The sequence below is a fragment of the Rhinopithecus roxellana genome, chromosome 1 (assembly GCF_007565055.1).
Source record: "Rhinopithecus roxellana isolate Shanxi Qingling chromosome 1, ASM756505v1, whole genome shotgun sequence".
NCBI lineage: Eukaryota > Metazoa > Chordata > Mammalia > Primates > Cercopithecidae > Rhinopithecus > Rhinopithecus roxellana.
This window is the reverse complement of record NC_044549.1, coordinates 135,998,047-136,142,225: the sequence shown is the minus strand read 5'-3', so window position 1 is coordinate 136,142,225 and position 144,179 is coordinate 135,998,047. Positions and strand designations below refer to the sequence as shown.

The 144,179-nt window shown below is 40.6% G+C and overlaps 2 protein-coding genes across 4 annotated transcripts; both read left to right on the top strand.

The window, feature by feature from the left end:
* Positions 1–66,530: 66,530 nt before the first annotated feature.
* On the top strand, positions 66,531–78,632 carry ZNF639 (zinc finger protein 639). The gene is made up of 6 exons (XM_010373929.2): positions 66,531–67,049; positions 71,093–71,163; positions 71,812–71,880; positions 73,158–73,268; positions 76,590–76,724; positions 76,870–78,632. The coding sequence occupies exons 3-6, from the start codon at positions 71,823–71,825 to the stop codon at positions 78,021–78,023; spliced, it is 1,458 nt and encodes a 485-aa protein (XP_010372231.2). The 5' UTR covers positions 66,531–67,049; positions 71,093–71,163; positions 71,812–71,822; the 3' UTR covers positions 78,024–78,632.
* A 5,472-nt stretch (positions 78,633–84,104) lies between these two features.
* On the top strand, positions 84,105–131,957 carry MFN1 (mitofusin 1). Of its 3 annotated transcripts, none has more exons than XM_030931825.1 (18): positions 84,105–84,120; positions 89,528–89,643; positions 92,563–92,698; positions 99,598–99,760; positions 102,721–102,845; positions 104,665–104,773; positions 105,494–105,601; positions 107,824–107,977; positions 108,411–108,478; positions 115,598–115,719; positions 117,402–117,528; positions 117,704–117,808; positions 118,711–118,813; positions 118,961–119,190; positions 123,868–124,020; positions 124,722–124,918; positions 128,625–128,759; positions 130,907–131,957. In XM_030931825.1, exons 2-18 carry the CDS (start codon positions 89,532–89,534, stop codon positions 130,983–130,985), a joined length of 2,226 nt encoding a protein of 741 aa, XP_030787685.1. In that variant the 5' UTR covers positions 84,105–84,120; positions 89,528–89,531; the 3' UTR covers positions 130,986–131,957. The 3 variants fall into 3 exon arrangements, with proteins under 3 accessions (XP_030787685.1, XP_010372208.1, XP_010372218.1); XM_010373906.2 differs by lacking the exon at positions 84,105–84,120 and adding an exon at positions 88,345–88,459 and having other exon boundaries at positions 89,525–89,643; XM_010373916.1 differs by lacking the exon at positions 84,105–84,120 and adding an exon at positions 88,373–88,459.
* Positions 131,958–144,179: the final 12,222 nt, after the last annotated feature.

The window sequence follows — 144,179 nt, the reverse complement described above, 5'->3', positions numbered from 1 at the left end:
AGGTCTCTACTCCCACTACTTACTCTTCACTGGGCAGGGCCTCCTGACCTGGGTCCCCAGCATAGCCACCCCATCTCCCTCTCAGTTCTCAAGCTGGTAGCAGCATTGCATTTCCTTGGGATGCAGCTCCGAAAGGTAACAGGCAGATCTGCCATTTTTACCACTTGGCAGCCCCTGCCCCTGCTGCCCTGGGACCTGGGATAGAGCTTAGAGCTTAAGGACCACCATGGACCTCCAGCACAACACAGAGCTGCCTTATCGAAAAGTGGCAGACTGCAGGGCAATCAGGCAAGAGAAAGAAATAAAGGGTAACCAATTAGGAAAAGAGGAAGTCAAATTGTCCCTGTTTGCAGATGACATGATTGTATATTTAGAAAACCCCATTGTCTCAGCCCCAAATATCCTTAAGCCGATAAGCAACTTCAGCAAAGTCTCAGGATACAAAATCAATGTGCAAAAATCACAAGCAGTCCTATACACCAGTAACAGACAAACAGAGAGCCAAATCATGAGTGAACTCCCATTCACAATTGCTTCAAAGAGACTAAAATACCTAGGAATCCAACTTACAAGGGATGTAAAGGACCTCTTCTAGGAGAACTACAAACCACTGCTCAACGAAATAAAAGAGGACACAAACAAATGGAAGAACATTCCATGCTCATGGATAGGAAGAATCAATATCGTGAAAATGACCATACTGCCCAAGGTAATTTATAGATTCAATGCCATCCCCATCAAGCTGCCAATGATTTTCTTCACAGAATTGGAAAAAACTACCTTAAAGTTCATATGGAACCAAAAAAGAGCCCACATTGCCAAGATAATCCTAAGCAAAAAGAGCAAAGCCGGAGGCATCATGCTACGTTGACTTCAAACCATACTACAAGACTACAGTAACCAAAACAGCATGGTATTGGTACCAAAACAGACATATAGACCAATGGAACAGAACAGAGCCCTCAGAAATAATACCACACATCTACAACCATCTGATCTTTGACAAATCTGACAAAAACAAGAAATGGATTTAGGATTCCCTATTTAACAAATGGTGCTGGGAAAACTGGCTAGCCATATGTAGAAAGCTGAAATTGGATCCCTTCCTTACACCTTATACAAAAATTAATTCAAGATGGATTATTTAAACATTAGACCAAAAACTATAAAAACCCTAGAAGAAAATCTAGGCAATACCATTCAGGCCATAGGCATGGGCAAGGACTTCATGACTAAAACACCAAAGCAACGGCAACAAAAGCTAAAATTGACAAATGGGATCTCATTAAACTAAAGAGCTTCTGCACAACAAAAGAAACTACCATCACAGTGAACAGACAGCCTACAGAATGGGAGAAAATTTTTACAATCTACTCATCTGACAAAGGGGTAATATCCAGAATCTACAAAGGACTTAAACAAATTTACAAGAAAAAAATCAAACAACCCCATCAAAAACTGGGCAAAGAATATGAACAGAAACTTCTGAAAAGAAGACATTTATGCAGCCAACAGACACATGAAAAAATGCTCATCATCACTGGCCATCAGAGAAATGCAAATCAAAACCACAGTGAGATACCATCTCACACCAGTTAGAATGGCGATCCTTAAAAAGTCAGGAAACAACAGGTGCTGGAGAGGATGTGGAGAAATAGGAACACTTTTACACTGTTGGACTGACTGTTAACTAGTTCAACCATTGTGGAAGACAGTGTGGCGATTCTTCAAGTATCTAGAACTAGAAATACCATTTGACCCAGCAATCCCATTACTGGGTATATACCCAAAGGATTATAAATCATACTGCTATAAAGACACATCCACACGTATGTTTATTGCAGCACTATTCACAATAGCAAAGACTTGGAACCAACCAAAATGCCCATCAATGATAGACTGGATTAAGAAAATGTGGCACATATACACCATGAAATACTATACAGCCATAAGAAAGGATGAGTTCATGTCCTTTGTAGGGACATGGATGAAGCTGGAAACCATCATTCTCAGCAAACTATTGCAGGGACAGAAAACCAAACACTGCATGTTCTCATCCATAGGTGGGAACTGAACAATGAGAACACTTGGACACAGGATGGGGAACATCACACGCCAGGGCCTGTCATGGAGTCAGGGGAGGAGGGAGGAATAGCATTAGGAGATATACCTAATGTAAATGAAGAGTTAACGGGTGCAGCACACCAACATGGCACATATATACATAAGTGACAAACCTGCACGTTGGGCACATGTACCCTAGAACTTAAAGTATAATAAAAAAAAACAAAAAGAAAGAAAAGTGGCCAGACTGTTTTCCAAGTAGGTCCCTGCTCTTGTTATCCCTCAATGGGCAGGACCTCTCGACTTGGGCCCCTACGACAACCACCATGCCCCGCCTGAACACTTCAGTCAGTGGCTGCTCTGCATTTCTCTGGGGAGGAAATTCCAGAGACAACCCACAGACCCTCTGTCATTGCAGCTACAGTGGTACTGCCCTTACTGCCCTAGGTCTAGGGAAGGAACAAAGGGCCTGGTTGCTCTGCTGCACCTCCAGCACATCACAGCCACTGTACAGAGCGAAGCCCAGTCTCTCTTCCCTGTGAGCCCCTGACGCCTACTCTTTACCAGACAGGGCTGCCGGCTCAGGGCCGCAGAGTAGCTACCCCACCCCCTGGCTGAGCATCCTCACTGGCAGCAGCTGTGTTTCCCCAGGGTGGAGTTCCCAGAAGGAACTGATAACCCCTTTGCCTCTGCCGTGCAGCAGTACTGCCCTTGCTGCCCTCAGACTAGGAAAGGAACAAAGAGCCTGAGTTTCTTACTTCTGCCTCCAGCATACCACAGTTGCCACACATAGTGGAGCCCAGTCTCTCTTCCCTCTGAGCCATAAATCTCTGCTCTTCACCAGACAGGGCCCCTGATTCAGGACAACAACACAACCACTCAACCTCTGGCAGAAAAATTCCATGGGCAGTGGCTCTATGTTCCTTTGGGGTGGAGCTCCCAGAAGCCACTGAAAGCTCCTCTGCCACTGCCACTGCAATGGTGCTACCCTTGCTGCCCTTGGACTAAATATGAAACAAAGACGCTGAGTGCTTTATTTACACCTCCAGCACATCACAGCAGCCCTGCAGAAAAGATGCCAGTCTTCACCCCAATGAGGTCCCCACCAACCCTGCTCATCACCAGGTAAGGCCCCCAGTTTGGGCCTTAAATTCAGTTGACCCACCCAGGGTTGATTGCTCCAATTGGCAGCCCTTCTGTGTTTCTCTGTGATGAAGCCCCAAGACACAAGTGAAAGGCCCTCTACCATTGCCACTGCCAAGGTCCCTTCCACAGCTGCCCCCAAGCTGGGGAGGGAACATAAAGCCTAAGCTCAGCAGGGTGCAGTGGCTCAAGCCTGTAATCCCAGCACTTTGGGAGGCTGAGACGGGCAGATCACGAGGTCAGGAGATCGAGACCATCCTGGCTAACACAGTGAAACCCTGTCTCTACTAAAAAATATAAAAAACTAGCCAGGCGAGGTGGTGGGCGCCTGTAGTCCCGCCTACTCAGGAGGCTGAGGCAGGAGAATGGCATAAACTCGGGAAGCAGAGCTTGCAGTGAGCTCAGATCCGGCCACTGCACTCCAGCCTAGGTGACAGAGCGAGACCCTGTCTCAAAAAAAAAAAAAAAAAAGCCTAAGCTCACCCCAGGGTTATTGTGTGCAGCCCAGGACAGCCAAGCCAAGATCTGCAGCCAGCACTCAAGTGGGAGAAGAGCCAACACTCTCAGAGAGCTGAGATGGAGCATGGCTGCAAACACAAGGAAACACAGAGGATCTGCATGGCTGAGCAGGAGCCTACTTATCAGCCATTACACTTGAACACTGCCTACTAGATCACAACCCAAACATCAACACCAAAAATATTTTGCTAACATACCTGGTTAGAAGTCCACCATAAATAAAGACCCTGCACAAAGGACAAGAATTCAGTCACAAATAAATACCCTACACAAAGCCTCAGCCCTCTGAAAACCTCCAGAAATAAAGTCAGCTGATTATACTCAAATTACACCACAGCTAAAGGAACATCAGCCCACACAAATGAGAAGGAACCAACACAAGAACTCTGGCAACTACTCCAAAAGTCAGAGTGTCTGCTTATCTCCAAATGATCACTCTAGCCACCAAGCAAAGGTACTTAACCAGAAGGAAATGGATGAAATAACAAATATAGACTTCAGAATCTGGATGGCAATGAAGATCATTAAGATTTAGGAGAAAGTTGAAACCCATTCCAAGGAATCTAGTAAAACAATTCAAGAAATTAATGACAAAATAGCCATTTTAAGAAAGAACCAGACCAAGCTAAAAGAGCTGAAAAACTCACAAGAATTTCATAACACAATCAGAAGTATTGACAGCAGAATAGACCAAGCTAATGAAAGAATTTCAGAGTTCAAAGACTAGTTCTTTGAATTAATTCAGTCCCAGACAAAAATAAAGAAAAAAAAATTTTTTTAATGAACAAAGTTTCTGTGAAATATGGGAGTATTTAAAGAGACCAAATCTATGAGTCATTGGTGTCTCTGAAAGAAAGGGAGAGAGAGCAAGCAACTTGGAAGACGTATTTGAGGATATTGTCCACAAAAATTTCTCCAGCCTTGCTAGAGAGGTTGACATACAAAGCCTGGAAATTAAGAGAACCCCTGTGATATATACAAGATGGTCATCCCCAAAACACGTAGTTGTTAGATTTTCCAAGGTCAAATCAAGGAAGAAAATATTAAAGGCAGCTAAAGAAAAGGGACAAGTAAACTGCAAAGGGAATCCCATCAGGCTAATCGCAGATCATTCAGCAGAAACCTACAAAACAGAAGAGATTGGAGCCTATACTCAACATCCTCAAAGAAAAGAAATTCCAACCAAGAAGTTTATACCCAGCCAAACTAAGTTTCAAAAGTGAAGGAAAAATAAAATCCTTTTCTGACAAGCAAATGCTAAGGGAATTCATTACCACCAAGCCTGATTTATAGGAGGTCCTTAAGGAAGTGCTAAACATGGAAATGAAAGACTGTTACCAATCACCACAAAAATGCACTCAAATACATAGACCATCAACAGTATAAAGCAAATACACAATCAAGTCTACATAAAAATCAGCTAATGATAACAGGGTAAAATCCACACATATCAAGATTAACCTTGAATGTAATTGAGTTAAATGCCCAACTTAAAAGGCACAAGGTGGCAAGCTGGATAAAGAAGCAAAACTCGGTTGTATGCTGTCTTCAGGAGACCCATCTAACGTTCAGTGACACCCATAGCCTCAAAGAAAAGGGAAAGAGCTAACAAGCAAACAGAAAACAAAAAAAGACCAGGGGTTGCTATTCTTATTTCAGATAAAATCAGTTTTACACTGGCAACAATGAAAAAGGAGAAAGAAGGGCATTACATAATGATAAAGGATTCAATTAAACAAGAAGACTTAATTATTCTAAATATACATGCACGCAACACTGGAGTACCAAGATTCATAAAACAAATTCTTTGAGACTTGAAAAGAGAATTAGATAAACACAAAATAGTAGGAGACTTCAACACCCCACTGACAATATTGGACAGAGCATTGAGACAGAATAACTAACAAAGATATTTGGGCCCTAAGCTTGACACTTGACCAGATGAAACTAACAGACATCTACAGAACACTCCACCCAACAAAAATGGATTATATATTCTTCTCATCTGCAAATAGTACATACTCTAAAATTGACCACATACTTGACAACAGAGCAATTCTCAACAAATTCAAAAAACTCAAAATCATACCAACCACACTATTGGAACACAGTGCAATAAAAATAGAAATCAATACCAAGATGCTTCTCAAAACCAAAAAATTAAATGGAGATTAACAATCAGCTCCTGGATAACTTTTGGGTAAGCAATAAAATTAAGGAAGAAATCAAGAAAATTTTTGAAACTAAAGAAAACAAACTAAACACACCAAAATCTCTGAGGCACTGCTATAGCAGTGTCCATATACACTAAATACCCACATCAAAAAGTTAGAAAGATCTCAAACTAACAACCTAATCTCACACCTAGAGGAACTTGAAAAACAGGAGCAAACCAACCCCAAAGGTAGCAGAAGAAAAGAAATAACCAAAATCAGAGCTGAACTGAATGAAATGGAGATGAGAAAAAACGTACAAAAGATTAATGAAACCAAAAGTTGGTTCTTTGAAAAATAGGTAAGATTGATAGATTGCTAGCTAGGCTAATAAAGAAAAGTGGGAGAATATCCAAATAAACACAATCAGAATTGGAAAAGGGGATATTACCAACCTTGCAGAAATACAGAAAGCCCTCAGAGAATATTTTGAATACTTCTTTGCACAAAAACTAGAAAACCTAGTAGAAATGGATAAATTACTGGAAACATACAACCTCCCAAGGTTGAAACAGGAAGAAATTGAATACCTGAACAGACCAATAATGAGTACCAAAATTGAATCAGTAGTAAAAAACCTACCAGTCGGAAAAAGTCCTGGACAAGATGAATTCACAGCCCAATTCTACCAGACATACAAAGAAGAGTGGTACCAATCCTACTGAAACTATTCCAAAAAATTGAGAAGGGTCTCCTTCCTTACTCATTTGATAAAGCCAGCATGATTCTGATACCAAAACTTGGCAGAGACACAACAACAAAAAAAGAAAACTTCAGACCAATAACCCTGAATTAATTCAGACCTTAAATGTAAAAATCCTCAATAAAATACTAGCAAACCAAATCTGGCAGCACATCAAAAAGCTAATCCACCATGATCAAGTAGGCTTTATTCAACATATGCAAATCAATAAATGCAATTCATCACATCAACAATACTAAAAACAAAAACCACATAATCATCTCAAAAGATGCAGAAAAGGCTTTTGATAAAACTAAACATCCCTTCATGTTAAAAACCCTCAACAAACTAGGCATCAAAGGTACATACCTCAAACTAATAAGAGCTATCTGTGACAAACCCACAGCCAACATCATACTGAAAGAGCAAAAGCTGAGACCATTCCCCTTGAGAACTAGAACAAGATAAGAATGCCCACTCTCACCACTCCTATTCAATATAGTACTGGAAATCCTAGCCAGAGCAGTCAGGCAAGAGAAAGAAGTAAAAGGCATCCAAATTAGAAGAGAGGAAGTCAAATTATCTCTCTTCACAGATGATATGATACTATACCTAGAAAACCCAACAGTTTCTGCCCAAAGGCTCCTAGATCTGATAAACAACTTCATCAAAGTTTCAAGATATGAAATCAATGTATAAAAGTCAGCAACACTTCTATACACCAAAGCCCAAGCTGAGAGCCAAATCAAGAATGCAATCCCATTCCCAATAACCACAAAAAGAATAAAATACCTAGGAATACAGCTAATCAGAGAGGTGAAAGATCTGTACAACAAAAATTACAAAACACTTCTGAAAGATATCAGAGACAACACAAACAAATGGGAAAACATTCTATGCTCATGGATAGGAATAATCAATATTGTTAAAATGTTCTTACTGCCCAAAACAATTTACAGATTCAGAGCTATTCCTATCAAACTACCAATGTCATTTTTTACAGAATTAGGGAAAAAAAATCTTTAAAATTCATTTGGAACCAGAAAAAGAGCTGGAATAGCCAAAGGAATCCAAAGCAAAAGAACAAAGCCAGAGGCATCACACTACCTGACTTCAAACTATACTACAAGAGAACAGTAACTAAGACAGCGTGTTACTGGTACAAAGACAGACACATAAACCAATGGAACAAGTTAGAGAACCCAGAAATAAAGTCACACACCTACGACCATCTGATCTTCAACAAAGCTGACAAAAACAAGCAATGGAGAAAGGACTTCTATTCAAAAAATACTCCTGGGATCACTGGCTAGTCATACACAGAAGATTGAACCTGGACCTTTCCCTTTCACCATATACAAATATCCACTCAAGATGATTTAAAGACTTAAATGTAAAACCTAAAACTACAAAGACCCTAGAAGAAAATCTAGGAAATACCATTGTGGACATCAGCCCAGGCAAAGCCTTCATGACAAAGACTCTAAAAGCAATTGCAACAAAAGCAAAGATTGACAAGTGGTATCTAATTAAACTGAAGAGCTTCTGCACAGCAAAAGAAACTATCAGGGCCAGGCATGGTGGTTCACGACTGTAATTCCAGCACTTTGGGATGCCAAGATATGTGGATCACCTGAGGTCAGGAGTTCCAGGCAAGCCTGGCCAATATGGCTAGACCCCATCTCTACTAAATATACAAAAAAAAAAAAAAAATTGCCAGGCGTGGTGGTGGGCACCTGTAATTCCAGCTACTTGGGAGTCTAAGGCAGGAGAATCACTTGAACCCGGGAGGCAGAGGTTGCAGTGAGCCGAGATCACGCCATTGCACTCCAGCCTGGGCAACAAGAGCAAAACTCTGTCTCAAAAAAAAAAAAAGAAAAGAAAAGAAAAGAAAAAGAAACTATCAACAGATTAAACAGACAACCTACAAAATGGGAGAAAACATTTACAAACTATGCATCCAACAAAGGTCTAATATCCAGAATCTATAAGAAACTTGGACAAATCAAGTCAGAAGGCATACACGTGGCCAACAAGTTTATGAAAAAGTGTTCAATATCACTAATCATTAGGAAAATGCAAATCAAAACCACAATCAGATACCATCTCGTACCAGTCAGAATGGCTATTAATAAAAAGCCAAAAATGGCAATTATTAAAGTCAGGAAACAATAGATGCTGGCAAGGCTATGGAGAAATAGGAATGCTTTTACACTGTTTGGTGGGAGTATAAATTAGTTCAACCATTATGGAAGACAGTGTGGCAGTTCCTCAAGGATCTAGAACCAGAAATACCATTTGACCAAGCAATCCCATTACTGGGTATACACCCAAAGGATTATAAATCATTCTACTATGAAGACACATGCACATGTATGTTTACTGCAGCACGGTTCACAATAGCAAAGACTTGGAACCAACTCAAATGCCCATCAATGATAGACTGGATAAACAAATGTGGCACGTATACACCATGGAATACTATGAAGCCGTAAAAAAGAATGCGAACATGTACTTGCAGGGACATGGATGAAACTGGAAGTCATCAACCTCAGCAAACTAACACAGGAACAGAAAACCAAACACCTCATATTGTTACTCATACATGGGAGTTGAACAGTGAAAACACATGGACACAGGAAGGGAAATATCACACACTGGGGCCTGCCAGGGCATGGAGTCAAAGGGAGGGAGAACATTAGGACAAACACCTAATGCATGTGGGGCTTAAAACCTAGATGACAAGTTGATGGGTGCAGCAAACCACCGTGGCACTTGTATACCTATGTAACAAACCTGCATGTTCTGCACATGTTTCCCAGAACTTAAAGTTTAAAAAATTATTTAAAAAAATTTTTAAAGCCAAAAAATAACAAATGCTGGCAAGGTTGCAGAGAAAATGGAATGCTTATACATTGCTGGTGGGAATGTAAATTAGTCCAGCCACTGTGGAAAGCAGTTTGGAGATTTCTCAAAGAACTTAAAATAAAACTACTATTTGACCAACTACTGGGTATATGCCCAAGGGTATATAAATTATTCTACCATAAAGACACATGCATATGTGTCTTCATTGCAGCACTATTCACAATACCAAAGACATAGAATCAAACTAGACACCCATCAGTGACAGACTGGATAAAGAAAATGTGGTACATATTATGTACCACATCATGGAATACTACTCAGCTATAAAAAATGAGATCATGGCCTTTGCAGCAACATAAATGAAGCTGAAGGCCATAATCCTAAGTGAATCAATGCAGGAATAGAAAACTAAATACTGCATGTTCCCACTTATAAGTGGGAGCTAAACACTGAGTACACATAGATACAAAGAAGGGAAGAAGGGAATAATAGACACAGAGGCCTACTCAAGGGTGGAGGGTGGCATGAGGGTGAGGATTGAAAAACTACTTATTGGGTATTACTTGGGTGACAAAATTATCTGTACACCAAACCCCTGTGATATGCAATTTACCCATGTAACAAACCTGCACATATACCCCTTGAACCTAAATTAATAGTTGGAAAGAAAAATAAAAGGAGGCTGGGCACGGCGGCTCATGCCTCTAATCCCAACACTTTGGGAGGCTGAGGAGGGTGGATCGTGATGTCCAGGATCGAGACCATCATGGCCAACATGGTGATACCCCATCTCCACTAAAAATACAAAAATTAGCTGGGCGTGGTAGCATGTGCCTGTGGCACTCGGGAGGCTGAGGCAGGAGAATCGCTTGAAACCGGGAGGCAGAGGTTGCAGTGAGCCGAAATCGCGCCACTGAACTCCAGCCTGGTCACAGAGCGAGACTCCATCTCAAAAAAAGAGAAAAAAGAAAAGGAATGGAATGGAAAAAAAGGCAAAAATAGACAAGTGGGACTACATGAAACTAAAAAACTTTTGCACAACAAAGAAAAAAATCAACTAAGTGAAAAGGCAACCTATAGAATGAGAAAAAATATTCTCAAACCACATATCTGATAAGGAGTTAACATCTAAAATGGATAAGGAACTCATACAACTCAATAGCCAATAATAATAATAATAATAACCTGATTTATTTTTAATGAGCAAAGGAATTGAATGGGCATTTCTCCATAGAAGACAAACAAATAACCAATAGGCATATGAAAAGATGCTCAACATGACTAATCATTAGGGAAATGCAAGTCGAAACACAGTAAGATGTTACCTCACACCTGTTACGATGGCTACTATCCAAATACCAAAAGATAACAAGTTTGTTGAGGATGTGGAGGAAATGAAATGTTTGTACACTGTCGGTGGGATTATACATTGGTGCAGCGACTATGGAAAACAGTATACAGATTTCATTAAAAGTTAAAAATAGTAATTCTTTTTTTTTTTTTTTTTTTTTTTTTTTTTTTTTTTTTTTGAGGCGGAGTCTCGCTCTGTCGCCCGGACTGGAGTGCAGTGGCCGGATCTCAGCTCACTGCAAGCTCTGCCTCCCGGGTTCACGCCATTCTCCTGCCTCAGCCTCCCGAGTAGCTGGGACTACAGGCGCCCGCCACCTCGCCCGGCTAGTTTTTGTATTTTTAGTAGAGACGGGGTTTCACGGTGTTAGCCAGGATGGTCTCGATCTCCTGACCTCGTGATCCGCCCGTCTCGGCCTCCCAAAGTGCTGGGATTACAGGCTTGAGCCACCGCGCCCGGCCTAAAAATAGTAATTCTATATGATCCAGCAATCCCACTTCTGGGTATTTTTCCAAAAAAATTGAAATCAGAATCTTAAAGAGGATGACCAGGCACAGTGGGTCACGCCTATAATTCCAGCACTTTGGGAGGCCAAGGCAGGTGGATCGCTTGAGATCAGGAGTTCAAGACTAGCCTGGCCAATGTGGTGAAACCCCCGTCTCTACTAAAAATACCAAAAAACAAAAAAACAAAAATCTAGCTAGTCATGGTGGTGTATGTCTATAGTCTCAGCTACTTGGGAGGCTGAGGCAGGTGAATCGCTTGAACCCAGAAGGCGGATGTTGCAGTGAGCTGAGATCATACCTCTGCACTCCAGCTCCAGCCTGGGCAACAAACAGAGTGAGACTCAGTCTCAAAAAAAAAAAAAAAAAAAAAAAAAAAAAAAAAAAAAAACGAGAGAGAGAGAGAATTTCAAGGAGGTATTAGCACTCACGTACTCATTGCAGCACTATTCACAATAGCCAAGACGTGAAAACAAACTAAATGTCCACCAATGAATGAATGCATAAAGAAAACAGGGCACATATATGTAAGGAAATATTATTCAGCCTTTACAAAGAAAAAAATTCTGCAATATGCAACAACATGGATGAACCTGGAGGACATGATGCTTAGTGAGATTAGCCAGTCACAGAAGAACAAACACTGCATGATTCCAGTTATATGAGGTATTGAAAATAGTCACACTCCCAGAAACAAAGAATAGAACAGTGGTTGCTAGGGGCTGGTGAGGGGGAAATGGAGGTTGCAGTTCAATGGGCATAAAGACTCAGTTGTGTAAGATGAATCAATCCTAGAGATCTGCTGTATAATGTTGTACCTATACTTGACACTATATTGTGCACTTATAGTAGATATCAAGTTAAGTGCTCTTACCACACACATATACTCTGTGTGTGTGTGTGTCTGTGTGTGTGTGTGTGTGTGTGTTGGAAAACGCTGGTCTATAGGTTAAAATTCAAGTTCCTTACGTGACACAGATACCTCTCTGATTTGGTCTCACATCACTCCCTGCTGTCCCATGCTCATCCATGCCTTTCTGTCTTTTGTTCTTGCTGTTCTCTTTCTGATCCCTCTCCCCTTTGTCTGACCAGCTTGTATTTATCTTTCAAGACTTTACTCCAAAATTAAGTGGGCCTGGTGGTGTGTGCCTGTAGTCCTAGCTACTCAGGAGGCTGAGGTGGGAGGAATGCTTAAGTCCAGGAGTTCGAGGCTGCAGTGAGCTGTGATTGTGCCACTGCACTTCAGCCTAGGTGACAGAGTGAGATCCTATCTCAGGAAAAAAAAAAAAAGACTTCACTGTATCATGGCCCTCATCAAATTGGACTGAAATCATCTGCCCCTTTGTCTTGCATTGCCCTTTAGATTATCAGCTTCTCAAAGACAAGGACAGTCTCTCTCTTTTTTTTATTTTTTGAGACGGAGTCTCGCTCTGTCACCCAGGCTGGAGTGCAGTGGCCGGATCTCAGCTCACTGCAAGCTCCGCCTCCCGGGTTCACGCCATTCTCCTGCCTCAGCCTCTTGAGCAGCTGGGACTACAGGCGCCCGCCACCTCGCCCAGCTAGTTTTTTGTATTTTTTAGTAGAGACGGGGTTTCACCATGTTAGCCAGGATGGTCTCGATCTCCTGACCTCGTGATCCACCCGTCTTGGCCTCCCAAAGTGCTGGGATTACAGGCTTGAGCCACCGCGCCCGGCCTGACAAGGACATTCTCTTGCTCATCCTTATTCTTAGCTTCTAGCACAATGCCTGGAATATAATACACAGTTTATAAATGGCTACTGAATTCATAACTAATTTTTTTCACAATTAAAATTTCATTCAGAGATGGTATTACATAAAATTATCAAATACATTATGGCCTTGAATTTCAAATCTGTGATAACACAGTGGGGCTAGGGATGTGCAGAATAAAACCATGGATGAATTGCAAGTGAATAGAATGAGCTGAGGTAACCCTCATGTTGTGCCTCATTAAATCTACGCATGGACAAGATGAGGCAGACACCCTCGCCAGCACAGACACTTCTGTGATTAATGAGTCTGAGCTCATGACTAGAGCTCATGACTATCAAGAGCTCATGACTAGAACTCAGTTGGATGAAAATACCGTGGCTTCAGAGCTGAGAATGTCAGAAACATTAATCTGAAATCCTGAGAGGCTCAGGACACGAAACTCTTGGGCTTCTCTCCTAATAAACACAGGCCTGTGACTAGCAGGATGGCCCAGATGAGTTTAAGAACATGACACAAAACCAATGACATGAGTTCTTTTGCAGATGACCAGCCACACTTTCAAAGGCTTCGTTCTTTAATGACATGTTTTTTTGATAAACGGCTGTTAAATCAAATAGCTTTTTGTTGTTGTTTTTGTTGTTGTTGTTGTTGTTGTTTGAGATGGAGTCTCGCTTGGTCACCCAGGCTGGAGTGCAGTGGTGCGATCTTGGCTCACTGCAACCTCCGCCTCCTGGGTTCAAGGGATTCTCCTGCCTCAGCCTCCCAAGTAGCTGGGACTACAGGCGCCTGCCACCACGCCCAGCTAATTTTTTGTATGTTTAGTAGAGACGGGGTTTCACTGTGTTAGCCAGAATGGTCTTGATCTCCTGACCTTGTGGCCAACCTGCCTCGGCCTCCCCCAGTGCTGGGATTACAGTCGTGAGCCACCACGCCTGGCCAAATCAATTAGTTTTAGTATTACATCACTAAGCCTGACCTTTTTCTCCCATACCAGACTCATACATCCGGTTTAATGATGCACTCAACCTGTATACCTCCACACAAATAATTGTGGAATGGAACTATAGCTCTGTATTAGACAACAGACATTCAAAGACAAACCTCACAGAATTCCTGCTGGCAAAAACTCACAGTATAATTGGAGAGAAAGATAGGTAAGCAAACAATATGCAACGCTATGTGACAATTAGGTAATTAAAGATTGGAAAGAGGTTTTACCAGAGCAAAGAAGAAGAAATGCCCTGACTGCTTTGGGGGTCAGCGCAAGAGATGACTGTTGAAAGGAAGTGTCTCCTGAGAGGAACCTAGGAGACAGACAAGGTGGACGATTCCAGCAGAGGGAGCTGGACAGCTCCAGGTGGACAGTCATCCAGTTCAGCCTGCACAAAATCTGTCACATCTTCTTTTAGGTTCGACCAGACATGATGTGGCCTCGGCAATCCAGCTCATTCAGTACATTCACTAAGTAGTTTATTGAACACTACTGTGTAGCAGGAACTCTTAGACCCTTCAACAGAACAGTGAACATAAGCAAGGATGCCCCTGCCTTCCAGGGACTTTCATTCTAGCGAGGAGACAGGTGAGAAACAAGGACAGAAGTTAAATAAATCCAAACACATTAGTGTGATAAAGAAAGAGAGATGGGGGGCCGGGTGCAGTGGCTCACACCTGTAATCCCAGCACTTTGGGAGGCCAAGATGGGTGGATCACAAGGTCAGGAGATTGAGACTATCCTGGCTAACACAGTGAAACCCCATCTCTACTAAAAATACAAACAATTAGCTGGGCATGGTGGCGGGCACCTGTAGTCCCAGCTACTCGGGAGGCTGAGGCAGGAGAATGGTGTGAACCCGGAAGGGCCGAGATCGCGCCACTGCACACCAGCCTGGGTGACAGAGTGAGACTCTGTCTCAAAAGCAAAACAACAAAAAAAAGAGAGATGGGATGATGACATAGCAAGAGATAGAAGAGATAGAAAGAAGTCAGGCGACATTAAGTAGGAACATGGCATGTAAACTGGGACCTGAATGGCAAGAAAAGCCAAGCAAACCAGGGAGAATATTGTGGGCAGTGTATATGCCAGTGTAAAGGCTCAAAGGTGGGAAAAAGGTTTGATCAGCAAGGGGAATGAGAGTAGACCTGGTAACCACGGCAAAGCCACCCAAGCCAGGGAAGCAAAGTCTAGGAGTCTTGGAGGACGCAAGCCCTGTGGCTCGTCCACATGCAGGCAGTCGAGGAAAGCAATGCTCTGCCACATCCAAGCCGTACTGATAATCAGGAGTCCGGATGATAGCTCATCCACTGAGAAATATTTATCTACTTGAGGAACAGCCCTGACCAACATGTCAGAAAGCCAGGCAGAAGAGGATTGCAAGATTTGAGTTAGGACACCAAAGCCCAATCATTAGACCAGTCCTCAAGGCATCTCTGGGGTGCTGGGACTAAGGAGCGGAAACCGAGACAGCTGAAGATGCACTGAAACTCAGGCCACCAAAGCATCAAGACTAAGCGCTGGGTCCAAATTCCCAGCAGCAAGGAACCAGGATCCTGGAGGAACTTGGTGTTTTCTGTCTTAATTAACGACAGCAGAATCCACCTCATCAGTCTCCCAAGCTGGAAGCTGACTCACATAGGTTGCCTTCACCACCACCAGCTCCACCCACAGTCCTGAGTCACTGCAGTCTGTCGATGGCTCCTCCAAACTCTCTCGAATCTTTGCTCACCTCCTATTTACACTGGAACCACCTCATTTGAGCCTTCCTTCTCTCTTGCAGGACAGAGTGGAAAATGCAAGGACTGACAGCCTGGGTTTGAGGGCAGCGTACTCCAGTTACTGCCTGTGCCGTATGGGATTAACTATGTACCCTCTCTGTACCTTAGCTCCCTCACCTGTAAATGAGAAAAGTCACTAAGTTCATTGGATTATTATAAGGATTTGCGGAAGAACTTTGGAAAATCAAGAACACACAATAAATATAGATATTGGTAACCAGGACAAATTTACGTTTTCTTAGCTCTCAATATAGTGTCACATAAAAAAGCAAACAAATCCAACTTCAAAAGGCTGAAACAGGCCGGGTGCAGTGACTCACGCCTGTAATCCCAGCACTTTGGGAGGCTGAGGCAGATGAATCCCTTGAGTCCAGGGATTCCAGACCAGCCTGGCCAACATGGTGAAACCCCCATTTCTACTAAAAATACAAAAATTAGCCAGGTGTGGTGTTGTGTACCTGGAATCCCAGCTACTCGGGAGGCTGAGGCAGGGGAATCGCTTGAACCTGGGAGGTGGAGGTTGCAGTGAGCTGAGACCATGCCATGCACTCCGGCCTGGGTGACAGAGTGAGACTCCATCAAACAAACAAACAAAAAACGAGGGCTGAAACAAAAAGCTCAAACTTTTATTAGAGGCTCTCAATGTGTTCTGTTTCAACTGGCCATCTTCTACTTTCCCTCCTACCCCTGTCAACTTTCTTCTGACACCAGCCTTCCTTCCTTCCCTCTCCATTCTTTTCCTACATCTCTATCTCCAGGACGAAGCGTGTGACTCAGGCCTAGCCCATCAGAGCAGCATGTCCCCTTACCCTCATTTGTGATTCAGGGGTGGCCATGTGAATTAATACAGAGCCAAGGAGACATTAAGGAACGTTTTCTGGGGTTGTTGGAAGAGAGACATGCTTTCTTTTTCCACGGGACTTGAAACTGAGATTAAAGTTCTGAACATCCGGTAGCAAAGAATGAAACCAACATAGTAGAAGGTAGAGTCAAAAGCTGAACAGAAATGAAATTCTGACCATATTGCTTGAGATCCTAGATGAAACTATACCTGAATCAAGCTAATCAAACTGTGTGATACTATTTCATTTACAGGGGCTATAAATTCCTTTTTTTTTTTTTATTTTAGCTATAAAGACGTGTTTTCAGTGACTTTTAACAAATGAGTTCTAACTGATTCAGCTGAAATACCAGCAGAGCTGGGGTGAGGTGAGGGAGGACATTACAGTATGTAATCTGAAGAGTGTGCCCTAAAAATTCTTATTATACCTCTGTTTCCCTGCAATCTCACATAGTACCCTTGGTACTCCCAATTTCTCTTCTCTCTCTTATCTGCTGACCTCAACAAAATAGTTCAACCCTCCATCTCTGAATGGCTCCTGTCGAGTTGACCGATACCTTTTTTTTTTCTTTTTTCTTTGTTTATGAGACGGAATCTCTCTCTGTTGCCCAGGCTGGAGTGCAGTGGCGCTATCTCAGCTCACCGCAAGCTCCGCCTTCCAAGTTCACGCCATTCTCCTGCCTCAGCCTCCCGAGTTGCTGGGACTACAGGCACCTGCCACCAGGCCCTTCTAATTTTTTGTATTTTTAGTACAGGCGGGGTTTCACCGTGTTAGCCAGGATAGTCTCGATCTCCTGACCTTGTGATCCACTGTCTCGGCCTCCCAAAGTTCTGGGATTACAAGCATGAGCCACTGCGCCCGGCTGACCAATGCCTTTTCTTATGTAATTCTGTTTCAATCCCCTGCTTCTTCCAAACCTTATGTTTATCTGTAACGCTAGTTGGCACAACAAGGCGTCCTAGGCTTAGCACTGCAAAGACGAGATCTTTCTTAGATAGCATTGGTTGGTAAAGGCTAGAAACAGAGATTTTCTTATTTGTATCCCCGCCACATGCAGTTTCAGTAAATTCTAACTGGAACTACCTCGTATGAGCACCAGAAAAGTTTCTGCCAGACCAGAGAGTACATAGGTCTCTGGTTATCCTCGACACATTCAGCACACAAGCCTCACAGACTGGCTACTGCTCCCGGCCCGCTAGGGCATTAAGAGAGTACAAGATCCATGCCCCACGGTCGCTATCTTTCATAAACATTAAATCAAATCATAAATATCATTAAATACCCACTCTATGCAGGGTAGTGGGCAATGCCTCCTTTTATATAATACGATTTTATTTTTGTTAACTTTGTCATTTTTATAGTCAGCTGCACCATCAAATCATTTATAAAATTTTAAATACTTTTATTCGGCTGAGGGAGGTGGCTAACGCCTATAATCCCAGCACTTTGGGAGGCCGAGGCAGGTGGATCACTTAAGGTCAGGAGTTCGAGACCAGCCTGACCAACATGGTGAAACCCCATCTCTACTAAAAATACAAAATTAGCCGGGTGTGATAGCGCATGCCTGTAATCCCAGCTACTTGGGAGGCTGAGGTAGGAGGATCACTTGAACCCAGGAGGTGGAGGTTGCAGTGAGCCGAGATCATGCCATTACCTGGGCAACAAGAGCAAAACCCGTCTCGAAATAAAATAAAATAAAATAAATTTTTTTTATTAATTCAAAAGAATAGAGAGCAGCATGTATTATTTTAATTGGTGGCATGGCCCATGAGTGCCAGAAGACAGTGAAGGAGGGACAGGACAGAAATAAGCTTCCTGAAGCTAGAGAGACCCAGACAGTTCCAGAAGAAAAGGCAGTATCTCGTAGAATGAGAGGAAGGGAGATATTTTGAGAGACCATTTGCAAGACTGTGGTAGCTACGACTTTTGTCTGCCCATCCCACTTCCCACCCCTTTTCTTCTGATTCCTTTGGAGAAACTACTCCCTGACCACGTGTGTCCTTAGGGACCTCTCAATTGTGGTATCCGGCCACCCTCCCACAGGGATGAGTATTTCACCCAGATCATCCAGTTCACATATACCATGTCCCCAGTGGGGGACTACTTCCAGAATGAACACATGACCCAAGTGGAGCAAATGAGTTTTCTCTGAGAGTAGTGTAAGGACACTGGAAGACAAACCTTCTATTTTCACCAGGGCAGTTCAGCTAGAGAATTTTATTCAGAGATATTGTCACCCATCTTACCTACCACATAGAGGGAACTTGTCTGTAGGACAGATAAGGAGAGGGAAAAAGGTAGAGAGAGAAAAGTTGCCCAAATGACAATTTTTGAACTTCTAGATCCAGCTGTGCCTGAAGCCATCCACTCCTGGATACACTTCCATGTTACATGAGTCAGTAAATTCACTTTCTGCTGAAGCCAGAATGAGTTGGGTTTCTTTCATTTGTCTCTAAAAGAGTCCATTTCTGCCATCTAAGTAAAAGAAAGAAGTTTCACCAAAATATGAAAGTAATTATTCTTATTTTCTGCCTTATTTTGCAGAAAAACTGACCCATTTGCATACTCATAACGATGGTCGTGAGTGAAGTACCCATCAACTTACCCGTTTTAAATGATCTAGGAAAGGGCAAATAGGCTAGAAAATCAAATTTGGTCTATGTGCCTCCTATTAATCATAAATTAAAGCCTATCTTCTAACTGAATATGAACTGTGATTCATAATTAATTATAATTATGAATCATTAATCATAAATTGAAACAAACTATCAATATTGGCAAAGTTAAGTGATCACACTGCCATTAACATTCTGGCAGCAAGGAATCAGTTCTCTCTGTAAGGACATGCTACACCATGACTTCTTCCAGAGCACACAATTACTTGCCTCGCTTTGCAGCCAGGTGGGCAAAAACAATCAACAACTTCATGGGTTACCCCATCTGGTTCATCCAAGCTGAAGTATTTAGGCCTTGTTTCCCTGACAAGTCAAAAAAGGGAAGCAACAAAAGAAATCCTACAATCCAGTCTAGTCCTAAACTGGACTAGATTGCAAAATGCCAAATGCAAAGAAATATTCACCCTGAAACATGTTAATGGCTTTTCCTCTTTTGCATCTCTAACTGTGTGTTCTTCTCTCTAGTCAGGCAGAGACACAGAGCTCTCTGGGGCAGCTAAGCCAGAAATGGGGATAGGATTTTTACAATAAGGATGTCAACATTCAGTCTCTGACATCCAAATGTATAATTTTGGTGACTGCAGCAACACAATAGAATTTGAAAGCCAGGCTTTGTCAAGAGAAAAGGATTTTCTACATGTCTTTATGTTCCTCTTTAACACTTGAGAAGCAGATCAGGTGAACCAAAGTCTGGGGAACTCAATTTTTTCAGAACCATAAGGATGATATAGCTTCTAATTTTCTCCCAGAACACAAGTCCCACAGCCTTAGGTGAAAAGATCAGAAGGAAGTGGAAATCGCAAAGGTCACCCTGAGCCTGACACATAGTGAGTGCTCAAAAACTACTTGTCCACCTGAGCTGGAAAAATTCAGAGGTAAGGACCTAGTTAGGGGACTTTCCCACTATGGCACAAAATTTCCCTTCACTGAAGTATAAATTCAGGAAATAGGAAGAACCCAGGACAGATAGGCCACCCACAACTTCACCCCTGAGGCTCTATATTCCAAACTAGGAAAATGGGTTGAATTTCTTCCCACTTCGTTGCATACTGTGTATCTGCTTCTGGTTGAGTTGGTTGCAGCTATGACCCAAACTCATTGATGCTATGTTCTGAAGACAGAAACTTAGTATCTTCTCCACAGCCACATCTGTGAGATAAAAAATGACGCCACATCACTGAGTTATTTCCCAGCATCATCGTAGGTGATGGACCAAACCACCACTCTGGGACCAGCCACTTCTGCTGGAAAGACCACAGCATTACCAAGCAGCCTGAATACTCACAGCGCCCTCCACATGAGGGGCTGATATGAACTCTTCTCTCCAGAGGTTTTGCTGAGTGTGCAAAAAACACCAATAACCAAAAATCTATTAAAACTGAAACACCTTCCTGGGTGGAAGGGTAGGACAACTGACTAGTTGGAAAGATCCACTGATTAAGATGGGTCAAATCAACTCAAAATAAATGGGAAACCCAGTGTCATTCATTTAAAAATATTTGTTGAGTGCCTACCAGGTACCCAATGTCAGAATACAAGATGTACAAGGCCAATTCTGCTAAGCACTCATTTTGCCCCATCCGCAGTTGACTTACTGCAGAGGGCTGCTTAGACTGTGCATTGCCACCTCCAAGAAGTACCATTCACACAAGCTACTAAGTGCATGATGGACCCTGGGAGTTTGCAACAAGGTGGCCCTGCCATGACATTTATATTCCTGCTGGTGAAAAAGCTATAAAGGGATAATTACATGGGACGGGTGCAGGAATAAAGGTATGTGCAAAGAGTCATTGGAACCTGATCAAGTAACAAAAGAGCTCTATCTATTCTGCTCAACATCCATAGCTTCCCTCAAATTAAGGGAGCAGCAGGCCCAGGGTTCAGGTGTCTACAGTCATTCCTGCATGCATCATTCTTGTGCAACAGGAAGCGCCTTTAGAAAGTAGTTAATACCTGGCTGGGCAAGGTGGCTCACACCTGTAATCCCAGCACTTCAGGAGGCCGAGGTGGAAGGATCATCAGAGGTCAGGAGTTCGAGGCCAGCCTGCACAACATAGTGAAACCCTATCTCTACTAAAAATACAAAAAATTAGCCAGGCGTGGTGGTGGCAGCCTTTAATCCCAGTTTCTCAGGAGGCTGAGGCAGGAGAATCGCTTGAACCCAGGAGGCGGAGGTTGCAGTGAGCCGAGATGGCGCCACTGCACTCCAGCCTGGGGGACAAGAGCAAAACTCCATCTCAAAAAGAAAGAAAGAAAGTGGTAATACCAAATGAAAGTGAGAGTTCTTAGCTTCTGGGCTAGCTCCCAAAGCACAAACCCTGGACAGTAGTGAGGTAGCAGGCGTGGTGCTGACCACAGACACTTCACAGCCCACAGAGCAGGTGACTTGGGAATCCACAAGGGATCATTATTCCTTTTGCTTTTTGTCCCAAGAACCTGCAGTTGACTGACTGGCTGGTGTTAAAAAGTAAAACCATGAGCTTCAAGTCAGTGACTAGTAAAAAAGAAAAAGAAGAAAAGGTGAAACCAAAAGGTGGCTAAATATTTAGCTTGCTTAAAAAAAAAAAATCCATTTGATGATGTCTCCCTGTCTTCTGGAAGAAAAATCTTAGTGCCAAGTTCATCAGTCTTTTGAGCACTTCTGTGCTTGCCAAGGGGACTGAGGACATCAGATGACTTCAGTTGCCTTAGTGCACTCTTATGGGACACACAGAAGACTCTCACTTAAATGACCCATAGGGGCAGCATGATTGAAACTACTACCCTCTTAGATAAGGTCATATTTAGTTGCAAGTTACATGTGAGGATATCTCCTTCACTGACTTCTAATTCTTTGCTTTAAACATCAAAGTAAATAAATTGCACAGATAACAAAGAAATAAATAACCGTAACAGAAATAATGCAAGGCCAGGCACAGTGGCTCACGCCTGTAACCCAAGCACTTCGGAAAGCCGCATCAGAAGGATTACTTGAGCCCAGGAGTTTGAGGACAGCCTGGGTAACATAGGGAGACCTAGTCTCCGTTTTTTAACATTATAATATATTTTTAAACTTGTTTAAAAAAAGAAATCAGACAAGAGATAAAAAGATGCTACAAAAAAATAAAACAGGATAATTTTACTTGATTATTACATAACTGAATAATAATTCTAAATAAATAAATATAACAATAATAACTGCCATTTTTGAGTTATTTTTGAAATAAGGTCTCACTTTGTTGCCCAGGCTGGGATACAATCATGGCTCACTGCAGCCTCAACCTTCTGGGATCAAGTGATTCTCCCATCTCAGTCTCCTGAGTAATTGGGACTATAGTCATGAGACCACAATATTGGGCTAATTTTTTTCTTTCTTTTTCTTTTTTTTTTTTGGAGAGACAGGGTGTCACCATATTGCCCAGGCTGGTGTTAAATTCCTGGGCTCAAGCGATCCTCCCACCATAGCCTCCCAAAGTGTTGGAATTACAGGCATGAGCCACCATGCCTGGCCTGAGTAATTATTTCTTAATTACCATATCTTGTCATGCCCCAGGCACTGTGCATTGCCTCATTTAATCCTTAAAACAGTCCTGTAAGATAGACCCTATTAGATGCAACTCTCAGATGAGGAAATTGAGGCTCAGAAAGTAACTTATCCAAGAATACACAATAAACTGAATATAAGGGTTGGAAAAAATATTCCATGCAAATGGAAACCAAAAAAAGAGCAGGAGTCAGACAAATAAATTGGATAAATCAGACAAATAGATTTCAAGACAAAAACTATAAGAAGAGAACAAGAAGGTCACTATAAAATGATAAAGGGGTCAATTCAGCAAGAGGATATAATAATTTTATAAATATATATGCACCAAACACTGGAGCACCCAGATACATAGAGCAAATATTATTAGAGAATCACTTGAGCCTGGGAGGCGAGGCAGAGGTTGTGGTAAGCCAAGATCTCACCGCTGTACTCCAGCCTAGGTGACAGAGTGACACCCTGTCTCAAATAAATAAACAAATAAAAAAAGAACTATATCTATCCTACTAAAACTGTTCAAAAACACAAAGAAAGGAGGGAATATTTCCAAACTCATTCTGTGAGGCCAGTATTATCCTGATACCAAAACTAGACAAAGACACATCAAAAAAAACTATACACCAATATTTCTGAAGAATATTGATGCAAAAATTCTCAAATACTAGCAAATCAAACTCAATATTCGATAACTTATAATTCAATGACTCATCAATACTCATTAACTCAATCACTCATCATTCATCATGACCAAGTGAGATTTAGCCTAGGCATGCAAAGATAGTTCAACATATGCAAATCAATTAATGTACATCATATCAACAGAATGAAAGACAAAAACGATATGACCATTTCAATTGATGCTGAAAAAGCACCTGATAAAATTCAACAGCCCTTCATAACAAAAACCTGACAAAACTGGTTACAGAAGGAACATACCTCAACATAATAAAAACCATATATAACGGACCCACAGTTCGTATCATACTGAATGGGGGAAAATTGAAAGCTTTTCTCCAAGAACACAACAAGGATGCCCACTGATACCACTGTTATTCAACATAATACTGAAAGTCCTAAATAGAGCAATCAGACAAGAGAAAGAAATAAAGGCCATCCAAATTGGATAGGAAGAAGTCAAATTATCCTAGTTTTCATATATGATCTTGTATTTGGGAAATACTAAAGATACTAAAGACAAAATACTGTAAGACAAAAACTATAAGACAAACAAACAAGAAATACTAAAAATACTAAAGATACATCAAGAAAACGATTAGAACTGATAAACGCAGTAAAGTTGCAGGATACAAATTCAACATCCAAACATCAGTAGCATTTCTATATGCTAACAGTGAACAATCTGAAAAAGAAATCAAAAAGTAATCCCATTTACAATATCTATGAATAAAATTAAATACCTAGGAATTAACTAATGAAGTGAATGATATCTAAAATGAAAACTACAAAACATTAATGCAAGAAATCGAAGAAGACACAAAAAAAGACATTACACGATCATGGATTGGAAGCATCAATAATGTTAAAATGTCCATACTACTCAAAGCAATCTACAGATTTAATGCAATGCCTATCAAAATACCAATGACATTCTTCACAGAAATAGAAAAAAAAAACTCTAAAATTCATATGGAACCACAAAAGAGCCAAAGCTACCCTGAGCAAAAAGAACAAAATGGGAGGAATCACTTTATCTGACTTTATACTATAAAACTATAGTAACCAAGACAGCATGATACTGGCATAAAAACAGACACATAGATCAGTGGAACAGAATAGAGAACCCACAGTAAATGCATACATCTACAGTGAACTCATTTTTGACAAAGCTGCCAAGAGCATACATTGGGGAAATGACAGTCTCTTCAATAAATGGTGCTGAGAAAACTGGATATTCATGTGCAAAAGAATGAAACTAGACCTGTTATCTCTTGCCTTATACAAAAATCAAACCAAAATGGATTAAAGACTTAAGTTTAAGACCTCAAACTATGAAACGAGTAAAAGAAAACATTAAGTCTCCAGGACATTGGAGTAGACAAAGATTCCTTCAGTAATACCCGATAAGCACAGGCAACCAAAGCAAACATGGACACATAGGATCACATCAAATTAAAAGCCTTCTGCATAGCAAAGGAAAGAATCAACAAAGTGAAGGGACAAACCACAGAGTGGGAGAAAATAATTGCAAACTACCCATCTGACAAGGGGTTAATAATCAGAATATAAAAGGAGCTCAAACAACTCTATAGAAAATAATATAATCCAATTTTTTTAATGGGCAAAAGATCTGAACAGACATTTCTCAAAGGAAGACATACAAATGGCAAACAGGCATATGAAAAGGCGTCATCATTGGTCATCAGAGAAACGCAAATCAAAACTACAATGACATATCATCTCACCCCAGTTAAAATGACTTTTTTCCAAAAGTAAAGCAATAACAAATGCTGGCAGGAATAGGGAGAAAAGGGAACCCTTGTACACTGTTAGTGGGAATATAAATTAGTACAACCACTATGGAGAACAGTTTGGAGGTGCCTCAAAAAACTAAAAATGGAGTTAGGTATATACTTAAAAGAAAAAAAATCAGGCTGGGTGAGGTGGCTCACGCCTGTAATCCCAGCACTTTGGGAGGCCAAGACGGGTGGATCACCTGAGGTCAGAAGTTCAAGACCAGCCTGGCCAATGTGGTGAAACCCCATCTCTACTAAAAATGCAAAAATTATCTGGGCATGGTGGTGCATGCCTGTAATCCCAGCTACTCAGGAGGCTGAGGCAGGAGAATTGTTTGAACCTGGGAGGCGGAGGTTGCAGTGAGCCAAGATCACGCCGCTATACTCCAGCCTGGGTAACAGAGCAAGACTCCATCTCAAAAAAAAAGAGAAAAGAAAAGATGAAAAGATATCCCAAAGATATCTACACTCCCATGTTTATTGAAGCACTATTCACAATAGCCAAGATTTGAAAGCAATCCATCAACTAACAAATTGATGTTTTAAATGTGGTACATATACACAATGGAGTACTATTCAGCCATTAAAAAAAAATGAGATCCAGTAATTTGCAATAACATGAATGGAACTGGAGGTCATTATGTTAAGTGAAATTTAAGCCAGGTACAGAAAAACAAACTTCACGTATTCTAACTTATTTGTGGAAGTTAAAAATTAAAACAATTCAACTCATGGAGATTGAGACTAGAAGGATGGTTACCAGGGAAGAGTAGTGGGGTGGGCTGTGGAGGCGTGTGCGGAGGGGAGTGGGATTGTTAGTGGGTACAGAAAAACAAAAAGAAAGAATAAGACTAGTATTTGATAGCACAACAGAGTAACTATAGACAAAAATAATTTTTTGTACTTTGTATTTCTTTTCAATATTTATAATTTATTTTGCAAATGTAGGTTTCATTAGTGATTCCTTTATTTTATTTTATATTATTTTATTTTACTTTACCTTCTGGGATACATGTGCAGAACATGCAGGTTTGTTACATAGATATACATGTGCCATGGTGGTTTACTGTACCCATCAACCCATTTATCTAGGTTTTAAGCCCCACATGCACTAGGTATTTGTCCTAATGCTCTCCCTCCACTTGCCCTCCACTCCCCAAATTTTTAAACAACTAAAAGAGTATAATTGGATTGTTTGTGACACAAGGATAAATACTTGAGATGATGAACACTCCATTTACCCTGATGTGATTATCGCATGCCTATATCAAAACATCTTATGTAACCCATAAATATATAAAACTACTATGTACCCACAAAAATTAAAATAAAAGATAAATAAAATTTGCCATGAATGAACATTGATTAAATGAAACAGCATGAAATAAATCTGTTATCCTTAATACTTGGAGTTGTCCCAACGCCTAAAACAAATATTCTATCTCTTGCCCTTTTGATTTGTCATCCTTCTTCCAGGGATCTCAGTTGAGGGTTGAAGTGGCAGAGAGGAATTAGGGAGCCTGTATAAAGTAAAACAAGCTTGGTCCCTGCTACAAAAGTTGGCTTTTTCGTACTGTCTTTGAAATATAGTCTGTATTTTACACTTCTTTTTTTTTTTTTTTTTTTCCCGATAGAATATCTTATACTATGGTTAGGAAACCACAGCCACATAAAATGGTATTAGAAAACAGCATATGAAAACATATTTCCTTCATCTCATAGTAAGATGAAACTGTTTTTCCTCTTTAGTGGTCTTGCCTTTTTTTTTTTTTATTATTATACATTAAGTTCTAGGGTACATGTGCATAACGTGCAGGTTTGTTACATATGTATACTTGTGCCATGTTGGTGTGCTGCACCCATCAACTCGTCAGCACCCATCAATTCTCTCACACCAGTTAGAATGGCAATCATTAAAAAGTCAGGAAACAACAGGTGCTGGAGAGGATGTGGAGAAATAGGAACACTTTTACACTGTTGGTGGGATTGTAAACTAGTTCAACCGTTATGGAAAACAATATGGCAATTCCTCAAGGATCTAGAACTAGATGTACCATGTGACCCAGCCATCCCACTACTGGGCATATACCCAAAGGATTATAAATCATGCTGCTATAAAGACACATGCACACGTATGTTTATTGTATTTTACATTTCTAACATATCTCAGTAAGGACACTAAATTTTCAATGGTTGGAACTATGCATTGTAGAAACTTCCATGGTTCACAGTGAAACCCAGAAAGGAGGGAGGAACTTGTCTTCTTTCCCAAACAGTCTGAATTACATCTTTCAGCAATTCTACATCTCGAGACCAGCAAGCTATAAAGGCCTAGAATATAACTAACAGAAAAACTGTCAGGGCAAAAGGGAAACAGTAAAGGGAGGGAGAGACATGAGCTGCAGGATTAGAAAGTGGGTATCTGGATCAAGTCAAGGATCAGACCTGAACATGGCTGATCCATGTCGACAAAGCCATGCATTTCCTTTGACCTCCTAAACCTCTTCACACCCTGGCTCTTTTTTTTTTTTTTTTAAGATAGAGTTTCACTTTTGTCGCCCAGGCTGGAGTGCAATGGCGCGATCTCGGCTCACTGCAATGTCTGCCTCCCAGGTTCCAGAAATTCTCCTGCCTCAGCCTCCCAAGTAGCTGGGATTACAGGCGTGCACCACCACACAGGAACTGGTGCTTCCTAAAACCCTCCTGTCCTTGTTTCCTCTTTTGGTCCTCATGAGTATTTTTCAATCAGAGAAAAGAGAAAGTTGGGGAGAACTTATTTCAACACAGTCACAAGCACTGTGCTTGGTGCCTTACACATGCTATTTCATTTTATCCTTACAACAACCTTATGAAGTAGATGTGTTTCTAGTCCCCAGATGAGGAAACTGAGGCCCAGTGAGGCCAAGAAGTTAGCCCAAAATCACATAGCTGGCAAAGGCGGATATAATTTATACTGTCTACTTTGAAAGTCCATGCTCAAAGTCACTTGGAGCTGAAGCTTGCCATTTGCTACCTAGAACAATAGACTTTATTTCTGGAAGATGCAATTGAGATCACCTAGTCTATCACTAACCGATATGGATACAATGTGGGCCTTACAAATAATTTAAATTTTTCTAGTAGCCGCATTTTTAAAACATTAAAAGAAACAAGTGAAATTAATTTTAATAGTATTATTTTATTTAATCCAACATATCTAAAATATTATCACATAAACATATAGTCAATACAAAAATTTATTAATGAGATAGTTTACAGTGTCTTTCACACTGTCCTTTAAATACAGTCTGTAATTTACACTTGTAACCCATCTCAGTAAGGACACTAAATTTTCAACGGCTAAAGTAAAATGTAGTCCTGTCAAAGTTACTAAGTTTTGTTTAAAATAAAAATGTTTTATGCTGTTCCAGTTTTTAAATTTAAATTTGACAATGCAGTGGCTTACACCTATAATTCCAGCGGTTTGGGAGGCCGAGGCAGGTGGATCGCTTGGGCCCAGAAGTTTGAGACGAGCTTGGGCAACATGACAAACCTCATCTCTACAAAACAGTATTAAAAAGTAGCCAGCTGTGATGGTGTGCACCTATAGTCCTGGCTACTCGGGAGGCTGAGTTGAGAGAATCACCTCAGCCTAAGAAGTCAAGGCTGCAGTGAGCCAAGATCACGCAACTGCACTCCAGCCTGGGTGACAAGGGATACCTGCCTCTAAGTAAGTAAGTAAATAAACAAACATTTGAATCCATTAAAATTAAATACAATTTAAAATTCAGTTTCTCCCCAGCCACACTAGCGACACACATTTCAAGTGGTCAATAGCTATATGTGGCTGGCGGCCACTGTATTGGAAAGTGTCAAACTAGCTGAAATACCTCAACTTACAGATGAAGAAATTGTAGCACAGAGAGATTAAATGACTTGCTCAGAGTTATTATCAGTCTGTAGCTGAGTTAGAACTAACCCAAACTTCCTAACACTAACCTTTCTATCACACCACGTGGAGTGAGGCACTGTTAAACAGATGGGCTGCTGAGGTTGATTTTCAGGCATTTTGCGGGCCATGTCTCAAACAGACCACATTTCCCTCCTGGCCCTCTCGCTCTTTGGACAAGCTCTCCTCGGGGAATCCTGCATCGTCACCACAATTCCACCTGTAAAGCTCAGCCGGGGCATGCCCCCAAGCCAGGTCCCATATGGCCCTGTTCATAAGAAATAAGTATGAATAAATATATATTTTTAAAAAATATTTTGACAAAATGACTTAAATCTAGTCATTTTTACACTATTTCCAGGGACAATTTAATAATATATGCCAAAAAATTTTAAGCATACCTTCATTCTCCAGCACAAAGAATGTGGTATATTTCTCTTGTTAACATTATTTTATGGGTAGAACAATGAGATACTAAGAAATTGGACAGTTTACCTGAGACTGCATAAAGCTTCAGAGGCTGACAAGTTGAGAACGCTTTCTATTCCTGTTCTTGGTTTCTTTCTAAGTCATAGCACTTCTCTTCGATTACCTGCATTTTATAAATAGATGAGGTCTGAATTTAAAGTAGAAAAGATTAGTAGGTAAAAGCCCAGTAGTTGAGATTTTCGTCATCCAAACAAAAGTCAAGGTAAAACTAATATTTTTAATCCAATATAACTTCATATTAATAGCAAGGTAATGTGCAAATACTTCCAAAGGCAATAGATACATCACTGTTTGTAGAGGCTAATTTTTCACGTTGATTTGTGGAGAGTCCTTAGCAACACTCATTAGGAGCAATGCTGTGGAGGTTTAGGTGGCCTTGACATAAAATTGATTTATGTCTTACCACTTCTTAGGTCTCATTTTTATAGACAAAGGTAGAGCTATATATTACTCTTAACTGATGGTAGCCATGGAATTCTAAGCCTTGAAATGTAGTGTACGTAATGACCCAGAGAGGATCATCATTCCTCAGGAAGCAGATCTGCTGATAGAAAGCTGGGGCTTTTCTGCTGAGTCAGGGAACTCATACGGTAAACCTTGGAAGAAAACAAAGGAATGAATAAGAGGGGGAAGCAAGGTGCCCCATAAAAATGCCTTGCAAAAAATAACCTGGAAAAGGAATGCAACTTTTTCTTTTCCGGGTTTTAGTTTTAAGATCAAACTCTTCCTCGGCTGATATGTAGCGAATAAAAATCTGCCTACTGGAAGTGTCCGCATAGTGTCCTCACTCTGCTCTTCATCTGCCGCAGGTTAGGCCCTCAAATGTCCAAAGACAGCAATCTCCTCCTCTGTCCAAAGACTTCTCCTTCTGCAGGTTAATCATAATCAGCTTCTTCAATTCTTCTTCCTAGGGACAGATTAATTCATTTAATCTACATGATCGCACCCTATTATGTACCAGGTCATGTGAGGTACACTCAGAACACAGAGATCAATGAGATGCAGTCCCACCCACACACTTCCCATGTCAGGGCTGCTTTCTCACAGGCAAAAAAATGCTACACGAGATGTGTTGATTTGCAATGAATTAAATTATAACTCCAGGTAAATGATGTACGTCCTCTGGATATATGATGTTCATCCTCTGGATATTTTTTGAGAACCTATTATGGATAGAGCGTATTTTAAGCCTTTCTAAACAGGAGAATCCTTAAGAAATAGAAGTGGGAGTGAAGCAGTTTTTGCCCTCAAGAACTAAGACTTTAAGCTTATTGCCTGTGTCTGTGGCTATAAAAGTGTTTGCATGCTCATTAGTTATTTATGCACTAAGAGCAGAATTGTGCATCTTTTCCACCGGAAAGCCAGAAACATGGTTAAATTTAAGTAGACTCTGTGTGCTTGCATGTGTTCACATAATAACAAGTATAATCCTTTAAAAAACACTTTATTGAAGTATGATGACAGGAAAAAAATTGTTCATATTTAATGTGAACAACTTGATGAGTTTGGGGATAAGCAAACACCCGTGAAACCATCACCATCATTAAGGCCACAGACATATACATCACCTTCCAAAGTTTCCTTCCACCCCATTTTATTATTATTATTATTATTTGCATGTTAAAAAACCTTAACATAAGATCTATCTTTTTAGCAAATTTTAAATATATAATACAGTATTGTTAGCTATAGGCACTATGCTGTATAGAAATCTCCAGAACTTATTTATCTTGCATAACTAAAAATTGTACTCTTTGACCATCATCTTTGCTTCCTTCTGTTATTAAGCTATTAGCATTCATTATCCATCAACGTCAAAAAAATCATTTGTTCGTTCATTTATTCATGAATAATTGAATCCCTATCATGTACCAGGCACTGCTCAAGGCTCTGGAAAAACAATGGTGCATGTAAAAGACCGAAATGTCAGACTTTGTGGAGCTTGTTAAGAGTTATAATTCCTGGCCGTGCGTGGTGAATCACGCCTGTAATCCCAGCACTTTGGGAGGCCGAGGCCGGTGGATCACTTGAGGTCAGGAGCTCAAGACCAGCCTGGTCAGCTTGGAGAAACCCCATCTCTACTAAAGAATACAAAAATTAGCCAGGTGTCATGGCGGGTGCCTGTAATCCCAGCTACTCGGGAGGCTGAGGGTAAGAGAATCTCTTGAACCTGGGAGGCGGAGGTTGCAGTGAGTCCAGATCGTGCCATTGCACTCCAAACTGGGCAACAGAGCAACACTCTGTCTCAAAAAAAATATAGAGTTATAATTCCTGTGTTGTTTGAGAAATAATGCTCTGCAAAATTCCAACCACCTCAAGCAGTATTTAAAAAGAAAAAAAAGGCCTGGCGCAGTGGCTCAAGCCTGTAATCTCAGCACTTTGGGAGGCCGAGACAGGCGGATCACGAGGTCTGGAGATAGAGACCATCCTGGCTAACACAGTGAAACCCCGTCTCTACTAAAAAAAAAATACAAAAAACTAGCCGGGCGAGGTGACGGCCGCCTGTAGTCCCAGCTACTCGGGAGGCTGAGGCAGGAGAATGGCGTAAACCTGGGAGGCGGAGCTTGCAGTGAGCTGAGATCCGGCCACTGCACTCCAGCCTGGGCGACAGAGCGAGACTCCGTCTCAAAAAAAAAAAAGAACAACTCTTCAGGTTAATCCTCTGTGCAGAAAAACTGTTTAAAATATCAATTATCAGTCATTAGATTACAGTTAGCCCATCAGCTCTTCCTAAATAGTATTTCTCAGAAATACTCAGCAGAGTATTTCTCAGAAACTACAATTAACTTTCTTCTACTTTCCTCTCTGTCCTCCACTTTCTCTTTATTTTATTTAAGGGAAAGGAAGATGTGTTCCTCCAAGGGATTGTTTCAGAAAATCCCTTTCTCATTTGGCTGATTTCCATGTAAACAGTGGTTTCCAGATGAGGTAATGGTTCTAATGGGAATTTGAATTATCTTCAAAGCATTAGTTAAAGGGGAATCACCAGTTTAGGAGGTTGATCAGCCAGCAAATGCTCTGCTCTCTGTTTCTAGGTAATAGTTAACAGAAGGTCTTCCCCAAGCAATAAACATTCTTTGATGTCCCCCATTAAATGGTCTCCTGATATCAGCTTTTTGTTTGTTTTCCTGTATTCTCCCTTGGTGGCACTTACTCAGACCTTACAGAGTCATTTACCCAGGTTCAAGAGCAGAAAACTCATGAACTGCCTGGAGGTAACATCTGAAAAGGAGAAGCCATTACACAGAATTCTTTTCCTCACCCCGCTCCCAAAAACTTACACCGGGCCAGGCATGGGGCTCATACCTGTAATCCCAGCACTGGGTGGGTGGCTCACACCTGTAATCCCAGCACTTTGAGAGGCCGAGGTGGGCGGATCACCTGATGTCAGGAGTTCAAGGCCACCCTGACCAACATGGCAAAACCCCGCCTCTACTAAAAATATAAAAATTAGCTAGGTGTGGTGGTGGGTGCCTGTAATCCCAGCTACTCAGGAGGCTGAGGCAGGAGAATCACTTGAATCTGGGAGGTGGAGGTTGCAGTGAGCCAAGATCATGCTACTGCACTCCAGCCTGGGTGACAGAGTGAGACTCCATCTCAAAAACAAAACCAAAACCTTACGCTGCATCTAACAGTTTTCTAAAAAGGTTGGTTATTATCACAGAACTTCACTATCAATGCCCATCTTTATAACTCGAAGACAGACCAAATATACTGAGAAAAAGCCATATAATCCAATAGAAAAATGAGTAAAACTTGAACATATAGTTCACAAAACAAGAAATCCAAATAGTCAATGAAAAGGTGCAAACCTCATTAGTTATCACGCAAATTGCAACCACAGTGATACACATTATCCTGGCACTGTAATAGCCACAAATAAAGCAGGGGAAAAAAGGATGCAAGTGTGGGTAAAGATTCAGAGCAACTGCCAGGCACAGTGGCTCACGCCTGTAATCCCAGCTTTCAGGAAGGTAGAGGCAGGAGGATAGCTTGAGCCCAGGAGTTTGAGACCTGCCTAGGCAATATAGCGAGACCCTGTTCTCCACAAAAAGGAAGAAAAAAAAAAAAGATTCAGAGCAACTGGAACTCTAATGTTGGTGAGGTTGTAAAGTGGTATAACCACTTTGGAAAACAATTTGGTAGTATCTAGTAAAGTTAAAAACATACATACACAGTAAAAAAAGAATTATAGTATATTCAAGCAGGAATACCATTTAACAACAAAACTAATCAACTTCAGCTATATGCGGCAGTATGAATAACTCTTACAGCATAATGTTGAGGGCAAAAAGGACAAAAGAATTTATACAGGTTGGGCACAGTAGCTCATGCCTTTAATCCCAGCACTTTTGGAGGCTGAGACGGGCAGATCACTTGAGCTCAGGAGTTCGAGACCAGCCTGGCCAACATGGCAAAACTCCTGTTTCTACGAAAAAATACAAAACGTAGCTGGGTGTGGTGGTGCACGCCTGTAGTTCCAGCTACTCAGGAGGCTGAGGCATAAGAATAGCTTAAACCCAGGGGGCAGAGGTTGCAGTGAGCCAAGATTGCACACGGCACTCCAGCCTGAGTGACAGAGCGAGACTGTCTCAAAAGAAAAAAAAGAGAATATATACACTATGACTTATATAAAGCTTGAAAACACACAAAACTATGCAATATTGTTTAAGGATGTATGTAGTTGTGGTTAAACTATAAAGAAAAGAAAGAAAGTGATTAACATAAAGAAAACAGTTGCCCCTGGAAAGAGGGCAGGGATGGTAATCAGAAATTGATAGGTGGATTACTGTGAAGTGCTCACAATGTTTAATTTTTTAATCTGAATACCAGTTACATGAATGTTTCCCTTATAAATATTTGTTAAACTGTGCAAATAAATTGATGCATATTTCTAAACAAATATGCAATATTTTACAATAAAAATGTTTTAAAAGATAGAGCTGGGACAAGTTAAGTAACACCATTGATCATCTCCCTCAGCCTCTCACACTATCTCACGTTATTTTCATGTTTCTTATTTTGAACATCATGTCTTGTCTGGGAAATATTTTATTTGAGAAAAGAATAAGAAATGTAGGGGTTATTTTTATCTCATAGATTCCCCACATATAAATAGAAAAAGCAGAAGAAAAGAGGAATCAGCAGAATAAAATAAAGAATTGCTTCTCTCACTGTGAAGGCTAAACATTCAAATGCTAATTTTACTGCAAAGTCTGTGACATATAAATCCCTGTATTTTCTGAGTCTCGTTCCCTCAGCAGAAAGAGAAAATAGTAACTGCCTTCCTCACCAAGGTGGGGAGGGAATACTTGCATGTGAAACAGCATTATCTTGTCAGCTCTTTGAAACTTCCTTCAAATCTTGGAATATGAAAACAAACCAGTAGAACAACTTCGGAAAAAAGAAACCACGTAAGAAAAGAAAAAGATACAAAGCAAAATCTCAATGTTGAAACATTTATATATTACTCATAATTTATATATTACTCATTTATTAATAAATCAGAAACTACAAGAAGCTATCACCCATTCATTCGGTTATTCATTCAACAAACATTGACTGATCCTCTACCACTCTTAAACTTTGTAGGAAGTGAATAAGACACCATTCCTGTTCTGAAAAGACTTACAATTGAGTCAAGAAAAAAACATCTGTACACACTTCTTCCCTGGAGCCCAGGAGTTCGAGACCAGCTTGGGCAGCATGGTGAAACCCCAGACTCTACAAAAAATACAAAAATTTTCCTGGCATGACAGCACGCCTGTAGTCCCAGGTACTCAGCAGGCTGAGGTGAGAGAATCACTTAAGCCCAGGTAAAGGCTGCACTGAGCCATAATCACACCACCGCATTCCAGCCTAGGCGACAAAAAATTTTGGAAAAAAATACCTCATGATTTAATAAGTATGAGTCCCTGCTTTAAATTACCCATAAAGCATAATTTTCTTTCTTGTAGCAGGTAAGTTCTTACATTTTGGATACAATTCTTATTTCATAAACTTGCAGATGACAATCTCCATACATTCCCAGTTGTTGAATCTCTCGTCACTCTAAGTGATTCTCAACCTGGGGAACCTAGTCATGGAAATTCACTTGATGAGACAACTAAGTTTAATTTGGAAGTTCAGTCATGAGGAAAGTAACTGTCTTTTGGGAAAGGCAGTTCTGACTTGAGTGTAGATTTGCGTGTGGTGTTGCACGACGTATTGTGATTGGATAAAACCCTAATAATGTTTTCTCCGTTCAGAAGCAGGGGACTAACTATAAAAAAACACTTAGCAGATTGAACTGAGGCATTAACATATGGGGTTAATTAGCATTTCCACCCTGGGGAAACTTAAAGAAGTTTCGGCTGACCTTTGTGAGGTAAGTTAACCAAATCTTGCATAGACTTTCATCCTAAGAAGTCTAATTTAACAGTTGCTCAGAACACATTATAGACTAACTCATTATAGATCCTCAACTCTAGCCTCTTATTAGAACGACTTGTTGAATTGCATATGTACATTTTTTTTGTGCTCATGACCTGACCCTTATCCCAGAGTTCCTTGATGAGACTATTTGTGCCTATATTTTTAGAAAGCTCCACAGATGAGTCCTATGCCAACCAGGATTTAGAATCAGAAAAATGAGCTGGAATAAAGAAATCTGGTTCTAACCCAGGTCTGTCATAACTAGCTACTTTAACTTTGAACAATTCCCTAAAATCTATCTTAGCCCCAAATCCTCATTAATGAAAGAGGGATTATAATAATTATAACTACCTCCCACTATCTCACATAAGAGAAAAATCCTGGGATTACAGATGTTAGAAAAGTGCTCCAAAATGTTTCCTGTGAACACTGAAATATTGTGATTACCAAATCCAATGATTACAGCCGGGCAAGATGATTCACACCTGTAATCCCAGCACTTTGAGAGGCCAAGGTGTGCAGATCACTTGAGGTCAGGAGTTCAAGACCAGCCTGGGCAACATGGTGAAACCTCATCTTTACTAAAAATCAAAAATTAGTTGGACTTGATAGTGCGTGCCTGTAGTCCCAGCTACTTGGGAGGCTGAGGTGGGAGGATCACTTGAGCCCGAGAGGCAGAGGCTGCAGTGAGCTGAAATTGAGCCACTGTACTCCAGCCTTGGCAACACAGTGAAATCCTATCTCAAAAAAAAAAAAAAATCCAATAGTCACTTCCTTTTACAGTTTACCAACATTGGAATTTGGCCTCTAGCTTCTTGAAAGATTGTTTGCTTGTGGATTCCATGACATAACACTCTCTGGTTTTCTCTTACCTCAGGGACCGTGACTCTTCCATCTTCTTTTCTGGCTTTCCCTACATTGTTGGAGGGCTTAACATTGGACAACCTAGGGCTCAGTTGTGGTTTTTCCTCTTTTCTCTGTATACGTTCTCTCCTTAGCAATCCCATCCAATTTCATGAGACCTATGGTTTAAAATAGGCATCTCTATAATCATAGGTCCCAAATTTACATCTATAGCCCTCATGTTTATTAACCGTCCAAGTGCCTACTTGACTTCTCCATTTAGAGGTCTACACCATCTACTGAAGATGTCCAAAAGAGAATTCCTAGTTCTCACTTCCGAAATTGTTCATCCCAACAATTTCCAATGTGTGTGAGATTTATTACAAGGAGTTGGTTTATGCCATTGTAGGGGCTGTCTAAGCAAGTTCACAATCCAAAGAGCAGGCAGTCTGGAAAGGAAAATTGGTCAGGCTCGAGCTCAGCAGGCACAGGCTAAAGCCATCATATCATCTCCCCTCGCTCTCCTCTCTCCCTCAAAGACTGTCTGACAATGGGCCAATAATCAGGTTATTCAAAGGAGATTCCATGCTCCCCACCATAGAATCTGCTCCCCACCTAATGTCATGGGCTGGTGTTAGGTATTGTAGAACACTAAAACAGTCTTCTCAAAAGATCAACCCCCAAAATTTCTTAGTCTCTCTCACTCACCTCCTTCTGTTTCAAACACTTTAATAAAGTAGTTTGGTCAACGCACATGGCTATCACCAGAGAGAGATCAATTCCTTTTAGCCTCCTTCTTTGTAATGATCAGGAAGAAAGAAGGGGTCACATAGACTTATTTTGAAAATGTGAGATTTTTACCCTGACCATTTCTGAGCACAATGATTCTTTCATTCCGCTAACAGCAGCCCCAGACTTGTGTGATTGGTATACCTTTTGTGTATCTGCCAGGCAAAAAGGAAGCCTAATAATTCAAAATTACTTGATTCTCTTATTGAATTCAAACTTGTTGGGACTGACATGGTCCTAGATCCTAGAGGTAATGATCACTTGGTTCAGTACATCAATCACCAAGTCCTTGTAGAGTGGTCTGTATGAGCCAAGGTGGAAGATACAATGGGTCTCTGTAAATTTCATTAAAATGCCCTTGTTCCCCTCATACCTGATCCCCCTAAGTACAAATAGGAGACCCTTAGAAAAAAAGTTGTAGTTACTAGAATGGACACAACAATGTTGTGGTCATGAAGGGAAAGCAACACCCTAGCACCAGAGTAGGGAATACCTTAGACCCTAGGAAGTAAGAGGGAGGGGTAGAAGAGTTTATGCTCTCTCTGTCTGTTATACTCACCAACACAGTCTGGCAAAATGATCATGTGGTCCACTTGTAACAAGCAGCAACTGTGAGGGGAAATCTGACCTACCACTGAGTTTGTCATCCCTGTCCATGTGCTAATGAAAACACAGAAACTCATGTGGACATGTCTGATCCTGAATTATTCCCTTATGCCTGAGACCATCGACGACAGTTCCTGAATGTGCCCTTCACCATTTGTGTACAAACACAAGGATCAGCACAACCTTGTTTCAATCTCACTGATACATATTTGTATACTTCTCCTGATACTCAAAGGAGCCTTGAAGGGCAAGGGTTGGATTGTTGGGAGAGGCTTCACCTTGAGCCCTGAGCTTCCTTGCACATTCTTGCTGAGAATGCTCAGAACACAAGGCCCTCAGAGCTCTTTACCCAGGCCATTTCTCAGGGTGACAGTTGCCATAAGTAACCTTGTGTGACGAAGTCACGTCCCCTTCCGGGAGAAAGAGCAGCTGTTTACAGCCTCAGGCTCAGTGTTCTTCTCCTGTAAGGCCACTGTGTGTTCAGTCACCCATCAGTGTCATTCATGTTATTCCATGGAACTTGAGTGGCAAGAGGAGCTGATGCCAAAATGCTGATTCTCATTCAGCTTATTGTACCACCAATATGAAATCCTTTTTCTCTGACCCAAGATTCTGATATCTCCTGTCAGCATTCATGAAATACTAACAAGCTAACTTATTAGCTTGTAGACGGGCACAATCAGATCCCTGATCTGATTTATATAAGGCCACATTTCTGATTTTAAAAATCTGTGTGTATTTAAAATATGTGTGTGTGTGTGTGTGTATGTCTCCCAGTAGTTCTGATTCTTTGATTGAACATTCACTGATACACCTGTGAAAAGACTTCTATCCAGAATATAACAAGAATCCTTACAACTCAATAAGAAGATAAACAACTCAACCAAAAAAATAATTGGCAGAAGATTTTAATAAGCACTTTTCCAAAGTCAGTAGGAAAATAAAATTAAAATCACAGTGAGATACCAGTTTTAAAAACTGAAAATACCAACTTTACAGAGAATGTGAGGAAACTGAAACTGTCACCCATTGGTGAGAAGGTAAAGTGGTGCAGCCAATTTTGAAATAGTTTGGCAGCATTAAAGAAAGTTAAACATACTACCCATATGACCCAGCAATTCCACTACTAGGTATCTGCCCAAGAGAAATGAAAACATACGTCTACACAGAGACTTGTACATAAATGCTGAAACAGTATTACTCATAATAGCCCAAAAGTAGAAGCAATGCAAATGTCTATCAGCTGGTGAATGGATATACCAAATGTGGTATATCCATAAATGGAATATTACTCAGCAATAAAAATGAATGACTATTGATATATGCAACAATATTGATGAATCTCAAAGGCATGTGTTAAGGGAAAGAAGCCAGACAAAAGATGACGTATTATGGTATTTCATTTGTGTGAAATTTCTAAAAAAGCAAATTCATTGTCTATTGCTGCATCACAAACTTAGTGGCATAAAACAACACACATTTATTATCTCACACAATATTATGAACACACATTCGTTCTCTCTCTCTGGGTCCCATTAGGCTGTAATCCAGGCATTGGTCAGGGCTGCAGTCCCATCAGAGGCTCAACTGAAGAAAGGTCTATCTCAGCATTCTCTCAGGTTATTGACAGAAGTCCTTTGTTGGAGGCTGGAGAACTGAGAGGCTGCCAGGACCTGCCCACAGTTCCCTACCACATGACCCTCTTAATGGCTGTCACATGGCAGCTTCCTTCTTCAAGGCTTTCAGGAGGGCAAGAGAGAGCAAATCTGCTAGCAAGTCAGGGTCTTATGTAATGTAACATAAGCACAGGAATGACATCTCATCACCTTTGTTATGTTAATCACAGAGGTGACATCCTATCACCTTTGCCATATCCCATTTGTTAAAAGCAAGTCATAGGTTCTGCCCATATCCACGGAGAGAGTATTACACAAAGACAGGAACACCAGGAGGTAGGAATCATGCCGGTCGCCTTGGATTCTGTCCACCACAGAAAGGCAGAAGTATAAAGACCAAAAGCAGATTGATGGCTGCCTGTGAAACAAAATGAACCAAAACTGTCTCTACAATTAGTTTCAGATATCCTCCCTGAAGACCATATTTCTGTCCTTTCAAATGTCATCAACAACTTTTTGAAACCTCTTAGTCATTTGTAGAACTCCTGACTGTTCACTGAGTTCCACTCTGAATTTAATCCCCCATGTAAATAATATCCAAGAGCCTGACTGAGCTCACTCATGCATCCTCTTAACAGGCTCTTACTTCATCTTGCTTTTCCTACCTTTATTTATTTATTCATTTGTTTATTTATTTATTTTATTATATTCATTTTGGAGATAGGGTCTTTCTCTGTCGCCCAGGCTGGAATGCAGTGGTGCGACCACAGCCTTGACCTCTTGGGCTCAAGCAATCCTCCCATCTCAACCTCCCAAGTAGCTGAGACTACAGGCATGAGCCACCGCACCTAATTATTTTATTTTTGTAGAGACAGTCTTACTATGTTGCCGAGGCTGCTCTTGAACTTCTGGACTCAAGTGATCCACCCGCCTCGGCCTCCCAGTGTTGGGATTATGGTTAGTGAGTAACTATGCCCAGCAACACCTACATTTCTGTTTTCACCAAGCAAAGCAGAGATATGGAGGGAGAAAAGTGGGAACACAAGATAGGAAAAGGAGCCAAAACATGTTTCTTCAATGCTTCCATCTCCACACATTTAAAAAAAAAAAAGCTAACAAAATGTAAATTTGTAATACCAATCATTATATGAGAAGGGTATTTGTTAATTGCTATGCAAGACTCACTCCTGTCTTCTCCTACAATTATTTCTAAAATCCTTATAAAATGAATTTTTAAATGTTTATTATTACTACTATTATTAGAATTTTTGGCTGGGTGCAGGGGCTCACAACTGTAATCCCAGCACTTTGGGAGGCCGAGGTGGGCGGATCGCCTGAGGTCAGGAGTTTGAGACCAACCTGGCCAACATGGCGAAACCCCATCTCTACTAAAAATACAAAAATTTGCTGGTGGCCGCCGCCTATGGTCCCAGCTACTTGGGAGGCTGAAGCAGGAGAATTGCTTGAACCCAGGAGGCAGAGGTTGCAGTGAGCTGAGATGGCACCATTGCACTCCAGCTTGGGCAACAAGAGTGAAACTCTGTCTCAAAAAAAAAAAAAATGAATTTTATATAAAACTATAATATTGCAATTTCTGAAGAAGCAGGACATATCAGATCATAGAGTTCTCAAATGTAACTGTATAATATTGTTCTCTTTTTCAGTATAGCAGACACGAAACTTTACCTTCTTAGAATTTTCAGCTGGGTCTGAGAATTAAATTGACATAAAACAGATTAACAGAAGAAAAGCACACAAATTTATTTAATGTAAGTTTTATGTGACACAGAATTTTTTATAAGAAAATGAAGACCCAAAGAAGTGGCAAAACCTAACTGCTTTTATACTAGTTGGAACAGAGAGAGGCAATTGTGGAAAAGTAGCTGAAATATATGGGGAGGCTAGAGGCAGATAAGAGTTATTTTAACAAGCTTTGTTTGTACAGAATTATCTGTGCTTCAACCCCCTGTCCCTGGTGATAAAAATGTTCTTTCCTCCTAGTGTAGGGAGGATACCTTTCACACAGGAGTTTTATCTCCTACTTTCAGGAGGAAAAGAGACACTCAGAACATTCTTCTTGTATCTGTTTTTTTTTTTTTTTTTTTTTTTTCAGGTAAATAGTTGTTATATTGTATTGTTTTTATCTGTATTATTATTGTTGTGTATTATTTTTATTTTTTTTGTTTTGTTTTGTTTTTTATTATTTTTTATTATACTTTAAGTTCTAGGGTACATGTGCATAACGTGCAGGTTTGTTACATATGTATATCTGTGCCATGTTGGTGTGCTGCACCCATCAACTCGTCAGCACCCATCAATTCATCATTTATATCATGTATAACTCCCCAATGCAATCCCTCCCTCCTCCCCCCTCCCCATGTTAGGCCCCAGTGTGTGATGTTCCCCTTCCCGCGTCCAAGTGATCTCATTGTTCAGTTCCCACCTATGAGTGAGAACATGCGGTGTTTAGTTTTCTCTTCTTGTGATAGTTTGCTAAGAATGATGGTTTCCAGCTGCATCCATGTCCCTACAAAGGACGCAAACTCATCCTTTTTTATGGCTGCATAGTATTCCATGGTGTATATGTGCCACATTTTCTTAATCCAGTCTGTCACAGATGGACATTTGGGTTGATTCCAAGTCTTTGCTATTGTGAATAGTGCCGCAATAAACATACGTGTGCATGTGTCTTTGTAGTAGAATAATTTATAATCCTTTGGGTATATACCCAGTAGTGGGATGGCTGGGTCATATGGTACATCTAGTTCTAGATCCTTGAGGAATTGCCATACTGTTTTCATAATGGTTGAACTAGTTTACAATCCCACCAACAGTGTAAAAGTGTTCCTATTTCTCCACATCCTCTCCAACAACTGTTGTTTCCTGATTTTTTAATGATTGCCATTCTAGCTGGTGTGAGATGGTATCTCGTTGTGGTTTTGATTTGCATTTCTCTGATGGCGAGTGGTATCTGTTGTTTTTTAAGTCTCTTTAGCTCAGAATAATTCTTACACCAAAGTGGCATATTTCGGGGTGACATATTTGGCCACCCTTCATCAGAGACATTATCCTTTTTGCAAGAAATTGAAAAAGAATTCAACGTCCTTTTAAGGTTAAATGTTTGATCTACAGGGGAGTAGAGACGTTCTTTTGACTGATATGTGCCCATTTCCCAAAGATACAAAACACTAGTGTCTTTTTGGAATTATAGGCAAAGGAAGTGTTATAAGACCTCTTTTTTTTGTTTTGTTTTGTTTTGGGAGGCAGAGTCTTGCTCTGTCACCCAGGCTGGAGTGCAGTGGCATGATCTCTGCTCACTGCAGCCTCCGTCTCCCAGGTTCAAGCAATTCTCCTCTCTCAGCCTCCTGAGTAACTGAGACTGCAGGCGCACACTGCCATGCCTGGCTGATTTTTTGTATTTTAGAAGAGACAGTGTTCCACCGTGTTGCCCAGGCTGGTCTCGAACTCCTGAGCTCAGGCAATCTGCCTGCCTCAGCCTCCCAAAGTGCTGGGATTACAGGCGTGAGCCACCACGCCCGGCCTTAAGATCTCTTTTCCTATAAATTTTTTCTTTAATTTTTGAGGCCAATTATGATTCATCTATGCTACATATTAAAGGGAAACAGGACTACATTTAACACAAAAATATGTCTTATTTTTGGTTTACCAAAGCCATACATAATGGTCTTGGGTAAAAAGCATCCTGAGTTCAAGGAGCTCCAGGACCACTGATATGGAAAATAGCAAGAATCACAGACATAAAGAATTAACAGTCTTCTCTGCTCAAAAAATTCTTGGTCGGAGAAAGAGAAATCCTTTCTCCACATGTAAAGTAATTTAGAAAAAAGCTATAAGCTAGCTTCTCCTGTGACCAAAAGAGGCTAAAAGAAAACTTATATTTTTCTTTAAACATAAAAATGGGCCGGGCGTGGTGACTCACGCCTGTAATCTCAGCACTTTGGGAGGTGGAGGCTGGGGGATCGCTTGAGGTCAGGAGTTGGAGACCAGCCTGGCCAACATGGCGAAATCTGTCTCTACTAAAAACACAAAAAATTAGCCGGGTGTGGTGACTGGCACCTGCAATCCCAGTTACTTGGGAGGCTGAGGCAGGAGAATCATTTGAATCTGGGAGGCACAGGTTGTAGCGAGCTGAGATCACACCACTGCACTCCAGCCTGGTCGACAAAGTGAGACTCAGTCTCAAAAATATATATACATATTTTTTATTATATTAGATTATATATTTAAAATATATGTATATATATTTTAAATATATAATCTAATCTACATAATCTTCTAATTAATCTACATATTTGATGTAAAAATAAAATCTGCCAATATAATCTACATATTTGATTTTAAAAATAAAATCTGCCAATATAATCTACATATTTGATTTAAAAAATAAAATTTGCTAATATAATGTATATATTTGATTTTTAAAAATTTAATCTGCTAATATAATCTACATATTTTATTTTAAATTTTTAAATTTTATTTAGAATAAATAATTTAATAATTAATAATTTTAAAAATAAAAGTTTATTTTTATTTATAAAGGGTATTATGCTGAGTGAAAAAAACCACATTCAAAAGGCCACACACTGAATAATTCCCCATGTATCGCGTTCTCAAAAATCACAAAAATCTAGAGATGGAACACAGTGGTTGTTAGAGGTTACCTGGGAAGCAGGGGGAAAGGGATAGGTATGATTATGAAGGGGTAGCATAAGGGAGATCTTTGTGTTTTGGGACTAGTTTGGTATTGTGATTGCAGTTACAGGAATCTCATATGTGATAAAATGGCATCTGACTACACACACATTGTACTAATGTCAATTTCCAGGCTTTAATGCGGTGCTAACATTACATAACATGTCAATACTAGGGGAAACAGGGTGAAGGGTATGCAAGACCTCTCTATTGTCTTTGCAACTTCCTGTGAGTCTATAATTGTTTCACAATGAAAGGGTTTTTGTTTTGTTTTTAAAAAAGACCCTCAGGTGATTTAAGTGCACACAAAATTTTGGAAACAATGACCCTGTTTGTTTACTCACTCACAAATGTGAAACAAATAGGAACAGAGTTATTATTTGCTCAGATTGTTCGGTGACAACCTATCACCTGGGGAACTAAATAAAGAAAAAGAGACCCAGGCTTCAGACTAAATCATATTCTGGACTGAGCACAGTGGCTCATGCCCATAATCCCAGGCAGGAGAATTGCTTGAGATAAGCCTGGACAACATAAAGAAACCCCATCTCTACAAAAAATAAAAAAAATTAGCCAGGCATGGTGGCAAGGCCCTGTGGTCCAGCTATTCCAGAGGCGAAGGCAGGAGGACCACTGAGCCTAAGAGATCAAGGCTGCACTAAACTGCAATTGTGCCACTGCACTCCAGCCTGGGTGATAGAGCAATACCTTGTCTCTAAATCAATCAGTCAATCAATCAATCAGATTCTGACAAAGTGGCACTTGAGATTTTGCATTTTTCACACACTCCCAAGTGAGTAGCAAGGACAAATTTCTGCCAAGAAATTAGACTGAAAAGATGTAGTGGCACATATGTACATGCTTTTGTTACTATGTATGAGAAAAGTGGTCATTAATCTAGTCTTTTTCTTTTCTATATCATTATCAAATAATCAGTAGCTAGTATCCCTAGGAATCATTATGAGGCTCCAAGTGATTCTGATAAAAAAAAATATTTGTAAACACAAGTACCTAAAATATTTACAAATATTTCTGTAATCAGCAAATACATCTTCATTGGGAGGAAGAGTACTGAAGACAATAAAACAACCTTCACAAATACAGATGGGGCTGTGGAAAGAGAAGTGTAAGTCATTCTTACACTAACTGGAGTTGGGAGGAAGAGTCTTTTGCTCTCCATCGGCAAAGCTATGAGTCCAGATCTGCTGAGGGCCATCCCCTTACCCTGAAACATCCTCCCTAGCCCTTCCCACACCACAGAGCTCCGATAAATCCCATCCACAGGGCAGGGAGAGTGCATCAGAGGCACAGAGAGAAACAGAAAAAAGGAAACAGAAAGCATGGTTTCAATTGTTTCCACTTGTCTCCTTTCTTTCCTTTCTCTTTCCTTTCTCTTTCCTTTCTCTTTCCTTTCTCTTTCCTTTCTCTTTCCTTTCTCTTTCCTTTCTCTTTCCTTTCTCTTTCCTTCCTTCCTTCCTTCCTTCCTTCCTTCCTTCCTTCCTTCCTTCCTTCCTTCCTTCCTTCCTTCCTTCCTTCCTTCCTTCCTTCCTTCCTTCCTTCCTTCCTTTCTTTCCTTTCTTTCTTTCTTTCTTTCTTTCTTTCTTTCTTTCTTTCTTTCTTTCTTTCTTTCTTTCTTTCTTTCTTTCTTTCTTTCTTTCTTTTTGATGGAGTCTTGCTCTGTTAGGCTGGAGTGCAGTGGGGGGCAATCTCGGCTCACTGCAAGCTCCTCCTCCTGGGTTCTCGCCATTCTCCTGCCTCAGCCTCCCGAGTAGCTGGGACTACAGGCGCCCGCCACCACTCCCTGCTAATTTTTTGTATTTTTTTAGTAGAGTTGGGGTTTCACCGTGTTAGCCAGGATGGTCTCCATCTCCGGACCTCGTGATCCACCCACCTCGGCCCCTCAAAGTGCTGGGATTACAGGGGTGAGCCACCGTGCCTGGCCGCACTTTCCTTTCTTATTGCAATTTTTAAGATAATGTTTTACTTTTATCAAAGGAATATATGTACATATTTTTTAAAGTCCAATCGTTTTTTGGCGTGCGTTTGTTTCCTTGTTTATTTGCTTGAGGTGGAGTCTCGCTCTGTCACCCAGGCTGACGTGCAGTGGCAGGATCTCAGCTCACTACAACCTCCGCCTCCCGGGTTCAAGCGATTCTCCTGTCTCAGTCTCCCGAGTAGCTAAGATTACAGGTGCACACCACCACGTCCGGCTAATTTGTTGTATTTTGAGGAGAGACAGGTTTCACCATGTTGGTCAGGCTTGTCTCAAACTCCTGACCTTATGTGATCTGCCCGCCTCAGCCTTCCAAAGTGCTGGGATTATAGGCGTGAGCCACCGCGCCCGACAAGTCCAATAGTTTCATAAGGCTTCTAATATACAGCAGGAGTCCGTTCCTCCATTCCTCCTCATACCCAGTTTCTTCCCTGCCAATGGCAGTCACTTCCAACTCTTTTGGCTATAGTGTCAATACTGAGTATAGTGACACTTTACTCAATATTCCAGACATCATGATTATATAGGAATTTGATTTTTCAAGTTCAGATATCTTCTACTGGCATCCTACTCCTGATCAAAAGGGTTTAGATCTCTTCTACCTCCATCTGTTTAGTGGGAAAACCACCCTCACAACACACACACACCCACACCCAAACACTCACTTCCTTATGTTTTTTTTTTATTATTGTTGTTAAATATTTAGTATTTATATTATAGCAACTATGTAAATACATATTTCTGTTACCTGAGCCACTTCACTTTTAATTTTCCCTGGAGTTTATAGATGCTTCATTTGGCTTAATTTTCTAATTTATTTCAAGCTCTGTGCTAGAAGTATAAATCTCCTTTTGGTGCTTTAAAAAATACTATGTATTCTACTTTGTTTTTAAATTTAGACATGTCTGGAGCTCTCCATCATTCTGTTTTAATTTTGATTTTTAAAATTCTAGGCCTGCTACACTACTGTATTCCAGGAATTATATTTACCATCATCCTGGCAATTCTTACCTTTCTCTTGTGTTTCTTATTACTGGAGCTCCCATATTTCTTTCTTGATTCATCCTCTCTTTCAATAGAGTATATTATCCAGAGCTTCCTGAAAAACAATTTATTTCAGTAAGCGTTTTAAATACTTGGTTGTCATTATGCTACCCTTACTTGATTGATAGTATGTTAGCTATAGAATTCTAGATTGGATTCTATGCTTTGTATGTGTTCTACCCCCATCTCCATTCCTAGAGTTTTAAAATCTTCTCTTTAATCCTGATGTTCTAAAATCTCACAATGCTTCATCCAGGTGTAGAAATTTTTTTTCCATTTATTTTGCTGGGCACTCTGTGGATCCTTCAATCTGGAGACTCATGCGCTTTTACTCCGAGAAAGTTTCTAATATTTTTTCCTGATTATTTTCTCCTCTCTTTTCTATGTTCTGTCATTTTGGAACTCCTCATTTGAGCATTCAATCTGCTCAAATGATCCCACTTCCTCATATTATTTTTTCAAGCTTTTATTGATTTAATTATTTTTTTCTGTGTCACCCAGGCTGGAATGCAGTGACACAATCTTGGCTCACTGCAGCCTTGGCCTCCCAGGTTCAAGCCATCCTCCCACCTCAGCCTCTTGACTAGCTGGAACAACAGGTGCATGGCCAGTTAATTTTTGTAATTTCTGAAGAGACAGGGTTTTACCATGTTGCCCAAGCTGGTCTCAAACTCCTGAGCTCAAGCCATCCTCTAGCCTCAGCCTCCCAAAGTGCTGAGATTACAGGCATCAACCATTGCACCCAGTCCCTAATTTAGCTTGTAATTTAGCTAATGCATTTTTAATTATCAAAAATGTTTTCTTGATTGTTGAATGTTCCTTTTTTAGGTTTTTTTTTTTTTTTTCCTGTTTCATGGCTCAATATCTTGTTCTGCCTAGATTGTCTCTTTTCTTCTAATTTAAAAAAAAAAAAGTGTTTATTTTCTTTCTTGTTGAATGCTTTTCCCAAATCTCTCATGGTCCTTGGGTGCCACCCATATTTAAGACTAAGTAAGGCTCTACAAAGCTCTTTGGGAGCACAATGGTAGCCTTCATTGTAGGGTGATCAGGCCAGGAGCCAGCTGTTTTCCTGGAGGCCCACATTGTCCCCTGCCCATAACTATAAGTTTTTCCCCTTCGATTCTCTGGTTTCCCAAGGCAGGAATCATCCTATTTCTAAGTCTGTAAGCCAGTCTTCTGACAGCTGAGTCAGGGAAGGGGACTGAAGTCTAACCATAAAAATGCAGACTTTATCTGGTTTATCACTGATGGGCATTTGGGTTGATTCCATGTCTTTACTATTGTGAATAGTGCTGCAGTGAACATGTGCATGCATCTTTATAATAGAATGATTTGTATTCCTTTGGGTATATACCGAGTAATGGGATTGCTTGGTCAAATGGTATTTCTGGTCCTAAGTCTTTGAGGAATGGTCACACTGTCTTCCACAATGGTTGAACTAATTTACATTCTCACCAACAGTGTAAAAGTGTTTTCTCCACAACCTCACCAACATCTGTTGTTTCTTGACTGTGGGCAGTTTCTTTATGGGAGGCCGAGGCAGGCGGATCACCTGAGGTTGGGACAAGACCATTCTGACCAACTTGGAGAAACCTTGTCTTTACTAAAAATACAAAATTGGCCGGGCGTGGTGGCACAAGCCTATAATCCCAGCTATTAGGGAGGCTGAGGCAGGTGAATCGCTTGAACCTGGGAGGCAGAGGTTGCAGTGAGCCGAGATTGTGCCATTGCACTCCAGCCTGGGCAACAAGAGTGAAACTCGGTCTCAAAAAAAAAAACAAAAAAAAGAAAGAAACTGTGGTACATATACACCATGGAATACTACGCAGTCATAAAAAGGAATGAGATCATGTCCTTTGCAGGGACATGGATGAAGCTGGAAGCCATTATCCTCAGCAAACTAACGCAGAAACAGAAAACCAAACACTGCATGTTCTCACTTATAAGTGGGAGCTGAACAATGAGAACATATAAACACAGGGAGGTGAACAACACTTAACTGGGGCCTGTCAGGGGAGGGTGAAGGAGGGGCAGAGCATTAGGGAAAAGAGCTAATGCATGCTAGGCTTAATACCTAGGTGATGGGTTGATAGATGCAGCAAACCATCATGGCACACATATACCTATGTAACAAGCCTGTATATTCTGCACATGTACCCCAGAACTTAAAAATATATATAAATAAAATAAAATAAAAATAATTATTAAGAAAAAAACAGAAAACGCAAATGTTCCCCTCAGTTCCTTTTCAGTAGGATCTTTCTTCCATTTGCTATTCCTCATATTTCTAAACCCAGAGTCTCTCTGATTCTCTCTAGAAAGTAAGCCTTCAATCCTCTCTTGGGGTGGGAAGTTGTAGCCTGGCTATGTAGAGAAAGAGTTCTAAAGGCCTGACTGCTTTCTTTCATTTTTATGCAGACTTCCCCATGTTTTCAGTCCCAGTCATACCCATTCATGCCTGTTGTGTCTAATTCAAACCTTTCCAGAATTCTGCTGTGAAAATCATCCTGCTTCTTGGAGTCACCCTCCTATAAGCAGTTAGATTTAAGAAAATGAAAACCAGCCTTACTGGTAATCAGCCTGTGATATTCCTAACAGAACATAAACAATGTTTCCAAGGAATATGAGCAAGGGCATAGAAACAACTTTTCTATATAAGAACATACCACAGTGGCAAAAACACCAACAACCTTGGCCCTATGTGGTGGCTCACACCTATAATCTCAGCAATTTGGGAGGCCAAGGTGGGAGGATCACTGGAGACCAGAAGTTTGAGACCAGGCCAGGCAACATAGCAAGACCCCTGTCTCTACAAAAATAATAATAATAATAATTTTAAAATAATAAAAATTAAAATTAAAAAAATAGCCAGGATTGCTGGCACATACCTGTAGTCTTAGCTACTCAGGAGGCTAAAGCAGTAGGATCCCTTGAGCCCAGGAGGTCAAGGCTGCAGTAGGCTATGATTGTACCTACGGCACTTGAGCCTGGGTAACAGAGCAAGATCCTGTCTCTAAATAAATAAAACGTTTTTTTTTTGTAAAAGACTAACAATCGGCCGGGCGCGGTGGCTCACGCCTGTAATCCTAGCACTTTGGGAGGCTGAGGCAGGCAGATCACGAGGTCAGGAGTTCGAGTCCAGCCTGACCAACATGGTGAAACCCCATCTCTACTAAAAATACAAAAATTAGTGGTGGCGTGCACTTGTAATCCCAGCTACTCAGGAGGCTGAGGCGAATCGCTTGAACCTGGGAGGTGGAGGTTGCAGTGAGCTGAGATCATGCCACTGTACTCCACCCTGGGCAACAGAGCAAGACTCCGTCTCAAAATAAATAAATAAATAAATAAATAAATAAATAAATAAATAAATAAAAAGACTAACAATCTTTTGTTCTAAGTGACTGCCGCTTTGTTACCAATGACATCCTCAGTTCGAGTTTGTTCCTCAGCCTCCCGAAAAAAATTTCTGAGATATCCAATTGCTGAAATTCCCCCACTTCCTGACTATATCCCACTCACAATTGGCACTCCAATTCCCTAATCCTTACGCAGCAAAATCCAGTCCTATAAGGAGCCCCTCCCTGTCCCCTATGCCCACTTACTGAGATGCTTCCAAGGTTCCTCTGGGGTGTATTCTCCCTTGCTGCAGCAAACTAAATGAACATAACTTGTTTAACTCCAGTTGTGTTCCTGGTAATCCCTGGCTGGTGGACTTTGACAGAACCTGGCTTTTTGTGGTCTGCTAAGTAAGTTAACTCTTGTATTAAATATATCCATTTTGCAGATTCTGAAGTATTCGTGACCTCTCTCCCTCTAATGTTGACACAAATTACATTCTCTGTGTCCTTTTTCTCCCACTTGTATGTGAACAAATATGTTACTTCCTAAGATTGTTGAAATTGAATTTCTGTCACTGGTTATTGAATTTCTGTCACTGTCACTTGCAACAGCTACCTGATAGTGTTATTAGCAGACAATACACTGAAACAGGAATCATAAATGAATAAATCTGAAATCCTGTGCTATGCATATAAGCTACGACAATGAATCTTTACAGTATATGGTCTATCCCCAGACTGGTTCCTTCTACAAAGTGTCTGACCTGCCTACTAAACGCCAACTATATATAAAATTCAACAAGACCAAAACTTAACTCATCCTCTTTCCCCAGCAGGCTTGCTCCCCATCCTGCATTACCTGTGTTAATCTGCCACTTAGTCACACAGGCCAGATACTGGGAATTCCTTCTACACTGTTCCCTCTTCCTCACCTTGAAACACTCTGTTATAACCACGTTCTGACTCTTTCACTTCCTATTTCTTGAATTTGTCTCGTTCTTATGTCCTTAATACCATTGCTCTATTTCAAAGTCTTTATTGCCTCCCACCTAGAACAATGCAATAGTTTCTAACTCTTCTATCTCCAGGGAAATATCACTGTGGCTAGAAATCCATTGCTAATGCACTGTTGCTTGCACTAGAATACAAATGCAATGGCTATTCCCCCACTTATCAGTGGCTTCCTGTTGGCTGTAAAGACAAAGTCTAAGCTTCTTAATAAGCCATACAAAACCCTCTCAGACCTGGTCCCTGCCCATTTTGCCTATCTATAAACATATTCAACTTCAAATTTAACCCCTTCTTCCAGAAATGCCAAGACATGTTTCTTTCTCATTGTCTTTATTTATGCATTCCCTTTGGCCAATAAACTTCCCCCTCTTTGTCACTTAGCTGATTCCTACTAGTCCTCCAAGAAACCTTCCCTACCCTCCATCTCCCCACCCAGTAACATGTCCAATCCAAAAGACTATTAGTTTATCGTAGTCTTTGAGAACCTTTGTTTTATTCAGCTTTGTATTCCTCAGTGAGTAGCATAAACACAGGCATATAATGTGCATTTTATAAATAATGTTGATATTTTCTAACATGGATACCCTATGAGACAGGAATTATCAACACTCCTCTTCCTCCCTCTCTCTCTCATAAATTTAAGATGCTTGTTTTATGAATTTGTAAATACTTTTTTAGTGAATAATAACACACCAATATTGAGTTATTAGTTGAGACAAGTGTACCAAAGTTACATAAGATGTCAATAATTGCTAAAACTGGGTGAGAAGTATATGAGAACTCTCTGTACTGTCTTGCAATTTTTCTGCTAATCTAAAGCTATTCTAAAAATAAAAGATTCATTTTATTTTTTAGAGATGAGGCTTTGCTGTGTTGCCCAGGCTGGAGTTCAGTTGCTATTCCCAGGCAGGATTATAGCCTTGAACTCCTGACCTCAAGCAATCCTCCTGCCTCCAGCCTCCCAAATAGCTGGGACTACAGGCATGTGTCACCACATCTGGTTTAGAAGCCTTATTTTAAAAATGGATCAAGGATTTGGCAGAAAACAAAAATAATTTTGAATTTGTACTATCCATAGAGATTTGATAAGAACTGTTGTTCACTATAAATAATGTTAGCAAAAGCTTACCAAAAAATCAAATAAATATCTATTAAGTTGTTTTATTTTTTCCATTTTTAGTGTATCTATGCCATTAAATTTGAAGTGTATTTTGTGTTTGTTTTTTCAGAAATGGGGGCCTCACTATGTTGTCCAGGCTTGTCCTGAACTCCTGGACTCAAGTGATCCTCCTTCCTCAGCTTCCCAAAGTGCTGGGATTACAGGTGTGAGTCACTTTGCCCAGCCTGAAGTGAATTTATTATAAACATAACATTGTTAGATCAATTTTCTTAATCTACTCTGACAACCTCTCTCTGTTAATGGTATATTTAGACCATTTGCATTCAAAGTAATTATTGATATGTTAGGACTTAAATCTGCTATTTAAATTTTGTTTCCTGTCTGTTTCCTCTGTTTCTCTTTTCTTAACTTCTTGTGGGTTATTTGATTTTTAATTTTTTTCTCTTGATTTATTTGTAGTGTTTTGAGTATACCTTTTTGTGTAGTTTCCTTAGTTTTTGCTCTAGTTATTGCAATATACATATGCAACTTACCATAGCCTACTCATATGAATGTTTGGTATTTGACCACTTTGAGTGAAATGTAGAAGCCCAATTTCATTTAAGTCCCTTTACCCTCTCCATTTTTCAATGAGAACTCTGTACTATCTTTGCAATTTTTCTGCTAATCTAAAGCTATTCTAAAAATAAAAGATTCATTTTATTTTTTAGAGATGAGGCCTTGCTGTGTTGCCCAGGCTGGAGTTCAGTTGCTATTCCCAGGCAGGATTATAGCCTTGAACTCCTGACCTCAAGCGATCCTCCTGCCTCCAGCCTCCCAAATAGCTGGGACTACAGGCATGTGTCACCACATCGGGTTTAGAAGCCTTATTTTAAAAATGGATCAAGGATTTGGCAGAAAATCCTCTTCACGTAATGCATCTCCTTTTCACATAATGAGCACATTGTATGTTATAATTTTTGATTCAACACATAAAAACACACACACAAACACATCTTGTGCATATGCGATTTCATATTCATGCTAGTGTGTTTTAAGGATAAATTTCTAGAAGTGAGATTTATTAATCAAATGGCAAATTTATCTGTAATTTTGCTGGTATTGTTCAAATCTTGCATCAAGGGGTGTATCATTTTACATCAATGAAATTGCCTATTACCCCACTATCTCTCTAAAAGAGTTTTTGGTTTTTTGTTTGTTTTTTAAGATAGGGTCTCACTCTGTCACCCAGGCTGGAGTGCAGTGACATGATTTCATCTCACTGCAGCCTTAATCTCCCAGGCTCAAGTGATCCTCCCACCTCAACCTCCCAAGTAGCTAGGACTACAGGCACGTGTCACCACGTCTGGCTAATTTTTGGATTTTTTGTAGAGATTGGAGTTTCATCATGTTGCCCAGGCTGGTCTTGAATTCCTGAGCTCAGGTAATGCCCCTGCCTCGGCCTCCCAAAGTGCTGAGATTACAAGCGTGCCCCACCACACTCAGCCTAAATTGTTTTATTTATGCCAATGTGCCAGTGACAAGTGAGAGCTCAAGGTAGTTTTAATTTGTATTCAAATTCTTATGAGTTAATTTGAGCATTTAAAAAATATGTTTAAGGGCCGTCTCTCTTTATGAATGGTTTTGTCTCCATTTTTGAAAAGAGCTTTCTGATAGCCCCTTAAAACTACCTCTGCCTACGTCTATTTCATCGGTCAGACCTGCATCTTTTCTTCTCTTTTTCCTTCTCCTTCTGCTTCTCCTTCTCCTTCTCCTTCTCCTTCTTCTTCTTCTAAGACAGGGTCTTGCTCTGTTGCCCAGGCTGGAGTGCAGTAGCATGATGACAGCCTGCTGTAATCTCAAGCTCCTGGGCTCAAACAATCCTCCCAGCTCAGCTTCCTGAGTAGCTAGGACTACAGGCATGTTCCACCATGCCCCACAGTTTTTTAATTTTTTGTAGAGATGGAGTCTCTCTATGTTGCCCAGGCTGGTCTGGAACTCCTGGGCTCAAACTTCTGGCTTCAAGCCAACTTACCACCTCAGCCTTCAAAAGTGTTCGGATTACAGGCATGAGTCACCGCACTTGGCCCAGACCTGCATCTTAATACCACCCTTCCTTATCTGTAAGAGAGGCTGAAAAACACAGTTTTTAAAAAATGGACACATTGCAGTCCTCAGTCAAATCAGGATTTCGTTCACAGGGAAGAGAGTGAGACCTATGCTGCTTAGGGAACTCTCGATCTTGGTTTAACCTTTTATTTACACAGGTCCTTAAAGGGAAAGAAAATTAAGCAGCCAGAGAAGCAAGAAATACTAAAAGTGGGTCGGGAGCGGTTTCTCACGCCTGTAATTCCAGCACTTCGGGACGCCGAGGCGGGCGGATCATGAGGTCAGGCGATCAAGACCATCCTGGCTAACATGGTGAAACCCTGTCTCTACTAAAAAATAAAAATAAATTTAAAAAAAATAAAAAAATTAGCCGGGCGTGGTGGCGGGCGCGGTGGCGGGCGCCCGTAGTCCCAGCTACTGGAGGCTGAGGCAGGAGAATGGCGTGAACCCGGGAGGCGGAGATTGCAGTGAGCTTAGATCGCGCCACTGCTCTCCAGCCTGGGCGACTGCGAGACTCCATCTCGAGAAAAAAAAAAAGAAATATTAAAAGTGATAAGCTAGGAAAATATGATCGAATTACCTGTGTTATACTTAATAATGTTTTGTTTCTCCTTGAAAAATATGAATTTCCTTATTATAATGGAGCCAAATAAATTCATAAAAACAGATCCTCTTTGTCCGTATAAAGCTAGTTATTCTGTTTTAAATGTTTGTCTGCTTTTTGCAAACTGGCAGAGAAAGACTCAGATGCAAGATTCTTTACAATGCAGATCTTTGGAGTTCTCTTCATAACAAAACTTTTGACATTTAAAAGTAAATATATAAATTCATCTTTCACAAATCAATGGCATGAAAAAGTGGGAGGGGTTATTCCCGCTTAAATGAAACTAAAGAGATATGACAACTAGGTTTGATGTGTGGACCTCGTTTAGATCTTGGTTTTGAACAACCAACTGGAAAAAGACATTTGCCAGACAAAGAAATATCAGTACTAGAGGATATTAAGTAATTAGTGTTATTTTTGTTAGGTGTGAAATTGACTTGTGTTCATGTAAGAAGATGTAATGTTTTATAGAGAAGTACATAGAAGTAAAATGACCTGATGTTTCCTTCAAATGCTACAGAAGCTGGGTGCAGTGGCTCATGCCTATAATCCCAGCAGTTTAGGAGACCGAGGGGGGAGGATCATTTGAGACCTTCTGATCAACACAGCAAGATTCCGTCTTTACAAAAAAATTTTTTTTAATTAGCTAGGTGTGGTGGTGTGAGCCTGTATTCCTAACTGCTCAGGATACTGAGGCAGGAGGAGCGATTGAGCCTAGGGGTTCAGAGTTAACAGTGAGCCATGATCACACCACTGCACTCCAGCCTGGATGACAAACTGAGACTCTATCTCCAAATAAATAAATAGCCACAGGAAAGAGATAAAAGAAAGAAGAGAGAAGGAAGGATGGATGGAGGAAGAGAGGACGGAAAAAACAGAGAGATATGGCTGGGCACAGTGGCTCATACCTGTAATCCCAGCACTTTGGGAAGCTCAGGCAGGTGGATCTCCTGAGGTCAGGAGTTCAAGACCAGCCTGGCCAGTGTGGTGAAATCCCGTCTCTACTAAAAATACAAAAAGTAGCCAGGCGTGGTGGCATGCGCCTGTAATCCCAGCTACTTGGGAGGCTGAGGCAGGAGAATCACTTGAACCCGGGAGGCGGAGCTTGCAATAAGCCAAGATGGCACCATTGCACTCCAGCCTGGGCAATAAGAGTGAAACTCGGTGTCAGAAAACAAAACAAAACAAAACAAAAAAACAGAGAGATAAACCAGTAGAAGGATAGTAAATGTTTGATACTTATTGAAAACTGGGTGCTGAACACAGAAGGGTTCATTTATTATTCTCCTTATTCTTCTGTGTGTTTGAAAAAGCTTACAAAAGCCATAAAAATACCCAAAAGACATGCAGATTAAAAATGGAAAACATCGGCCGGGCGCGGTGGCTCAAGCCTGTAATCCCAGCACTTTGGGAGGCCGAGACGGGTGGATCACGAGGTCAGGAGATCGAGACCATCCTGGCTAACACGGTGAAACCCCGTCTCTACTAAAAATACAAAAAAAATTAGCCGGGCAAGGTGGCGGGCGCCTGTGGTCCCAGCTACTCAGGAGGCTGAGGCGGGAGAATGGCGTGAACCCGGGAGGCGGAGGTTGCAGTGAGCTGAGATCCGGCCACTGCACTCCAGCCTGGGCGACAGAGCAAGACTCCGTCTCAAAAAAAAAAAAAAAAAATGGAAAACATTCATTTAGTGAGATTATGGTCCAAACTACCCTTTGGATATACTAAACCTCATCATTTTTATGAGCAAATCAATTACACATAATCCATTTTAAAATTCTTAAATAAAGAGATTTTACATCTGTGAAGAGCAGAAAAACTAAGGCCAGTATTCACTATGATGATGGTCTTCTTTAAAGCTTTTCTTTTTCTTTTTCTTTTCTTTTCTTTTCTTTTTTCTTCTTTACTGAAACAGAGTCTCACTCTGTTGTCCATATTGGAGTGCAGTGGTGTGATCTCTGCTCACTGCATCCTCTGCCTCCTGGGTTCCAGCTATTCTCATGCCTCAGCCTCCAGAGTAGCTGGGACTACAGGTGCCCACTACGCCTGGCTAATTTTTGCATTTTTAGTAGAGATGGAGTTATACCATGTCGACCAGCCTGGTTTCGAACTCCTGGCCTCAAGCGATCCACCCGCCCCAGCTTCCCAAAGTTCTGAGATTATAGGCGTGAACCACCGTGCATGGCCCTCATTTTTCGTTTCTTAATGGCTTTAAAATACCTGAAAACTTTGTAGCTTTAACGGTGACTAAGTAAAGCTCACTTTAATGCTAGCTTTGTCCTTAAGATTCCACATCAATTTTCCGATTCAAAAATAAAGATTTTAAACTTCAAAACATAATTTTGGAAGGAATTAAAAATGAGAAAAAATGCCTACTAAGTAAACCTTTTGGTTTTAGCAAACTTTAGCATACAAACTAAACACTATATGAAGATTTACACTGTGCTAAGGATTTCATGCATTCCTTCCTTTTGTCCTTCATTCATACAATACATACTTATCAGGGAATTACTGTGGGACAGCACCGTGCTAGTTTTTGATTACACACACAAATTTTCTACCTTCACAGAGCGTAGTGTCTACCAGAAAAGATACCACAGAGTCTTGTTCACCTACTCTGACCCATCTCACCCACATTTCACCCCAGCAAGATTGTTTTGCATGTGTGCATGTGTGAGATTAGTAATTATTACAAATAAGTATGACTTTGAGGTTGTTTTAAAGTCTCATTAGCAATAACGGGAAAAGCAATGTGGCTAAGTTGGGCTACTCAAAGTTTGGACTAGATAAACTCTGGATATGCCTGATCATCAAAAGTAGCTCCCATGGTTACCATTTAGTATGTGGCACCACTTGGTGTAAGACTTGAGAACTGCAATATGCAAGTTCTAACAGATTTACAAAGATTTTCAATGTGCCCTTACAAGACTGTCAGAAAAGAAAGTAAAACAGCCCGCTCCACAGTGGCTTAGAAGACAGTCATAAAAGAAAGTGAAAACAGCCACAGTGGCCACCACAGTTATCTTGAAAATAATAGGCTTTAATAAATGCTTCTTAAATGAATCCAAATGAAATCCAAAGGCACATTACTGAACTATAGATTTTTAATATGTTCTGTTCTTTAGACTCAGGCTGTGGCTGAAGAAATGTATAAATTTAGCCCTTGTAACTATCAGGATAGGCTAGTGATTCTGAAATAACAATCCCCAAAGCTTAACAGTTTAACACAATAACGACTTGGTTTTTGTTTTTTGTGTGGGTTTTCTTTTTTTTCCAAGTCTCGTTCTGTCACCCAGGCTGGAGTGCAGTGGTGTGATCTCGGCTCACCGCAGCCTGTGCCTCCCCAGTTCAAGTGATTCTCCTGCCTCAGCCTCCTGAGTACCTGGGATTACAGGTGTGTGCCACAATGCCCAGCTACTATTTTGTATTTTTATAGTAGGGACAGGTTTTCACCATGTTAACCAGAATGCTCTCAAACTCTTAGCCTCACCCACCTCGGCCTCCCAAAGTGCTGAGATTATAGGCGTGAGCCACCATGCCTGGCCTAAATCTGTTTCTTCATATAGTGTCTGCTGTGGGTCCTGATGACTCCATTGAGTGGAAGGGAGGGCTAGAGAATTGAGCACTGGACATGAAATGCCTCTATCTCGAAGTGACACACAACACTTCTACTGATATGTCAATGGCCAAAGCAAGTTATATGATTATACCTAACCTCAAGCAGGACAGGAAGTATAATCTCCTGCATGCCTGAAAGTAGAGAGTATCAAAAATTGGATAGTGTTTTTAATTTTTATATTTTTTTACAGATGGAGGTCTTACTCTATCATCCATGCTAGAGTGCAGTGGACCCTCCTGCGTGGCTCAAGGGATTTTTCCACCTCAGCCTCCTGAGGAGCTGGGACTGCAGGTGTGCACCACCATGCCTGGCTAATTTTTTACTACTTTTTTTTGAAACAGGGTCTCATTATGTTGCCCAGGCTGGTCTTAAGCTCTTAGACTCAACCAATCCTCCCACCTCAGCCTCACAACATGCCAAAATTATAGGCATTAGTCTCCATACCCCACCTGGATATTGGTAAACAGTAGTAATGCCTACCACGGACCTAAACAGTCAATAAGTTTTCCTCTCAGGGATAACAAATGTATCTATTTACTGGGGAAATACTTCCTTTTCATCATCTGCTAGTGTCAATTTCCCTTGAAGAGGTTCAGCCTTCATATCTTTGCAGGTATGTGTGTCTGAATTCAAATCTATCAAATGGATACACCATGACCTTTACTCCCAGGCAACGTAAATAAAGTAATGTAAATCATGTAAAGTCAGTGCTCTAGAAAATGAACAGTGCCTCAGAAGCACTGTAGAAGGAATCATTGTTAATATCCTAATATGCAAGACTAATCAGGTGTTATTCATTCATTCAGTCATTCACCAAGCTAATGGAAAAACTAAAGACTGATACTGAAAAGTGAGCACTGAATGAAGAGGTTTGACAGCTAAGCAGAGATCCTGGGTCAGCACAGTGTCTAGTTGGCTCTCTGGGATGAGGTTCAAGAAAGGAAAAATAGGCCAGGTGCAGTGGCTCACATCTGTAATTCCAGCATTTGGGGAGGCTGAGGCAGGTGGATCACCTGAGGTCAGGAGTTTGAGACCAAACTGGCTAACATGGTGAAACCCCGTCTCTAACAAAAATACCAAAAATTAGCTGGGCATAGTGGCAGGTGCCTGTAATCCCAGCTACTCAGGAGGCTGAGAGAGGAGAAAGCTTGAACCTGTGAGGCGGAGGTTGAGGTGAGCCAAGATCGTGCCATTCCACTCTAGCCTGGGCAACAAGAACAAAACTCCATCTCAAAAAAAAAAAAAAAAAAAAAAGAAAGAAAGGAGAAATAGGCTAGATCTTTTACAACCAAAACACTGCCCCGTCCCATTTTAGGAAAGCAAATTGTCTGAGTGTGTTGATTGGAATGGCTAGACTTGGGCTTTGTTGGACTGCTTTTTTGTTGTTTTTTTCAGACAGGGTCTCACTCTGTTAACCAGGCTAGAGTACAGTGGTACAATCACAGCTCACTGGAGTCTTGACCTCCCGAGTTCAAGAGATCCTCTTACTTCAACCTCCCAAATAGGGACTACAGGCATGTGGCTTTTTTTTTTTTTTTTTTTTGTAGAGACAGGATTTTGCCACATTGCCCAGGCTCATCTCAAATTCCTGCACTCGGCCTGCCTTGGCCTCCCAAAGGGCTGAGATTACAGGTGTGAGCCACCGTACCTGGCCTGTAGTGCTTTCAAAAAAGAAATGTATAAATTTAGTCCTTGTACCTGTGTAAGGGTGGCTTGGAATTCTGGAGCTCAGATGGCTCTGTTGAGAACTTGAGATCGCTGACTTGAGACTCTTACTTGCAGCCACCTCATGCCTGAGTCAGAAGTATGTTCTTTAAGTGTGCACTAGTGTTAGCTGACTAGGTAACCATGACAGAGTTTATCAATTCATTTGACAAACAGAATACCAAGCTAGGCCATGTGTCATGTGCTCCCATAAACATTCTTTACCTGCACTATATAAGTTTACCAATTACATTCCAGTGTTGTATAATTGCCCATATTCCCTACTTAACTGTAAGGATCAGGAGACCAGTGACCATGTCTATCTTGCTCACGCTGTATTGCCAGTATATGGTACAGTGCTGAACACAAAGTAGATATGCAATGAATATTCTACTGAAAGAAATGAATGAGACTGTATGCAACATACTGTGCCAAGCAGGGAAATGGAGCAGATTGGAAGATAATAAAACTGGAACTTACAGTCTGTGGAGAGACAACATGATAAACAGATGGAGCCAAAATTTTCAAGGGCAGACGCTTATGCAAACTGGGGAGATCAACTGAAGAAAAATAATACAAAATTTTAATACAGGCTGGGTGTGGTGGCTCATGCCTGTAATCCTAGCACTTTGCTGAGGCCGAAGTAGGTGGATCACTTGAGGTCAGGAGTTTGAGACCAGACTGGCCAACACGGTGAAACCCTGCCTCTACTAAAAATACAAAAATTAGCCAGGCATGGTGGTGCATACCTGTACTCCCAGCTACTTGGGAAGCTAAGTCACGAGAATTGCTTGAACCTGGAAGGAGGAGGTTGCAGAGAGCCGAGATCATGCCACTGTACTTCAGCCTGGGTGACAGAGTGAGATTCTGTCTCAAAATAAATAATACAAAATTAAGAACCTGGTCTTGGAAGAAGTTCATGCAATTGAAGGGACTTGAAATTTAAGCTTCAATAACTTCACAGTAAATCCATCTCTGGGGATAAGTGGACAAATGTAATAACTACTGTGGAATCTCTAAAGATTGATCAGAGATTTCAGCAAGGGAAAATCAAGGTTTCATAGAAGAGATCAACTGTGAGCTTCATCTTACAGCCAGAAAGGAAACAAATTGCACGTAGAAGAAACATGCTAGATCACACAAGTGAGAAAAAGCCAGAGCATATCTGTGGAATAGTGAGAAATACCATATGGTTAGTATGGGGTTGGGTGAGGAAAGCCTTAGGATAGTGGTTCTCCAGATGTGATCACAGGCCAGCAGCATGGACATCAAAAGGAAATTTGTTAGAACTGCACCTACTCAGGCCCTAGTCCAGACTTACCCAGTTTGAAACTCTGGGATAAAGCACAGAAGTCTGAACTTTAATGAGACCTTCTGGTGATTCTGATGCAGAAAATGTTTGAAAACTGATGCCTTATGAGATTACTTGAGCATCAGATGAAGCTATTTTATTTCTTACAAATTTCTTTTCAGGCTGTTACACAAGATGGAGAGAAAGAAGACAAAAGGATCATGACAGAGAGAGAAAGAGTTCTCTTCATCCCACATCCCAAAATAAATTACAGACAAACTAAAAAGTTAAAGCAAAAAATGCAACCAGATCTTGCATAGAAGAAAAGATTATCTCAGCAAAAGACCAAAAACAGAACTTGCAAAGGAAAAGATTAAAAGACTTACTTTTGCTACAATTTAAAATGTTTGTACCACTAACAAAATTAAAAAGCAAACAACAAACTACAAAGAAATATGCAGACCAGGTGCAGTGGCTAATGCCTGTAATCCCAGCACTTTGGGAGGCTGAGGCAGGAAGGTCAGGTGAGCCCAGGAGTTCAGGACCAACCCTGGCAACATAAAGAGACTCAGTCTCTACAAAAAATAATAATTTAAAACATTACCCACATGTGGTTCTGTGGGGCCTGCAATCCCAGCTACTTGGGAGGCTGAGGTGGTAAAAATGCTTGAGCTTGGGAGGTTGAGGCTGCAGTGAGCCAACAGCACCACTGCATTCCAGCCTGGACTGCAGGACCCTATCTCTAAAAAAAAAAAAAAAGAAAAAAGAAAGAGAGAAAAAAAGAAACATGCAACAGGTATGACAAGTAAAAGGCTAAAATTTTTAGTTAAAAAAAGATGAATAGCCTATTTAAAAAAAGGGCAAAGGACATAAACTGAAAATTCATGAAATAAGTGCAAATGGTCGGCTAGGGACCGTGGCTCATGCCTGTAATCCCAGCACTTTGGGAGGCTAAGGTGGGCAGATCACCTGAGGTCAGGAGTTTGAGATCAGCCTGGCCAACATGGTGAAACCCCATCTCTGCTAAAAATACAAAAATTAGCTCTGTGTGGTGCCAGGTGCCTGTAATCCCAGCTACTCAGAGGCTGAGGCAGGAGAATCGCTTGAACCCGGGAGGTGGAGGTTGCAGTGAGGTGGAGGTTGCAGTGAGGTGAGATCATGCCATTGCACTCCAGCCTAGTGAGACCCAGTCTGGGGGGCCGGGGGCAGGGGTAGGGGTAGTTAATAAGCACATCAGAAAATATTCCATTTCATACAAAAATATGTATTACACGTATTAAAATGGAATACTATATTTTACTTAACAAATTGGCAAAGCATTTTAAATAATGGAAACAACTTAAATGTCCACTGTTTAACTTATAGTGATTTTAAGGTGCTATTAACACTTTAATAACATAAAGAGGCCGGGCACGGTGGCTCACGCCAGTAACCCCAGCAGTTTGGGAGGCCAAGGCGGGCAGATCACCTGAGGTTAGGAGTTCGAGACCAACCTGACCAACATGGTGAAACCCCATCTCTACTAAAAATACAAAAACTAGTGGGACGTGGTGGTGCAGGCCTGTAATCCCAGCTACTCGGAAGGCTGAGGCAGGAGAATCTCTTGAACCTGAGAGGAGGAGGTTGCAGTGAGCTGACATCAGGCCATTGCACTCCAGCCTGGGTGAAAGAGCAAGATTTCCATCTCAAAAAACAAACAAACAAACGAACAAAAAACCATAAAGAATGCTCATGCTATACTAATTGGAAAAAAGAACCTGTTAGAAAAAAACACAACCAATATTCTAATTTTGAAAACAAATTTATATGTCTGTATAGGTATAAAAATAACGGAAAGATATAAAGCAAAATGTTACCATTGATGAGCTCACGGTTGTGAGATTATGGTAAATTTACTTTTGCTCTTTGTACTTTTCTGTTGTCTCCATTATGTACTAAAAATGTAACTCTTTTCTAATCAGGAAGAAATTAAGTGGCCGGGCGTGGTGACTCGCGCCTGTAATCCCAGCACTTTGGGAGGCCAAGGCGGGCGGATCACTTGAAACCAGAAGCTAAAGACCAGCTTGGCCAATATGGGGAAATCTTATTGCCACTAAAAATACAAAAATTAGCCGGGCGTGGTGGCGCGCGCCTGTAATCCCAGCTAATCTCAAGGCTGGGGCATGAGAATCGCTTGAACTTGGGAGGTGGAGGTTGCAGTGAGCCGATATCTCATCGCTGTACTGCAGCCTGGGCGACAGAGTGAGACCCTGTCAAAAAAAGAAAAGAAAAGAAAAAAGAAAAAGAAAGAAAAAAAGAGAGAGAAAGAAAGAGAAAAAGAAAGAAAAGAAAGAAAGAAAAAGAAAGAAAGAAAGAAAGAAAGAAGAAGAAAGAAAGAAAGAAAGAAAGAAAGAAAGAAAGAAAGAAAGAAAGAAAGAAAGAAAGAAAGAAAGAAAAGAAAAGAAAAGAAAAGAAAAGAAAAGAAAAGAAAGAGAAAGAAGAGAGAAGAGAAGAGGGAGGGAAGGAAGGAAGGACGGAAGGAAGGAGAAATTAGGCTATTCTACAAATGTGTGAAAAAGTTGGAAGAATGATGTTTTATTAGCCCTGAATCAAATTTATAATAGTATTGAACAAACTCTACAGTTTAGTACTCTTGAGACTTCAGGGTTTTATCCCAGCTATCACCCTCCCTTGGAGCTGGAGGAAAAGAGGGACCCAATAATGAAACTAAAAAACACTCCAGCTAATGAAGAACTTGAATTGCTTGCAATTTGTGACTATGTTAAACAACATCTAAACAACATCATGTTCCTCTAAGTGCAAACAATACGCAGGATGCTGGGGAGAGTGTGCGTTTACTTTCACAACAAAATGTTTTGGAGTAAAACTTCATTTTGAAATATAAAGATTTTGTTGGACACAAGGCTATGTGTGAGCAAAACGGTAAGATGGTGGCATGACACCCCCTTGAGGTTTCCACCGATTCCCGGTTCTGTGCTAGATACTAACTATTCTAGGATTTAAAAATGTCTCTACATTTCTTCGAACTGTAATTCGGACCATACTAGCATTCGTGAACATTAGCTTATTTGAGCTGAGTACGCACATAAAAATTAGGAAGTCATAAAAACTGAGCCTCACAAACAAACAAGCAGTGTCTCTTTCAAATATAGCTTTATCTCCTGGGCGATGGTGAAGAGATCAGATTAAAGTCTGTGATTACTTTCCAGCGATTACTTTCCAATTGATTAGCATGTGGTTATCAGAAAACGCAGTGGACATGAATAAAGAGACATCATTGCAGTCCTCACTATCCGCGTGACCTTGGGTACCTGATAATCCACGTGGCTCTCAGTCAACCTCTTAACCGTTTGAACCTCAGGGGTTTAGGCTACCAAAATGAATTAAGACCCAGTCTTTAGCTTCTCACACATTCACTTTTCTATTTTGTAAAATGTGACTAAAAACCTCAACTCATTATCAAAAGGATTGAATTAAACATATCACCACACTTGCACAGAGATCATTTATGGAACCGTGTTCACAAATTTATTTATGCTTGCGTAATCATTTCCACAGCTGCTCAAAGCAAGTCAAAGTCGAGAAAGGACTTACATCGTCGAGTCCAGTCCCCCTTAACTCCTCATTCATTCCACTATTTCTCGAGCCAAGGAATCGGGTGAAACCCAACACCGACTCACAGTCTTCAGGTTTCACCCTCTTGCCCTGAGGGCAGCATCCCAGCCCAGGGTGGTTCTCTGGTGTGGCCTCAGGAAACCGTGACGCGGTCCTCGGCCTTTTTGTCCCCAACAGGCTGCTGGCACACTTTGGGGTCTGAAATGCCATCTGCTTTGCCTAACCTGGGCAAGACCATTCGCGTCCTTTCCCTTGAGGAGCAGCGTGGGGAAAGTTGCCGCTGCGCGCCACGTTTCTCCCACTTCCCCAGGGCTCCAGGGGGCGCTGGAAGCGGGCGGGGGTAAATTCGCTGGCCGCCTGGCGTGGAGCAATCCTAGAGAGTGGGCTCACCCTCGGGGCTCGGGAGGGGCTCTTCCCCGCCCAGAAGGAGACTGCGGCGGCGCAAGGTCTCCGGCAGGGGGCGCGGGCCGCTGGGCGTCCCCCCGGGCTGCGGGTCGGTGGTCCCTCCCAGGCCGCGTGTGCGGTGCGTTGGCGCAGCCCGCTCCCTGCCCCCACCTCACCTCGTCACCTCCCCGCCCTCTCGGCGGGCCCCTGAGGTGCGCGGCGCAGGCGCGGCGAGGCGGCCAAGGCAGTGCGGCCGCTGAGCCTACGCCGGGGACCCGGCGCGCAGGGCGTGGGGCGCGCGGAGGGGGAGAAGGGTGGGCCCAACACAGCGTCCGGGAGCGCTAGGGCCGGAGCAGCGCTGCCCGCCACCGTGCGTCCGCGGGAAGGACCGCCCGGCCCCTCCGCCCGCGCTCCGGCACCTCGGCAGCCACCGCTTCTGAGCTGCGCGTGGGCCGGCCGGGCGGGCCCGGGGGGACTGACTGGTGAGTATGAGGGAGGAGCGGGTGGGCCGGGCGCTGGACTGCTCCAGGGGACGCGGGCGTGCGGGAGCATCTTCCAACGGGAGAGGCTGGAGCTCCCTTTACACGGAAACTCTGCCTTCGTTATATGGCGGGATGGCGTTCCCCTCCCCCATCCCCGTGGCAGTTCCACCCCCTGCGCAGGAAGGCTTGGCCGGGCTCGCCTCGGCCCCCTACTGCTGTTGTCTTTACCGAACCTTTGGGGTCGGGGCTTGGGAGTCTCCTCGGCGCCGACTTCTGGGCCCGGGCGAGGCTGGTGCGTGGCGCCGGGGTGGAGGCAGCTAAGTCCCGGGGACTCCTGCCGTGCGCCTCCGACTGGCATTTGTCTGGCTGCGTCCGGGCTCGGTACGCCCCTCGGTCCTCGGTGGCGCTGCGGCCCTGCCCGGCGGCTTCGTGACCTCCGGCAGCGAATCCCCGGGCTCGCGCAAAGAGTTGTAGCCGCCGAGAGCAGGCGTCTGATGCTGGCGCCCAAAGCCTCCAGCCGAGAGTCGCTCCACTCGTTACAGTGCCTAGAAACCCTTTTTTGGTTTTAAGTATTCCCTAGGGAAACGAGTAATTTGAAGCAGTTTATACTTTTTTTTTTTCCCCAAAGAGAAAGATTTATGCCGGACTGAAAAATAGCGAATCAAGTATGTAGTGACCGTGTGGTATTGCAGTAAAGACTGCCTCCACGTTGGACATGTAGTGGATTCTAGTTCAGGCTTTCCTGCAACATGTTTTGTTTCCATTCTTTACAATTTAAAGCGTATACTTATTTTAATGAGAACGAAAAAGAAAGTTTAACTCTTCTTAAACTCGTTAAAAATGGAGTTATTTACTGTAAAGACGTCTTATACCAATTAGGAAGAAAGACTACACATTGCATGAAAAGCCTTTTAAAATGTTTATTTGATAATTGCTGACTACCTGTTGTATGTATTGTATTTTGTGCATAGACGTTGGTTGAAAAAAATGACAGGTGGAAAGATGTTGGTTTCTAGGTGATATAAAGTTTTTAAAGCATTTTTCTGATTTTCCTGCAGTGACACGTGTTACATATGTCGTTTGTATTTCGGGAGTGGGGGGGAACTGTGTGATAAGTTGCTTGTGATTCAGAATCTTCCTGCTAAGAAGACTAGTGAGCAAATGTTTCTGCCGTCCTTGAGTAAAAAGCTAAGTTTTTTCAAGGCTGTTATGCACACAAAAGGCACATAAAAATGTTTGCTAAAATGAAGGATGGTTAGCATTTTTGGTCTTGAATAGGCATCTCACCATCGTGCTGAAAGGAAGTCCGATGGACATTTGGATATTGTTCGGCCCTAAGTAGGAGTCAAACCCTTCCTGATCCATGTGCCTACTCCTCTCACCTAACAGCATGAATCCAGGCCAGCTTGCAACGTTAATTTTAATACCACGCTTGGTTTTCTTTTCTTACTTTTGTTCTTCAAGTTCTAAAGAACTTGAGATACATTCTGAAATAACAAGAGACTACTTAACATGTTCCTCTGACAGTTTTCAGTGTTCTCCCTGATACTTTTAGAGTATTTAGAACGAGAAGTGTGAAGCTATATGAATCCTGGAAGTGTACAAAAGAGGTATTAATAAGTCTTGAAATTTTAGTTTATTACATAAAGATAGTAATAGCTCTTTTTTAAAATTTTTGAGTGCAGTGAATTGAGATGGTTACTCAAGGAACAATTGTTTACATTGTTAGGTGAGGCATTTTGGTTTTTGTTTGGTTGGTTGGTTGGTTGGGGTTTTTTTTTTGAGACGGATTTTCGCTCTTGTTGCCCAGGCTGGAGGACAATGATGTTATCTAGGCTCACCACAACCTCCGCCTTCCGGGTTCAAGCGATTCTCATGCCTGGGTCTCCCAAGTAGCTGGGATTACAGGCATGTGCCACCATGCCCGGCTAATTTTGTATTTTCAGTTGAGAGGGTGTTTCTCCATGTTGGTCAGGCTAGTCCTGAACTCCCGACCTCAGGTGATCTGCCTGCCTCGGCCTCCCAAAGTGCTGGGATTACAGGTGTGAGCCACCGTGCCCGGCGAGGTGAGGCATTTTAAATATTGGTATCATTTCTGTACATTTCATGGTTATCGGTTTCTTTAGGCTATTCCCTTTCCCTTCTCCCACCTAGTAGTTAAGAACTGGAAGCAAGATGTACATGCATTTCATCTCTGGTTCTCCCACTTATTAGTTGACTTAACTTTCACTAAGGCTGTTTCCATATCAGTAAAAATGTAAATGGGTTTGTTAGTAACACCTCCATGTACCTCACAGGACCATTTTGAAGATGAAGTAGAATAAGGGTTAGGAAAATGCTTAATAAACTGAAAAAGCACTATCTCATTCCCTGCTGTATTGTATCAGTTTAGTGCTGCTGTACCCAGAACTTAGCGAAGCAGCAAAAATAGTATGTGCACCTCAACTAGAACACTTGTCATGTGTATCACCTTGATGTTAAGAGCATTATAGGTGGCGCGGTGGCTCATTCCTGTAATCCCAGCACTTTGGGAGGCCGAGGTGGGCAGATCACTTGAGGTCAGGAGTTCAAGACCAGCCTGGCTAACATGGTGAACCCCTGTCTCCACTAAAAATACAAAAATTAGCTGGGTGTGCTGGCGGGCACCTGTAATCCCAGCCACTCAGGAGGCTGAAGCAGGAGAATCGCTTGAGCTGGGGAGGCAGAGGTTGCAGTGAGCCAGGATCTCATCACTGCACTCCAGCCTGGGTGACAGAGCAAGACTCTGTTTCAAATAAATAAATAGATTGATAAATAAAATTGAGTAAACCTTTATTCAAATCCCAACCCCAGCATTTACTGAGTATCTAGCTTTGACTTTGCTGTGCCTCAGTTTCGTCATCAATAGCAGGAAGTAAATGATTTTGAGATGGTGATGTGAAATGTGCATCTCATACGATTACATAGGATTAAATGAGATAAAGTATGTTCACAGCCTGGTACATAATTGGTGGTCAGTAAATTATTATCACTTTTACTTTAATTTCTTTTTTTGTTTTGTTTTGGTTTTTTGTTTCTGAGAGGGAGTCTTGCTCTGTTACCCAGGCTGGAGTGCAGTGGCGTGATGTCAGCTCACTGCAGCCCTCCACCTCCCAGGTTCAAGCGATTCTCCTGCCTTAGCCTCTTGAGTAACTAGGATTGCAGATGTGCACCATCACACCCCGCTGATTTTTGTATTTTTAGCAGAGACAGGATTTCACCATGTTGGCCAGGTTGGTCTCGATCTCTTGACTTGGGGTGATCCACACACCTTGGCCTCCCAAAGTGCTGGAAGTATATGTGTGAGCCACTGTGCCTAGCCACTTTTATTTCTTAAATAATCTATAAGGACTGTAACAGTTTAAAGTTTATAATTTGGGCCAGGCAAGGTGACTCACACCTGTAATCCCAGCACTTTGGGAGGCCAAGGTGGGCGGATCACCTGAGGTCAGGAGTTTGAGACCAGCCTGACCAACATGGTGAAGCCCTGTCTCTGCTAAAAATACGAAAATTAGCCCCGTGTGGTGCCACGCGCCTGTAATCCCAGCTACTTGGGAGACTGAGGCAGGAGAATCGCTTGAACCCAGGAGGCTGAGGTTGCAGTGAGCTGAGCTCGAACCATTGCACTCCAGCCTGGGTGACAAGAGCAAAACTCCATCTCAAAAACAAAAAAAAGTTTATAATTTGATTTGCTTTCATGATGCTTGCTTTCCTTATGGATGAATAAATTAATTCAGATTTGTATTTTTGGGTATCAAAAGATTTAACTATAGGTCAGTCATGAGACTGTCTCAGAAAAAACTGTAGAATGTGAATCATTTCAAAGAAATGTGGAAATTTACATATAATCACATTTATCAATGTATACAGTTTTTAGTATGTAGTACATTATTTTCAAAATAATATATCTTAATTAGTTCTGTATAACTTTCCAGTTGATTAAAGATCTGGTGCCATTGTATTATTCAGTACCAAAAATGACCTATATTTTTTGCTTACTAACTTCTTTCATGTTTTACTTACAGGCATTTTTTACCATCTACGGAAACTTATTGTAATTCATTTTTCCTCACTCCACTAGTAAGAGTTACACCAAGTAAGTAGACTGTATTGAAACTAATTAATTTTATAAGTTAATGAGAATTTAATTGGACAATGGTTACTGCACCTGTTGTGTTCTCAGTGGAACATTGAATGTGACCTCATAAATAGGAAAATGATTTTTTTCTTGAAAATTATTTATATTCTGATCTATGTGATGAGTACTTTTTTCTGGAAGCCAGGAGGCCGGTACATATTTGTGACGATATTTTTTTCTTAAAGGAAATGTCTCCACTTTTAGCTTGAAAACTACATGAAAATATTTCCAGTGGTAGGAATTGTGCCTATAAAACTCCTAATGTGGTGCCATAGGCACAATGTTTCTTTTTTTATATATACACAAAATGACTTAAGTATTTGATTTATTGTAATTATCCAGTTCTCACAATTTATATCAACATTTGAAAAAGAATTTTTTAACCTCCGTAAGAAAGAAAACAGAAATCAGTTTCTGCCTTGTAACCTGATTGGAAAGCAATCTGAAATACAAACAGAGGCATCGTTTAACATTTTTGTTATACCATAGATTTTCAAGTGGCTCACATATTTGTTATTGCCAGTAAATTCTTCAGTTAGAATTTTTATAATGGCATTAACAGTTGTTATTTGTGACATATTTGTTAATTTTTTTTTCATTTTTTAGATTGAAAAGATATGAATGAGTATCCTAAAAAAAGAAAAAGGAAGACTCTACACCCTTCTCGTTATTCAGGTCAGCATGTAATTAATTTATTTTGAAGTTGGGTATGGATTAATTCCCACAAAATTATATTCTCATCCATTTTCTCCTGAGTGATCAGATAAGACTTAAGTATCTGGGTCAATTTTTAGGTAAAAGAACGGTTTAAATACATTCTCTGAATATATATTCCTTATTGTCTGCCATGTGCTAGGCACACATAAGAACTTTACAGACATTATTTTATTCCTCACAACTCTATGGGTTATAAATATTTAAAATTAGATAGCCAAGGTTATTTACTTATATAGCATAATTGGGATTTGCATGTCTGATTCCTAAGCTGTGCTTAAGACACAGTAATGACAACCTTAGTAGAAAATATTTTACATTATTGGGGAAAAAAGACTTTATCCTCTCTATTACTTTTGGAAATGTAAACTTTCATTCATTCTGAATGTGTAATTTTATTTATTTAATTTTTTTAGACATTGTCTCACTCTATAGCCCAGGCTGGAGTGCAGTGGCATGCTGTCAGCTCACTGCAACCTCTGCCTCCTGGGTTCAAGTGATTCTCCTGCCTCAGCCTCCCAAGTAGCTGGGATTACAGGCGTGTACCACCACACCCAGCTAATTTTTTGTATTTTTAAAGTAGAGATGGGGTTTCACCATGCTGGCCAGGCTGGATGACTGTGTAATTTTAGATCCTTTGATTGAGGTTGGCTCTGCTGTGTTGGCAGTATAAGAAAAGGGGTGTTTGTGGCCGTCTCTCATACACCTCGCATACATTTACTTGGGACCATCTCAGTCTTACCTATTAGTCTACCCAGCCTACACATTCTTCATTTCTGAAGAAATTAATCCTAGTATACTGCTTACTGGCCCTTCCTATACAAGACTTGAAATGACTATATTCAGAAGCCCTAAGTGGTCTTCAGCATTTCCCCTATGTAATAACCTTTCTCTGCATGACATGGCACACCTTCCTGGTGTTTATTTCACTGTTTTGTGCAGTTAATACAGTGTTTATCATATATTTTTATTTTGTGTGATTCTGAGTATAAAACAAATGTATCCTTGTGTATTTCAAAGTTGTTACGTTTTAAAGTATGTAATTTGTGGTTCTTTCAAAGTCCAATGTCAGTATCAGATCTGAAATATAAAAGCTTTAAAAGTTGAAAATATATAGTATTTTCATTACAGATACTGTAACATTAAGAACATCTGTGTATGTTAGATAATGGGAAGTTTCTCATTAAATGTGTATGTTTACTGTGCTTGAAATATTTTTCATTTTGTTTTATGTTCAGATTCCTCTGGAATAAGCAGAATTGCAGATGGATTCAATGGAATTTTCTCTGATCATTGTTACAGTGTCTGTTCTATGAGACAGCCAGATTTAAAATATTTTGACAACAAAGGTATATCTAATATTTTTGAAAATATGTTTCTTTAAACTGCTTTTACATTTTTTATTCCTTGAAAATGTGGATAAAATGTGGATTGATGATTTCAAAACAGACAAGTCTTTAAAATTTGTTATAATGTAAGAAAGCAAAGTTGTATTTTTTTAAGAAAGCAAGTAATTTTAATTCTTCTTTTTTTTTTTTTTTTTTTTGAGATGGAGTCTCACTTTGTTGCCCAGGCTGGAGTGCAGCAGCGTGATCTCAGCTCACTGCAACCTCTGCCTCCCGGGTTCAAGCAATTCTCCTGCCTCAGCCTCCTGAGTAGCTGGGGTTACAGGAGTGCGCCACCACGCTCAGCTAATTTTTGTATTTTTAGTAGAGATGGTTTCACCATGTTGGTCAGGCTGGTCTCAAATTCCTGACCTCATGAACTGCCAGCCTTGGACTCCCAAAGTGCTGGGATTACAGGCGTGAGCCACCGTGCCCTGGCTATAATTTTAACTTTTAACATTATTTCTGATATATAAATAAAAAAGTGTACTCTCATAAGTCCATTTTTTTGAAGGGAGTGGGGTTGCGGGGAGACAGTCTTCATTCTGTCACCCATGCAGACATGTCTCACTCCATGGATTATGGCTCACTGCATTCTTGACCTCTTGAACTAAAGCGTTCCTCCCGCTCAGCCTTTTGAGTAGCTGGGACTACAGGCATGCCCAATGATGCCTGGCTAATTTTTAAAATTTTTTTGTAAAGACGGGGTCTTGCTGTGTTGCTCAGGCTGGTCTTGAACTCCTGGCCTCAAGCAATCCTCCCATGTCGGCCTCACAGAGTGCTGAGCCACGGCTCTCAGTCCTAAATCCACTTTAGTTGGTTAGGAATTGGTGGCAAACCAGGAGTGACTCAGAGTTGGGAGTATTTATCTTGAAAGATTAAGAATAGTGTTAGACACAGTTCTACTCAGCTATACCACATAGTGTGGAAGAAAAGAACAGAGGGTGATTTGGTATTTTTCAATCTTGGATCTTCTGTTGGCTCTGTTCTAGAGCATTGGTGAACGATAACAATTTACAACTTGCACTTAAACTTCTTCTGCAACCAGATTGTCCCAGTTCCCTTGAGTTCCGTTACAGGCACAGAAATATAAATTACAAAAATCATGTAGAGTTGGAGACATCAGTATGAATTCATGTTTAGCTTACTATAGATTCAGATGGCTACATACAGAATGCTTGTAGATATGTGTGTGTGTATATATACGTATGGTACTGTACACACACACACTTTTTGCTCTGTTAGAGGGTCTAAAAGAAATGACATCCAGAAGCAGTGAGCATGAGCACATGAGTGCCCAGGTCTTGGTTTCTAATGCCATTCTTTAGTGAAAAGAACTAGGCCTCCTTGGAAAAATGGCTGATTCTAGGTCTGGGGCAGGAAATACACAAGATGAACCTGGAGCATTTTGTAGTGCTGGAAAATAGGAAAAGTACTTAAAAAAACCCAAACACACGCACTTGACAGGGGCATGCTAAAGGAGCACAAGTCAACTTAAAGAGCTCCCAGTAGCCAAAACTGAAAACTATTTGAGGACAAAAAATTATAACCCAGAGTATAAAATATCCATGAATTCATGCTGTTATAAATTATTAAATAGAGGAGAAGAGGCAAATCTGTGCAGAAGAATTTCAAATTATTAGACTTCATCTTAACCAAAAGGCCAAGAAACAATAAACTCCAGATTATTTATGTAGCTACTCCTCCCTCTGGGAGATGGAATATAAGTCTGTACTCCTTAACATGGACTGCACATAGTGACTTCTTACAAAGGGTAAAGTATGGAAAATAAAAGCACAACTTTAGGCCAGGCACGGTGGCTCATGCCTGTAATCCCAGCACTTTGGGAGGCTGAGGTGGGCAGATCACCTGAGGTCAGGAGTTCGAGACCAGCCTCAACATGGAGAAACCCCGTCTCTACTAAAAATACAAAATTAGCCGGGTGTGGTGGTGCATGCATGTAATCCCAGCTGCTCGGGAGGCTGAGGCAGGAGAATTGCTTGAACCTGGGAGGCGGACGTTGCGGTGACCTGAGATCACGCCATTGCACTCCAACCCGGGCAACAAGAGCAAAACTCTGTCTCAAAAAAAAAAAAAAAAAAAAAAAAGACAACTTTACAGTGTTGAAACCTGATAAATACTTAGGCAGGTGATCAAGATCAACATCAACAGCCATAAATCATATTGATAGTATGTACCCTTAATAAGAAGTGATGAAAGTGGCAATTTACCTCTGGTCTATCTCCCAGTAACCCATAATTCCAGCCTAATCATTTAAAAAAAAAGAAAGCGACAAATTCCATTGGCAAGGCATCCTACAGAATACCTGATTAGTACTCCTCAAGGAGTGAGAAACTGCCACAGCCAACAATAGCCTAGAGAGACATGGCACCTTAATGGAATGTGGTATCCTGGAACAGAAAGGGGATATTAGGTTAAAAACTAAGGACATCTAGATGACTTTATTAATAAGATATCAGTATTGGTCATTAATTTTAACAAATGTGCCGTACTGATGTTAGATGTTAGTAGTGGGGAAACTGGGATACATGGGACCTCTCCATACTATCCTCAGATTTTTCTGTAATTCTAAAACTATTCTAAAAAATAAAGTCTATTTTAAGAAAACATGATGGATGGGCTGGGTGTGGTGGCTCATGCCTATAATCCCAGGTCTTTGGGAGGCCAAGGTGAGAGGATCACTTGAGGCCAGGAGTTCAAGACCAGGCTGGACAACATAGCAAGACTCCATCTCAAAAAACAAGAATTACCCAGCCTTGGTGGTGCATGCCCATAGTCCTAGCTACTCAGGAGGCTGAGGCTGAAGGATCACTTGAGCCCAGGAGTTTGAGGCTTCAGTGAGTGAGCCACAATCATGCCACTGTACTCCAGCCTTGGCAGACAGAGCAAAACTTGCTCCCTCGCAAAATGTTGAAGCCCAATTTTCACTATTAACCTGTATTTCAGTTCCCCCGTGCTACCTTTGAAACACTGGGGCTGACCTGCGGATATAAAGACTTATTCAAACTCAGTAATTTAAACTTAAAATCCTAAGAAACTTCAAAAAGTGTAATCTAGTTCAAATGGGGCATCATTTCTAAAGCATTTGCTTGTTTGAGCAGATTTTCTGTGTCTGTGGTATATAGATAATTTTCTTTTTGTGACTAAATCCAAGTCTTAGTTCCTGTTGGAATTCAAAATTGTATTTAAAAATTGATGCTTCGTTCTATAATGAATGCTTTGATTATATGAATAATAAGTATTCTTCCAAATTCCTTTTTACAGATGATGATTCTGATACCGAGACATCAAATGACTTGCCAAAATTTGCAGATGGAATCAAGGCCAGAAACAGAAATCAGAACTACCTGGTTCCCAGTCCTGTACTTAGAATTCTAGACCACACTGCCTTTTCTACAGGTTAGGGGAACTAATTAATAGCATTGATACATTTTGTATTGGTGAATTTTTTTAAAAATGCATGCAATAAATTTCTTTTTGCCCAGTTGTAGTTCACAGATTTTACTTAGTTATAGTCATATAATAGGTTTGTTTTATTCTTCAGAAAAATCTGCTGATATTGAAATTTGTGATGAAGAGTGTGACTCACCTGAATCAGTCAACCAGCAGACCCAAGAGGAGAGTCCTATAGAAGTTCACACTGCTGAAGATGTTCCAATTGCTGTAGAAGTGCATGCGATTTCTGAGGATTATGATATAGAGACAGAAAACAATTCCTCTGAGAGTCTCCAAGACCAAACTGATGAAGAACCACCAGCTAAACTTTGTAAAATTCTTGACAAGAGCCAAGCTTTGAATGTGACTGCCCAGCAGAAATGGCCTTTACTGAGAGCTAATAGCAGTGGCCTGTATAAATGTGAACTTTGTGAGTTTAACAGCAAATATTTTTCTGACTTAAAGCAGCATATGATCCTGAAGCATAAACGTACTGATTCAAATGTGTGTCGAGTATGCAAGGAAAGTTTCTCTACTAATATGCTTCTGATAGAACATGCCAAACTACATGAAGAGGATCCCTACATTTGTAAATACTGTGATTATAAGACAGTAATTTTTGAGAACCTCAGCCAGCACATTGCAGACACCCATTTTAGTGATCACCTCTATTGGTGTGAACAGTGTGATGTACAGTTCTCCTCAAGCAGTGAACTCTACCTACATTTCCAGGAGCACAGCTGTGATGAACAGTACTTGTGTCAGTTCTGTGAACATGAAACTAATGATCCAGAAGACTTGCATAGCCATGTGGTAAATGAGCATGCATGTAAATTAATAGAGTTAAGTGATAAGTATAACAATGGAGAACATGGACAGTATAGCCTCTTAAGCAAAATTACCTTTGACAAATGTAAAAATTTCTTTGTATGTCAAGTATGTGGTTTTCGGAGTAGACTTCATACAAATGTTAACAGGCATGTTGCTATTGAACATACTAAAATTTTTCCTCATGTTTGTGATGACTGTGGGAAAGGCTTTTCAAGTATGCTAGAATATTGCAAGCATTTAAATTCACATTTATCTGAAGGGATTTATTTATGTCAATATTGTGAATATTCAACAGGACAAATTGAAGATCTTAAAATTCATCTAGACTTCAAGCATTCAGCTGACTTACCTCATAAATGTAGTGACTGCTTGATGAGGTTTGGAAACGAAAGGGAATTAGTAAGTCACCTTCCAGTCCATGAGACAACGTGATTATTCTCTTTAACTTACAGAAAGTTTAAAATAATAAATTCAGCCTTATTTTGGAGATGATTAAATGGATGATTGTAAACACAACTTATGAAATTTGCCTTTAACAGGTAACTTTTGTAAATTATAAAATTTTATTGGCATTGCTCCAAAGTATATAAATATATCTTTAATGTGGTATTTTCAATTGCGTGATAGTTTGTAGTTTTAACCACTCTTGGTGACTGTCATCCTGTTTCTTGCATGTGCTCGATTTCATGAATTGAAAAGAAACAAATGTATTGAAATGAGCTGCAGTTTTCCTTCCTTAACCATGGGTGCTAGTAACTTTTTCTTTTTAAAACTCAAGACAATATTAGTTTTTTTGTGTATGAAGTCATTAAATTATTACATGACTAGAACTAAAATGCAATATACAATTAAGTCCACGGATACTCTCATTAATAAGAAATAACACTAGGAAGCCACTATTATCACAGGAAGAAAAGATTTAGTTTTCATGGCAGTCTGTTTTTTAAAAAAAATTTTTTTTGAGCCCCTGTCTATTGTTGAATATTTTAAGATGGGATGAGGGAGGAACTATTAAGGGCTTACACAATAATAAATAACTATCATAACTCATTCCTAACTTGATGTTTCATTTCCTGTTGAGGAACCATAAATTCATGCACAGACTTAATATTTTTTTCCTTAGAGGTGGTCTTGTTCTGTTGTCTAGGATGGAGTGCAGTGGTTGATCACAGCTCCCAGGCAGTAGTCTCCCAGGCTCAAGCAATCCTCCCACTTCAGCCTCCTGCATAGCTAGGACTACAGGCATGTGGCAACATGCCCACTATTTTTAAATTTCTTGTAGAGATGAGCTCTCGCTATGTTGCCCAGGCCAGTCTCAAGCTCCTGGACTCAAGCAATCCTCCCACCTTGGCCTTCCAAATCACTGGGATTATAGGCATGAGCCATTATGCCTGACTCTTGCCCAAATCTCTGACGTCAAATTGTTTATTGACAGAAAACCCACTGAAGTATTTAAAGTTAGGAAGATCTGGGAGATATGGGTTGCTGGCATGAAAATGTATAGCTTAACAATATTTGTTTGTCAATAAAATGATAAATTAGCATCAATATTAGTTCCCATGGCTGCCATAACAAATTACTACCAACTGAGTTGCGTAGCAGAAATTTATGGTCTCTCCGTTGTGGAGGCCAGACTTTCAAAATGGAGTTACTGGCAGAGTTGGTTCCTTCTGAGGGTTGTAGGGGAAGGATCTGTTTCAGGTCTGTCCTTGGCTTGTAGATGGATAGCCTCATGTTAACATGGTGTTCTCCCTGTGTGCGAGTCTGTCCCCAAATTTCCCCCCCTTTTTTTTCTTTTTTAATTTTTTGAGATGAAATTTCACTCTTGTCACCCAGGCTGGAGTACAGTGGCGCAATCCCAGCTCATTGCAACCTCCGCCTCCCGGGTTCAAGTGATTCTTCTGCCTCAGCTTCCCGAGTAACTGGGATTACAGGCGCCAGCCACCATGCTGGGCTAATTTTGCATTTTTAGTAGAGACGGGGTATCACCGTGTTGGCCAGGCTGGTTTCAAATTCCTGACCTCAGGTGATCCACTGGCCTCAGCCTCCCAAAGTGCTGGGATTACAGGCATGGGCCACCATGCTGGGCCAAATTTCCTCTTTTTATAAGGACTCCAGTCATATTGGATTAGGGCCCCTCCCAACGTCCTTTTAACTTGAAGAACTGATCTTCAAATAACATCATATTCTAAGGTGCTGAGGTTTAAGACTTCAACATATGAATTTGGGAGGGAACGTAATTCAGTAGCAGTCTGAAACAGCAGTACAAAGAAGACAGAATTAAGTGTATCAGTTGCTCTCAAATTTAACAAGCACTGCTAACAATATTATTTTTTAGGTTTATTGATATAAGTGGAAGATCAATTTGTGACCAATGGTTTTCTCACTTCAAGAATTTAGTCTGTTTTGACAATGGTGGCTGCAAGTATTCTTAGAAGGTATTATTTTTATCCCGACTATTTTGTTGTATGTGCATACCTGTTCCTAGCAACTCACATTCCATCTAATTATAACATTCCTGTTAGGGCTGATGCAAATGTTTCTCATAAGACTTAAAAGTGTAACAGTTTAAATTGTAACATAACCTTAGAAAGCATCTGGTCTAAAGCCTCTAGTTTTCTAAGTTCTCTTGCAGAAATAGAAATGTAGGTCGCTATGAGGCCAATTACATATAACCAGTTATGGCATATGGGAGTGGGATCCAGGTTATCTGGTTTACAGTCTAGTGATGGTTCCATTACACCATGCTACATAAACCTAACCTTTGTCCCTCGGATGTTTTTTGTGACTACTTCACCTAACAATTAACCTAGTTCTTGATAATTTTGTTTTTATGCTTTTTATACATCTAGCTCCAGGAATTAGATTTTCAGAAAAACACCTTAAGTAATGTCTTGGTTTGTTTGTTTTTTTAAAATCTATTTGCTGCTTTACATTTTGATCAAGTGTTAGTAATTGAAAAGAATGCGGGCCGGGCGCGGTGGCTTACGCCTGTAATCCCAGCACTTTAGATCACAAGGTCAGGAGATCCAGACTGCCCTGGCTAACACAGTGAAACCCCATCTCTACTAAAAATATAAAAAAATTAGCCAGGCGTGGTGACGGGTGCCTGTAGTCCCAGCTGCTTGGGAGGCTGAGGCAGGAGAATGGCGTGAACCTGGGAAGCAGAGCTTGCAGTGAACCAAGATCGCGCCACTGTACTCCAGCCTGGGCGACAGAGCGAGACTCCATCTCAAAAAAGAAAAGATTGTAATGCAGCTACTCAAAGAGACATAAATCCAAGTTTCAGAACCATAAAATTTTGTACTTTTTTTTTTTTTGAGACAGAGTCTTGCTCTGTCGCCCAGGCTGGAGTGCAGTGGCGTGATCTTGGCTCATGGCAACCTCCACCTCCCAGGTTCAAGCAGTTCTCCTGACTTAGCCTCCCAAGTAGCTAGGATTACAGGCGTGTGCCACCACACCCAGCTAATTTCTGTGTTTTTAGTAGAGTTGGGATTTCACCATGTTGACCTGGCTGGCTTGAACTCCTGACCTCTTGTGATCCACCCACCTGGATCTCCTAAAATGCTAGGATTAGAGGCCTGAGCCACCGTGCCCAGCATAATTTTGTACTTTTTGATGAATCTGCAGCTTAAGGACCTATCCCAATGACAGTTTGTCCCACAAAACCTTTTTGCCTTGGCCGTTTTCAAATCAATGATTGACCATAAATTGCTTGAAGTAGTTGGTCTTTATTTATTTATTATTATTATTTTTTGAGACGGAGCCTCCCTCTGTTGCCCAGGCTAGAATGCAGTGACGTGATCTCGGCTCACTGCAACCTCCGCCTCCCGGGTTTAAGCAATTCTCCTGCCTCAGCCTCCCGAGTAGCTGGGATTACAGGCACCTACCACCACACCGAGCTAATTTTTGTATTTTTAGTAGAGGTGGGGTTTCACCATCTTGGCCAGGCTGGTCTTGAACTCCTGACCTTGTGATCCACCCTCCTCGGCCTCCCAAAGTGCTGGGATTACAGGTGTGAGCCACTGTGCCCAGCCAGTCTTTTAACTTAATGAACTTCAGAAGAACAAACCTACCTAAAAAAATTAACACTCCTACTTTTGTTGTTGTTGTTTTTAACTTCAGAGACAGACATTTTCACTGTATTCTTGTGACTTGCACCACAATTCAAGTCTGAGATTACATGAACACTTCAGTAGAAGGTTCTGGGCAGCAGTGAACAGTAGTGACAGGTCATTATTGTTTTTCTTGCTGTTTTAAAACTTCATCTTACAATGAGTTATTTTGAAATTCCAAAACATTTCCCTGAAATTGAAAACGGTTGTTCACTAAAAAGCCTCTTCCTGCTTGTAAATTTGCCAGTTTTACCATTTTAAATCACCTTTCTTACGTTTCTCTGAATTGCATGTTATTTGTCAATTTCATAGTTTCTCTAATCCATTGTTTGCTGAATTGTAGGCTTTTTTTTTTTTTTTTTAATAGACTAGCACTAATCCTAATTCTTAAATCTGATTTACAAAGCATTGAATTACTTAATCCTGGCACTTTTCCACTTTTCTTGTATGTCTTACTACCTTTTACAAGAGACTTAGTATATTTTCCAAGCTGCTGTGTTAATTTTTTAATGGAATTTTAATGCCTAAAAAGACCATATGTTGGCTGGGTGCGATGGCTCACGCCTGTAATCTCAGCACGTTGGGAGGTCGAGGCAGACGGATCACCTGAGGTCAGGAGTTCGAGACCAGCCTGGCCAACATGGTGAAACCTGTTCTCTACTAAAAAAATGACAACAAAATTTAACTTGGTTTCCAGATGAGGAAACAGATTCTTAAAAGGACAAACATCTCTCCAAGGTCATGGGGTGAGCAAGAACTTGGAAACTCTGATTCCCAGTTTCTGACTCCCTGTTCAATTTCTATCAAATGGCCGAAAGGACTACAGGATAGACTTATACAGATCTAGTGGGTTGTTCGCCAGGCGTGGTGGTTAGCACCTGTAATGCCAGCTACTTGGGAGGCTGAGACAGGAGAATCGCTTGAACCCAGGAGGCAGAGTTTGCAGTGAGCCAAGATCGTGCCATTGCATGGGTGACAAGAGTGAAACTCTGTCTCAAAAGAAAAAAACAAAAACATATGTTATATAAATTTGAAAGAGCTAATAAAAATCAAATGGCCACAATCTTCTTGGGAAGTAGATTGGCTTACCAAAATATCAATATTCATTAAGAATTTAAGTGACGTTGGATGCACACGGTGGCTGACGCCTGTAATCTCAGCACTTTAGGAGTCCAAGGTGGGTGGATCACGAGGTCAGGAGTTCAAGACCAGCTTGGCCAAGATGGTGAAACCCTGTCTCTACTAAAAATAAAAAAATTAGCTGGGCATGGTGGTGGGCGCCTGTAATCCCAGCTACTCGGGAGGCTGAGGCAGAGAATTGCTTGAACCCTGCGGCAGAGGTTGAAGTGAGACGAGATCGCACCACTGCACTCCAGCCTGGGTGACAGAGCGAGACTCTGTCTCTGAAAAAAAAAAGAATTTAAGTGAAAATAAATACTTAAGATCAACTGTTAAACCCAGTGGAGAAGCCAATTGTGTTAGTCAGGTATATCATACAATTAACAGTTTCATCCCAATAAATAAAACAAATTTTGGGATATATATTCCCTTGCCTATAACTTTTAATTTCAGTACTGGTGACTAAAGATAGAGTGTCAGAAGAGAATTTTTATTATGGCACTGAGTTTATGGGATTACATATATTCCTTATGTTAATTTGGCTTTCCATAAATTAATCTTGTAAGACAACATTCACATCTAAGAAATGGTGTACATTCATGGTTTAAAACAAATTCGCAAACTAGAAGTTTTACATAGTTTACCTGTTTATATAAAGTTATATGTCCCATTTATAAGTTTAAAAACTAAGATTTTAAGACTATTAGAGTTGTTAGGAATTTACTTTGTACTAGTGATTTGAAAAATAATTTTCTGGATAATGAATTTCCATACTAAAGCATCAGTCACCACCAATTCCTTATTAAGTTAATTCTCTTTAGTAACTTTGGTGCTAAAGTGGTAGCTATCTGAACCCAAAATAAATTTGTGAAGAGTAATTTATTCATTCCAAAAAGAAATTTTCTTACATTGCTGGAAGAGAATATTGTAGTATCTACTAATCTTATTCCCATACTTGATGAAGGGTGATTATTTAGAGAGTTTTAAAAGAAATTAACAGAACATTTAAAAGTGTGTTCTTTGTTGTTTATTTTTAAATAGGCAAATAAATCTAACCTGACATCTTTTTTCCCCTTGCTAGAAATATTGAGCTGAATGAATGACATTCCAAAAATGTAATGAATAGTACATATTTTGAATGAAAACTCAAAATTTTCTAGTTTTTAATATCTTGTCCGGAGAGTGTATCCACTACTGAAAAATCCTGCAGTTGAATAATTGATATTTTCGCCTTTACTCTTCAAAGTAAAGCTGAGATCAGAAATTGGAATCATATTCAGCAAATGTAATTTCTGGTGGGTAATTTTTTGTTTCTTTTTAAAGCTATTCACCTGCTGTTCTGGATTTTGGTTGGCTAAAATTTGAGCATACAGAATTCCCATGTTTCCTGCCTACCCTGTTCATTTGTGGTTATGTCCACAATGGCATTATTTGTCTTTTTCTGTTTTTCTTTTTCTTTTATAAGAGAGGCCCAGGCAGATCTCAAACTCCTGGGCTCAAGCAATCCACCTGCCTCAGCCTCCCAAAGTGCTGGGATTACAGTCATGAGCCACCACTCCTGGCCTTATTCATCTTTTTTTAAATACATATTTCTGAAATTATATTCTATGGCTGATTACTGCTTTCTTTACAACTCATCTTATTTGGGTTTTCAGAAAGTTTCAAAAGATTATTTTCCCAACTAACAACGTAAGTTGCCATGAACTAAACGTGTCCCCTCAAAATTCATATGTTCAAATGCTAATCCCCAATGTGATGGTATTAGAAGATGGGGCCTTTGCTATATGATTAGGTCATGAAAGTGAAGCCCTCACGAATGGGATTAGTGCCCTTATAAAAGGGACCCCAGAGAGCGCTCACCCTTTTTCCATGTGAGGATACAATGAGAAGTCAGTCTGCAACCTGGTTAGAGAGCCTCACCAGAACCTAACCATACTAGCACCTTGATCGCGGACTTCCAGCCTCCAGAACTGTGAGAAATTTCTGTTGTTTATAAGCCACTCAGTCTATGGTACATCGTTATAGTAGCCTATATTGACTAAGATAGAGTAGATTTGTTTTGATTCTTCCTTCCGTCTGTTCTCCAAACTCTTAAAATAAGTTACTCCCTTCATGCCATACCCACATCACTTGCTTGTATACCCTGCAGATATTTTATATATACCTGCCTGGCATCAGTTTGTGCTGAATTTGTAAATTTTGAATGTGTATTTTAGATTTTAAGCAGAACATTATGGCACAGATCTTAATAACTTCTTTATGGTTACAATATTCTGGTTAAATTCCTTAATGGCATTCATCCATTGTTGGTGAGCAACTAAGATGCTGAAGTAGAAGGACCTAACCTAGAATGACACAATGTTAGATCTGTGATGAACCTTAGAGATACAGTCTAGACTCATAAAGTAAAAAACATATAAAAATAATTGTGTCTGGGTGTGGGGGCTCACTCCTATAATCCCAGCTCTTTGGGAGGCCAAGGCAGGAGGATCGCCTGAGGCCAGCCTGGGCAACATAGTGAGATCCCAACTATACAAAAATTTAAAATAAAATTAGCCAGGCATGGTGGTGTGTGCCTGTAGTCCCACCTACTTGGGAGGCTGAGGTGAGAGGATTGCTTGAGCTCAGGAGTTCAAGGCTGCAGTGAGCTATTATTGATCGTGCCACCGCACTTCAGCCTGGGCAGACAGAGTGAGATCCTGTCTCTAATAATAATAATAGTAATAATAATAATTGTATATGGTATGTAGTTTTTACTTTCATGGTTGTAAATTCTGTGATATAAAATTTCATTGGCACAATACTTTGATTCATGAATATTTTTACTTAGGAAAAAATTAACTTTTTTATTATTATTTTTTTTTTGAGACAGAGTCTTGCTCTGTCCTCCAGGCTGGAGTGCAGTGTGCGATCTCGGCTCACTGCAAGCTCTGCCTCCCAGGTTCATGCCATTCTCCTGCCTCAGCCTCCTGAGTAGCTGGGACTACAGGTGCCCACCACCACGCCCGGCTAATTTAGGAAAAAATCAACTTTGTAAGAAAAACAAATTGCTGAAAAATATGAAGTAAATAATAATAGTCATACATGGATATGGAAAACATTGGGTAGATGATACATGAATGACTGAAATTGGAGAATATAGAATTCCAGATTAAACTTATTTATATTTGAGAAAAATGATCTTCTAACATCATTAGTCAAACGCTTTTTAAGGTAGAATGAACATGACAAACTCCTAACCACTCTTCAAAGAATTTTCTTTAAAGTTAAAATGTGCCCTGTGTTTTTCATGGAATGTTATGCCAAACACTTAGAGAAAAATAACATATTAAAAAATAAAGGACAAAAGCATATGACTCTGATTTGTAATCCCTGTTCAGTAGCTATAAATTGTGTGACTATGATCACGAACAGTAGATGTAATGTTACGAAGTTTTTCTTAAATAGTCCATGGGTTCTGCAACTCCTTAAAACAAGCTTGTCCAACCCACGGCCCGACACAAATTTGTAAACTTTCTTAAAACGTTGTGAGATTTATTTGCAATTTGTTTTGTTTTGTTTTGTTTTGAAGCTCATCAGCTATCGTTAGTGTATTTTATGTGTGACACAAGACAATACTTCTTCCAGTGTGGCCCAGGGAAGCCAAAAGATTGGATACCCCCTTCCTTAAAAAAAAAAAATTTTTTTTGACCTTAAAAACTTATATTTTACGGGTTGGGCACGGTGGCTCATGCCTGTTATTCCAGCACTTTGGGAGGCCGAGGCAGGTGGATCACCTGAGGTCAGGAGTTCGAGACCAGCTCGGCCAACACAGTGAAACCCTGTCTCTACAAAAATAGAAAAATTAGCCAAGCATTGGTGGTGAATGCCTGTAATCCCAGCTACTCAGGAGGCGTGGTGGATGCCTGTAATCCCAGCTACTTGGGAGGCTGAGGCAGGAGAATCGCTTGAATCTGGGAGGTGGGGGTTGCAGTGAGCCGAGATCACGCCATTGCACTCCAGCCTGGGCGACTGAGCGGGATTCCTCAAAAAAAAAAAAACAAAAAAAAAACTATTTTACTATGTTTCTATTTAACCAACAGCAGCTATGGAATATCTACCAGCAAGCCAAGTGCTCAGGGATACAAAGATAAACTATGGTTCTTGACCTCAAAGAGATTTACCATATAATGCAGGAAACTGTCGCCTTTCTGAACTACAAGTCCGTTAAATATCAAATTGACTTTCATATATCTAAGTATTTGCTTTATGTATAACGCTACCTATCATACACATTTTTGTAAGTTTTTTATATACTTGTGATTCAGTACTTCCAAAATATATGCAGAATGACTAAAGTTTATACTCCCATTAGCAAGATCATGTTTCCTTACAGGCTTACCAACTATATCATACAATTTTTAAATATCCTGTAAATCTTAAGGGTATAAAGTAGTACATTATTATTGTTTAAATTTGCATAATCTGATTACTAAAAAGGTTGAGACTATTTTAATATGCTTATTAGTCATTTTCACTTTCATTTTGTGAAATGCTTCTCCCTATTCTTTGTCTGCTTTTCTGTTGGGTTTTCTGCTCTATTTTCTGAAGTTCTTTTTATTTATTTATTTATTTATTTATCGAGACGGAGTCTTACTCTGTCGTCCAGGCTGCAGTGCAGTGACACAATCTCGGCTCACTGCAAGCTCCGCCTCCCGGGTTCACGCCATTCTCCTGCCTCAGCCTCCCAAGTAGCTGGGACAATAGGCGCCCGCCACCATGCCCAGCTAATTTTTTATGTTTTTAGTGGAGACGGCGTTTCACCGTGTTAGCCAGGATGGTCTCGATATCCTGACCTTGTGATCCGCCCGCCTCGGCCTTCTAAAGTGCTGGGATTACAGGCGTGAGCCATCCTGCCCGGCCTGGAAAGCTTTTAAGCTCCAAAAGTGATATGATCTGGATTTTTATTTTCTTTTTCTTTTTTTTTTAATTTGGGGACAATGTCTCACTCTGTTGCCCAGGCTGGAGTGCAGTGGCACGATAAATCACAGTTCGCTGCAGCCCCGGGCCCAAACAATCCCCCCACCTCAGCCTCCGAAGTAGCTGGGACCACAGGTGTGTGCCACCACGCCTCGCTAGGTTTTTAAATTTTTTTTTTTTTAATTTTTCATTTTTTTAGTTTGTAGAGACAGGGAGGAGGAAGCGGCGGGGTGGGGCTCCCTATGTTGCCCAGGCTGGTCTCGAACTCCTGGTCTTAAGAGATATCCCACCCCTTCGGTCTCCCAAAGTGTCAGGATTACAGGCGTCAGCCACTGCCATCTTTGGAAGCTAGCTAAGCCTGGGCTGGGCAGAGACTTGGACACTTTGAGGGGAGAAGGCAGGGTGAGAAGTTGGAAGGGGGAACGGAAAGCCACTCTCCTGGTAGCAGTCCCTGCCCACAACAAACCTTGCCTTCTGCCCTCAAGAAAAATGGCGCCTGGCATAGATGCGCTTCCGGCCCCGGAGCCAAACAGAACAGAGGGGGCAAGAGGCCGGAAGTGACCGCCCTTTGCCACTCCCCCTGCCTCCTCTCCGCCTTTAACTTCTCGGGAAGATGAGGCAGTTTGGGATCAGTGGCCGAGTTGCTGTTGCCGGGTGATAGTTGGAGCGGAGACAGTGAGTGCGGGCTGCCTCGACAGCTAGCATGTTTGCGACGCTCAGAGTGACCTTCGAGCGACTGGGGACAGAGGGCGGGAGTCGTTCATGCAGCGTTCTGTGACGAGGCGCCGCCCGCCGCGGTCCTGTGGGAAAGGAGAGAGCTAACCGTCAGGCGAGCGGGGCTGGCGGCCGAGTCGAGCCCACGAAGCCCACGAGGCCGAGCTCGGGGGTGGGAGTGGGGGATCCGGACCTGGACGGGCGCGCGCGGGGCTGGGGTGGGCTCTGGCCCAGACCACTGCGCCCGGTGTGGGAAGGCGGGAGGCTTTTACTAAGGCAGGTGTTCACACCGGCCGGACCGGGGCGTTGCCCCCACCCGGCTTTTCCCACGCAGCTCCCTCGCGCGGTCATTTCTGGACTCTCTGGAAGGATCCGCCTTCTTTATCGCCACTGTTCCTTTCCATATGCATACCGGGATTAGACCGTGATTGTCTGTCTTTGGTGTCTTTTTCTTGAGAAACCACCTATGCTTTCTTAGGCTGGTACTCCTTGAAGTTTCTGATACTTTGGCTGGAAGCGTTAATGCCCTCTTTAAGCCTTACCTCCTCATTTGTAGTGATGAACTCCTTCTTTCTAAATGTCAGCCTCACGTTGTGGTCTTAGAGTTTTATTTCCTCACTCTGCATATCCACCCCCACTCACTTAGAGCTTCAGGTTGAGAAACTTAGTAACTTCGTTATTGTTTGTGAACTTGGCTTCCTTTCACTAACCCTATTCCCTGATGTACTTTATAGTCACATGCAGTGACAAACTTAGTCACAATTAGTTTCATCTTCACCAAAGGGAAATTGAGTCGAAATTGCAACCAAGATTTTGACTAATAGATTTCACTTATTTTAGTGAAATATCATTCAAAAGTCATCTCTAATTGTCTGACTAGAACACTCCCAAAAAAGAATTACCTAAAAACATTTTGCCAGCATAATTTATTTCATTGGAGAGTTGATGACTGTCACTGGTGTGTCATCAGTTTGCATGTCTGTCATCCACTTTAGTTTGTGCTTTTCTAACTTTATCTCCCCCTAGTAGCATAATGGCAGAAACTGTTTCTCCACTGAAGCACTTTGTGCTGGCTAAGAAGGCGATTACTGCGATCTTTGACCAGTTACTGGAGTTTGTTACTGAAGGATCACATTTTGTTGAAGGTTAGTTCTTCTTAAGTTCTTAAAGTAATTACTGTTGAAAATATATAAAAGTGCGTATTCTTTCAACATTAGTTATTGAACACATATAGGGCATTGTACTGTATACTATGAGAAGTACCATAACGAGTAAAACCCATTTCTACCCTCTAGAAGGGGAAAATTAAATGGTATTAATAACAACTAAGAACTTTAGTATATTAATAGCTCATTTAATTTTCATCACCACTAGGTGATGAAATAGCTATATTAATAGTTCATTTAATTTTCATCACCACCATCTTTCATTTTAAAGGTGAAGAAACCAAATCAAAGAAAAGTTAAACAGCTTGCCCAAGGTCACACAGCTAATAAGTGCCCAGACAAAAAATCAGGCAGTCCACATTTAACCATTATACTTGTCTCCTCCCCAGCTTAGCAGTTAAAGCAAGACCTCAGGCATATCTCATTCTCTCAAATGAGGCTGAGTTGCAGTGGAAAGGGGCAAAAGGCGTTTCATAACTGTTGAAACAAAGGTGATGAGGAATGTCTTACTAGGGAGTACTTTGTTTTTTTGAGACAAAGTCTTGCTTTCTTGCCCAGGCTGGAGTGCAGTGGCGTGATCTCGGTTCACTGCAGCCTCCACCTCCTGGGTTCAAGCGATTCTTCTCCTTCAGCCGCCAGACTAAATGGGACTACAGGCACGTGCCACCATGCCCAGCTAATTTTTGTATTTTTAGTAGAGATGGGGTTTCACCATGTTGGCCAGGCTGGTCTCGAACTTCTGACCTCGTGATCCTCGCACGTCGGCCTCCCAAAGTGCTGGGATTACAGGTGTGAGCCACCGTGCCTGGCCGGGAATACTTCTTTGAAGATAACTGTTGAAATTTTTTGCTGATTCTTAAGATTATGTACCTCTCGGCCGGGCACCCTGGCTCACACCTGTAATCCCAGCACTTTGGGAGGCCAAGATGGGTGGATTACCTGAGGTTAGGAGTTCAAGACCAGGCTGAGCAACATGGTGAAACCCTGTCTCTACTAAAAATGCAAAAATTAGCTCGGCATGGTGGTGGAAGCCTGTAATCCTAGCTACACAGGAGGCTGGAGGAGGGAGAATCGTTTGAACCTGGGAGGCAGAGGTTGCAGTGAACCGAGGTTGCGCACTGCACTCAGCCTGGGCGACAGAGTGAGACTCCATCTCAAAAAAAAACAAAGATTATGTACCTCTCAACTATACAATGGAAAGGGAGGGATTCTATAAATTTTTCCAGCAACGCTGGAAACCTTTGATAGATTGGTAGAATCAAACTTTTTTTTTCATGTCTCTCCCAAATCTCTCTTACCAGATTTTGAGCTCCTTTAGGACAGGAGCCTAGGACTCATTGTATTCCTAGCACCAGACTTGACACAATTCAATGCTGAATGAGAAAAAAAAAAAAAATAGTAGTATAGAATCTTTGTTTCCAATTAGGAAATAATTTGAGCTGGCACAGTTGACTTTTGAAAAATATTTTATTTTCTAAAAAAATTAATAGGAAGTGAAAATGAAGTTAAATGTGTATTGTGCGTGTCGTAGATCATGCATTATGCTAGGCACTAGTGAAATGGCAGCTTTAGAATCTGAATTCAGTTTTACAGGTTTTAGAACCTCAGTAAAAATGTTGCAAAAAGGAGACAAAGCAAATAAATCAGGAAAAACATACAAGAGCAAAAATAAAATGAAAAGCAAAAATAAATGTAATGATACTTAAACAAGTCTGTCCATTATTCACCAAATTGCATATATTTTATTAATGCATTAAAAAAGTATGGTGAGATATGAGAAGCTTAATTGGATGTGCACTGGGTATGTTTTCAGTGGCAGTGTTTGTCTCTAATTAGGATCATTCAGATAGCCAGATGAATCTTTTTTTTTGTTTTTGTTTTTTGAGACGATGTCTCGCTCTGTTGCCCAGGTTGGCGTGCAGTGGCATGATCTCAGCTCACTGCAACCTCCGCCTCCCAGATTCAAGTGATTTCTAGCTAATTTTTGTATTTTTAGTAGAGATGGTGTTTTACCATGTTGGCCAGGCTGGTCACGAACTCCTTACTTCAAGTGATCTGCCCACTTTGGCCTCCCAAAGTGCTAGGATTATAGGCGTGAGCCCCCACGCCCACATAAATCTTCATGTCTTTACCTTCAAAAAGAGGTGATAAGAATGTAAACATCAGTTTATCTCCTATTCCTGAATTATAAACAAAATTGAAATATTTTTCTACTTTTCAAACCCAGGCTTTTTTAACTACCTCCAGCCATAGAGGAGAGGTGAGGGCTGGGATGTGCAGTTAAACCCTAAACCTGATGAGAGTGAGACTGGGATACAATCTGATGAGATCGAGTGCATTCAGGGTGGTATGGCTGTAGACGGGACGCAACCTGTAATTCTCTTTCTTCTCTGTTAAATGAGCTGTTTCACCTCATCCCTGAGGGAAGCAGATAGAACGTGGTAAAGTAGCAATGTCTTTCCTAGCTTGGAGACCTTGAACCACATCTTAATTTCTGAGGGGCTCCTATTAAACCTCACTTTTTTCTCAGTATGTGGCTCCTCCTTCTGAGTTCAAGATCTGAAGATCCATCCTGTCAGGTTGGAACAATAATAGGTCAGTGTTAGGTTCTAGTTTCTCTGTTTAGAAATGTAGTCTTGTCTCAGGGGTAGCTTGTATGTTTGAGACCTAGAAGTACGCATTTGATTGTGCCCTTGCAACATTTAATATTTTTGAAATTCTTTCGGGTGGGATTCTTATGACCCATTGCCACGGAGTATGCACCTTTTACCAAACATTCAGATGCTGTGGGTGGCATGTTAACATAAAGCCAGAATACATACAATCTTAGGTATTCCATTATATAACTAACTTAATATTCATTTATATCACTTTTCTGACGCCATTTCAATTTCACAGCAACATACAAGAATCCAGAACTTGATCAAATAGCCACTGAGAATGATCTGGTAGAAATGCAGGGATATAAAGACAAGCTTTCCATCATTGGTGAGGTGCTATCTCGGAGACACATGAAGGTGGCGTTTTTTGGCAGGTAATTATTTGTTATTACTTCTAAGGTTAGTTTCCAGAAATCAGCTTTGTGTCTGATGTTTCAGCAAGTAATATTTCTCCCATCCTCCCCTAGCCCCGCAAGTTTCTGCCTGTGTTGAACATTAAAGCTGTTAGCATGTGAAAGAATTTGTACATTTTACCTCCTGGTATAAAATGAAGCTTTATGAAAGTCATATTTTTACCTTTTCATGATTCTCATCTCTAAGAATTGGCTCTTAGCCAGTTTTAAGAATGGAAATACAGGTAAATGATAAGCATGATTTGTGATTTACTCTTTTAAGTTTACTTGAATATGTGAAAGTTTCAGAAGCTAGGATGAAATAACTTTTGTCAGACCTAGACAGGCCTAGAAGGAAAGAGGCTCTTGCTTAGGTGTCTGAGATAACTATTTCCAAGGACTTTCTAGAAATTCTTTCAAATCTCCTGCTTTGATAAGACTTATCAATAAACATACTTTAGGACTGCATTAATTAAGATAAAATGTTCTCAGGAGAGTTCTTGCCCAGTAATGGCATCTCCACCAATGAACTGACAATAGCTGGCATCGAACCTCTGGAACCAAAGAACTCTGTTTCTAGGCAGCTTATGTAAATCTCTTTTTGCTGATTAAAAAAACTCCTCTTACCCTCACTGAATGCACTGGTATGCCATTCCATGCATTCCAGATTATAATCCTTATTTTTGATTCCCAAGTAAACTCAGCATTTTTTTTTTTTTTTTCTGACATGGAGTCTCGCTCTGTCGCCCAGGCTGGAATGCAATGGCACAATCTTGGCTCGCTGCAACCTCCACATCCCGGGTTCAAGCGATTCTCCTGCCTCAGCCTCCCGAGTAGCTGGGATTACAGGCGTGCGCCACCATACCTGGCTAATTTTTGTATTTTTAGTAGAGATAGGGTTTCACTGTGTTGGCCAGGCTAGTCTTGAACTCCTGACCTCAGGTGATCCACCCGCCTTGGCCTCACAGAGTGTTGGAATTGCAGGCGTGAGCCACTGCATCCAGCCTAATTTTTTTGTTTTTTGTTTTGTTTTGTTTTGTTTTTTGAGGCAGAGTCTCACTCTTGCCAGGTTGGAGTGCAGTGGCACCATCTTGGCTCACTGCAACCTCTGCCTCCCGGGTTCAAGCAGTTCTCCTGCCTCAGCCTCCCAAGTAGCTAGGACTATGGGCGCACACTGCCACGCCTGGCTAATTTTTTTTTTTTTTGTATTTTAGTGGAGATGGGGTTTCACCATGTTGCCCAGGCTGGTCTCAAACTCCTGAGCTCAGGCTATCCACCCACCTCAGCCTCCCAAAGTGCTAGGATTACAGGCGTGAGCCACTGCGCCTGGCCCGGGCCTAATTTTTATATTTTTATTAGAGATGGGGTTTCACCATGTTGGCCAGGCTGGTCTCGAACTTCTGACCTCAGGTGAACCACTCTCCTCGGCCTCCCCAAGTGCTGGGATTACAGGTGTGAGCCACTGTGCCTGGCTAATTTAGAGGTGATTTTCTTTAGTGTCTTTCTTAAGGTTGACAATTATCAGGTTCACAGGTTGTAAGGATTATGGGGGGAAGAAAAGGGCAGCGATCAGGTATGTCTTCCAGAATTTTCAACTCCTTCATTCCCAGAGGGAGATTAGGAGGCACCATTACGTTGGTGTCACTATCCAGAGTGATAGGGTGATCTCTGCCACAGCTTATATGCAAAGACAAATGAGTAGCTCCATAATTGGTCATTCAGCTATCATGTGTTGTGTACCAACAGAGGCATTTATTTACTAAACTGACTTCGTTGGCCTTCTAAGCTATTTCCCATCTTAGGGCTTTTGCCCTTGCAATTCCCTATACCTACAACTCTCCTTTCCTTGTTCTATCTATGTCTCATGCTTTCTTATTCTTCATATTTCATCTTAAATGTTACTACCTTGGATACCTTCTCTGACCAGTCTATCTAAATTATTCCTTCTCAGTTATTTTCTGTTAAGGCACCCTGTTAATGTCTTTCAACACTTTTCACAATGCTCTTATTTTATGTTTTTATTTTCTGCTTCTCCCATTTGACCATATTCTCAGGGCCTTACACAGAGTCTGGCATGAGACAGCTCCATTTAAAAAGATCCTACTTCAGATTAGGGTGGAGTAGGAAGCAAGAGCCTCCTGGGAAGGTGATGGCTCAACTGTCCTACCGAGAATGAGAAATAGGTATAGCTTTGGATGTGAAAAAGGTCCAAAAGTTCATTTCTTGCAGAAAGCTATAAATAGAAAGGGGGAGAGCGACCACAGTGTGTTTGGAGAACTCAAGTAGTTGAATTTAAGGCGTTATGAAACTAGCAAAAGAAGAGACTTTGTAAGCAAAAGTCAGATTGTAAAAGACCTTAAATTAATATATCATGCTAAGGAGTTCTGCATTCTTTTATTTTGGAAAATAGTCATGAGAGGATTGGATGTTACAATTATAACCTTAGATATAATGGGGAGAATGAATTAAATGAGAACAGGAGGTAGGAGGCAGTTGTAGTATTGTTACCAGAAAGGGGTCCTGATCCTAACCCCAAGAGAGGGTTCTTGGACCTTGTGCAAGAAAGAATTCCGGGTGGGTCCATAAAGTGAAAGCAAGTTTATTAAGAAAGTAAAGGAATAAAGAATGGCTGCTGCATAGGCAGATCAGCCCCAAGAGCTGCTGCTTTGCTATTTTTATGGTTATTTCTTGATTGTATGCCAAACAAAGGGTGGATTATTCATGAGTTTTCCAGGTAAGGGGTGGCAATTCCCAGAACTGAGAGTTGGTACCTGTCCCCCTCTGTTTCTTTTTTTGGGAGATAGTTTCGCTCTTGTCACCCAGGCTGGAGTGCAATGGCATGATCTTGGCTCACTGCAACCTCTGTCTCTCAGGTTCAAGCGATTCTCCTGCCTCAGCCTCCCTACTAGTAGCTGGGTTTACAGGAGTGTGCCACCACACCCAGCTAATTTTTGTATTATTGGTAGAGATGGGTTTCACCATGTTGGCCAGCCTGGTCTCGAACTCCTGACCTCGGGCCATCCACCCACCTCGGCCTCCCAAAGTGCTGGGATTACAGGTGTGAGCCACCATGCCCGGCCGGTACCTCCCCTTTTTAGCCCATATATCCATCCATTCTGGATGTTGCCATGGCATCTAAACTGTTATGGCACTGGTGGGAAAATCCTTTTAGCGTGCTTATGTATTATAATTAGTTTAATGTATATTATATACATATTATATATATATCACAATGAGTAGTGAGGACGACCAGAGGTCACTTTCATTGCCATCTTGGTTTTGGTGGGATTTGGTCACTTCTTTTATCAGCAAGGTCTTTGTGACCTGTATATTGTGCCAACCTCCTATCTCATTCTGTGACTTAAAATGCCTAACTTACTGGGAATGCAGCCCAGTAGGTCTCACCCTCATTTTACTCAGCCCCTATTCAAGATGGAGTTGCTCTGATTCAAACACCTCTGACAAGTAGTATAGGCAATAAATTGTGTGTGTTTAATACAACTATATGTATTCAAGTGTAGTTACCAAAAAGGCGGTTGGAAATATGAGACTTGGACTAGGGAGAATTCTAGGAAATTTAGGAATTATTATTGGCTTATGTTGGTGATTGAGATCACAGGAGTTGGTGAGATGATCCAGGGAGAGTGTGTAATGAAAAACACTGGGGAGAGGAAGAGGGACTATCCATGGAAATGCCAGCCAGGGACCAGGCATGGTGGCTCATGCCTGTAATCTTAACACTTTGGGAGGCCGAGGCAGGTGGATCACCTGAGGTCAGGAGTTTGAGACCAGCCTGGCCAACATGGTGAAACCCTGTCTCTACCAAAAGTAGAAAAATAACTGGGTGGTACACTCCTGTAATCCCGGCTACTTGGGAGGCCGTGGCAGGAGAATCACTTGAACCCAGGAGGCGGAGATTGCAGTGAGCTGAGATGGTGCCACTGCACTCCAGCCTGGGCCACAGAGGGAGACTCCATCTCAAACAAGAAAAAGAAATGCCAGCCAGGTAAAAGGAAGATTAGAAAGCATTGGTATGGTATAAAAAGAAATATATTTGATCTTTGTCCCATTCTTGTCACAGAGCTTCTAAAACCATAGGAATTTCCTGAGTGATTGGAATATCTTGTTTTTATAATGACACCTTGTTTTTGATGACACCTGAATTTATGCTAATAAGTGGTTTAGTGTGGGGCGGTGACTAGATAACCTCAGAGGGTGACCAGTTACCTGAAAGTTTAAGTGATCAGGAGATTAGAGGATTGGAACTTTCCTTCCCACCAACCCATTTCCAGGAAGGGTAGGGGAGGACAGGCTGAAAATTAAGCTTTATGAAAACTCTTGAATAAGATTGGACTTCCAGGTAACTCAACTCATGGTTATCCTGGGAGAGTGACATGCTGAGAGGGCATGAGTGCTCAGGCATCTCATCTGTGTCACTTATAATATCCTTTATAATAAACCAGTAAATGTAAGTATAGTGCTTCCCTGAGTTCTGTGAGCTATTCTGACATTGAACCCAAGGTGGGAGGAGGTAGAAATGAATTGAATGATAGGACACCCAGTTGGTGTCTGCTGGAGAATTGCTTCATGCATGTGGAAAAATCTCCATACATCTAGTTAAGAAGTGTTCTGTGTTGATTTCGATAGTAGAGGAGGAAAAGTTTCTTTTTCCACAGTTGTTTTTTTTGTTTGTTTGTTTTGGGAGGCAGGATGACAGCGTGTCTCACACTTTAGTATGCATAAGAATCATCTGAGAGCATCCCCAGAGTTTTGATTCTTTAGGTTCGCAGTTCGTTTGAGGGATCTGCATCATTAATGGGCTCCCCAGATGATTCTTATATGGAATGGGGGGACCCAAACTGTAACCATAGTAGGTTCATCACCCAGTGCATGCAGCAAGTTGATATGCTGAGACACCAGGTTGCAGCAGAGAAGAGATTTAATCGTAGGGTCACCAAATGAGGAGATGGGAGGGAACCTCAATCCATCTCCCCAAGGAATTTGAGGTTAGGGTTTTTAAGGTTTTTGGAGTGCCCAAAGTATAGAGATCATTGATTGGTTGGAGCTTGCAGAGTGAAGTCATGGTAGAGGAAGATAATAAAGCTAGGCTGTATTCACATGCTGATCCATCCCATTCCTTTCTGGCGGGGGGTCTTCAAACTGGTTGCTGGATTTGGGGGCCTGAAAACATCTTAAACTATCCTTAAAAGTGTTATGATTCTAATGTCAGAGATCCTGTCTATAGGAAGAAGGAGGTGCAAATGGTCGATATCTGGTGTTACGTGACATTTAGCAACAAGGAAGTGGGCCAAAGTGCAGCCTGATTAATGATGAGCTATAGCCATATTTCTGTCCAGAACCCGGTATGTAATTCTTGTTAACCCCATGGAGATGGTTTCAGAACTACCCTTGAGGATCACTGCAAGGCTTCATGAAATGTCCAGAAAGATAAATTTTAAGAGAGGTCCTAGGCATCCTTGCAGGATGTGGTATAGTGGCAATAGAAGCCAATATTGAGCTAAGGAAGGTAAGCAGCTTCCCTGGGAAGGGAGTTGGGAATGATATCCATAACATAAGAAAAGTTCTTTCCCTCTTCTGCTAAAGAAAAGAGGTAAAACATATGCCAAAAAGATAGGATGCTTTTGCAGTGAACCAAAAGGCTCCCAGTGGTATCTGGGACTTGGGTTGACTTAATGGAAAGCAAGTCCCTGAAGTGAGTATGGGTTGTTGCTTGCATTTCAGAGCCATCAAAAGTGTTCTTTTTCCTATGACTGCATAACAGATTACCCAAAACTTAGCAACTTAACAGCCATTTTACTATGTTCACTGATTCTGTGAGTCAAGAATACAGATGGGGCACAGCGGGGATGTCTTGTCTTTGTTCCATGGACTCTGGAGCCTTAACTGAGAAGATGTGAAGACTGGGATGGCTCAAAAACTGAGGGTTGAAATAATCTTAAATCTTCAGTTACATGTCTGGGACCTGGGCTGGAATGATTCAAAGACTAGGGCTGTTCAGTAGAGTACTACCCAGAGCTCTCCATTTAGCTTGACTTCCTTGTAGCACAGCAGACTTGGGGTAAGTGGACTTTTTACATGGCAAGGCTCCAAGTGCATGTATTCCAGGGAACAAGATAGAAGAAGCTGCATTGTCTTTTATGACCTAGTCTTGGAAATCACCCAGTGTCACTCCTTTTTTTAATTTTTTTTTTATTTTGCGACGCAGTCTGGCCCTTCACCCAGGCTGGAGTGCAGTGGCACGATCTTGGATCACTGCAACCTCCACCTCCTGGGTTCAAGTGATTCTCCTGCCTCAGCCTGTGAGTAGCTGGGATTACAGGTGCCCTCCCCCAACCCCCGACACCTGGCTAATTTTTTGTAGAGATGGAGTTTCACCATGTTGGTCAGGCTGGTCTCAAACTCCTGACCTCAAGTGATCGACCCACCTTGGCTTCCCAAAGTGCCAGGATTACAGGTGTGAGCCACTGCACCTAGCCACCCAGTGTCACTTCTGATGTGCATTATTTGTTGAAGCAGTCACAAACCAGCCCAGATTTAAGGAGATGGGATATTAGACCCCATCTTGTGATAGTAGTGTTACAGAATTTTGACCTGTGATTTCAAATTGCCACAAAAAGCAAGAAAGAAAAGTTGAGGATAATACTATGAGAAAGGTCGGATTTGTTTTCTTACACTTTATTTTTCCTGAAATGTACATTGCTGATATTTGTGTAAGCCAAGTGGTCAATTTTTTTGTAAAAATGCAGTCTTAAGAAAACTTAACAAAATTTGGATTTTAAAAAAATTGATATTAGACCCAATGAAAGAACTAATTTTTTTACTGTTATGTTTTGTTTTTCATGATTTTGTATATTCTTCAGGACAAGCAGTGGGAAGAGCTCTGTTATCAATGCAATGCTGTGGGATAAAGTTCTCCCTAGTGGGATTGGCCATATAACCAATTGCTTCCTAAGTGTTGAAGGAACCGATGGAGATAAAGCCTATCTTATGACAGAAGGATCAGATGAAAAAAAGAGTGTGAAGGTATGATCTTTAACCTTTAGCAGCATAATATACCTGAAACAATGTCCTTAACTTATTCTTTAATAGCATTTTTATAGATGTCTGCATTGCTGACATCTTATAAGAAGAACTGCTAATATTTCTTTCTTTTTTTTTTTTTTGAGAGTGAGTCTTGCTCTGTTGCCCAGGATAGAGTGCAATGGTGAGATCTTGGCTCACTGCAACTTCTGCCTCCCAGGTTCAAATGATTCTCCTGCCTCAACCTCCCAAGTAGCTAGGATTACAGGTGCGTGCCACCATGCCCAGCTAATTTTTGTACTTTTTTTGTTGTTGTTGATAGAGATGGGGTTTCACCATGTTGGCCAGGCTGGTCTCGAACTCCTGACATAGGGTGAACCATCCGCCTCAGTCTCACAAAGTGCTAGGATTATAGGAAGAACTTAATATTTGTAACTTTGAAAGCCATCACTAAATATTTTAAGTACTCTAAATTTTTTTTTTACTTCATAGCTAAATTAGTGGAAGAATAAAACCTGTCCTTAATTTAAAGGTATATTAGAATTACAGGTTTTTTAAATCTCCCCTTACAGTGAGACTAACATTATTTTATTTATTTATTTGTTTTTAGACGGAGTCTTGCTCTGTTGCCCAGGCTGGAGTGCAATGGCACGATCTCAGCTAGCAACCTCTGCCTCCCAGGCTCAAGCAATTATCCTGCCTCAGCCTCCCAAGTAGCTGGGATTACAGGCATGTGCCACTACACCTGGCTAATTTTTGTATTTTCAGTAGAGACAGGGTTTCACCATGTTGCCCAGGCTGGTCTTAAACTCCTGACCTCAGGGTGATCCACCTGCCTTGGCTTCCCAAAGTGCTGGGATTACAGGTGTGAGCTACCACGCCCAGCCGAGACTGACATTATTGAAGTGTATCATTGCTGTTTAATCTCAAATTTGTCCCACCTTGGCCTCCCAAAGTGCTGTGGTTACTGGCATGTACCACCATGCCTGGCCTCTCTTTTTAAAACAGAATTGCTTAAGAAATTGGGCCCTGGAATCTGTTTTTGATACGTGTCTGTGTTTTTAGAAATTGTCTTACCTCAGGAGTATGTAGTAAGTATATTCATGAAGAAATATTTTAACTTTGTCAGATGAGAGCCAATGGCAATTCCCTGCCTTTCATAAATTTCTCAATTCAGTGCCACTAGACTCCTGCAGCCAAAAAAAGAATAAAAGGAAAAACAAATTAGAATGCAAGATGTTGACTCTGGACTGAAAGCAGTTAGTTAAGGCACTGTTTCTCATTACGGTCACTTTGTCCTGAGTCTAAGGATCTCTTCCACAAACACAAAAGTTCAGTGCTTGAAGATCCATGCTATTTCATTTGTTGGTAAAGTCATGGATGGTTCTTTCTTTGTGAATTTGCTCTTTGATGTAAATCAGGTGACTCAGTCTGTAAGTTTTAGAATAAGCATACCCTTCAGATTAGTTATGAGAAAAGTGAGATGATGTTCATGAAAATACTATTCAAGGCTGGACACAGTGGCTCGCGCTTGCAATCCTAGTACTTGAGGTGGTCGGATTGCTTGAGACCAGCCTGAGCAATATAGTGAGACCCCATCTCTACAGAAAATACAAAAATTAGCCAAGCATGGTGGCGCATACCTGTAGTCTCAGCTACCCGAGTGGCTGAGGTGGGAGGATTGGTTGAATCTGGGAGGTTGAGGCTGTAGTGAGCTGTGATCATTCAGCCTAGGAAATGGAGCAAGACACTGCCTCAAAAAGAAAAGAAAATACTAATCAAGCTTTTAATTCATATAAATGAAGGAATCACTATTATTTTGTAATTAAGATTTTTAGCAAATAAAAATTCAAACTTCTCCTAACTTTAGAGCCTCAAAGTATGCTGTGTTACTCTAAAGAAATCATCTCTCATTTTCCTGATCTGTGCTCTTCCAGTCCTCTTCACACTCTTTCTCCTCGTCATTTTAGATTCGGGGGTTACGTGTACGGGTTTATTATGTGGATATATTGTGTGATGCATAAGTCTGGCCTTCAATTGAACCTGTCACCCAAATAGTGAATGTAGCATTCAGTAGTTTTTCAGCTCTTGTCACCTTCCACCTTTACCCCTGTAGTAGTTCCCAGTGTTATTGTTCCCATGTTTATTTCTGTGTGTACCCAGATGTTTAGCTCTCACTTTTTTGTTTGTTTGTTTGAGACAGAGTCTCACTGTGTTGCGTGATCTCAGCTCACTGCAACCTCTACCTCCTGGGTTCAAGCAATTCTCCTGTCTCCGCCTCCCGAGTAGCTGAAATTATAGGCACACACCACCACGCCCGGCTAATTTTTGTGTTTTTAGTAGAGACAGGGTTTCACGAGGTTGTCCAGGCTGGTCTCAAACTCCTGACCTCAGGTGATCCACCCACCTCGGCCTCCCAAAGTGCTGAGATTACTGGCATGAACCACTGCGCGTGGCCTAGCTCTCACTTTTAAGTGAGAAGATGGCAGTATTTGGTTTTCTGTTTCTGCGTTGATTGACTTAGGATAATGGCCTGTGGCTCCATCCATGTTCCTGCAAAAGACATGATTTCATTCCTTTCTAGGGGGTGTTAAAAGCTATTTAATTTTAACCTATTTTAATAATGACATTTCTTCCATATGACAAAGTGATACACATTTATTTCAGTAGTCAGAAGATACAAGTAGGCAAAAAGAATGAAGACTCCATAACTTACATACTTCACAAAACCGGTATCAGTATCAGGAGTTGCTTAGAATTCTGTTGCTGGAGTTCTTTTTGAGGGAACCATTTTTTTTCGTACTTGGAAATTTAAAAAATCAGGTTCTTAAGATTGCTCAGAAGGTTTTATTTCAGAGTTTTTATACACCTGTTTGGCTAAAATAAATGTACTACAATGTTGTTAATTTTTATTGGATTTTATTACAAGTGGAGTTTATTTTTTTCTTTTCCTCCTGCTTTAGACAGTTAATCAACTGGCCCATGCCCTTCACATGGACAAAGATTTGAAAGCTGGCTGTCTTGTACATGTGTTTTGGCCAAAAGCAAAATGTGCCCTCTTGAGAGATGACCTGGTGTTAGTAGACAGGTAAAATTACATGTGGATTGCATTTTCTCTGGAAGTTTACTTAATAGTATAATACTGCTTACTTTAGCATGTGGTATAAAAAATTAAAACATTCAGTTGCCACTTTGTTCTCATTAGCTAGATTAAGGAAGAGATAAGGTATTGGTTTTATTTTATAAGTTACATAAAAACACCAGTTCATCAGTCTTATTCCATTTCAAGAAATTTTAAGGATGGCCACTTTTTTGGCTGGAGTGCAGTGCCATAGTGCCATGATCTTGGCTCACTGCAACCTTTACCTGCCGGGCACAAGCGATTCTCCCACCTCAGTCTCCTGGGTAGCTGGGATTACAGACACACACCAGCCACCTCACCTGGCTCCATTTTGTTTTTGATAATGGATTTTCCTTTTAAATGGAAATGGTGTTTCAAGTAATACGTAGAAACAGAGGAGAGAGAAGATGTTCATGACACCAAAATATTTGGTTTAAATACAATGTTAACTAATTTAGCTTTATTTCATAACCAGGTTGTATCTATGACCCAGTCAGTTAAGATTGACAGTTGGATAGATACAAGAAAAAATGAAAGAGATCTAGTATTTGGTACCAAAATGGGTAACTATAGTGAATAATAATTGATTTTTATTTCTATTTTTTTGAGACAGAGTCTCGCTTTATCACCTAAGCTTGAGTACAGTGGCACAGTGTTGGCTCACTGCAACCTCCGCCTCCCAGGTTCAAGCCATTCTTGTGCCTCAGCCTCCTGAGTAGCCACCATGCCTGGCTAATTTTTGTATTTATTGGTAGAGATGGGAATTCACCATGTTGGCCAAGCTGGTCTCAAACTCCTGGCCTCAAGCAGTCCTCCCATCTCAGCCTCCCAAAGTGCTGAAATTATAGGTGTGAGCTGCCATACCTGGCTAAATAACAATTTAATTGTACATTTAAAAATAACTAAAATAATATAATTGGATTGTTTGTAATACAAAGAATAAATGCTTGAGGTGATAGATACCTCATTTACCATGATGTGATTTTTTTTTTTTTTTGGAGGCAGGGTCTTGCTGTGTTGCCCAGTCTGGAGTGCAGTGATGGGACCATGGCTTACTGCAACCACCGCTTCCCATGCTTAAGCAATCCTCCCACCTCAGCCTCCAGAGTAGCAGGGGCTACAGGGGCATGCCACCAAGCCTAGCTAATTTTTTGTATTTTTTTTTTGTGGAGTCAGAGTTTTGTCATGTTGCTCAGGCTGGTGTCAATGTCCTGGACTCAAGCACTCCTGACTTGGAATCCCAAAATGCTAGGATTATAGGAATATGCCACTGTGCTCAGCCCCAATGTGATTGTTACACATTGTATGCTTGCATCAAAATACTTCATATACCTCATAAATATGTATACTTAATATGTACCCACAAACATTTAAAATGAAAGATTTTTTAAATTTTTTACAAAGATTTATAGTTGGCAAATTCTTCACTGCAGGTCCTAGTGTAGTTGGTATATTAAATTTATATTTTTTTATTTGTGTTTATAAGGGCTTAAATCTTCTCTAAGCCTTACTGGATATAGCTGCTTTAACCCTTGTTGTTTAGTCTCCATTAGCCTAGTTTTATATTTCAGCCATCTAAAGCATAAAGGTTAAAAAGATTGAAATATTGAGCATGTTAATTTGCTTTGTCAAAGATCACTGGGTTAAAATTTCCTAGGCTTCTTATAGATGACAGGCGGAAATCCTGTTTTTTAGACTTCAAATTATACATAAAAGCTGAAAAAATTCTGTAACCGAAATTTTCTTTTTAAGAAATATAATACAATTTTTATTTCACTCTTATTAGTCCAGGCACAGATGTTACTACAGAGCTGGATAGCTGGATTGATAAGTTTTGCCTGGATGCTGATGTCTTCGTTTTGGTTGCAAACTCTGAATCAACACTAATGAATACGGTAGGATTTAATCGTATTACTGTGTTTCGGTGGTAGGGAATGAAGCAGTGTCTGTTTTCATTCTGAAAAGAGAAATCCAAATCATGGATTAGAAAGAACTTCTAAAAACAGGCATGAATGAAGGGGTTTGTGTTTTCATAGAACCAGAAGGGCTGTTTCTAGTCTTTCTATAGTGTGTAGTTCCCTGGATTTCTCTAGCAATATAGGGCTTGATGACTCTAACTTACGGTTATTTGCCAGTTTCAGGGAGAATGAGTGCCAGAAATTTTAGGGTGCTTACTTAAGTCTCTTGAATAAAATATAAACCACTCCTCCTTTCTGCCATCTATCGGGCAAGGCTTTTTATATTTTCAGTATTGTTAGCTGTTTCCAGCTTCACCTGAATATACTCTAGGTTTCACCTTACCTGTGTACACTTTAAGCTGCTGTCAGACTTAGAAGATTATTTATCCAAATGTCTGGAGCCAGACTCATCTGAAATAAACTTTCCAGAGTTGAGATAATCTAATACTCAAAACTATAATATGATTTTTAAAAATTGTTATTCATCAGTTTTTTTCATCTTTGAAAGTTTAATGCTCATAGAGTGCTTTAGGATCCTTTGTCAGTGGTGTTAGTGTTGTCTAAATGGTTCAGACTTTCTCATTAAAATAAAATTTCAATTGTAAATGTAAATTACAGTGAATGTACTGTGGGTTTTTTTTTTTTTTTTTTTTTCAGGAAAAACATTTTTTTCACAAAGTGAATGAGCGACTTTCCAAGCCTAATATTTTCATTCTCAATAATCGTTGGGATGCCTCTGCATCAGAGCCGGAATATATGGAAGATGTAAGTTATTTTATTTTTTTTTTGTAGGTTTTGAAGTACAGTCACATACATTGTTATTTGAGAAAACAATATAGCTTATATAATAGAAAATTATAAGAGCTATTCCATGAAAAGAATATAGTTCAAGAAAACCTGAAGTAGGTATGTGATAAAGACCGAGGTATGAAGTTACTTTGAGGGAAAATTGTGTTATACTATCTAGTTATTTCAAGGCTTGCAGCTTCTTTTTTGTTTAAGTTTTTATTGAAATGTACATAACAGAAAAGTACATAAATCATAAGTGATCCTTCCAATTTGGCTTCCTAAAGTGCTGGCATGACAGGTGTGAGCCACCATGCCTGGCCAAATTTTACAAATTTAACACACCTGTGTCAAAATCCAGGTCAAAAAGCAGACCATTCTGAACACCCTAGAACCTCTCTCTTACCTCTCTCCTTCCGACTTCCATTCTGTCCTCCTTACCAAAGAGAAATTATCCATTTATCATGACTTCTGACCCCCTAAATTAATCTTTCTGGCTGTTCAACTTTATATAACAGAATCATATAATATCTGCTTTTGCATCTGTTTTTTTCATTTAACGTGTTTGTCATATGTGTCCATATTGTGCATAGCATAGTTGTATTGCATTCTCATTGCTGTATAGTATTCCATCTGTGGCTGTACTACAGTTGACTTATTCACGGTGATGGGCATTTGGGTTAATTTACTATATTTAGTTATGAATTCTACTGTGCATATGCTTGTATATGTCCTTCTGGTGTGCATATGTATGCATTCTTGTTAGGTAGTTTTCAATGTGGAGGTTGGACAGTTTTGACCCCCATGGGATATTTGGCAGCATCTGAAGATATTTTTTTTTTTTGGTCACAACTGGGGTTTTGTGCTAATGGCATCTAATGAGTAGAGGTTAGAGATGCTGTTACATGTGCCCTGACACAGAACAGGCCCCCAAACAAACATGGGCCAATCCAAAATGTCAGTAATGCAGAGGTCAGTAAACCATGGTTATATGTACCTAGAGATAAAATTGCTAGATTACAAGTTAAGAATATGTTAGATTTTAGTAAACATAGCACCAGAGTTCTCCAAAGTGCTTGGTGTCAATTTGTACTCTTGCCAGCAGATTGAGTTTCATAAGATTTGCATCCTCAACTTTTTTTTTTTGGCATTTTAATCACACCAATTGTAGAAACTTAAAAAGATTAAAGTATCTGGAATTTGGACTATAAATAATGTTTATTTAATTTGCTTGAGACGATTTCTGATTTTAATGGTAGTATGAAATTATTATATGTAGAGGACAAGATAAAAATAACTTAAACTATCCCATTACTGTTCACATGTTAAATTATTTGCTTTCATTTTTCCACCACTGGAATTTTGCATAACATCATGTTTTATATCCTCCTGTCATTAACTGTTGTCTTACAGCCATGTTCTTTCAAACTGGGGCTCACATAATCATTGGAGAATTAGGAAGTATCACTCATAAATTATTTTTCCTCAAATATTTCAGCATTCCTATTTAGATTTACTTTTGCAAGTCTTAATATAGAGAACCCTTATCATAGCCATAATGCTAAAGACTAGTACTAAATCCTAACTTCTAACCCGTAATCTTCACCTCAGTGCCCAAGTGGTAATCTTGAACCCAACATTGCAATTCTAATGCCTGGTTAATGCATTCGCCCCAACCTTAGCAGGGTTTGTTTGTTTTGGTTTGGTTTTTGAGATGGAGTCTTGCTCTGTCACCCAGGCTGGAGTACAGGGGCACGATCTTGGCTTACTGCAACCTCCACCTCCCGGGCTCAAGCGATTCTCCTGCCTCAGCCTGCCCAGTAGCTGGGATTACAGGCGCCTGCCACCACACCCCGCTAATTTTTGTGTTTTTAGTAGAGACGGAGTTTCACCATGTTGGCCAGGCTGGTCTCAAACTCCTGACCTTGTGATCTGCCCGCCTCAGCCTCCCAAAGTGCTGGGATTACAGGCGTGAGCCACTGTGCCCAGCAGAATTTTAAATAAATGTTCAAAAGACAGAATCGTTAAGAGAAAGATTTTCTGTCATCAAGTATCAAACTTCATTTATTAGAATTTTTTGAATTCATTAGTTATATGGTAACTTTTGTTATATCACTGTAAATAAAAGTATTGGCCTGTAGTCATTGGTTATTATATTTGTTTAAATTATTAGAATTCTTTTAATACGCTTTTCTCTGTAGGTACGCAGACAGCACATGGAAAGATGCCTGCATTTCTTGGTGGAGGAGCTCAAAGTTGTAAATGCTTTAGAAGCACAGAATCGTATCTTCTTTGTTTCAGCAAAGGAGGTTCTTAGTGCTAGAAAGCAAAAAGCACAGGGGATGCCAGAAAGTGGTATGCGTTAATTATAGATTTCCTTTTTAAATATAAAAATATTTAAAATTGGTCGGGTGCAGTGGCTCACGCCTGTAATCCCAGCACTTTGGAAGGCTGGGGTGGGTGGATCATGAGGTCAGGAGTTCGAGACCAGCCTGGCCAACATGGTGAAACCCCCGTCTCTACTAAAAATACAAAAATTAGCCCGGCATAGTGGCGTGCACCTGTAATCCCAGCTACTGGGGAGGCTGAGGCCGGAAAATTGCTTGAATCCAGGAGGCGGAGGTTGCAGTGAGCCGACATTGCGCCGTTGCACTCCAGCTCAGAGCAAGACTCCGTCTCGGGTGGGGGGGTGGAAAATATATATATATATAATTATAAAATCAGTAGCCTACCAGAAAATATATCTTGCTATATACTAGATTTTTAAATCTTTGCCTGTACATTACAGGTGGGGCACTTGCTGAAGGATTTCAGGCAAGATTACAGGAATTTCAGAATTTTGAACAAATCTTTGAGGTAGGAATTTTATGATTTTATTGCCTAATACAAAACTCTTTCCTTGGTTGGAGAAAGCATAATCTTCTGTTTTTATCATTTGTCTTTGTCAATAACTTTTGCTGCTATTTAGTTTAGTTACTGACATAGCCAGTAAAATGTGGAAAGTCTGAAGAAAGGAAGCCCCTGCAAAATGATTTGTAAGAATTGAGAATTAGAGATTGTAATTGCTTCCTTATTCTTAATTTCTTCCTTATTCTTATTTTTTATGTATTTATATATAAATAAGAAACTGTGTTTCAGTATTGCTGTGTTGTGCAATGAATGAAATTCCCTGTATTCAATAATTTGGAACAAGAGCAAACAAGCGTAATTGCTGTTGGAATGGATAATAGAGCAAAGTAAGCATTATCCTTTTTTTCTTTGTGCCGCATGACTAATAGAAGTATACGAAACATGATTAATGCCATTTGACAAAATTTTATTATATTTATATACCATGTTACCACATGTCCATTCTCCATATGTTGTGCCAAACACTCTAAATGAATAATTGAGTAAAAAAGAGCTTCACCATTTTCAGAATCTTCTAGGAAACTACTGAAGTGCCTGAGTGGTAGACAGGGAGGGAGGCTAGTTTCTTATGTTGCAGTGTAAGTGTTTTTATTGAGAGACATTAAAACTCACCCTACATTTGACTGAATAGTTCTTTAGATGTTAACCTTCTGAACTCCTATTTTGCCCTATATAATTCATATCACCTTCCCACTTAGGAATGAACACAATGACTTCAGCATTGAAGAAACCTCAATCTGTAATTATTCTTATAAGTAGTAACTGCCTTAATAGGGGGGACATGAATGTTGAGTATACTTGGCAGGATTTTAAAAATAAACATTTTGCTTACTATCTCTCATCTTTAATTTGGTGAGAGAAAAAAGGTTATTAGATGAAGACAAACTGGAAGAAAGCAAATCCACTGCCAGCTATCTTGGTAAGATCTAATTGTTCAGAGGCTACTGGTTTATGGGTAGATGTCCTCTCAAGCCAAGCTATAGGATACGTGAAGTCCCAGTTACTCAAAGACCATTGCTTGTTTTTTTTTCTTTTCCTTTTGCTTTCACCAAAGGGTTGATGCTCTCCTCACCTTTTTTTTTATCTTAAAGAAATGGAATCTCCCTCTTACCCAGGCTGGAGTGCAGTTGGGCAATCATAGCTCATTGCAGCCTCGAACTCCTGGGCTCAAATGATCCTCCCACCTCAGCCTCCTCTCCTCACTGTTATCACTATTTCATCCATGGGGAAAATATGTAGGGAGAGGATCTGTTTCCTTGTCTTATTTATTGACCTTTGTATATATGTGTTTTATGTATGTTTATCATTGATTTCTTCTAAATTATACATTTATAGAGTGTATAATTGTGTAATGTTCTGTTACACATTTATATTGCTTCCATACTGGTTCATGGTATAGCTTGTGCTTCCCCAGAATATCTCCTTGAGGAGGTGGGAATGAGAAGAATAAAAGATATGCTGTCGGGCATTGGTTCACAAGCCTGGCTGATCATCAGAATCACATGATGTGCTTTACAGAACCGCAGGCTCCCAACCTATCATATCCCCAACCCCAGATCCAGGGGGTTGGAGTTGGTCTAGCAATCTATATACATACATATTCAAAGCTCCCCAAATGATTGCAATAATCAGACAGACTTAGGAACTATTCTTTTTAAATGTTTTTAGAGGAAACTTGGCAGTTTATGTTTTATTCTAATGGTCCATTTGGGATTCTAAAATTTATGTATGGAAAAAATTGCTTTTGAGCAGTAGCTTTTATATATATATATATATATATATATATATATATATATATATAAAGTCATGGAATGTGCAGCTTTAGAGTTTGAAAATTTTAAGTCTGAAATACCTAAAATGAGAATCAGTAAAAATTACTTGAATTTATCTAAACAAATAATCAGCTGGGCAAAAAATACTATGTCTAAATGTATTGAAAAGAGACAAAACATTTTTTGGTGATTAATTATGTTGAAAGTTTTAGTCAGCTTTAGTCCAAGACTGGTATTTGTTACTTCTTAAATCAGTTTTGGTAATTCCTGGTTTCTTAGAAATTGGTGTATTTCTGAAATTTTATAATTTAGTAGCATAAAATTGTTTGAGTCTCTTGTTTCTCATGTCTATATTTAAATATGAATGTATATCTACATATACATATACACACACACACAGACCCTTAATGAGTTTGCCAATGTTTTATCATCCAAAGATGCAGCCCCAGCTCTTATGTAATTTATCACTTAATAAATGTCATTTTGGGGGGTTCATTCACTAAGTTCTATGTTTTTTTTTTGTTTTTGAGACAGAGTCTCACTCTGTTGCCAGGCTGGAGTGCAGTGGCACAATCTCGGCTCACTGCAACCTCCAGCTTATATTGATAAGGAAATAGGTTCAAGGGACTCTTCTGCCTCAGCTTCCCTAGTAGCTGGGACTACAGGGGCGCGTAACCACACGCAGCTAATTTTTGTGTTTTTAGTAGAGACAGGGTTTCACCATGTTGGCCAGGATGGTCTCAATCTCCTGACCTTGTGATCTGCCCACCTTGGCCTCCCAAAGTGCTGGGATTACAGGCATGAGCCACCGTGCCTGGCCTGTGTTCATCTTTAACATTGTTTACTTTGAAGATGCATTGGTTTTTTGCTTATTGTTCTTGAAGAAAAGATTCAGGATTGTGAATTTGTGACTGCAGCTTTGGTCGTATCCCAAGGTTTTCAGTGCTAGTTTAGTTTTTGTTGATTTTGTTTCTAGTTATCCTTTTGGCATTTCCTTATCAATATAAGATTTTTTAAAATTCAAGTGTTGTGGTTCATTTTATCCAATTTTTGGTTACTAATTTCTTGGTTTCTTTGTGTTGTGGTCACATCATGTGGCTTTTACACACATTTCTCTTTGTTTTGGGGATTTGCTTACTTTTCTTTGTAGTCTTGCAAGATTTTTTGTGAAAAGAAAAACTATCAAGTTCATCACCTTTATCAATCTGACCTTTGCCATGGACTTCTTTAGATTCATTTGATTCAAGCGGATCTAAGTATTTTAAACATTTAGAATACTAAGTTAAACAAGGCTTGAAATTGAGTAAAAGCAATCAAGAAAATCATTATTAGCTTGGGCGTTGGTGGCTCATGCCAGTGACGCCAGTACTTCAGGAGGCCAAAGCAGGAGGATTGCTTGAGCTAAAGAGATCGAGATCAAGTTGGCAAAAACATGAAAAGACTAAATACTATCTCTACCAGGAAAAAAAAAAAAAGCCAGATATGATAGCTCATGACTATAGTCACAGCTACCCCAGAGGCTGAGGTAGGAGGCCAAGGAGTTTGAGGCTATGGTGATGGTGAGCTATGGAGGTACCACTGTGCTCCAACCTGTGTGACAGAGTGAGACTCTGTCTCTTTTCTTTAAAAAGGAAGAAAGGAAAATCAATATTAGTCTATTAATACATTTTCTTATTGTTTTAAAACTGTATTTGGAAAGTTTCAAAATGCATTTGGAATGCATTGTTCTAAAGGCAAGTTAGAAATCCAAATTTCTTTTGCACAGTTATTTCACCATTCTTACTAGTTTTGGTTGTATGATGGGAGATAGACATATAAAAATAACTTATTTAAAATGTCAGTGAATTTTTTGTAATGGGCATTCCTGGATGATAGGTGAAATTTGAACATGAACTGTTTTTTAGATAATAGTATTGTCTCAATGGTAAATATTCTGAATACATTTGTTTCGTGATTTTGCAAATAAATGTTTTCTTTCTTAGAAGACAAATGTTGATGTATTTAGTAATAAGCTTGTGATGCAGTAAAATCCTGTCAAAATGTTTGGGAAGGAAAATAATACATAAGTATATATAAAAATGTATGCCTCTCTTTATATATATGGGGGCATACATTTTATATATATATTGCAAGATTATATTTATTATATATATTTATTATATATAATATATAAATATTATATATATATATATGCCCTCACACAAGATAGAAAGTATGGAGCATGTGTATGGAGGGAGAGGAGAAGTAAACAAAAGGGGCTGAATGTTAGTATTTGATATATCTAGATGTAAGGTATAGTTCTTGCACTTTTCTGTTGAAAATACACCAAAATAAGTTGGCAGTGATGAATAGCATATTGTTAGGTGTTTGTAGGGTCTATTTTCAAGGGAAATTGACAAGTTTGTTGGTTTTATGTTATAATTACACATATAAATTAATATTAATGTATGATTAGAGTTCCTGATAAAATAAGTCTGGGAACTGCTGCATAGTATATATGTTCCCCATAGAGATTAATTAGCATATTAGTGTATTAAGGATGCTGAGAAATAACTTAGAAGGGGGACTTTATTTAAATTAACACTACCCATACTTATTTGGAGTAGAATGTTCTTTTTTCAAGGTACCTCTTAAATATCCTACAGATCAGTGGGAGCACCACTGTGGGATACTTTTTAATTAGAAGATTGATTATTTTCTTCTCTATGCTTACTCATCATTATATATTTTTGAATCAGAAAGAAACTTATATTGCCTAATAACTTTTGGAGATCTTTTCTGTCTCGTCTAGCTCTAACACTGTGCTGTTATCTACAAATTTGGATCTTCATTGCTGATATCTAGATCTGCTTCATCGAGGAATATCAACTTTATTTTAATATTTTTCCTTTAAAAATATTTTTGTTTTTATTATAATTTTTGCGGAAGTTAATTTGACACATTTACGAGGCATTTATTTAAAATAAAATCAATGCATTCTTTTAATTATTAAAAAATAAGTAGTTTACAAATGTTCATTATTATATAATTATTGGTGATCTTAAAGAAGAAAACATCCAGAAAAAAACAAAACAAAAGAAAAAAAAAAAAAGAAAACATCCAGGAATGTTTTATCTTTAGATGTGTACAGAACAGGAATACTATAACTTCCTACATTAATCTTTTCAAAATCAGTGAAAATGACTAATGCATAAATGAGCTTCACCATGGGCAAAAATGAAGCTAGGCAATGCAAGAAAGTAATGGCTTCAGGGTTAAATATTGACTACATGAATTACCCTCATGTGCTCTATAGCTAAATAATCTGTTTTGTTTTCTCTACCTCAAACAAAATGCTGAAGTGGGGAGCTAAAATGGCAAAGGAGATTGTTGTCTTTCTGAATGCTCAAATAATTTCAGAGACATGAAGACTAAGCATAGGTCATAAATAGGACACTGAATATACATAGAGCATCCTGATGATTTCAGGATAACAAATGTAGCACTAGAGTATTAAGTAAATGCCTTTTGAAGCTTAAAAGCCATTTGTTTTAACAAAGGAAGGATAGTAATGAACTTCAGGAAGCAATTACCACGATTTGTATTAGCTAAATATATAGAGATTCAAGAAGATGAATTCATTGGAGTGTCAGAAAATTAATATATCCCTAATTTTAAAAAAATTTATCATAGAAAATAAGTCTCTTGTAAAACATCTATAGTAGTTACTGTGCTGTATTTCAGTGCAGAATTTGACTTTCCATGAAGAAAAAATGAAAGACAAATTGTAATATAACAATTTTATAAACTTTAAATGATAAATCATAGTAAATATATATTTATAGGATGAGCGTGGTGGCTCACTGTTGTCATCGCAGCACTTTGGGAGACTGAGGCAGGCAGATGACTTGAGGTCAGGAGTTGGAGACCGGTTTGGCCAACATTGCAAAACCCTGTCTCTACTAAAAATGCAAAAAGTAGCCAGGCATGGTGGTGCATGCCTATAATTGCAGCTACTTGGGAGGCTAAAGCAGGAGAATCACTTGAACCTGGGTGGTGGAGGTTTCAGTGAGCTAAGATCATGTCGTTGCACTCCAGCCTTGGTGACAGTGCAAGACTGTCCAAAAAAATATGTATATATATATATTTCTTTATATATATATATATAAATTTTTATATATATTTCTTAGATAACAAGTATTCTATATATTAAAAATTGAAGGCCGGGCATGGTGGCTCACGCCTGTAATTCCAGCACTTTGGGAGGCCGAGGCGGGTGGATCACGAGGTCAGGAGATCAAGACCATCATGACTAACACAGTGAAACCCCGCCTGTACTAAAAATACAAAACATTAGCCGGGTGTGGTGGCGGGCACCTGTAGTCCCAGCTACTCAGGAGGCTGAGGCAGGAGAATGGCATGAAACCAGGAGGCGGAGCTTGCAGTGAGCCGAGATTGGGCCGCTGCACTCCAGCCTGGGCGACAGGGTGAGACTCCGTCTCAAAAAAAAAAAAGAAGACAAAGAAATTTGAAACAAAAATGTTGCAAAATGTATCCATCGATACATGTGATGCATTGTGATGTATTTTTTATTTAAATAAATACTGGTTATAAAACACTGATTTATAACAACTATTAATGGATTGTTAGCTTGAAGGTAAAACAAATGAGATAGGGCATGATTCAGGCCTTTGTGTAACATACTATATTCTAATGAAAGTAATTACAATTATCTTCTAAATAGCTGCAGATATTTTTTCTATAAACAATTTTAGATGTTACATTGTTAAATATTAGCTTTCAAATTCTTCACATTTTAATCCAGAGAAGTCTTTTTTAGGGAACTTACAGGAATCATTGTATCATTCAGCTATTAAATAAGGAATTGTTCTAATTCACATCTTATTTAAGAACTTTACTAGGTTATATCTATTTCAAGTATGAGAAGAATCTAAATAGAAGGACTAGAATTGGATTAAAGGTGATCCAGATAAAAAATAGTAATTCTAATGAGAAAATTTTTTAACATTGAAAATAGTACCCTGTTTATTTTTTTTAATGTTAGAGTCAAACCATTGCACATTACTGTGTAAAAATACACAAAGATGGTAACTTGCTGCTAAAGCCCTTTTTACTTTTGAGTCTTTGTCTTTTTTTCACCTTTGTAATTTTAAGTTGTGCTTTTATCACTCATTTATTTTCTATCTTTATTTCTGTTTGGGTTAAAGTTACAAACAGCAAGTTCTTGTGTTTAAATTCCTGAAAATGTTGCGATGGAATTACAGTAATGTGTTATGGCTTGGGCCCCTCGCAGGAGTGTATCTCGCAGTCAGCAGTGAAAACAAAGTTTGAACAGCACACTATCAGAGCTAAACAGATACTAGCTACTGTGAAAAACATAATGGATTCAATAAACCTGGCAGCTGAAGAGAAAAGGTATGAGTTTTTTTCGTTGCAACATAAAAATGTTATTTTTTTTTTGTCAGACTTTTGTTCAGACTGAGGTTTTAAATTGTTGTACTATAAATACTTTTTACAGTGAAATCAGCCTTGTGGGTTTAACTGATGCCTACTTGTATTTTTTAAGTGCGTATTTGAAAGTGTCAGTATTTATTCTGCAACCTTGCACACATCATTTATATTCCCTGGACCTCACTATTCCTGTGTATGAATTGTGATTTTTAAAATGTTTTATGGCTATTTCTTCAAGCAGATTTTCATGAAGAAGTCCAAAACAGGTAATCCTCTTTTTGCATTCAACCCACAACCCATTTTTTAATATAGTCATACATCGGTATTTTGAAATCACTATTTTATACTAGTTGTGTTTGTTTATCGCCTGATGAACAAACAAGGTGATGCTACCTGCCAACCAGAAAGTTGATTCGGTAAGCAGTACCCTTTATGTTATACTGTATGGCATTATTTTATACTATTTGTTACCTTGTAAAGGTGGCAATGAATATATGAAAATACCAGCATTATTGATAAAAAGTATAATTCTCACAAACTTGGTATGCTTGAAACACAGAATGGAATGTTACTAGATGTGACAAAAGTAATGATGTTAAACCTCAATAGGACCTTCAGTGGACTTAAGCCAATTAAAGGAAACATAAAAGCATCAAAGCTTAAGTCCAAGATGTCATAACATTGGAATTTTAAATGTATTTGCTCTTGCTGGGAACAAAGACTCTCTCATGTCCCTGTGTGTTGCTTTATAATGGTACTTTCTTAGGAGTGAATTAAGTTCAAATGCAGAGAACTGCCAGCATATAAAATGCAAGGATCAGAACCGTGAGTCTGAACTCAGCCCCTGTGTAGAGCCTCTGTGTCGCCTCTGTTTAATGAGATTGTGCTGCTATAGCAGTTCCTTCTAGCTCAGTTGCTTTGGTATAGTACCCAAATTTTGGTCTATAAGATTGATTTAATTAGTAGTTATTTTTAAAGACATAGGACATTGAACAAAGTATAGCACAAAGAAAATGTGATTTGAGGATTGTGTAATCATAATGTCTTGGGAACTTCTTAAGTAAAAGATCTTCTTAAATGGATCTCAGACCTTTTTTTTCCTGTATCAGCCGGAGGTGAACAAACTTTTTTTTAAAGAAAGAGCCAGACAGTAAATATTCTAGGCTTTATGGGCCATAAAGTGTCTTGGAGCTACTCATTTCTACAGTTTTAGAGCAAAAGCAGCCATAGATAGATAATAGGTAAATGAATGGGTGTGGCTGCATTTCAAGAAAACTTTAACAAAAGCTGGCAGCTGGCTAGATTTGGCTTGTAAGGTGCCATATGCTGACCCCTGCTTATTAACTAAAGTCAGTATTGCATTCTGTTTTGCCTGTTCATATTTATGAAGTGTTTGAAGACTTTGAATTCTTATTCATCCTTTCTGGGTTTCAGGTGCCACATGGGCAGAGAAACGTGGTTTCTATCAAATGGTCTATATAAAATACTTTATAAGTGAAATATTACTTGAATCCTTTCAGATGTTACAAGTTTTTTTTTCTTGGGTCATGCTAATAGATGGTTCAATCCACGAATGAGTCCCTTGCTGAAATGCTTTAGGACTTCAGTCTACCCTGAACGTTGATTACTCTGTATTACTGAAATAGGCATTATTCAGTGGAAGAGAGGGAAGACCAAATTGATAGACTGGACTTTATTCGAAACCAGATGAACCTTTTAACACTGGATGTTAAGAAAAAAATCAAGGAGGTTACCGAGGAGGTGGCAAACAAAGTGGGTAACAGTAGCTTCATGATTAAAATAACCTGGATGGAAATTATTTTTGATAAAGCTAAAAATGTTATTCCTGTTACTTTAAAAGAATGTTTTAAGATTTTTCAACTTAATTTTTTTGAGTAATTGATAATCTTGTTTAATTATTTTAACTCCGAATTTTTCATATTTTCAGGTTTCATGTGCAATGACAGATGAAATTTGTCGACTGTCTGTTTTGGTTGATGAATTTTGTTCAGAGTTTCATCCTAATCCAGATGTATTAAAAATATATAAAAGTGTAAGTTAAAGTATAGATAAAATTATTCAGAGACAGTTTCTTATTATTCTATACCCTCATTTATTTCATGGTTTGGCATTTCAGTGTCTTCATGGCAATCAATACAAAATGAAACTGTTAGATTGCCCTCGTGTAATAAATGTAAACTATCTTGTATAAAAAGTAAATAGAAAATTTATACTTAGAATGAGATAAAGATCATTTTAGGACAAGGCACAGTGGCTCATGCCTGTAATCTCAATACTTTGGGAGGCCGAGGCGGGAGAATCACTTGGGCCCCGGAGTTCGAGACCAGCCTGGGCAACATAGTGAGAACTGTAATCTACAAAAAACAAAGTTAGGCTGGGCGGTAGCTCGTGCCTGTAATCCCAGCACTTTGGGAGACTGAGGTGGACGGACCACGAGGTCAGGAGTTCGAGACCAGCCTGACCAACATGGTGAAACCCTGTCTCTACTAAAAATACCAAAAAAAAATTAGCCAGTGGCAGGCGTCTGTAATCCCAGCTACTTGGGAGGCTGAGGCAGGAGAATCGCTTGAAACCGGAAGGCAGAAGTTGCAGTGAGCCAAGATCACGCCACTGCACTCCAGCCTGGGCAGCAAGAGCAAAACTCCATCTAAAAAAAAAATAACAAAGCGTGGCGACACGCTCCTATAGTCCCAGTTACTCAGGAGTCTGAGGCAGGAGGATCAGTTGAGCCCAGGAGGTCAAGGCTACAGTGAGTCAAGATCAAAGCACTCCAGCCTGGGCAACAAAGCAAGACCCTGTCGCACAAAAAAAAAAAAAAAAAAAAAAAATCAAATTAAAAAGACCATTTTGGCATTTACTGCATTTTTTATGTCTTTATAAAACCTACATGCTTTCTGGAGAAAAAATAATATGGATATTTACCATTGTTAACAGGAATTAAATAAGCACATAGAGGATGGTATGGGAAGAAATTTGGCTGATCGATGCACCGATGAAGTAAACGCCTTAGTGCTTCAGTCCCAGCAAGAAATTATTGGTAATATTTATGTCTACAAGGTCATGTCTGGTTTGTTTTTTCATTCATGACTCTGGTAAAGAGCTTATTTTCCTTTAGGCGTTCCATTGAAGGTAAAACACTTACCATTCTTTCTTAAAATAAGTGTTGTAATTTTGTTCTTTCTAGAAAATTTGAAGCCATTACTTCCAGCTGGTATACAGGATAAACTACATACACTGATCCCTTGCCAGAAATTTGATCTCAGTTATAATCTAAATTACCACAAGTTATGTTCTGATTTTCAAGAGGATATTGTATTTCGTTTTTCCCTGGGCTGGTCTTCCCTTGTACATCGATTTTTGGGCCCTAGAAATGCTCAGAGGGTGCTCCTAGGATTATCAGAGCCTATCTTTCAGGTATGTATCTTTGAATCTGCCAATTTAGACTCTCCTTTATTATTTTGTTTATGTGATTTTTCTATAATAAAACCAGCTTTACAAAATCTGCATATTTAAAAGCTAATATCTGTCTCTTAGAGCCATTTCTGAGGTAGATATTTAGTTTGAGCATCCCCAATCTGAAAATCATTAAAGGTCCAAAATCAAAAACTTTTGAGTATGGTGACACCACAGGTGGAAAATTCCACACAAGACCTCATGTGAGGTCATAGTAAAACGGCAGGCACACAACACACAGTTTATTCAGTGTCCTCAGGGGAAAGACTCAGCCTCCTCTAACTGCAATATATCTTTTCCACACATGCCCAAATTCCCCCACACAAGCACACCTGTGAAGGGTACTAAAATGGCACATGTGCAGACCCAATGCACCAACAGCAGGTTCCCCATGATGCCCCACAAGGGACCAAGACCTTTGTGCATTACCCACTGTGGGCTTCTTTACTTACTCTCTTTTCTCTGGTGTAAAGATACTGTTGAAAAAAATTTTTTTTTGAGTAGGGATGTGTTTGAGATGGAGGCTTGCTCTCTGGCTCAGGCTGGAGTGCAGTGGCACAATCTTGGCTCACTGCAAACTCCACCTCCTGGGTTCATCCTGTTCTCCTGCCTCAGCCTCCCAAGCAGCTGGGATTACAGGCACCCACCAACACGCCCGGCTAATTTTTGTATTTTTACTAGAGATGGGGTTTCACCATGTTGGCCAGACTGATCTCAAACTCCTGATCTGAAGTGATCAACCTGCCTCAGCCTCCCAATGTGTTGGGAATACAGACGTGAGCCACAGCTTCCAGCCTGTTTAAAATGTTTAAAAGGCCTACAGATACCCTCGTGGGTGACATTGATAAGAAAAAGAAGAGGCATTTATTTTATTTATAGCACAAAAATTTAAGCTGTTGGAAAAACTGGATAACAATGTGAGAAACTTCTTACAGAAGAATGATGTTGGAATGAACACCATATATGACCTAAAAGAAAGAACAACTTTCCTAAAGTTGTTCTTTAGGCCTAAACTGTTGAAGTTCTGTGCTAAAAATGATGACAGAAGTTAAAAAAAAAAAAAAAAAAAAAAAAAAACTACAGCAAGTTAAATATGAAGATCTTGATCATGTATTGAAAGTGGATCCATCAGCATTTCAGTGAACACATGCCACTTAAGGACATGCTGGTTATGAAATAAAGATCTATTAAAATGAACTGAAAATCAAAGGGAACTGTGAGTATTCAATTGGCTGGTTAGAGAAATTTAAGGTAAGATAGCATTAACTTTTCTAAAGGTTTGTGGTGGTAAAGCATCTTGATCACAAAAACAGCAGAGAAATTCATTGATGAATATGCCAAGTTGTCTCTGATGAAAATCAACTCCAGAATAAGTCTGTAATGCTGACGAAACATCACTGTTTTGCCATTATTGACCCAGAAAGACACTGACTACAGCTGAGAAGACAGCCCCTACAAGAATTAAGGATGCAAAGAACAGAATAACTGTGTTGGGATGTGCTAATGCAGCAGGCATAAATGTGAACTTGCTGTGATAGGCAAAAGCTTGCATCCTCACTGTTTTCAAGGAATGAATTTTTTACTAGTCCATTATTGTGCGAACAAAAAGGCATGGATCCCTAGGAACATCTTTTCTGATTGGTTTCACAAACATTTTATACCAGCAGCTTGTGTGCACTTGCAGGGAAGCTAGACCAGATGATGACTGCAAGACTTTGTTATTCCTTGACAACTATTCTGCTCACCCTTTAGCTGAAAGTCTCATAAAAAATAATGTTTCATTATTTTAACCTTGTGACCAGGGTATTCTAAGATCAATGAGGAGTAAATACAAAAACCTTTTTTGGGCAGCATGCTAGCAGCAGTCAACTGAGGCTGAGTATGGAAGGTTTTCAGAAGGAGTTTAGAATGAAAGCTGCCATATATGCTGTTGCCAGCACAAGGAGTTTAGGATGAAGGATGCCATATATGCCAGCACTTGGAAGACAGTGACTCAGTTGTGTATGCCTGCAGCCTCTGCCTGTCACTACATTTATTGATGATGAGCAAGTTGGTGACTTTGAAGTATGTCAAGTGAGGAAAAAATGACGTCTGACCTCCTTATGCAAAAAAATAATATCTTCAGAGTCCATCTGTAAGCTGGAAGAAGGGTATATCAAAGAAGTGTTTAACATTGATAATGAGGCTTCAGTTGTTCATTCATTAACTGATGACGAAAGAGCTAAAATGCTTCTAAATCAAGGTGATTATGATAATGGTGATAATGAAGATGATGTCGTTGACCCTACAGAACAAGTGCCTATAGGCAGCATGGTGATGGGCTTCTTGAAGCACTAGAGCAGCATGTATTCATAACAGAACAAGAAATAGGTTTATAAAATCAGGGAGAGACTTCAACAAAAACCACTGTTAGAGAGGCAAGTAGGTGGTACTACAGGAAACATTTTAAAAGGCCATTCAGTAGAATGTCTTATTATGCCTAGAGGACCCACTTCTTGGTCCCCCAGCTGCTTCTGATGTTTCTTCTCACCTAACAAAGTACTGTGTACAGGAACTTTTTAATCAAAACATAGCATTGTAGGTAGAGACTGAAAGCCTGCCATTGTTGCTGTTTAACAGCTGATACAGGTATTCTGTGCTGCTTAGTTTGAATACATTATTTTTCACTATTATTAATGGTGTGTCTTATATTTTTACTGTTAAGTTCCTTTGTGTGAATAGGTGTAAGAAAATGATTGCTTGTCAGTAGCATATAAATTCAGTCAAGAATGATGGTGATGCCAAACACCCACAGAGTGTTCACATGGGTGGCTGACATAGTGACACCTGTGTTTTCTGATGAGTCAATGTATACAACCTTTGTTTCATGCACAAAATTATTTAAATATTGGATAAAATTACTTTCAGGCTATGCATATAAGGTATATGAAACATAAATGAATTTTGTGTTTGGACTTGGGTCCCATCCTCAAGATAGCTCATTATAATATCTATGAAAATATTCAAAAATCCTAAAAAATCTGAAATCTGAAACACTTCTGATCCCAAGCATTTTGGATAGGGAACACTCAGCCCGTAGTATGCTTAAGGGAAAGCTTATCATAAAGCTTTCGTCCAGTACTGTTGCAGGTGGTGCTACATTCATTTTTGAAACTTTTCTATTTTCTTAGAAGATTTGGTTTTCACATTTCAAATAAATTAGAATAAATACAAGCTTTTTAAAAGAAAAAGTTTAAAAAATTTATCAATTCAGTAATTTTTAAGGAAATATGTGAAATTGTAAAACCATCACCACAATTGAGTTTTAGTTTTTGTCACCCCAAAGCCGTTTTACTCATTTGTAGTCAATTATGATTTCCACCTGCAGCCTCACCATGAATCTGCCTTGTATTTATGGGTTTGCCCTTTCTGGACATTTCCTGTAAATGCAATCATATAAAATATGGCCTTGTGTGACTGGTTTCTTTCACTTAGTATAATGTTTTCAAGGTTTATCATCATGGTATCAGTGTTGTAGGATGTATTAGTACTTCATTTCTTATTATGGCTGAGGAATATTCCATTATAGATATAACACTATCCATTCATCAGTTGGTGGACATTAGGGTAGTTTGTACTTTTTAGCTATTATGAATAATGCTGCTATACATATTCATCTACATGTTTTTTATGTGGACATGTGTTTTCATTTCTCTTTAGTATATACTTAGGTTCTAGTGTGTATAGAGTAGTATTTCATTGGAGATTTGATTTGCATTTCCCTAATGACCAATGATGGTAAACATCTTTTTGTGTGCTCACTAGCCATTTGTGTATCTTCTTTTGTGAAATGTCTATTCAAAGCTTTTACCTATTTTTAAATTATTTGAGTCCTACAGAGTTGCAGGGTTTCTTTGCATATTCTGGATCAAGTTCTTTCTCACATATATGATTTCCAAATATGATTTTTATTTGCTTTTTATTTTTTGAGACAAGGACTTGCTCTGCCCAGGCTGGAGTATGGTGGCATGATCACAGTTCACTTGCAGCCCCTGCTTTCAAGGAGCTGGGACCACAGGCATGTGCCACCACACGTAGCTAATTTAAAACAATTTTATGTAGACACAGGGCCTCACTGTGGTGCACAGGCTGGTTTCAAACTTCTGATCTCAAGCTATCCTCCTGCCATGGCCTCCCAAAGGGCTGGGACTACAGGCATAAGCCACCGCACCCACCCCCAAATATATTTCTCTTGTCTGTGGCTGTGCATTTTGAAGTTTAAGAGGCTTTTATTTTGAAGTCTTTTTGTTTGTTTGTTTTGGTTTATCTTTTTTTGTTGTTTGTTTCAAGATTGTGCTTTTGTTGTTAGTTTTTTTAAAAACACAATTCGTTCCTCTTGAGAGTTGAAGGCCTATTGTTACATTTAGACCCCATTGTATATTATGAACATTTATTATTGTTCATGTCATTAGTCCATATTGTAGACAAGAATTTCCAAATTATTTTTATTTTCTATGTATATTTCCTGTATACTCATCATTTAGAGTAATTTTTCCCTCATAGATGTGCTATTATAATTTTAAAGAGTTTTATAAAGGTAACTTTAATTTATAGTTGTTTAACTATAATAATCTGTTTTCCTTTTTTTTGTTTTGGCAGCTCCCTAGATCTTTAGCTTCTACTCCCAGTGCTCCTACCACTCCCGCAACGCCAGATAATGCATCACAAGAAGAACTCATGATTACATTAGTAACAGGATTGGCTTCCCTTACATCTAGAACTTCTATGGGTATCATTATTGTTGGAGGAGTGGTAAGAAAGATTACTTTTAGTATAATTAAAATTGAAATGTTTGCAAGGCTGCCTGTTAGCTCACAGAAGAAAAGGTATATAGTATTTACTTCTGTTTATAGGATTTGTAAAATAGTATGAACATTTACAGGTTAAAGGTAGTGAATTAAATATCACAAGTCTCATCTTAAATTTTTAAAAAACATACATTTTTAGGAATGAACTGTCACCATCTAGCTGGTCTTCAATACTTCCTAAGCATTTTCACATCATAGCACCCAAAGAAATATTTGTACATTGGGATAATAAGAAAACCCCAGGTGCCCTATCTAGCCTTCTCTGAATATCAAGGGGATCTATCTTAAGTATTAAATATTATTTTTAGTAGTAGTTATTTGTTTTTTTAAAAAAATTATATCATTAACAGCATAGATATACTTGTTTTGGTTTTTGAAAGATCTGACCTAAAATAGTTAATGTCGTTTTATTGTTGAGATACATTGAATCAGTTTATCAAATCTGGCAGCTTATTAGCTCTCCCTTATTTGTGTGCTGATCCCTTTTAAGCCTGATTGATTTCTGGTAACTTCAGGTTTTCTCATAGAGAAGGAATATACAAATGTATCTAACTCAAAGATCCATAAGGAACTAAAATGCTTTTAAATGTGCTCTCCAAAATGGTGTTTTTCCTTCTCAGACTAACCTGTGACTTTATCTTACAGATTTGGAAAACTATAGGCTGGAAACTCATATCTGTTTCATTAACTATGTATGGAGCTTTGTATCTGTATGAAAGACTGTCCTGGACCACCCATGCCAAGGAGCGAGCCTTTAAACAGCAGTTTGTAAACTATGCAACTGAAAAACTGAAGATGATTGTTAGCTCCACGAGTGCGAACTGCAGTCACCAAGTAAAACAGTAAGTTGAAAGGTGCATCTTTCCTTTAAAAAAAAGTTACTGAGGCCGGGCGCGGTGGCTCAAGCCTGTAATCCCAGCACTTTGGGAGGCCGAGACGGGCGGATCACTAGGTCAGGAGATCGAGACCATCCTGGCTAACATGGTGAAACCCCGTCTCTACTAAAAAATACAAAAAACTAGCCGGGCGAGGTGGCGGGCGCCTGTAGTCCCAGCTACTCGGGAGGCTGAGGCAGGAGAATGGCGTAAACCCGGGAGGCGGAGCTTGCAGTGAGCTGAGATCCGGCCACTGCACTCCAGCCTGGGCGACAGAGCGAGACTCCGTCTCAAAAAAAAAAAAAAAAAAAAAAAAAAAAAGTTACTGAAATACTACATACATGCAGAAAATGCACAAAATAAATGTATTGCTCAAAGAATTATCACAAAATGAACATGTTTTGTGATCGCCACAAATGAGAAAAAATAAACCAATACTAAACCTCACTGCTGTCATTTCTCCCTCCTAATCACTATTCTTCTTTCCATTCTCCTGATAGGTTAGGTTTGAACATTAGAAAATTGGTAGATAGGAACTCTCAAGAACTCTGGAGGGGTTTAAAAAGATAGTTCTTAATTTTTGTTGTTTTTTTTTTTTTTTTCAGAGATAGGGTCTCTGTTGCCCTGGCTGGAGGGCAGTGGCGCAATCATGGCTCACTGCAGCCTCAAATCTTGGGCTCAAGTGATCCTACTGCCTCAACCTCCTGAGTAGCTGGGACCACAGGTGTGTGCCACCACACCTGGATAATTTTTAATTTTTTTTTTTTTTTTTTTGAGACAGGGTCTCAATATGTTGCCCAGGTTGGCCTTGACCTCCTGGGCTCAAGTGATCCTCCCTCCTCAAGCCTCCTGAGTAGCTGAGATTATAGGCATGAGTCACCATGCCCAACTCAAAAGATCTTCAGCAGACCTGTTCTAAATTTATGTACCTGGCTAGGCAAGGTGCCTCATGCCTATAATCCCAGCACATTGGGAGGCTGAGGCAGGTGGATCACTTGAGGTCGGGAGTTTGAGAACAGCCTGGCCAACAAGGTGAAACTCCATCTCTATTAAAAATACAAAAATTAGCCGGGCATGGCAGCACATGCCTGTAATCTCAGCTAGGTGGGAGGCTGAGGCACGAAAATCGCTTGACCCTGGAAGGCAGAGGTTGTAGTGAGTTGAGATCACACCACTGAACTCCAGCCTGGGCAACAGAGTGAGAGACTATGTCTCAGAAATACATAGTTGCCCTTAAGATATTTGTGGTTTCTTTTTTTTTTTTGAGACAGAGTCTCCCTCTGTCGCCCAGGCTGGAGTGCAATGGCACAATCTCGGCTCACTGCAGCCTCCACCTGCCACATTCAAGCGAGTAGCTGGCACATGCCACCACACCCAGCTAATTTTTTTTTTTTTTTTTTTTTTGAGACAGAGTCTCACTCTGGAGTGCAGTGGTGCGATCTCGGCTCACTGCAGCCTCTGCCTCCTGGGTTCAAGCAATTCTTCTGCCTCAGCCTCCTGAGTAGCTGGGACTACATGTGCATGCCACCACACCTGGTTAATTTTTTTTATATTTTTAGTAGAGATGGGGTTTTCACCATGTTGGCCAGGGTGGTCTCGATGGTCTCCTGACCTCATGATCCACTTGCCTCAGCCTCCCAAAGTACTGGGATTATAAGCATGAGCCTCCACGGCCAGCCCCATGCCCAGCTAATTTTTTTTTTTTTTTTTTGTATTTTTTTTTAGTAGAGCCAGGGTTTTACCGTGTTGGCCAGGCTGATCTCAAACTCCTGACCTCAAGTGATCCACCTGCCTTGGGCTCCCAAAGTGTTGGGATTGATTACAGGCGTGAGCCACTGCGCCCAGCCAGATCTTTGTGGTTTCTTAATTAAGAAAACAATGAATAGAAAGGTAGCCTGGCCAAGCAGTCTAAGAAAGCTGAATGAATTCTTAGCATTTAACAAATGAACTTAATGGTAGGCAGACTCCTGATTTCATGGTGAGTGTAATGTATTTTTGCTCTCGCGGTTCAAATTTATAAGTTAAATGCTATTTTATTTTTAGATCTCAGGAGAATTTTATTATAACATATACCTAAGTCGACCCGATTTCTGCTTTTATGCAACTTAAATATTTGTTTCATTCATGTGGTAAAAAGATAGAGAACTCCAGTCAAGTCAGGGTACAATATTCTGTATTTGGATGCCTCTTGAGAGCAGAATTTAAAAATTCTTTGAGTTCAAGATAACTTCAGTTTAATGGGAGAAACTAACATTTATATAATTATAATACAAAGTAAGAGTGATAAGAAATATAAGAAGAAGATAAACTATTATCATTAGACAAGGCTGTACAAGTTACATAAATCATGAAGGATAGTAGATCAATAAAGATTACCTAGACGAGATGTGTAGCATATGAGATTTGAACACGCTGTATCAGAAGATGAGATGCAGACAACAACCCAAATCAAAAGCAAGAAGGTAAGGGGAAAGGAATGCATTCAAGGACATGAAGAGAAAAATTTCAGTGTGGCACGTGTATATAAGCTGTGTACATACATTCAGTTATAGACTTCATGGCAGGATGTGGCCTTGTCTGTATGTGTAGATTGGGGTTTGGATAATTAGGAATTCTGAGAGTGATGTCACCAACACTCAGCTCTAAAACAAATAACTTTGCAGTAGTATATGAAATTGTTCAGACTCAGGAGACAGGAATTGCAGGAACGGTAAACTGTTTCAGATACAAAATCAAAGCCTGAAGTAACAGTTAATAATTGCAGAGAATGGTTACCAGGAGACCTCAAATTTGAGGAATTTGTTCATTTATTCATTCATTCATTGACCACGTTTTTTGAGCCTCTATTTTATCTGATAGTTCTAATTTATATTAAGAATGAGTTTTCATCTAATTAACATATTTGGACATCCAAAGAAATCAGCTGAAATTCATATAAATAAAAACAAAGTTAATGTAGCTTTCCATGCATTGATTATCAAACATTTATTAATTGGCTCCCATGTAGCAATTCATACTAGGGGTTATGGGAAATAAAAACTTGACTTGATCCTCTTTCTTAGAAGACTTGGCACGTTAATGGAGGCAACCTCAAATAATATCTCAATTAAACTAAGTAAATATTTAATATTTAACAAAATATTAAAAGAATGACACATGCTTCATGTCTAATACTGGGATTTGGTGGAATGGGAAGAGGTATGCTCCCATTTAAAAATACAATGTTTGCCAAAGTTGCTATATTAATTTAAGCTCTCAAATATAACCCTTTGATTCTAGAAATATTGTTAAATTTTGCTATAGTAAGGTATTTTTGCCTATGTCACGAAAGTTCGTGGAATTTTTTTTCTGTTCTTGATAATTTCTTACTTTGATTGGGCAGGGTCCCAAGCATGAGTAAGGTTTATTGTGCTTCTGAAGAAACAGACCTGTCTTTGTCTTTACGTAGCTTGTTCTTGTTCACAGCCATATAGCAGAGGTAATATCGTCTCTTGAGCCAGGATAAAATTCAGCCCACTAGTGCCATACCTTCCCTCTTAGCATTCTTAGTGTTCTGATTCCCTGTAGTTTAGAAGTTTTTTAAAACTTGTGTTCTCCTTTTTATGTGAGCTTTAAATTAAAGCTTATTCATTTTTGAAGACATTTATGACTGCTTCTAAATTTTTATTTTAAGAAAAATGGCTACCACTTTTGCTCGCCTGTGCCAGCAAGTTGATATTACTCAAAAACAACTGGAAGAAGAAATTGCTAGATTACCGAAAGAAATAGATCAGTTGGAGAAAATACAAAACAATTCAAAGCTCTTAAGGTATGTAAACCTTTCTTCTCAATAATTTGAACATTTACTCGTCTCATTACAAAATATGTAAAATTATTAATGAATTTGTATTCATACCTAATAGCTCTTTGTGTTGGTTTGAATGAAAATCTTCCATATTGAATTCCAGGTGTTTTGCAGTTTCACCGAAGGCTAATTTCAACAAGAAAACAAATCTGAATCGAAAGAAACTTTATAGATCCAAATTTCATTAGGCTCTTCATTAGGCTATATTTGTCCCTTTCAGAATAGAAGTTGTATAATTAAAAGTGGTTTTTAGTTGTATGTGTTCAAGACTCATAACTTCTGTTTTCATGGGAGACTATTGATTGTGTATACTTAAATCATAACAAAAGTAAGATTTCCTGATAAAATGTGGATTTCTGGTTTGATATGATTCATTATATATTATTTAGGGTCTAATGAAATTTGCTTTTGGGGACAAGACTGAAAGTGTCACCATTCGGTCTGTAGTTGGGAATTCTTACTCAGTGCTTAAGAACTTAACTTTCAGCTTTCTTACTTATGCTTACCCATTAGGCTCGCTTGTCAGAATGTCTTGGAAGAATGATTAAACCTCATTTAGTCCCTGCTGTTACTTCTAGGACACATACTACACAAAATTGCCCGTGTAAGAATAGCTTAGTAGTCAATGTTTACAAATTGGAGGGACTGTCTTTGTGACCTGGATTTTTGGACGTGCTTAAAACACCCATAGTAGTGATTATCCATAGCGTCTTCATCTGACCAACACACGTGTTCATTGCACCTTAGTTTCAAAATCTCTGGAAAAGATGACTGCCTGTCACTTAGATATTTCCACCCTCACCCACCCATGTGAATTGTATGTATTCGATTGCCCCTATTTTAAGTCAGCTCATCCCAAATATACCTTTCAAATTTGGTGAAACTGCAGTAGAAATTGGTTTTTTGTCTTAACCTTAAACTTAACCCTGTAAGTTTTTGTGGTTAATTTTGGTTTTGATTTATTCAGCTTTTGATAGAGAAATGCCTAGGTAAGTTTTTTTTTTTTTTTTTTTTTTTTTTTTTTTGTGACGGAGTCTGGCTCTGTCGCCCAGGCTGGAGTGCGGTGGCCGGATCTCAGCTCACTGCAAGCTCCGCCTCCCAGGTTCACGCCATTCTCCTGCCTCCGCCTCCCAAGTAGCTGGGACTACAGGCGCCCGCCTCGTCGCTCGGCTAGTTTTTTGTATTCTTTAGTAGAGACGGGGTTTCACCGTATTAGCCAGGATGGTCTCGATCTCCTGACCTTGTGATCCGCCCGTCTCGGCCTCCCAAAGTGCTGGGATTACAGGCTTGAGCCACCGCGCCCGGCCGACCTAGGTAAGTTTTTAAGTAGTATTTCATTTTGTTACAATAAAACAAATGATAAAATAGATTATTGGCATTAGTCATGTAGCTCTCTGATTTGGGAAAGACTGGCTTGAATAAGTATGAATATTTTTGGTCTGCTAATTAATCATTTTTCTAATAGAAAAAAGTTTAAAAAAATCAAATACCATAATATTTGGAATCTCCATTTTTTACTAGATTAGGCTCAGCCATTTGAATAGAATTTAATGTGCCAACGCTGCAGGAGAGCTACCTCAAGAAATATATACAGTAGAGTTCAGAGCTGATGTACACTTCATTTGTGTGACCTGAAGCATATGCACACAGGAATAAAGTAAAACAAGACCCCTCCCTGCTCCATAATGGAGAGAGAGAGCCCACGCAATGAATATGTGCCCTGGCATAGTATGAGAATGGGAAACAAATCTGGTTTTCTAACAGTTTTAGTTCCAATTTTCCTCTCTCGTGGGCATTTGGCTGCATCAAGGATGAATCTAGTGTTTAAAGGAAATATTTTTGGTATGCCATTGCCGCTGTAACATCTGCTAGTTTCCTTATATGTCCGTAAGAAACACTCTGTACTTTGTGCATTATTTAAAGGGAATTTGCAAGCATAATCATGACTCTAGGTAACTTAGGATATAACTCCCGTGTAAGATGTGATTCCACTGTTTGTTATGCTCTTCGTTGTTTATTATTAAAGTTTTTGTCTTTTAATAATGGATGGAATGCACTTTTCTCCTTGACTTTTATGGTAATTAGATTGTTGTTTTATTTTTTTTAATTAGAAATAAAGCTGTTCAACTTGAAAATGAGCTGGAGAATTTTGCTAAGCAGTTTCTACCTTCAAGCAATGAAGAATCCTAACAATAGAGATTTCTTTGGTGACCATGATGGGAGGAAATGAAACTTGTAAGATTGGGACAGTTGTTATTTTTATGAAATGACTTTAAATATGAATTGTACTAACTGTACCTAAATAGCAAAGCCCTGTGTAGATTCTGGTAATGATCTATCTCAGGGTATGTGTATTTTTGAAGAGTGTTATGTCCTTAGTTTTAATTTTGGGTAAAGAAAGGGCTAAAATCATGAATTAGTTACAAGCAACAGTACCAACTTATGTGACCCCTGAGGGGTGGGGCTGTGAGCTCTTAATTTGTTTTTGATTCTGAAAAACTCTGCTTCCTGGCATCCAGGAGTTAGAGATTGAGCCTTTCATCTTCTTTTTCAAAACTAGTTTTTGATGCTTTCTTTCATGGGAATAGTCACTTTTTAATTTTATTTAATAAATTGCATTGCTGGAACCACCAAGGAGTGTGGAATGTCCTTGAGTGTATTATTTATGCAAGTTACAGTCACTTTGCCATATGGCAGCTATGTGAACCACTAATAAATGTGCTGTTTTTACTTTTTATTCCCATTAAAACTGACGTGAAACAGGATAAAAGCTTGTTATGGTCACTTATAAGTATCTGAGTCTAAGTAATTTCCTTAGATGTTTCTAAAGACACATTTTCAGCTTTGCTCCAATTTTGATTACAATAAGGAAAGCTTTCCTAGCGCAATTTTAGGAGTAAAGTTTGAAGAGATAAAAATAGCCAAAGATAGGAGAGGTCTGAATTTTGAATGATAAAAGTGATGTTTTAAAAAAGCTGTTCTTCAGGAGGCATTTGTCTAGGATATTGCTGGATTCTACCCCATTGGAGGCTTTTAATTTTATTTGTATCAATTTTCCAGGGTTTCATTGAAAATTATTACTGTATTTTTTACCTTAATGAAAGATTTTGGGTTCAAATATCTTTCTATATTAAAAGCTGATTGAGTCTGTACACATGTAAATTATGCCTAGTGGAGGTTCTGTTGACTTTCTTCCCCACTGTGGAAGAGGCCAGTTTTGCCTCCATTTGCACATTCATTTCAGTATTTCTGATCAATACATGTAACGTTTACAAAATTCTCCCTTGAGCTGGTAGAAATACCTCACCAGTTTCCTCTTTAATGAATCAAATCTTTGAAGTTAAAAAAAATTGAAACTCAGATGGAATGGAAATGTACAAAAATGACACCATTCTAGGAATTTGCTAGACAAAATATAGGACTACCAGATCAATATCTCCTAGACACTTGTTAGAAATGCACAATCCCAGGGAACACAGTACATTTGGCCACGTGTAGTTTATGCTTCCTTTTCATGGGAGGGATAAAATTTAAGGCTTTTTTTCTTTGAATACACAATCCTTCCTTTTCTATGCCTGTTAAGGCTTCTAGATGCTACTCAGCCTTTTTACAGCAGGTGCAACTCTGTTCTTCAAGATATCTTAGAAGATAACACTAGGCCATTGAAGCCTTTCAAAAATATATTTTTATGCAAATTAACACTAGAATGCAGTATGCTAATGCAAATTAATTTTGGTGTTTAGCTTTTATTGCTGATTTATAACCCAGGAAATGGTACAGGTCACAGAAAGTGGGATTAGGTAACAACTACAACATGGAAAAACAATGTCTAAGATCACGTACTGCTAATTTAGGTTACAAAGCTCAAGACCGTAACCTTTATATGAAAGTACTTAAACTTGAAAACGCATAATGGTTTGGTATCACCTCATTAGTATAATACAGTGGTTCTCAAAGTTTGGTCCTGGATCATCGACATTACTTCTTTTTCTTTTTCTGAGACAAGGTCTCAGTCTGTCACCCAGGATGGAGTGCAGTGGTGTGATCATGTCTCACTGCAGCCTCAACCTCTCGGGTTCAGGTGATCCTCCCACGTCAACCTTCTGGATGGCTGGGACAGCAGGCACACACCACCATGCCTGGCTAGTTTTTATAGAGACGAGGTTTCCCCATGTTGTGCAGGCTGGTCTTGAACTCACAGGCTCAAGTGATCCTTTTACCTCTGCCTCCCAAAGTGTTGGGATTACAGGCGTGAGCCACCACGCACAGCTATAATCACCTTCAAACTTACAAGAAGTGTGGATTCTTGGGTCTGAACCCAGACCTATGGAGTCGAACAGTAGGCTTGGGGTCCAGCAATCTATGGTTTAACAAGCCATCCAGGTGTTTCTGATGCACAGTAAAGTTGGGGGCCACTGGTGTAGTAGGTTTGGTATGGCAACTTTTCCATCACTTGTTTTATGTAGTTCTATCTGATCAATTGTGAAAACATAATGAATGTTGGAAATGGAACAGTAAAATAATGAAAGCCAACTCTTATGCCTGGAAATATGTGCACCTATGACCAAGTCCATGAATTATACAGAAATTATGTGATTATGAGTGATGTACTTCAATATTATTGCACATACACTTGTTTACTTTGTATGTTTGCAGGATTAAACTTTGTATAATGTAAACTTTAAAAAAATTTTTGTAAACTTAAAAAAATTTTTTTTTTCAGTATACAAGGTTGCAAGATGAAAATAAAACCTGTTTGCCTGATAGTTGACAAATGTAGCATTTATACTAGTAGTAAGTGAGGTTTAATCTTTCATTCTTAATTACTTTTGTGGTAGTTATCTTGAGGAGACCTCTTTTGACTGCATTACGGTTCTTCTGGGCAAATTGACACTAGAATGCAGTATACTAATGCAAATTAATTTTGGTGTTTAGCTTTTATTGCTGATTTATAACCCAAGAAATGGTACAGGTCACAGAAAGTGGGATTAGGTAACAACTACAACATGGAAAAACAATGTCTAAGATCATGCACTGCTAATTTAGGTTACAAGCTTAAGGCTGTAACCTTTATATGAAAGTACTTAAACTTGAAAACTCATAATGGTTTGGTATCACCTCATTAGTATAATACAGTAAAAGAGTAAGTCAAAGTTACATACACCAGTCATTAGTATGTGTTATACAGTACTGAGAGGTGGCAACATGCTAGCAGCCATCGCTCTCGGCGCCTCCTCGGTCTCAGAGTCCACTCTGACAGCACCTGAGGAGTCCTTCAGCCTGCCACTGCACTGTGGGAGCCCCTCTCTGGGCTGGCCGAGGCTGGAACCGGCTCCTTCTGCTTGCAGGGAGGTGTGGAGGGAGAGGCGTGGGCAGGAACCGGGGCTACGTGAAGCACTCGCGGGCCAGCACATTCTGGGTGGACATGGGCTTGGTGGGCCCCGCACTCGGAGTGGGTGGCCAGCACTGCTTTCCCTGGGCAGTGAGGGGCTTAGCACTCGGGCCAGCAGCTGCAGAGGGTGCACTGGGTCCCTCAGCAGTGCTGGCCCACCAGTGCTACGCTCGAATTCTCGCTGGGCCTCAGCTGCCTCCCCATGGGGCAGGGCTCGGGAACTGCAGCCCGCCATGCCCGAGCGTCCCTCACCCGCTGTGGGCTCCTGCACCGCCCGAGCCTCCCTGATGAGCGCTGCCCAGTGCTATGGTGCCCAGTCCCATTGACTGCCCAGGGGCTGAGGAGTGTGGGTGCATGGAGCGGGACTGGCAGGCAGCTCCACCTGCAGCCCCAGTGCAGGATCCACTAGGTGAAGCTACCTGGGCTCCTGAGTCTAGTGGGGACGTGGAGAACCTTTATGTCTAGCTAAGGGATGTAAATACACCAATCGGCACCCTGTGTCTAGCTCAAGGTTTGTAAAGACACCAATCAGTACTCTGTATCTAGCTAACCTAGTGGGGATGTGGAGAACTTTTCTCTCTAGCACTCTGTGTCTAGCTAAAGGATTGTAAATGCACCAATCAGCACTCTGTGTCTAGCTCAGGGATTGTAAACACACCAATCAGCACTCTGTCAAAATGGACCAATCAGCTCTCTGTAAAATGGACCAAGCAGCTCTCTGTAAAATAGACCAATCAGCTCTCTGTAAAATGACCAGTCAGCAGGATGTGGGTGGGGTCAGATAAGGGAATAAAAGCAGGCTGCCTGAGCCAGCAGTGGCAACCCATTGGGGTCCCCTTCCACACAGTGGAAGCTTTGTTCTTTCGCTCTGTACAATAAATCTTGCTGCTGTTCACTCTTTGGGTCCATGCCACCTTTATGAGCTGTAACGCTCACCATGAAGGTCTGCAGCTTCACTCCTGAAGCCAGCGAGACCACGAACCCACCGGGAAGAATGAACAACTGCAGACGTGCCACCTTTAAGAGCTGTAACACTCACCGTGAAGGTCTGCAGCTTCACTCCTGAAGCCAGCGAGACCACGAACCCACCGGGAAGAATGAACAACTGCAGACGTGCCACCTTTAAGAGCTGTAACACTCACCGTGAAGGTCTGCAGCTTCACTCCTGAAGTCAGCGAGACCACCAACCCACCAGAAGGAAGGGTCCGCACCAGAAACTGCGGACACATCTGAACACCTGAAGGAATAAACTCTGGACTACCATCTTTAAGAACTGCGGCTTCATTCTTGAAGTCAGCGAGACCAAGAACCCACCAATTCCAGACACATTTTGGTGACCCAGATGGGACTTTCACCTGTCACCACGCGGTGAGAATTTTGCCTATCGCCAAGCAGTGGGACATCGACTGTCGCTGATCGGTGAGCACCAATGGACCTCTTTTGCTTGCTATTCTGTCCTATTTTTTCTTAGAATTTGGGGGCTAAATACTGGGCACCTGTCAGCCAGTTAAAAGCAACTAGCATGGCTGCCGGACTAAAGACACAGGTGTCAGGCTTTCTGGGAAAGGGTTCTCTGACAACCCTTGACTCTTCGGAGTTAGGAGCGTTGGTTTGCCTAGAACCAGCTTCCACTTTTCCTGTACTTCTGGGCTGAGCCGAGGGTCGACAGGGAGGAAAGCCATGCAGCTCCGGGTTCCTGACAAGAAGTTGGTTGACCCTGCAGCCATGAGCGGAACTCTCAAAGGCATGTCGCCCAAGCGAGACTCACCTGTCTATTCTATCTATCCTGACCCTTGTCCCCTGGGTCCTAATGCCTGCCGGACAAATTTCCTCTCACCTCTCTTCTCCGAGGCTAGTCCCGCTTCTAAAAATCACTCCCTGTCTCTGTTGCTTTTCTAGTTTCTCCTGTAAGAATCACTTCTAGTATAAACTCCAAGACTCTGTTGCCTTCTTTAGGCACCCTGGTTCACCAATCAGAAGACATAATTTTTGCCCAAAGCCCCGTCGTGGAGGGGACTACCTGGAATTTTAGGATCCCTCCTCAGACTAGCTGGCCTAACAAAAGCTATTCCTGAAGCTAGGCTATGAGGAGCCTCAGAAATTGTATCCTTCCTGTTCATGTAAGTGAGGACAAAGGTTTCACTCTTCCAACCCTGGAGATCCCTTCCCTCCCTCAGGGTATGGCCCTCCACTTCATTTTTGGGGCATAACATCTTCATAGGACAGGGGTAAAGTCCCAATACTAATAGGAGAATGCTTAAGACTCTTAACAGATTTTTGAGAATGCGTTGGTAAGGGCCACTAAATCCGATTTTTCTCGGTCCTCCTTGTGGTCTAGGAGGACAGGCAAGGGTGCAGGTTTTCAAGAATGCCTCAGTAAGGGCCACTAAATCCGACCTTCCTTGGTCCTCCATGTGGTCTGGGAGGAAAGCTAGTGTTTCTGCTGCTGCATTGGTGAGTGCAACTATTCTGATCAGCAGGATCCAGGGACCGTTGGGCAGGGAGAGAAACAAACCAAAACCGCAGAGGGTTTTGTCTTTCAGACGGGAAACACTCAGGCATCAACAGGCTCACCCTTAAAATGCATCCTAAGCCATTGGGACCAATTTGACCCACAAACCCTGAAAGAGGAGGCTCTTTTTTTTTTTTTTTTTCACTACCGCTTGGCCCCAATATATTCTCTCTCTGATGGGGAAAAATGGCCACCTGAGGGAAGTACAAATTACAATATTGTCCTGCAGCTTGACCTTTTTTGTAAGAGGGAAGGCAAATGGAGTGAAATACCTTATGTCCAAGCTTTCTTTTCATTGAGGGAGAATACACAACTATGCAAAGCTTGCAATTTACATCCCACAGGAGGACCTCAGCCCCATATCCTAGCTTCCCTATAGCTCCCCTTCCTATTAATGATAATCCTCCTCTAATCTCTCCTGCCCAGAAGGAAATACCCAAAGAAATCTCCAAAGGACCACAAAAACCCTCAGGCTATCGGTTATGTCCCCTTCAAGCTGTAGGGGAAGGGGAATTCGGCCCAACCAGGGTACATGTCCCCTTCTCCCTCTCTGACTTAAAGTAGATCATGGCAGACCTGAGGAAGTTTTCAGATGATCCTGATAGGTACATAGATGTCCTACAGGGTCTAGGGCAAACCTTCGACCTCACTTGGAGAGATGTCATGCTATTGTTAGACCAAACCCTGGCCTTTAATGAAAAGAATGCGGCTTTAGCCGCAGCCCGAGAGTTTGGAGATATCTGCTATCTTACTCAAGTAAATGATAGAATGACAGCCAAAGAAAGGGACAAATTCCCTGCCGGTCAGCAAGCCATCCCCCATATGGATCCCCACTGGGACCTTGACTAAGATCATGGGGACTGGAGTCGTAAACATCTGTTGACCTGTGTTCTAGAAGGACTAAGGAGAATTAGAAAAAAGCCAATGAATTATTCAATGATGTCCACCATAACTCAGGGAAAGGAAGAAAATCCTGCCTTCCTTGAGTGGCTATGGGAGCCTTAAGAAAATGTACTCATCTGTCACCTGAATCACTGGAGGGTCAGTTGATTCTAAAATATAAGTTTATTACCCAATCAGCCACAGATATCAGGAAAAAGCTCCAAAAACAAGCCCTGGGCCCTGAACAAAATTTGGAGACATTATTAAACCTGGCAACCTCGGTGTTCTATAATAGGGACCAAGAGGAACAGGCCCAATAGGAAAAGCGAGATCAGAGAAAGGCCGCAGCCTTAGTTATGGCCCTCAGACAAACAAACCTTGGAGGTTCAGAGAGGACAGAAAATGGAGCAGGCCGATCAACTGGTAGGCGTTGTTATCAGTGTGGTTTACTAGGACACTTTAAAAAAGATTGTTCAGTGAGAAACAAGCTGCCCCTCGTCCATGCAATCACTGGAAGGTGCACTGCCCCAGAGGACGAAAGTTCTCTGGGTCAGAAGCACCCAACCAGATGATCCAACTACAGGACTGAGGGTGCCAGGGGCAAGCACCATCTCATGTCATCACCCTCGCTGAGCCCCCGGTACATTTAACCATTGAGGGCCAGGAAATTGACTTCCTCCTGGACACTGGTGTGACCTCAGTGTTAATCTCCTGGCAGGACGACTGTCCTCAAGGTCCATTACCATCTGAGGAATCCTGGGACAGCCTGTAACCAGGTATTTCTCCTGCATCCTCAGTTGCAATTGGGAGACTTTGCTCTTTTCACATGGCTTTCTTGTTATGCCTGAAAGTCCCACACCCTTACTAAGGGAGGGATATATTAGCCAAGGCTGGAGCTATTATCTACATGAATATGGGGAACAAGTTACTCATTTGTTGTACCCTACTTGAGGAGGGAATCAACCCTGAAGTCTGGGCATTGGAAGGACAGTTTGGAAGGGCAAAAAATGCCCGCCCAGTCCAAATCAGGTTAAAAGATCCCAACACTTTTTCTTGTCAAAGGCAACATCCCTTAAGGCCTGGAGCTCATAAAGGATTACAGAATATTGTTAAGCATTTAAGAGCTCAAGGCTTAGTAAGGAAATGCAGCAGTCCCTGCAACACCCCAATTCTAGGAGTACAAAAACCGAACGGTCAGTGGAGACTAGTGCAAGATCTTAGGCTCATCAATGAGGCAGTAATTCCTCTATATACAGTTGTACCCAACCCCTATACCCTGCTCTCTCAAATACCAGAGGAAGCAGAATGGTTCACAGTTCTTGACCTCAAGGATGCCTTCTGTATTCCCCTGCACTCTGACTCCCAGTTTCTCTTTACCTTTGAGGATCCCACAGACCACACGTCCCAACTTACATGGACAATCTTGCCCCAAGGGTTTAGGGATAGCCCTCATCTGTTTGTTCAGGCACTGGCCCACGATCTAGGCCACTTCTCAAGTCCAAGCACTCTGGTCCTTCAGTATGTGGATGATTTACTTTTGGCTACCAGTTCGGAAACCGGGTGCCAGCAGGCTACTCTAGATCTCTTGAACTTTCTAACTAATCAAGGGTACAAGGTGTCTAAGTCGAAGACCCAGCTTTGTCTACATAAGGTCAAATGTCGAGGCCTAATCTTAGCCAGAGGGACCAGGACCCTCAGCAAGGAACAAATACAGCCTATACTGGTTTATCCTCACCCTAAGACATTGAAACAGTTGCAGGGGTTCCTTGGAATCACCGGCTTTTGCTGGCTATGGATCCCCAGATATAGCGAGATAGCCAGACCCCTCTATACTCTAATCAAGGAAACCCAGAGGGGCAAATACTCATCTAGTAGAATGGGAACCAGAGGCAGAAACAGCCTTTAAAACCTTAAAGCAGGCTCCAGCTTTAAGCCTTCCGACAGGACAACACTTCTGTTTATACATCACAGAGAGAGCAGGGATAGCTCTCAAGTCCTTACTCAGACTCGTGGAACAACCCCACAACCAATGGCATACCTAAGTAAGGAAATTGATGTAGTAGCAAAAGGCTGGCCTCACTGTTTATGGGTAGTTGGCAGCAGTGGCTGTCTTAGTGTCAGAGGCTATCAAAATAATACAAGGAAAGGATCTCACTGTCTGGGCTACTCATGATGTAAATGGCACACTAGGTGCCAAAGGAAGTTTATGGCTATCAGACAACCACCTACTTAGATACCAGGAGCTACTCCTTGAGGGACCAGTGCTTCAAATATGTACATACACGGCCCTCAACCCTGCCACTTTTCTCCTAGAGGATGGGGAACCAATCGAGCATGACTGCCAACAAATTATAGTCCAGACTTACGGCGCCTGAGATGATCTCTTAGAAGTCCCCTTAGCTAATCCTGACCTTAACCTATATACTGATGCAAGTTCATTTGTGGAGAATGGAATACAAAGGGCAGGTTATGCCATAGTTAGTGATGTAACCAAACTTGAAGGTAAGCCTCTTCCCCCAGGGACTAGTGCCCAGTTAGCAGAACTAGTGGCACTTACCCGAGTCTTAGAACTGGGAAAGGGAAAAAGAATAAATGTGTGTACAGATAGGAAGTATGCTTATCTAATCCTACGTGTGCATACTGCAATATGGAAAGAGGGAGTTCCTAACATCTGGGAACCCCCATTAAATACCACAAGGAAATCATGGAGTTACTTCACACAGTGCAAAAACTGAAGAAGGTGTCAGTCTTACACTGCCAAGGCCATCAAAAAGGGGAAGGAGAAGGGAGAACAACAGCATAAGCAGCTGGCAGAGGCAGCAGAAAGGAAAGAGAGAAAGAGACACGAAGTCAAAGAAGGAGAAAGACAAAAGTCAAAGAGAAGGAAGCAGCAGAAAGGAAAGAGTCAGAAGGAGAGAGAAAAAGAAGAAGTCAAAGAGAAAGAAAAAGATACAGAAGTAGTAAAGAAAAAAGTGTACCCTATTCCTTTAAAAGCCCCCAGGGTAAATTTCTTTTTTTTTTCTTTTTTTTTTTTTTGAGATTTTTTTTTTTTTTTTTTTTTTATTATACTTTAAGTTCTAGGGTACATGTGCATAACGTGCAGGTTTGTTACATATGTATACTTGTGCCATGTTGGTGTGCTGCACCCATCAACTCGTCAGCACCCATCATTTCATCATTTATATCATGTATAACTCCCCAATGCAATCCCTCCCCCCTCCCCCCTCCCCATGATAGGCCCCAGTGTGTGATGTTCCCCTTCCCGAGTCCAAGTGATCTCATTGTTCAGTTCCCACCTATGAGTGAGAACATGCGGTGTTTGGTTTTCTCTTGTGATAGTTTGCTAAGAATGATGGTTTCCAGCTGCATCCATGTCCCTACAAAGGACGCAAACTCATCCTTTTTTATGGCTGCATAGTATTCCATGGTGTATATGTGCCACATTTTCTTAATCCAGTCTGTCACAGATGGACATTTGGGTTGATTCCAAGTCTTTGCTATTGTGAATAGTGCCGCAATAAACATACGTGTGCATGTGTCTTTGTAGTAGAATAATTTATAATCCTTTGGGTATATACCCAGTAGTGGGATGGCTGGGTCATATGGTACATCTAGTTCTAGATCCTTGAGGAATTGCCATACTGTTTTCCATAATGGTTGAACTAGTTTACAATCCCACCAACAGTGTAAAAGTGTTCCTATTTCTCCACATCCTCTCCAACACCTGTTGTTTCCTGACTTCTTAATGATTGTCATTCTAACTGGTGTGAGATGGTATCTCACTGTGGTTTTGATTTGCATTTCTCTGATGGCGAGTGATGATGAGCATTTTTTCATGTGTCTGTTGGCTGTATGAATGTCTTCTTTAAATGTCTACCCAGCCAAGGCATATTCTTCTTATGTGGAACGTCAACCTATATCTGCCTCCCCACTAACTGGACAGGCACCTGCACCTTAGTCTTTCTAAGTCCCAACATTAACATTGCCCCAGGAAATCAGAGCTTATCAGTACCCCTCAAAACTCAAGTCCATCAGTGCAGAGCCATACAACTAATACCCCTATTTACAGGGTTAGGAATGGCTACTGCTACAGGAACCGGAATAGCCGGTTTATCTACTTTATTATCCTACTACCACACACTCTCAAAGGATTTCTCAGTTTGCAAGAAATAACAAAATCTATCCTTACTTTACAATCCCAAATAGACTCATTAGCAGCAGTGACTCTCCAAAACTGCCGAGGCCTAGACCTCCTCACTGCTGAGAAAGGCAGACTCTCCACCTTCTTAGCAGAAGAGTGTTGTTTTTACACTAACCAGTCAGGGATAGTACGAGATGCAGCCCGGCGTTTACAGGAAAAGGCTTCTGAAATCAGATGCCTTTCAAACTCTTATACCAACCTCTGGAGTTGGGCAACATGGCTTCTCCTCTTTCTAGGTCCCGTGGCAGCCATCTTGCTATTACTTGCCTTTGGGCCCTGTATTTTTAACCTTCTTGTCAAATTTGTTTCCTCTAGAATTGAAGCCATCAAGCCACAGACGGTCTTACAAATGGAACCTCAAATGAACTCAACTAACAACTTCTACCAAGGACCCCTGCACCAACCCGTTGGCACTTTCCCTGGCCTAGAGAGCGCCCCTCTGGAGGACACCGTAACTGCAGGGCCCCTTCATCGCCCCTATCCAGCAGGAAGTAGCTAGAGCAGTCATAGGCCAAATTCCCAACAGCAGTTGGGTTATCCTGTTAAGAGGGGGATTGAGAGGTGACAACATGCTAGCAGCCCTCACTCTCAGCACCTCCTCAGCCTCAGCGGCCACTCTGGCCGTGCTTGAGGAGTCCTTCAGCCTGCCACTGCACTGTGGGAGCCCGTCTCTGGGATGGCCAAGGCCAGAACCGGCTCCCTCTGCTTGCCGGGAGGTGTGGAGGGAGAGGCGCAGGCGGGAACCAGGGCTGTGCACGATGCTCACGGGCCAGCGTGTTCTGGGTGGGCATGGGCTCAGCGGGCCCCGCACTCGGAGCGGGCAGCCAGCACTGCCAGCCCCAGGCAGTGAGGGGCTTAGCACCCGGGCCAGCCACTGCAGAGGGTGTGCAGGGTCCTCCAGGGCCATGGGCCCTGCATGGCATGAGCCTTCCAGAGGAGCACCACCCCCTGCGCCCTGGCGTCCGGTCCCATCAACCGCCCAAGGGCTGAGGAGTGCGGGTGCATGGAGCGGGACTGGCAGGCAGCTCCGCCTGCCGCCCTGGTGTGGGATCCACTAGTTGAAGCCAGCTGGGCTCCTGAGTCTAGTGGGGAGTTGGAGAACCTTTATGTCTAGCTAAGGGATTATAAATACACCAATCAGAACCCTATGTCTAGCTCAAGGTTTGTAAACACACCAATCAGTACTCTGTATCTAGCTAACCTAGTGGGGAGGTGGAGAACTTTTCTGTCTAGCACTCTGTGTCTAGCTAAAGGATTGTAAATGCACCAATCAGCACTCTGTGTCTAGCTCAGGGATTGTAAATGCACCAATCAGCACTCTGTCAAAATGGACCAATCAGCTCTCTGTAACATGGACCAGTCAGCAGGATGTGAGTGGGGTCAGATAAGGGAATAAAAGCAGGCTGCCCAAGCCAGCAGTGGCAACCTGCTCGGGTCCCAAAACTGTGGAAGCTTTGTTCTTTTGCTCTTTACAATAAATCTTGCTGCCGTTCACTCTTTGGGTCCATGCCACTTTTGTGAGCTGTTAACGCTCACCGCGAAGGTCTGCAGCTTTACTCCTGAAGCCAGCGAGACCACGAACCCACTGGGAAGAATGAACAACTCCAGACATGCTGCCTTTAAGAGCTGTAACACTCACCGTGAAGGTCTGCAGCTTCACTCCTGAAGTCAGCGAGACCACGAACCCACCAGAAGGAAGAAACTGCAGACACATCTGAACATCTGAAGGAACAAACTCCAGACACACCATCTTTAAGAGCTGTAACACTCACCATGAGGGTCCGCGGCTTTATTCTTGAAGTCAGCGAGACCAAGAACCCACCAATTCTGGACACAATACCATTGGAGGAGCACATTTCAAGTTTTCTGCCTTAGACATAACAATTTACAGGTACTTAGTATGCTTCACTGGACAATAGAACTAATATTCAGAGTGTCAAAGGGGAGTTGATTCTTGCCCTCTGCTTCAACCTATAGTGCTGTGTACCCCTGCATGGACTCATAAAGGAAAGAAACATTTTATTATAGAATAATATTAATCAAGGACAGAAATAACCAGGAAAGCATAATAAACCTTCATGACCCCATTGGCCAGCTTCAGGAATTACCAACTCATGGCCAAAGTTGTTTTATCTCCCACATTTTGAAGTAAATTTAAGATAATCTGTAAATAATTATATAACATCTTTAATTTCCACATTCATTCTCCCCCAAGGGTGTGGTGGTGAAAGAAAGTAGTAAAGATAATTTATCAACACCATAAGCAGAATTGCTTATTTAAAAATTATAGAGGCCAGGCTTGTTGGCTCAAGCCTGCAATCGCAGCAGTTTGAGAGATCAAGGTGGGACGGTCCCTTGAAGTCAGGAGTTCAAGACATGCCTGGGCAACAAAGCAAG

Coding starts and splice junctions, on each gene's coding strand:
- ZNF639 (XM_010373929.2), top strand. CDS start 71,823: ATGAATGAGTATCCTAAAAAAAGAAAAAGGAAGACTCTACACCCTTCT. Junction 71,881..73,157: donor ACACCCTTCTCGTTATTCAG/GTCAGCATGTAA, acceptor TTTTATGTTCAG/ATTCCTCTGGAATAAGCAGA. Junction 76,725..76,869: donor CCACACTGCCTTTTCTACAG/GTTAGGGGAACT, acceptor TTTATTCTTCAG/AAAAATCTGCTGATATTGAA.
- MFN1 (XM_030931825.1), top strand. CDS start 89,532: ATGGCAGAAACTGTTTCTCCACTGAAGCACTTTGTGCTGGCTAAGAAG. Junction 117,809..118,710: donor TATTAAAAATATATAAAAGT/GTAAGTTAAAGT, acceptor CATTGTTAACAG/GAATTAAATAAGCACATAGA. Junction 128,760..130,906: donor AACAATTCAAAGCTCTTAAG/GTATGTAAACCT, acceptor TTTTTTAATTAG/AAATAAAGCTGTTCAACTTG.